Source organism: Castor canadensis, chromosome 1 (genome assembly GCF_047511655.1).
Source record: "Castor canadensis chromosome 1, mCasCan1.hap1v2, whole genome shotgun sequence".
Taxonomy (NCBI): Eukaryota; Metazoa; Chordata; class Mammalia; order Rodentia; family Castoridae; genus Castor; species Castor canadensis.
In genome coordinates this window covers 32,928,879-33,073,057 of record NC_133386.1, presented here as the reverse complement: position 1 = coordinate 33,073,057, position 144,179 = coordinate 32,928,879, and the positions used below count along the sequence as shown (strand labels likewise).

General features: G+C 37.7%; 1 protein-coding gene across 4 annotated transcripts; it reads left to right on the top strand.

Moving 5' to 3' along the window:
* Positions 1–61,734: 61,734 nt before the first annotated feature.
* On the top strand, positions 61,735–134,343 carry Tmem200a (transmembrane protein 200A). Of its 4 annotated transcripts, none has more exons than XM_074074855.1 (3): positions 61,828–61,871; positions 64,838–64,931; positions 131,387–134,342. In XM_074074855.1, exon 3 carries the CDS (start codon positions 131,403–131,405, stop codon positions 132,876–132,878), a length of 1,476 nt encoding a protein of 491 aa, XP_073930956.1. In that variant the 5' UTR covers positions 61,828–61,871; positions 64,838–64,931; positions 131,387–131,402; the 3' UTR covers positions 132,879–134,342. The 4 variants fall into 4 exon arrangements, with proteins under 4 accessions (XP_020039919.1, XP_073930956.1, XP_073930961.1 ...); XM_074074860.1 differs by having other exon boundaries at positions 61,845–61,871; positions 64,841–64,931; XM_020184330.2 differs by lacking the exon at positions 64,838–64,931 and having other exon boundaries at positions 61,735–61,871; positions 131,387–134,340.
* Positions 134,344–144,179: the final 9,836 nt, after the last annotated feature.

Here is a 144,179-nt window from a genome sequence, read left to right as displayed (position 1 = left end):
TTTAAGTGGTTTCCTGGGTCTATAAAGGTCATATAGTTTTTTTTTCCTTTCAAATATTATTGGGTACAAAGTATTGATTAATCTGCCAATATTCAGACAACCTTAAAAATCTTAAAATAACACAACTTGGCAATTACATATTAACCTTTAAAATATTTGCTAAATTAATTTGCTAATAGTTTGTTTAAGACTTGTCTTAGTCTGTTTGGGCTGCTATAACAAAATGCCATAAATTGGGTAGCTTAAAAACAACAGAAAATTATTTCTTATAACCTTAGAAGCTGAAGAGTCTAAGAAGAAAATGCCAGCAGACTCAGTGTCTGGTAAGGGTCAGATTTCTTGTTCATAAATTGTGGTTTTTTTAAACTACTTTTTCACATGGTAGAATGGTGAGGAAACTCCAAAATCTCTTTCATAAGAACAAGAATCTCATTCATTAGGGTTCTGCCCTCTTGACCTTCCAAAGATCCCTTCTAATAAACTGAGGATTATGTTTCAACGTAAGAATTTAGGAAGGAGGACAACACAAACATTCAGACCATAGCAGGATATTTGCACTCAGGCAAAAATGTTTAATTCTTCTTCTTAATCATTTTTGGATAATTTAAGCATTGAATCAGTCAGTGTCTAAGCAGGAAAATACAGGAGCATCCTAGATATTGCAAAAAGAGGAAATTTTATAGGGAATTACATTTATTACAGAGTTAGAGAAATATAAAAGGAAAAATTAGTTACCTAATAAAGAAAAACAAGGGCTAAGATACAAAGGGAAAAAATGTTGCTAACCAGTACCTGTTATGTTACTGTCATTCTGAGTCAGTGGAGGCTGTGAGGGAGTTGACTCAAAGTGGCTATGGCTGAAGTCACTACCGCTGGAATTGTGGCCAAGACTTTCAAAAAAATCACTTCTATATAACTACTTTTCCAGACTTTGGTCAATGTCTTACATTAGCAGAAACTAACAGGAAGCCAAATGACAAGGAGACTATGAAATATAGTATGTAAGCTTCCAGCCCCAAAGATACAGAAAGGTATGTAGGAGAGCAAGTATGGAGTAGAGAGAGAGAGAGAAAATTGTCCATTGGGATTCATGTTCAACTTGCAGAGTTAGCTAGAGTATTCTTTGTTTCTCAATTCTCTGGAAGAGTTCACAGTTAGGAGAGCCTGTTCTTGGTTTAATTCTCTGGTGTCTTGAAGTTCTTAATCATTGTTTTTTAACAAGGATCCTCATATTTTTATTTTGTACTGGTTACTACACATTAGGTAGCTAGTCCAATTGTGTGTATTGAGGACAGATGTGGAGTGAAGTTTCCTTTTTCTTCTCTCTCTTTATTTTATCTTTTCTTCTTTCTTTCCTCTTTTGGTAATTCTTAAAAAGTCTTCATTAACTGTGAAAATAAGTTTTATTTTAAGGCCTTATTTAAAATATCACTCAAAGATTCTTTAAGAGAGGTATTGGAGTATTCATTTAGAAAATCCAGGTTTATAATTTCATAAAGGTGAAGGGGATTTAATATTTCAGTGGATTGTTCTACACAAACTCTGGGAAAAATAGAGAAATTACTTTTGAAAATCAAATAAATGTGCTCCTCAGTTTATTTTTATAGGATTTTACTGTAGAATTCATTTAGGTCAATTGGCTGTTAATGATTATGCATGCAATCTAGAAAAGGTTTTAAGTAACTTTGGTCACAACATGTTCTAGGCCAATAGTTATTTAATTTAATCATTTAAATCAACATTTTTTATCTGAGTAGAGAAGATGCTGGCCTGAAAGGGCTTAGGAGCTATCAAACTTGATGGAGTCATTATAGAACAAAGATCAATAAATCATCAATTCTTGCATTTCCAGTTAAGACCTGTACTTTCATAATATGTTTTGACATAAATGTATTTTAAAATTAAGTTTTTAGAGAACATACATAATTTGATGAAATTATGATAAATTCCTGGGAGGCTTTTCTCATATTCTGTTCTACCCTTGCCCTTTCAGATCAAACAAGGTTTGTTTGGTTTTTATTTTATTTGAGTTTGTTTGATTTAGCTCTATGTTAGTCTTGATAAACCAGAAATTGGAGGGTGGCTATTTAATTCCTAAGAGGTTAGGAGCACATCAATCTCAGGAAGTTTTCCTCAGAGTTAAGGTTTTCCAATGTCTGTAAATCCTAGAAAAGGTCAAGAGGCCCTCCTCATTTCTTATCTATCTCCTTGATCTGGTAAGCTCTGAAGTTATTATATTATATTATATTATATATCATATATTATTTTTGCAGGAACGATCCTGAGGGAGAAACCTCATCTATAAACTAACCTGGGAAATTTGGCCACTCTGGAAAGTGGCCAAGTTTTGGTAGTCTCCCATCAAACCTCATAAAATATATAGGTGAAATGAATCTTGGGGTTGAAGGGTAGTTTTTAAATAACTAGATTAAGACTGAGGATCAGGGAATAATAAAGCCTTCCTCAAATCTCAGGGAAAATTCTTTTAATGAGAAGTGAAGCAAATATAGAAGCAAATCAAGATGCAGCAATGCTTCCAAAATGCTGACTCACAAGTGCCATTTTGACTTAGCTGCAAGTAAGTGTGTCCCAACATATCTGGGAGAGCAGGTTTTGAGGTTACTTTTCAGGTGAGAAATGCAAACATTAGCATGAGGGCAGATGAAGTTTATTTAGGAATAATATGAATATGTATGTTATAGTAACTGGAAGTTTTAGGCTAGATGGCCAGGTCTAGGGGCTCCATATGTCAGATCTGGTTGTGCAAGAGGTGTTAGAGAAGTTGTTATCACTGTCATTACTTGAGGGGAGCAATCTTTTCTCATGAGGTGATTATTTCTTCTCCACGGCACAGCCTCACCATTATAGATACTTGTCTTCACTTGAGAGGTGGTCTGCCCTTACTTTCCTTGTAGTAAATTTCTATCCCTTGTAAAATGTGATGGAACAGTCCTATCCTTCCTGGAACCCAAGGTGACTGCAGGAGAGAGAATCAGAATAGAGAAACTGATGTAAAATGGAGGCAGGGAGGCCAAGCTTTTCTCCTGCTTTAAGTAAATTTGTGGGCCTAAGTGAGGAGTCATGCTTTGTAGCAAAAACAGTTCCTAAGTACCTGTTATATTGTGCTTCTTTTTAAAAATTTTTCTGTTTAATTTTTTTATTTTATCATTTTTACATTTACTCACATGTATACATTGTTGAGCCACCTCCCCTCAAACCACTTACCGCCACCTCCCCTCAAACCACTTACCCCCACCTGCTTCCAGGCAGAAACTATTCTGCCCTCTTGTTCTCTGATTTTGTTGAAAGAGAAAACATAAGAGATAATAAGAAAGACATAGCATTTTTGCTAGCTTGAGATAAAGACAGCTATACAGAGAGATTCCTAGCATTGCTTCCATTTACAAGTGTATTGCAACCCACATTGGTTCATCTCTACCAGACCTCTTCACTACTTCCTAGTCTCCTTCCCACAATGGCCTCTGCTAGTTTAAGATTACTATATTTTCTCCTCTACAGAGAGCACATCAACCACATTCAAATTTTAGGTTTCCTTCCCTTTCCCTATTTCTTCTGTGCACGTTCTCTCCTTAGTGTGCAACCCTTGTCACATATTATATTTCCTAATTCTCTCACGATACATGCAATTTTTATCCTTATTTTAATGATCATAAATCAGAGCCTTAGAGAGTTTAAATGACTTTGCAAAGTTCAGTGGCAAAATCAACACTCACACTTGATCTCTGGTGATAAGGCTTGGCTTCTTTTTTTTCTGCTTTATTATATAATTTTGGTCCTAGTGGAATGAGAGCCTTCTCCAAGTTCATTGAGCAGAGTCAGAGTATTTCAAGCATTGAAGTAACAAATGGGAGGATACATATAGAGTATTTGATATCATGCCTGGCATGTTATAAACACTCAGAAAATATTTCTTATGATGTGGGAAACTCAGAATGTAACAGATAAGAGCTTGTCAGATTCTAAATTCTGAGTTTGTAACCCACCTCCAACTTGTGTGACTTTCATAAGGTTCACTCTCCGTACCTATAAAGTGGGGATAATGTTCCTTACTCCATAGAACTGTTATGTTAATCAGAGAACATGGTGCTGTACTTACTACTGTGCTTGGCACAAAAAAATGCTCAACAAATGGTAGCTATTCTTCTTGAATTTATTATTATTGTTGCTGCTTTTAATATTAGGGTCTCAAATTCAATGTTAGTTCTTTACAATCATTGACATCAGAGTGAACATATTATACCAAGAGACGCAGGTATGGTCCTCTGGAAGTACTGGAGCCACAGCTCTCATAGTCACCAAGCACAAGAACTGAAGAAAAGCAGCAAGCAGCCTAAAAGTCACCACCAAGTACGAGCATACTGGCACCTTGCCTAGGGACAGCAGGAGGCTTGAGGGGTTTGGGACACCAATTAGTGCACTGAGTGGGGGAGTTGGAAATCATTTTCACTGCCATTACATTTGTCCTTGACCATACTCTGCTAAGTTCCTGAGCCAGGGGGAAATAAAAACTCCATACTTAACGCCTTTTTAATTGAATACTTCAGCCTTCCCATTTTCTCCATCTGGCTCAGGAAGCAATCACATAATAATATTAGATGGAGGAAAGAAAACTTTGTCCAATTTGCAAAATTGCAGGTAATTCTGTTATTCAATTAAGATAATACCTGTTACTGAGCATAATCTCCCGTCCTAAATTCAACCTCCAAATGGGCTACAGAGGCATAGAAAAATGAGAGAATCATGCACTCGTGGTTTCTCTACACTTACATTAGAGATAATATTCTTTTAGAATTTTCTGGTATGTGTTTCCATTTGGGTCACAGACTCAGTTTCAATTGTTTCAAAGAATAGAAAACAGCATCACAATAATTGCCTCCATATCAGACAAGCATTGTAACACCCTTAATGCAAATGCAATCTTAGTAAAAACCTATTACCTTTTGAGAAGATTTCATTTCACTTATAGCAAATTTTAGACTTCTTCATGAGGAGAATTTTTACTGATAAAAGTACTTCATATATTTTATTTCATCATTAACCAAAGGAATGATTTGCTTACCAAGATTAATTTTGTCTGTCTTTAAAAGATATCTTTTCATTAATGAAAAGTTTTAAATTCTTTATTTTTAAAAAATCAAGGTAAAATAAACCACATTATAACAAAATTTAAATATATTGTGCATAGATATAGTTCTGCTTATGAGCTAGCGAAAACAATTTCCTTGAGCACTGTATTTTTATATTCTATTTCAGCACCATAATTTTTCCCTGGCAAAGTATAATGTACTTCTATTGAATGCAAAATTACAGTAAATGTGCCCTATGCAGATAATTTAACACCTGTGAATTCCCATGCCCTACAATTGTAGAATGCATATCTCAGTGGCTTAGGGATCTGAATTATATTGCAAAAATAATGAGCTGAAGACTGATTGCAAGTGCATATTTATTAGCATAGCACTAATTTTTTTCCACTGCATTGCATGGGTATTTCCTCCAGTGTGAGACATTTAATAACCAGAGAAATATGTTGAATTTGGCAGATTTAGATCTATAAAAAATAAACTAAAATCCTAACTAATATTCTTCCTCTGCAAATTAAGTAGGAAAAGTGTGTCAGCGTTAACCTCAGGATAGGGTACTGCCAGGTGGACAATAGCTATATGATCAGAGGCTGAACAGTACTGGGAAGGAATGACTAAGACAGTGCAGCTGAGCCAGGCAGCCCTGATGAAGAACCAAACCACACATGCCGTGCATCACTTTACCTTCTCCGCTCCTCCCCAATAGTGTTTGACTTATATACCCAGAATTGAAACATGTTAGGAATGGCTGGTTATTTAGAGGTCATTTAGATTTTATGAGAGATAAGGGAATAGGGTCCTGGAGAGGTCATGTGCCCTTCTAAAATCCAGCAGCAAGGGCAGGTCCTGACTGCCCAAGAGCTTTCCCTGAACGCCACTGCAGCCATTTTCTTGGTACTGGGTGCAGGGGCTGGTTATCCTACACTCTTCAACTGGCAGAGATTTAGATCAAGGATAACACCGAAGTATTGAAAATGAAGTTTGTGAGAACATCTGTGGGACTGCTGCTGTTTCCTCTCCCGGACTCTGGTCTAGAATTAAACTCCATGAATGATGAAATGCTTTGCTGAATACGCATTTCTTATCTTAAGATCTAGGTCCAGTCATAAATTGACTGGGCTGACTGACCCTGCTTATGGGTCTTTTTTTCTCCCTTGACAATGATGGAATCTTTATAAGAGCAAACTCTTTAGTATTTAGCCAAGGAAAATATTGAGTGGTAATGAGGCGGACTTGGGGGGAATGAATCTTCTTTCTTTTTTTTAGTTGGCTTGTCACACATTTCCTCATTTGAGCTTCCAACATTTTCTCCATCTGTATAATTGATTAAAGTTTTAAGAATAAGACGCATCTTATCTCATTTTAATTCAAACCTCAATGCAATAGATACCAGACACTAAAATGAGCATGAGATAAGTCATGCATAGAACTTGCCAAGAGAATGTTTGAGAACGGAGTCCGCTTCTTTGATCTTCTTCATCAACTTCAAATGTAAAAGGATTGAAAGCAGCAAGATGGAAGAGTGTTTATAAAAAGATTTTAGAGAGAATAATTATGCCACTTGACCCCCATCCCTCTCTAAAGCAAGAAAAGCAGGACCTGACTTCTAACTCCATTCTTAGTGAGCCAGAGGACCACTAAGAGACCTTTGTTTGGTGCTTGCGTCAAGACTGAGAAAGTTTAACTGTCTTATGCAGCAGAATGGAGGTGGCTGCATTGAGACAGACCCATGTGCTCCAAGTTTATCAAGAAAAGGATATGCAAGAATTTTCTGTGGTCAGATAACAGGTACGTTGGAGAGATGGGGAAGAAGAACCAAAATGAGTGTCACAGGTCCTGTCCTAGAAGAACTTCCATGAAGTAAGTTTTCTATTTGGTTGGACAACCAGAAAACTAGGAACCCCAGGCAGAGCGATAACTAGAGGAATAGATTTCATTCCCTATCAGGCATGGATCTGTGACAAACTCAAGGACGTCTCCAGTAAATGGAAAAGCCTGCTTGGAACATCCATAAACCTCTCAAAGACCATCCTTTTCCACTTTCCTTTCTTCCCCAAACCTCAGGGGCTGAACCACAGATAACCAAGTTCAGAAAATCAGAGTGAGGCAGAGACAAAAAGCCACAGCTAACAAATGTCTCTTTGTGATGAACAGGTTCTTGCCTTTGTTTGTTTTAACTGATAAGAGAAAACATCTTACCATAAATCAATATGGCATTGTTGATTCTTACATTGGGCTGGAAATGTTCAGTGTGTACGTTGAAACTTGTTTTGATGGCTTTAAGTAACAGTAGGATTGTCCACTACTTAAGAATCAGAAGTCTTGAAATCACCAAGACTTTTATTGAAAAGCAGAACATACTACCCATTAAAGAAACTTTAAAACAACAGAGGGAAACAGAAAAGAAAGTAGTGCACAGATTCCCAAGTCACATTTGCTCAATATCCTGCTACAAAGTGCTGTTCCCTTGCCAGAGCCTTCCTGGTCCTTAACTTTTATATCTTCCCTTGGCTGGAGCTGGAGCCTTGCCTTGTTTTTAACCACCTGTGTGTCCAGGACCAACACATTCTCTCAGTAGGAGACAGTGAAGTAACTTGTACCCCACTCATTGGGGGACTCAACATCAAGTTATTCTTATTGTCATTTGGACCCTGTTTTTGGGGCTTCCTGTTCTGGTCTGTGCCTTGTTTTTGAGACCCACCTCATTTTGCCAAACATTTAATTACAGACTATTGAAAGAAACAAACTGAGACCAAAGTTTACTTTGGCAAGTAAAAGGTTCTAGTACAGGGCAGCATTTGAGATGAAAGACAGCTCAAAATGCCCACCCCATCACACATACAGGTTATAGATATAATCAGAGAAAAGAAAGTGATACACAGAGATGGTGTAATTGGCTCTTGTCAGCATTTGTTTTAATATGGACATGGTCTGAACCATTGGCAGCTGTGACTAGCTGAAGCTTGATTGCTTTGATTGGCTGAGATAGTTGCTTGGTTACAAGATATACTCTTAAGTTAGGTTACAACTTTTTTATACATCATGCTAGGATACAGTTCACTTCTTGTGGAGGCTGCTTTTGGGCAAACTTTGTCACCCAAGAACAGACACAGGTTTAGGCCAAACTTATTGCAGTTTAATGTGTGGGTACACAGGTAGGGTATATCTTTTGTTGGTGTAAGTCCTTGACTTCTGCGTTAGCTACTTTTTCTCAATAATCTGATAAATCATAGAGGTACTTTTTCCTTTTTAAGAATAAGGCATTAGCAAGCTGATGGTCTTCTCCAGGGGTTTAGCATGCAAAGACACTGGGAGGCAGGGACAGCCTCACACTGCATTAGAGAATCACCAGCTCTCACAAGCTGTCGGACTTTCCTCCTGGGGGCCATCTCCTTAAAGCAGTGGTTCAGCAGCAATTCACAAACTGTAGCTGCATCTGAATCACATGGAGGACCTGTTAAAACAAAGAGGGCTGAGCCTCAGCCCCCAATTATGTGATTTGATAGGTCTGGGAGGAGCATGGGAGGCTGTGCATCATGTGAGTTCCTAGGTGATGCTGATGCTATCAGCCTGGGGCCCACACTGATGTCACTGACCTTGTGCAAGATTTTCTAACCTTAGCACTATTGACATTTTGTACCAGATAATTCTTTGTTGTGTGGGGCTGCCTTGGCATTTGTAAGCTGTTTAGCAGCATCACTGACCGCTATCCACTAGATGCCAGTAGCAACCCCACCCTCACCAGTTTCTAGAACCAGTCATGCACTGAGACCTTGTCAAATGTCCCCTATGGACAAAGTCACCATGGGTTAAGAACCACTGACTACCTTAGGAATTCTTCTGTCTCCTGCCTGGAAAGTAAAGGATGAGTTGTAACTGATCTGGGAGGAAAATGGTGTGAGAGTCTCATCTTTTACTGGTAGACTCTTTAATTCCGTTATTTTCTATGCTGTCTTTCACCAGTACCACCCACTCTCCATTTTCACTGATAATTTCTCCAAAGGTAAAGCTCTTCATCAGAGGTAGAAAAGAGTCATGTTCCTGAGGAAAGGGGCTGCAGGTCTAATGGACCATCATATTCACTTTCAACCAATCCTCCAGTTTTCAGTCCTGCCCAGCAGTGCTGCTTTCAGAGGTACTTACTATCCCTAAGATTGTAGTCCTTCTGAGGTTTTGGCAGGTCTAAGCAACTTCTTCTCCAGCAAACTCACAGTTCTATTTTCTTTGATCTGCTAAATCACTTATTATTCATCAATCTGCATTTCTGAGACCAAAGTCTTGTTTACATCTCTCATCTGCTGTTATCTGCTCACTCCTCTTTGTTCTGGGAGATTTATGCTTTTTCTGCATCTATTTTCATTTGGGAGTGGTACAAAGGAGCAACAATAAACATGTCTGTTTAGTCTGCTGTGGATAGCCAGAATCCCCAGATGCTCTTTGGAATTTAGGCTTGGTAACAAGAAGGATGAAATGGGAATAAAAATATGTGAATTTTCTTGGTTAAAAATGAAAAATAGGCAAATGAAGGGCCAAATTCTTTCTTTTCACATTTCACTCTTGTCCAAATCCCTGATTATTATACTATTATCCTCTGTTTACTAAAAACAACATTTGTTGTTGAAAATATAGCCCTTAAAAGATGTTGAAATAAAGGAACCTCCAACACAGCTATCCTTGAGCAAGACAGCATTTATTAAAACCCTTAGTAAATTTCAAATATACACCTATGTTGGGTTATGATTCTTCACTTACAAACATAAAGATTATGGGTCTTTACTCACAAAAACCAAAGACATATACTCTTACATTTGGACTTGTTCTCTACTTTGACAAGTAGCACTGGCATCAACCCAAGTAGTTTTAAAGTGAGATTAAAATCTCTAGAGGAATCTGGAGTTTTCTTTATTGTTGTTATTAACATCCTAGTCAGTGGAATCACTTGGCTGTTTCTCCCAAACATTGACAACTTACCTTTAGATACAATCTGAAAGCGTTATTTAGGTATTAGTCATACTTGCTCATGTATAACTTCTGTTATTGTCCAGAGATTCCCAACTCATGACTTTAGGGGATCAGGTGGGATTTAACCATAAGAAGGAACCAGAGAGGTTATTATATATTGGATTTAAATTCCATAATTAAAAAAATGACAGATGGAAATTCTTCACAGATAAATATCTGGATCTGGGAAAATTGCCATATCCCTGCAGGGAGGAGGGGTTTAGAACTCCTTCAAGAGGGAAATTTGTAAAAACATCACAGTTGAAATATGTTAAATGTCATATGAATAAAACTTGACCTGGCATTTGACTTCTTTTGAGCTATATGGGTATAGTGATATGTGATTTTTAAAAAAATGTCCTCCAGCTACTTCTAATAATAATCAGTGCCTTTTGAATACCAACACATAAAAAGGATTGATTAGCACATCTTCATTAAATTAATATTTCCATTATATTGTTAATCATTTGAATCCCAGTAGATGGACAGATCACGAGGTTCCTGCAAAAATTGTGTACCATATTGTGCTTTCAAGCTTATGAGCATTGAGAATAATGAGGTGTTCTTGTCCTTGATTTTTCACAGCAATAATTGTTGACTCCCACTGCCATATTGTATAACCTAAATACACTAAGATGGAAAGTCAATAGGAAATGTGAGGAGGAAAGACGTCTCACAGCCAGCATGAGCAAGTCCATTGACCTGACTGGGTGACTGGGGATTAAGAAAAAAGCCACAAAGAGAGACATAGAGAAAAGCTGGGATCGGGTGAGTCCAACACTCTTGATGAGAGATGCTGGACCCTTCCAATTCCAAGTGCATTTATTCATACAGCATGTATGAGGAAGCTGGGTGAAATGTAGGTTAACTTCTCATGAGTCTAGTCACATAGGCAGCAGAAACAGAGAAGTTGTGGTATGTTGTTATTTAGTACCGACTATCCTGATCAGGTGAGCGTGTCCTGTTTTTCTTGCAAGGCAGCCTTGCTAAACCTTGCCTCCCCTTGGCTGGGTCACGCCTGTCAGCCAAGAGGCCCTTGACATAGCCATGCTCATGCCAAGGCCTTCTTCCACTGCCTCAGTCTCCCACAGAAGAGATCAGAACCATCACCATAGAGTATCAGAATAATATGTTAATTTCCATATAAAATACATATACAAGAAGCTAAATATAGTTTAGAGTTCCTACGAAAACTTGGAATGCAAGAGGAATATGTGGAATAATTTTCTCTTCAGCCCCAGTGGAATATGGTGGTACAGTTTATTAGATTAGACATTTGGAGACCAAGTCATGTGACCTCAGGTGAAAGTCATGTGACCTCAGGTGAAAGTCATGTGACCTCAGATGAAAGTCATGTGACCTCAGATGAAAGTCATGTGATCTCAGATGAAAGTCATGTGACCTCAGATGAAAGTCATGGGACCTCAGATGAAAGTCATGGGACCTCAGATGAAAGTCATGTGACCTCAGATGAAAGTCATGTGACCTCAGGTAATAGTCATTTGACCTCTTTGAAATTGTAGTTTTAATCAGTAAAATGAAGATATTATCTGTCTTTTCTGTCAAGAGGATTTATTTATGAGGATTTATTGAGACATGTGAAAATATTTTATAAGCTTTACTTCATGCACTGAAGTTGTTGACAAGACTAGAACTGGTTATGTCCTTAGAAGTTTGTTGGGTTTACTGGCCTCCTGAAGCTATTCAGGAAGGTAACATCACAGATTTTTGTTTATTTTGATGTTACTTCCACTTTATAAATACACTTAAAATTATGCATAGTTTTTAAAAATATGAAATAATTTTGAAAATAACTCCATGAATTATTCATATCTGAGCCATATGACATTATTTAATTCCACAAAGATGAGCTCCCTAAGGTAGAATCCCCTGATAGACTGGGAGAATTCGTGATTTCCCTGAAGTGCATGTGAAAGTGTGTGTACATGGGCTAAGGGCATTTTATTGGGAGAAACTCCATATTTTTCATCATATTCTCAAGGACATTAAAAGAATGGGATAATGGGAGGAGAGGAAAGAATGATAAGACAATGTGAGAAAAAGGAAGAAGAAGAGAAAGAGAATGGGAAAATGTGAGAACATTGTTGGAAAGAGTGTGCTATAGTTTGTGCTCTTCCAGAAGAACTGAGAAGTGTCTTTATTTAGGGATAAAAAGAATTATAATAAAAAATATTAATAACATATTCCCTAAGGGCTTTATATATCCAAATACTGTGATAACATCTTTCATTTGTAGTATCATTTCATCTCACAAAATAAGGTAGGAAAAGATCCATAAGTTCTTTTAGGAAATGCTTGGCCTAAATGCATGCTACATCAAGTTGTGTACATTGGTGCAAGATTTGGGAATTCAGAATCTTTCCATTTTAGGAAGATAAGTTGGTACCTTTACTGTATTTTATATGATAGACTCAGGAGACTAAGCAATCATAATAGGATCAATAAAAATTTTATAGGGCTTCACATTTTAGTTCATTCCACACAAATCAGATTTTCATGTCAAATGACTTATGAAAAATCATTTGGTTTTCATAGCTTTTAGGATATTGGAATCACAGATAAGAGATTATAAACCTGTATTATTAACATTCTCATTTTGTAAGTGAAAGAATAGCTTCCAGAGGTTAGTTAACAACCCTGGTTTATATAGCCAGCAGGTGGCAGAGCAGACTGCACATCTGGGTGTTCTGACTCCTGGGCTGTGATATTTTCAGAATTCAGAACAGATAGACTAATGAGAAATCCTAAGAGATACCATTTGGTTCTGTTTCACAGCCACCACCAGCTATCTGCCTTACTGTTACTATGGATTATCACTTTCCCTAGCAACCATGAGCAAGGAGATGGCAACCAAGTGGGAAAGGAAGGCAGTAACAGAGCCCAACACTTTCCTAGAATCATGAAGTGCCAATGAGGTGAATGGCACTCTAGATTTAGGGGAGTCAGTGGCTAGTCCATGGGTATCTCCATAAGAAGAATCAGAAAGAGCTCACTAAACATTCATAAAGTATTTGTTGAGTAACTATGTGTTAGGTACATTCCTAGGCACTGATCCAATGGAGTCTATGAAAGTCTACCTTAGTAGAGGACATATACATAGAAACCACATAATTAGAATACACTATAATAAGTACCATACATAAAACACATAGTTAGAATTCACTGTGATAAATAGTATAAAATAAAATTTCAGGAAACAATGGGAATGTCAGGAAAGTCTGTTACAACAGAGCTGATTTTATATCTGCACATGAAAGATGAGTTGACTTTGTAGATGGAGAAAAGGCAGACTACAAAGAATGCTGTTCTGTAAATTAACTTTCAGTTTCTGCTTCTGACCAAGATGAAGTGACAGGGGCATCTTACTCTCCTACTTGAAGTAATTAAAAACTGGAAAAAACATATATGAAACAGGAGTTCTCAAGATATGGCACTTTGTACCCCAAATGACAGTGATCCTGGAGAGATGGGATATGAACAAGGTAAGACCTAAAAGTGTCCCAGATTACTTCCTAGAGAGGGTGTCCAGACTGCAGACAGATACCAGACTCCTTGAATTGAGGAGACAGTGCTGATTGTCCAGGAGGGCCTAGGTGCCTAGAGGTCAGAGGGCAGAGAGAACTATACAGAGAAAAAACTGAATATCTGCACAATCTTGGGGCATTTCCATAAAGTACTCAGAAGAATTTTGCCTCAGCAGTGGGAGCAAAATTAGGTCTAGACTAATCCCTGCTTCGTTCCTTCCTGACAAAGCCTTAAAGCAAGATGCAAGAAGATCATAGGTTTCAATTGGCTGTCTCCCAGAGCAGATCTCAAGAATACTCATAGAAATTAAAAAGGTATGTAGCACCCTAAAAGGTAAATTTTAAAATGACCATCATTTAATAAGACAAAGAAAAATACAACTCACAAGCATAAGAAAATAATCAATTAAAATTTGTCCAGAAATGATAAAATTAGTAATTAAGGTCATTGAAAATTATTAACACTGTTGTCAATACTGCTAGTAGAACAGAAGAGATAAAAGACACATTATATACAGAGGAGCAAAGAAAGGATGAGAGCAGAATTCTTTTTTTTGTGTGTGTGTGAATGGGGTTTGAACTTAGGGCTTTGCACTTGCAAAGCAGACATTCTACTGCTTGAGTCACCCCTCAAATCCATTTTCTTTTTCTGGTTATTTTAGAGATGGGATCTCATGAACTATTTGCATGGGCTATCCTCCAGCTGTGATGCTTCCAATCTCAGCCTCCCAAGTAGATAGGATTATAGACTTGAGCCACCAGTGCCCAACAAGGGCAGAATTTTGATAAAAACAATGCAAACTAGAACACAGTGGAGCAACATCTTGAAAGTACCAAAATACAAAAGCAAAACATCCAACCTATAATTGTTTACCCAGGGAAAATATCTCACAAAGAGGGCACAATTTAGATGAAAGAATGAAACACCAGCAGAACCTGCAATGCAAAAAAAAAAACAGGTTGAAGGAAGTATTTTAAGCAGAAAGTAAATGATACCAGATGGAAATCTGTCTCTACACAAAGAAGTGAGGAGAACTGGGATATGTATGTAAATAAATAGAGTTTTTATCATTTAAATATCTTTATAATCAACTGCTTAAAGCAAAGTTAACAATATAGGGGGTTTATAGCAAGTGCAGAAATAAAATATATGTGAACAGTAGCAAAACAAACAAAAACCTTAGAGGGGAGACAGAAATCGTTGTTGCCTTTAAATAGTTAAGAAATTAATCAGTAAACTTGAAATAGAATAATAGAAACTTCTCAATATGATATGCAAAGACAAACAAAACAAAACAAGAAAACAAACCCATGCATGCATCCACAAGCAGCACACATGCACACATGCATATATATTTAGAAACTGTGTGCAGTATTGAAATGGAAAAATAAAGGCTGGAGATGTGACTCAAGTGGAAGAGCACCTGCATCACAAGCACAAAGACTTGGGTTCAAATCCTCATGCCACAAAAAAAGGGATGATAAAAATTTTGTCACTCCAAAAGGAGGTAGTTAAAGGAAAAATGGTAATAAAGAACAAATGGGCAAAGTGGAAAATAAATATCAAGACACATATCTGATGAAGGACTTAAATCCGCACTATACAGAGAAATCTCAAAACTAAGAACTTCCTCCTCTTTAAAAAGATATGAGGAAAATGGATATATGAATGGAAACTATGCCCAAAATAAATACAGATGACAAAAAAGCACATGAAAAGATATTAAACAGCACTAGCCATTAAGGAAATGTAAATTAAAACCACAAAACAAAATCACTATGTATTAGTGATATAAGTATCACTAATATCACAGTGATATAAAAAGAATATCACTATTAGAATAGTTAAAATTGAAAAGATTCACCATGCCGAGGATGAGGGGAGAATGTGGAACAACTGAAACTTTCCCATGTTAAGTAGTGACAATGTAATGTGCTCCTGTCACTATGGACAACAGTTTGTCTGTTTTTAAAAAAGATAAGCATGCTAGCTGTATGATCTAGCTGTATGATCTGTGCAACTATTTAAAACAAATGAGAATGCGTCCACACAAATATTTGTACATGAGTGTTTGCAATAGCCCAAAGCATTTAAAATAGCCAAGAACTAGAAATAACCCAACTATCCATTAGCCTGAATGTCTGAATAGGCTGTGGTACAATGAAACAGAGATGAATAAATTCTTGATGTATTCAACATGGACAAAGCTTGAAATGATTATGTTGATCATCATTTACATAAATGCATGGTTCCATTTATATGAAATTCTAGAAAATGCAAACTGATCTAAAGTGATAGAAAGCAGATCAGCATCTGCCCTTCAGGTACCTGTAACTTCATCTTTTCTGCTTCTCCCCCTTCCTCCCTGGGCTCCAGACAAGCTGGCCTCCTTCCTGTTTTCTGAACATTCTGAGATCCTCCTGGGTGTACATATTTACCGATCTCCTCTCATGAGCAACCTTCTCACGGAACTTGTTCCTTACTTTATTCTGAACTATCATCCAATATCACCTTATCTAACATGACCCCCAGTGAGCAGTGCCTACTGGTACTTACATCCTCTATGATGACTGTCTGTGAGAGACTTGCATTCATAGGTGCCAGGTAGTTACATGTGGATTCTGGTCCACACCAACAATGAAATAGCAAATGATTGTTTTATGCTTCTGAATTTCCAGGTAACTAATCTAATTTCCAGACAACTAATCCAGAGGCTTTCACTGGAAAATGTATGTAAAATATACCCCCCCAACACACACACACGCACACACACACACACACACTTCCCAGTGTACATTGTCCCTTGACCTTGTTTCTTAACTCAAGATACTTTTCACCATCTACTTTTTATATTTGTTATACATTTACTTTTTGTCATCTTTCCCTTTTTCCCCAATAAAATATAAATTTCATAGGGAACAGGATCTAATGTTGATACACAGATGACATGCAGGAATTTTCATCTGTTGAGGATTCTTGGATCCACTCTGAGATTGACAGTAGAAGCGGACTTGAGCAGCAGAGGTCAGAAAGATTTTATTTGTAGAGAAGAGAAGAGAAAGGCTGCATGGGGGCATGCAGTGGGACCTGGAAATTGGTGGTTCCATGGGTCAGGTTGGAAATTGGGTTTTATAGCTTTTTTTTTGTATTGCCCAAAGATGGAGATATCTCTCAGGTGCAAACAGACATTTTCTGGGAAGGAGAAGTGTCTCCTTGGCAGTCTGCCCTTCAAGTCCCCCCTCTCAATGATTGCCCTAACTGCTATAAGGGATAGGGACAATGAAGTCTATTCAGTGATTACTTACTGCTGACAGGGGGTGATGAAGGGGCCACAGCATCAGGGCTGACCACAAGAGATGTTATCAAGGGGACTACAATAGTAAGTATAGTAAGTCCTTTTCATCTCCATCAGGGGCATCTGAAGTTTGATGGATTCTAGGAAACATCTAGAAAATGTAAGGCTCAAACACAAGTAAGAGAATAATGGCAACTATAGGCCCCAGAAAGGATAGGAACCATGTCCTGGAGGGGAGCCAGGGTTTTATTTGGTCCCATACTTGTGTAGATACCTGAGTTTTGAGGAACTGTTTCTGGAGCCACTTGGCCTGTTGGAGAATGTAGTCTGCATGTCCCTCTACAATGTCTGAAGTGTTTGTATATGTGCAACAGGAAATATTAGTGATGGCACATATCCTTCCTTATTTAGCCAAAAGAAAATCTAGGGCCAGGCAGTCATCCATGGCCATATAGGCAAGGGATGACAAAGACCTTTGTATGTCTTTAATGGCAAAGCCTTCCTGGTCTGAGGTGTCCTCTACTTTGGTTAGGATTTTTGTAGTTATATGATTGGCCATAGCTTATTTTAGCTAGGACTATAATCAATGCTGTTATCCCTAAAACTATTAGAGTAACCTCTCTTTTGAGTTTAAAATTTCCCCTAGGTCTTGTGGGGTGTAAACTGTTAAGGGCTGGTTTAGGACCAGTTTTTGAGCTTCAGGCACTAGAAGGCTAACTGTAGCAACTACTCAAAGACATCCTGGCCATCCCTTGGCTACCTGATCTAATTCTTTACTTAAATAGACCATTGGCTGGGGAGTGATGCTCTGGAGCTGAGCCACTCCCAGGGCCAATACTCCCTTTTTATAGACATGTAATTGAAACTTATCCTGTACCGGGAGACCCAGGGCTGGAACTATCATAAAGGCTTTTTTTTTTAACTGGTGGAATGAATTTTTTGATTTGTCATCCCATTTAATAAAAGGCTGGGAATTCTTTTGTGTTTCCTTAAGGATTTGATAAGGGCCTGGCTATGTAGAGGAAACATCAGTATTGGACAGATTCTGTCCTCTCCTAGATTCTTCATTTCTTTCTCCAGGACAAGACCTAAATATGTAACCTTACACTGACACAAATTGGGCTTTTTCTTTAGAGATTTTATAGCCTCTATCTGCTAGGAAGTTTAGTAAGGATTCAGTAGCTTGCAAAATGGCAGGCTCAGTTGGTCTACAAAGAAGGAGAAGGTCATATACATATTTCAGCAGAGTAGCTTGTGGATATTGCCACTCCGCCAAGTCTTGGGTTAGAGCCAACCCAAAGGGTTGGGGGCTGTCTCTGAATCGCTGGGGGAGGACAGTCCAGGTGACCTGTCCAGCCCCTGTGTGGGGTCATCAAAGGCAAAGATAGATTGACTTTAAGAGTGTAAGGGAATGCAAAAGAAGGCATTCTTTCAGAACAGGACAGAGTAGTAAGCAGTACCTGGGGATATTTGGGCTAAATGCTAATAGGGGTTTGGAACTACAGGGTGGAGAGGCACTACTGCTTCAGTGATCAGGCAGAGATCCTGGTCTAGCCTCTATTTGTAAGGTTCCTTCCTGACACCAAGAATAGGAGTATTATATGGGCTGGAGCATTCTGTTAGCAGTCCCTGTCTCTTTAACTCTTTGATTATGGGAATTAGCCCCTCCTTAACTTCCAGTCTTAAAGGATGTTGTTTTTGATGGGGAAACAAAGAGGGCTCCTTGAGATGAATTAGGACTGGGACTGCTGTTCATGCCTATCCCATGGTATGTCCATCTGTCCACACCATAGGGTCTACTCGTTCCTCTACCAGGGGCAAGCAAAAGTACTCTCCCGGGGGTAAAAGGAGCTATACCCCCAATTTAGATAAAAGGTCTCATCCTAGCAGAAGGAGTAGGGTTTTCTGGGACAATTAAAAATGAGTGACAGAAGTGGAAATCTCTCCAGGAGCAGGTTAGAAGCTGAATGAAATAACACTCTAGGGGCTGGCTTGATAAACCCTGAACAGTAATTTTCTCTCCAGAAGATAAAGGAATAGCTGAAATGCTGGCTCCAGTATCAATAAGGAGGCTGACCTTATGCTTTTCAATAGTAAGTATTGCCTGGGGTTGCTCTGTTTTTTATGGTGGTCACAGGAGCCTGGATGGGAGGCCCTGGGACCTGTCATTGGGTGGGAGGCTCTGTCCTTATTTACTCAGGGAATCAAGGACAATGTGCCTTCCAATAATTTCCCTGGCAAATGGGACAGGTCCCAGAGGTGGCTTCCTCCAGCACCACTCCCTCCTAAAATGGCCTGCCTGTCCACATTGAAAACAAGTAATTGGGTTTGGACTCTGTCCTGGGGGAACCTCTCTGAGTGCTGCAATCAGAGCTTACTGACATTTATCCTTTTTCTTTTCCTTCTCCAGGTCCTTTTTTTCTCTTTTTATGTCCCTATTATAGTATATGGATGTGGCTACATGGACCAATTGATCTAGATCTCTACTCCCTTTAGCCACCAGTTTCTGAAGCTTTCTACAAATATCTGGGGCTGACTGTGTTAGAAGTTTATCCTTTAGGATGATCTCCTCCTCCTGTGACTCTGGTACAATGTGGATATGCTTTTGTAAAGCATCCTTACATCTCTATAGGAAAACTACTGGGGTTTCTAGGTGTCCTTGATGTACAGCCATGACTTAGGAGTAATTAAGGGATTTTATCTTGACTCTCCTTAGACCCTCAAGAATGCAGTGGATGGAATGATTATGGATCGATTCATCCTTGTCATTTTCAGGGTCCCACTTAGGATCATACCTAGTTCACTACCTGATGTGGGAACTGGGAATCAGGATTCCCTTTTAGGTATTCAGTGTCTCTTTATTCCCTCTCCCCCTCCTCCTCATCTAAAGGCCTGGTCTGAGATAGGCCTGTACAGCCACATTTATCTAAGTAATAATCGCTCCCAGCTGCAGCTGCCTGATCTAGTACTCACTGTTTCTCCAGAGACATAGGATTTTATTTCTGTCATGGGGGATGCCCCCTTTGACATTGTTGGAGGCCCTTGGGCATCAGATGGTTTTTCAGGTTCTGGTTCCTCAAGGGAGTTTGGGGGCTTTTGTAAAGGGTCACCATAATCTGGGTATCTAGCCTACACTTGCTCAGCCATTCTGGGTGGTCTCTTAGGAAAAAGAAAAGTTGAATATATGGGACTTTAGTCCACTTTTCCTCCTTTTCACAGAACATATCTAATTGAAGAATGGTATTATAATTAATGCTCCCTCCTACTGGCAATTTTTCCCCATCTCCCAGAGGATATTGTGGCCAGGCCTGGGTGCACTAAAACTTGAGTTGCTTTCCTTGAAGACTTTTTTGATCAAGGTTTTTCCAATGTTTTAGTAAGCAGGCAAGGGGGGATCCTCTTAGGATCCTGGAAGCTTGATTCCCCATCTAAAAAGGGAAGCAAGGGAAAATCGATCATCTTAACAGAGGTTTTCTCCTTTTACCTAGGCGTCCCCAGGTGAAGAGATCATCTACATGCTCTCCTGCCACTGCCACCTGTGGCTAAGGTCATGGGGAAGACATTTAAGTGCATCTGGCTATAGCTACCTTGCTGGAGTGACCCTGATCAATTTTTTTGCCTGTTTGCCTTGTGACTCAGGTACCTGGTTCTACTCTACCAGCTGAAGGCTTATAATTTAAAAACAATTCTTATCAGTGAGGGGTTCTAAAGTAACCAAGAGGGCTTTCATGGCCAGAGGGAGGACCTCTGTGGAGGCATGGATGGGGACTCTTGATGATGTAAACTTTTGTCTCTCTATATATTCTGTGAGAGATATATACTTTCTTTGAAAAGAGAGGGAGCATCTGAAGGTATTGTTTTTTGCTGTGGTAAGGGACAAAAAATGAGAAGACTGTTGAGGTCTTTATCCCCTTAACATTTTTCTCTCCTGAGGGCAGACTTTGGAATCTGCTTAACAGATCAACTAGATGCCTAACAAAAGCAGTTAAGCCCAAATTAGAGAATAGCATTTTTTGGTGTACTCAACTGAAATGGGGGCTGCAGAAGAGACAAGGGAGCTCTTGAGGACATAGTCCAAAGATTAGGTTTTGAACAGGGAATGTAGGGAATGTAGGGAATGTAGGGATCTCTCCAGACTTGGCTGAAGAAGGAAGCCCACTGCTGTTTAGGACAAAGTGGACAGCCACTCATCCTGATCTACTTGGGAAAGAGGAAGGATGAGCTGAGAATTGGAGGAAAGAGTTTCCAGGCTCAGTGCATGAGGGATTATTAGTCATCACTGCTGTCCAGGTCGATTCTGCCAGAGGCAGTACTGGAGCTCTGGAAGCGAGAGATAATCTCCACTCTCAGGCCACGGGAACTATGAAGAAAATGTAAAGATCTCACTGTCTGTTTGCCATGGATATGGCAGAGGGGTTTTGATACTTAGCCACCTTTGGAGCCTCAGGGTGGGTCAGGAAGTTGCATCTCCAGCCTTCGGGTCTCACCAGGGAGTTGCCTTGGCCAGAGTACCCTTATACCTTAAAGAGAAACTTTCCTTTCCACTGGATGTTTTCAGATCTCCTCCTTAGCAGGCTAAATCTGAAAGGGAGAGAGTTTAAGGAGGCAGGGAGCTGAGAGTAGAGGGAACAAAAAAGCCTCAGTGCACTGAAGTTTTAGTTCTGTCCCTGTAGCATTGGCTGTCTGGTATATGCCCCCATCTGGCACCCAATTTCTTGGGTTGCCTGCCTTAACAGTTGTAGAGGGCTCAGAGCTTCTTCCCCAGGTTCCCAAGGGAGAAACTCTTCTTAGCAAGAGAGAGGAAGTTGGTCTGAGAGATCCACTGTAGCTAAGCCATGGTGGGGAGGACTCTGCTGGAGGACAGACTCCATTGGAGTGCCAGAGAATCAATCCTAGGCAGTCCCCTCCAGTTTGGCACAACCTGTACAGACCTCAGGTGAAGGAGTGTCCATTCACAGGTCACCAGATGAAAGTAAAAAATTTGTAAAATACAAATTTTATAGGAATAGGATCTAATATTGATACACAGATGACACACAGGAATTTTTAGCCAATGAGGGTTCTTGAGTCCACTCTGAGATTGAAAGCAGAGGTAGACTCAAGCAGCAGAGGTCAGAAAGATTTTATTTGTAGAGAAGAGAAATGATGCATGCCCCCATGGAAATTGGTGGTTCCATGGGTCAGGTTGAAAATTGGGTTTTATAGCCTTTTTTTTTGTGTTGCCTGAGGGCACAGATGTATCATTGGCCAATTATCAACTTTTGGGACTTCCTGCAGTCAGCCCTTCAATATATAGAACCTAAGATACTGCCTGGCTAATCTTTATGTAGAATTTGTAAAAGAAGAAGAAGTCCAGACCATAAGGCAAGTTCTCCTTAAACATGTACAAATCTCCATTCAAGGAGAGAGGCCCTCACAGGTAAGCAGAAGAATGAGAAATTCCTTAGGTTCCTGGGTTCCTTTTCCCAACTATGATCAGTCAACTAAGGTGTTCATGATGCATTTAAAAATATTTGGAGAAAAAGCCTAATGGGAAAAAAACTACTGCTCTGGTCAAGAGGAACCAGGAAAGCATGACCCAGCCATAGGTAGGACTCATTAACCAAGAACTCATTTGTGTTGGTTCACTGGGTCTTGCAAGGTGAAGCTGGAGGGAGGTTCCTGAGTGGCCCAGACAAGGGCAAGAGTGGAGGAGACACAAGGGGACGGATACAGAGCTATGGTTTGGAGCCTGGGCCCACCTGCTGGTAAAGTCACAGCATCAGGAAAGAGCAGAGACTGAGAGACAACTGATTCCAGTGACGTTCTCACTCTGCCAGAGCCTAAATACAGGTTGAGACAACATGGCTGGAGTGGAAAGCTGGGGTCAGGAATTTTGACAAGGATATAGGAAGAATAATAGCAGAAGACAGACAGACATGAGGGGATTTGAGAAGACTCTGAAACTGACTGAATGATCAACATCAATGGCAAGTGTGAATTTATAGTACATGGTGGGATAATTTTGTGAACAAGCTGGAAAACTTACAGCCACTCACGATAGCTCATTTCTTTATCAAAATGAGCTTTGTATTCTAAACAACCATGGCAAACACAGACATTTTAAAGAATCTTAAGCTTGAGACACGTGAATTACAATTTCTGTCCATTGTGGAGGCTGCTGCTGTGACCCACTAGGTGGCACTGTGGTAGTGATTTGCTGGTAAACAGAAACTAGAGTAACAAAAGTAGAATCTCAAGCTGCTAGGCTTTTTATTTATTTATTTTTCCCCCTGCTGACATTTAGAGGTTTTACAATAGAAAATGCGCATGGAATAATAGATGGAAGGTCAAAAAATGACAGTCATGTGAACAGTTATGACATAAAATAAACTTGTTTTTACAAGCACGTACAATGGAGTGTTTTATAAAATGTCAAGATGGCAAATAATGTTTATCTGCTGTTTGTGATTAAACATAATAATGTACTTAAGTGATGTAAACATAATAATGTACTTAAGTTACTGTCTTCTGACAGTAAATGACAATGAGCGTCTGACACTCACCTGAGTCTTACATATAGTACAATATGGGCAGGTGAGAGATTTAGGATTTTGTTTTTTTCCCAGACTTTATAAAAACCAGGCTCCATGAGGTCTCATTTTCTTGGAATTTTTAGCACAGAACCCCACTTCCACCTTACCAATTCACATTCCTTATTAGATGCTGACAATCACCACATCCACTTCCCTCTCTTCATTTGTATTTTCCCAAACTTAGGTACAAATGCACACTAATATTTTGCACTGTAAAATTTCCCTCTTCTTTCTTGTTTCTGGGATGACTGCTTAACACCTGGGAAGCCAGGTTACTCAAGCCTTTTGTAGTTTGTTTGGAAAATGAGATAACAAGAGTGTAAACTTAGAGGCTTATTGCAGGTTTTAAGTGAGTTAATACATGAAGAGTTCTTAGACTATTGCTATACATGGCAAGCAATGTGTTAACAGTTAGCTCTCCAATCAGACTGTAAGGGGAAAGGGAAGAAAATGTGCATTCTGGTTCTCTTTCACTGATGCCTTTTAAGTGCTGGATACACAGAATATGCTCAATAAGTATTCAAATCAATGCATGAATAACTGAATGGCTAAAATATGGTGATTTACATGAGATGCATGAGGGATGAATTAATAAATAGGCTCTGGCATTTAACATCTTGGAACATTTTTATGAACATATTAATTTTGCATGACTAAAAAAATAGAACATTACAAGTATAAATAAGCCTTCAAAACATGTCAACATTTGAAATACAGCAAATGTTATTAAACATTAAGATAATAGTTTAGAATGGTTCGTTGAATACCAGAATGCTGATTTAGAACAGTAGACATTTTTAGTTAGAAGTTACCTTTTCAGACTAGAAAACCAAACCTTTAAATTCAGTGCTTGTTTTTCTTTTAAACATATTGCTGTCTCAATTTGGCAAAAATCTATGACTTGATAATTACATCATTGTGGTTGATTCTCCTGTTAAGAAATGCATGCAAGCATTAATAGAAGCAAAGACAAAAACCACTTGATCACCTCAATCAATGCAGAAAAAGCCTTTCATAAGATTCAATACCACTTCATGATAAAAGCTCTAAGAAAACTAGGAATAGAAGGAAAGTACCTCAACATTATAAAGGTGATATATGAAAAATCTATAGGCAACATCATACTGAATGGGGAAAAACTGAAACCATTTCCCCTAAAGTCAGGAATGAGACAAGGATGCCCACTCTCCCCACTCTTACTCAACATAGTGCTGGAATTCCTATCCAGAGCAATAAGGCAAGAAGAAGAAATAAAAACAATACAAATAGGTAAAGAAACTGTCAAAATATCTCTATTTGCAGATGACATGATCCTAAACATCAAAGACCAAAAAACTGCACCCAAAAACTCCTAGATACCATAAACAGCTTGAGCAATATAGCAAGATATAAAATCAATTTACAAAAATCAGTAGTTGATTTCTTTGAACAATGAACAAATTGAGAAAGATTATAGGAAATCAATTCCATTTCCAATAGCCTCAAAAAAATCAAATGCTTAGGAATAAACTTTAAAAAGGATGTAAATGACCTCTACATGGGGAACTACAAACCACTGAAGAAAGAGATTAAGGAAGACTACAGAAGATGGAAAGATCTGCCATGCTCATGGATTGGCAGAATCAACATAGTAAAAATGACTACACTACCAAAAGCAATCTACATGTTCAATGCAATTCTCATCAAAATCCCAATGACATTCAACACAGAGATTGAAAAATCTACCCTAAAGTTCATTTGTAAACAAAAGAACATGAATAGGTAGCCAAGGCTATACTGAGCAAAAAGAGCAATGCTGGAAGTATCACAATACCTGACTTTAAACTATACTACAGAGCTATAGCAATAAAAACAGCATGGTACTGGCAGAAAAACAGACACGAAGACCAGTGGAACAGAATAGAAGACCCAGGTATGAATCCAACAGCTACACTCACCTTATTTTTGACAAAGGCTCCAAAAACAAATGATGCAAAAAAGACAACTTCTTCAACAAATGTTGCTGGGAAAAGTGGTTACGTACCTGCAGAACACCGAAACTATATCCATGCCTGTCACCCTGTACTAGTATCAACTCAAAGTGGATTAAGGACCCTAATATTAGACCCAAAACATTGTAGTTAGTGCACAAAAGAGCAGGGAATTCCCTGGAAACAATAGGTATAGGCAAGGACTTCCTCAACAGAACTCCAGCAGCCCAGCAACTAAGAGAAAGGATGGACAAATGGGACTACATGAAATTAAAAAGTTTCTGCACAACAAAAGAAATGGTTTCTAAACTGAAGAGACCACCCACAGAGTGGAAGAAAATATTTTCTAGCTATACATCAGACAAAGGACTGATAGCCAGAACATACAGGGTGCTCAAAAAATTAAACTCCCCCTAAATTAATAAACCAATAAAGAATTAGACAACTGAACTATACAGAACTTTTTCAAAAGAAGAAGTCCAAATGGCTAAAAACACATGAAAAATTGCTCACCATCCCTGGCCATAAAGGAAATGCAAATCAAAACCACACTAAGATCCCACCCCACTCCTGTTAGAATAGCTAGCATCAAGAACAACAACAAATATTGGTGAGAATGCAGGGAAAAAGGAACCCTCATACACTGCTGGTGGGAATGTATGCTAGTACAACCACTTTGGAAAACAATATAGAGGCTTCTTAAAAAAGTAAACATAGATCTGCCATACAATCCCTCCTAGGAATATACCTGAAGAAATGTGGCTCACGTTATTCCAAAGGCTCTTGCACACCCATGTTTATTGCAGCATTATTCACAATAGCCAAGTTATGGAAACAGCCAAGATGCTCCACTACTGATAAACGGATTAAGAAAATGTGGTATTTATACACAATGGAATTTTATTCAGCCACAAAAAAGAATGAAATTTTGTTATTCACAAGTAAATGGATGGAACTGGAGAACATCATTTTAAGTGAAGTTTGCCAGGCTCAGAAGGCCAAAAATCACATGTTCTCCCTCATATGTGGATTATAGACCCCAAACAAATGCAGTAATATTATTGGACATGGGTCACACACTAAGGGGAGAACGTGGACGGGAGGATTTGGGAAAGGGAAGGAAACCTAAAACTTGAATATGGTTGATGTGCTCACTGTAGAGGAGCAAATATAGTAATCTTACACTGGCAGAGGCCACTATGGGAAGATGTCTGGGAAGTAGTGAGGAGGTCTGGTAGAGATGAATCAATGTGGGTTGCAATACACATGTGGATGGAAGCAATGCTAGGAATCTCTCTGTATAGCTATCTTTATCTCCAACTAGCAAAAATGCTATGTCTTTCTTATTATCTCCTATGTTTTCTCTTTAACAAAATTAGAGAACGAGAGGGCAGAACAGGTTCTGCCTGGAAGTGGTGGAGGAAGGGGCCAGGGGCAGGAGGAGTTGGGAGGTAGCCCACACAATGTATACACATGAGAGTAAATGTAAAAAAGATAAAATAAAAAGAAAGGAAGAAATGTGAGGCCATATGTGGAAACTTAAAACATAGACTTTATAGAATAGTGGTTGCTAGAGGCCAGAAAGGACAGGGGGAGGAGGAATAAAGGGAGGTAGATAGTAAGCACTAAAATACAATTAACAAGAGGAATAAGTATTTGTGTTCTACAGCACAGTAGAACGACTATGGCTTACAATTTAGTGCGTATTTTGATAAGACCTAGAAGAGAGAAGTTCAAAGATTCTCAATATAAAGAAATGAAAAATGTTTAAGAAGACAGAAATGTTAATAGTCCTGATTTAACCATTACATTATTGTACACATGTATCAAATTGTTACATTGTATCCCAAAATATGCATAATTAAAAATAATTTTGAATTTAAAATGTATGTGAGGAAAACTCTTGACATTTTATGTTTTTGCATGGTTATATCAATTTCTGTAATATTAAAGCATAATTACATTTGGAACTAGCTTCTTTATCATAAATATAAAGTTTTATTAGATTTTTTCAAATTATGAAGCATGTTCTGGAGTTTGTATCAATGTAATGTGTTTTCTTCCCCCTTTGAAATTATTTCTCATTTCTTGAGGAAATTATCAGAAAAATTAAACTCAAGAAGACAAATGATCTATTGCATATGTCAAGTAAATTCCGCGGCTCAAAAGATCTGAATACCATCCTTGAAAAGAGCTTGAACTAAAATAAGAAAAATTATGTTTTGGAAAAATTTTTTCAGAGCAGAAAAAATGTTATTGCATGCATAGAACTTGCCAGCTGCTGTGACCTCATGGTCTGGGACCAGCCTACACACGTGGGAGAAGATGGAAGTCCCAGCTCCAGAAGAGGAAAGATTTGCCTCTCCTTGGCCTTTTGTTCTAGTTGGCCCTTCACTGACTGGATGCTGCCCACCCATGCTGGTCAGGGCAATGTTTACACAGTCTACTGATTCAAATGCTAATCTCTTCTGAAATAGCCTCACAGACACACTCAGAACTATGATCAAAGCACATTATATGCACATATGGAAATGTCTCCTTACTATGGTCTTCAAGTTTGCTTCCTATGTGTGTCACTTACTTGACTTCAAGTGCCAGAAAGGAAGGGACTTGCTTTATAAACACTGAGGTTAGTGTAAGGCCTATAGTTTGGTACACATCTGAGAAGTGAACAAATGATGAATATTTACATAATCATCTCTGTCTCTCCACTTTGGTTATCTCAGCCCTAGTTTGGCATCTCTCATGTGGACACTATAATAGCTTCCAAATTTGAATTTTGTGACTCTATTCATTGTCTCACCCCACCTATCTTAAGTCTAGCCTCATTTTTATTTACTCTTGCCCTTATGCTTTCTGCTTAAACAGTATTGAGCTGGCTATATCTCTGGGCATATATCTTAATATTTCTTGCCTTTTTTACTTAAATCAGGATATTTTCTTCTCTAGAAATGCCTATTCATTTTTCTTTATTTTCAAATTCCTGCCTTCTTATTGTTCAGCCAATGGGACAGATCTTCCAGTAATTATTTTCTGAAGCCCCAGGTTGTACTAAATGCCCCTTTTCTTTTGTCTCATTGTAATTTGTGCATTTTCCTACCTGAATTGTGTCATATTATATTTTACTGCATATTTATCTGTCATTTCTTCTGTATTCCTTTTGAGTAGGGATTCTTTTCTAGACATTATAGTATGTTTGATGGTATACAGAAGGCAGTCAATAATTATTTATATCTTTCTTTTTATGGAATGAACAAATATTTGGATGACATAGAAATTTAGTACTGCCACTATTTTTAAATGTGTCTACCATGTCTAGGGGTCATGGAGTACAGTGGTGAACATTGTTTTTGCACTATTGTGGGGATAATTGATTATAATGTGAATGTCTACTCACCTGTTGAGTTACCTGACCACAAGTAAGACCCTCATGGATCAAAAAGATCCATGCAGTTTTTTATCTGTAAGATAGTTATATTTAAAGTTGTAATTTGCTTTAGATTTAAAAACATCAGATCTATCCTTTTTGCACAGATATTTCTATTCTAATTCATCTAAGACTCTCTCTTCATAGGAAACTATTTGGTTTAGCATTGTTTCTTCCCAGTGTGTGCCTCATATGTTGTGAGATGCTTTACCTTCCTTTCCTGAGCTATATCTACATTCCCTCAAGTGAATCTGCAATGTCTGGGAAATGAAGTTTATTCAAACAGGAAAATGTAAGTCAACAGAATTCACCAGAAAATATAAGTATAAGCTTGTGTAATTGTTATCTCAATCAAACAAATCCATCCAAATAAGAAATTTTTTTAAATCAAAGGATAAAGAAGTTGATTCTAAAGAAAGCTGCTAGTAGACAGATAGTACCATTCTGCAGATTCTAGAATGAGATTAAATAAATTCAATCTGTTATTTTTAATTCAAATGTATAGTTCTTAAATGTCATATTTGTAATTCTTAAAAGACATTAGATTTCTCTAGGAAATCAGAATGCTTAAATCTTAGAGGATTTTTGAATTGAAAAACATGAACTTGTTTATAACTAGCATATTATAAATTAATGAACTATAACCCTGACAACTGTTTAAATAAAATGAATCTAGTAAAAATAGCATCAAAAATGTATCAGAATAAACACCAGTTAACTGGTCAAATTAGCATGAGTCCTAGTACAGAATTTTTAAACCAACAGCTGGTGTTTATGATCTATATGGAACAGATATAGATATGATATTTATAATAACCACCATATTGAGGATTATATATCAGACACTTCTAATATTTTCTCATTGGAATAATAAAAAAATACATTATAAGGTAGAAGTGATTACAATATCCATATTACAACAGAAGAAAAATATTTGTGAAAAGAAAGAAATTAATAAGTAAGTGAAAAATCAATTAGAAAGAAGATATTTTCTAAACAGTGGGAATCAGTGAGAACAGCATTGTCTATACCTAGCAATGAGGTTAAGTGTAGAACAGTGCAGAAAGTTCTAGCTCTCTAAATATGGTCTCTCTTATCCTTGCCTGTCCTTCCCTGTCTTCCACTCACTTTCTGAGTCTTCCACAGACACTGAAGTTTGGAATCCACCTGCTCTGCCGCAGATCTGGTGTGTCCCTGGACGTGAACATATAGGGTAACTGACTAGTACCTTTACACGACTGCCACTGGTGAGCTGATTATGTGTTAGGACTCATTGCCCAATTCTGTCTTGTATCACAGGGCCCGCTGAGCTGGTGCTCTGTGCCCTGGACTCTGGATACTGGTTTCAGCCATACCAACTGTCCAGCCCTTGCTCACCCTCACTTCTTGATAAGGTGAACTCTGTGTCCTACCAAAAGGCCTGGATCCTCCTTCAATCTCAAGTTCCCTTTTATCAACTGCTCTTAGGATTAAGATGCCACCACTTATGTGCCATTAATGCCCAGGGAACACTGACCCCATTACCCACCTAAAAAAATAGACCATTGGGATATTCATATTAGCCTAGAAGAGAATTGCATTTTCCAAGTCATTTTGAACTTTGAGATTTTACTACCAGACAAATATACAGGCAACAAACCTAAAAGCAAGTATGAGGGGGATGTGGAGATAAGGAGGATGTTGGTTCATGGCCAGCCTTGGCAAAAAAGTTAGTGAGACTCTATCTCATCAAACAAACTGGGTATGGAGGCTAACATCTATAATCCCAGCTACATGGGAGGTAGAGATAAGAGGGTCACAGTCTGTGGTCAGTCAGGGCCAAAGCATAAAACCTTATCTTAAAAAAAAAAAAACTAAAAAAAAAAGGGCAGGGCTCAAGTGGTAGAATCCTTACCCAGCAAGTGCAAGGCCTTGAGTTCAAACTCCAGTACTACCAAAACATAAAAATTTAAAAAGAAAGCAAAAATCAAAATCAAGTGAGGTTCTCTCAGCTTCTGTATATCCCTGTCTACTATGTTGACACTAGGCCCACAGATGCTTCAGACCAAGCTTGTTTAGCCAATTATAGTTCCCAAATCTTAAAAATGTTTTCCATTTGTTCCAGTCTTCCAAATATAGACTCAGTTTGCTAGAATTCTCTGTTCACAGAATGGACCAGTTGTCAACTTTAAGGATCTTTAGGGTAAAATATGAAAAATCATTTGGGATCCAAAGTAGGCAGATGTAACGTAGAGAAACGTAGGTGGAAAGGAAGTAAGTGTAAGGTTTAAGAGTATAAAGGAAAGGCGGTAGACTTATCAAAACAATGTTGAGAATGTTGGAGGGAATCACAACTCAAGAACTTGATTTCAGGTAGGTAGAAGTAGGAGATGGAGAGGATCTAGATTTAGGTTGATTTTCTATCATCTCTCTGTCATACCTGTCTATCCACTGATTTATCTATATTAATTTTATATGCCCTGGTTACCATTAATCCACTTGTGCTTTCTGTTTGAATTTGGCAGACCATATTTTCACTGATTACTATGATGGTTGTTATCATTACTACTGCCTTATTTTCAGTAGCTAAATGTAGAGATCAACAACTTTGAAAAAAAAAAAAACCTGGTTGAGTTTGCCACTGCTTATTAGATCTGCTTCTGTTATTGAAAACACTTTCATTCTGGGAAGTAGTGACATCTGCCTGACATCTTTACTACCTTCTTTTAGATAAAAGAGACACCCAAAATGAAGACCCAAAGAGCAGTTGAATAAAGTAAAAAAAAAAAAAAAAAGGTGTGAGGGGGAATCAGTCCAGTGCCTGTAAAAATGTGGAAAAGATGAATAATTTCAGGATAATTCATCTCATGAATGATAAAATAAGGATAGTTGCCTGGAAGTTAGATACTTTCACAAAGGGAAGATATTATCTAGGTGTGAAGTGGATACCAGAGGAAGTCTTATAATATATGGGGTATTAACATACAAAGACACATTGGGGTGCTGGAAAGGCAGATCTGGGATGAAGTTAATATGGGTACATTTTTGTGATAAAAACTTTCTACTGAGATAGTACATATATATATATGCATATACATGTATATATATACATATATATGTATATCATGTATATATGTGTGTGTGTGTTTACATTCTACCATGAATGATGGAAAATTGCCATTATCAGGACTTCCATGGGTACAAACAGTGAGATTCAGCCATGTAGCTGTTTTTGGAGTATGATCTACAGCTTGGGACATGGAGAGTGAAAATACTAAATTATATGACCATTGAGATGGTAGAACATGTAATCATTTCCTTGAGTAAGTACTGTTAAGGGAGGATTATTTTATTAATACCCCCAAAATAGAAGAGCTAAACGCCAAGAACTTGTAGTGACAAGTGAGAAGATGAAACAAGGGGACTTATGGGTACAAACTCCATTGGTGGAAAGGTATATCTGAGATGACCTGGACCTTCCTGATGACCTGGATGATGCTGGATACTCAGTTGCTGCCTGTTCCCTTGACTAGACATAGGAAAATTATGAAAAGAAACTGTTCTGAAATACTAATGTCACAATCATGGTCTACCATTTATAGAGCCTCCAGATCACTGGGTACCCAATTTCTCCTCTACACACTTTTGTCCTCTTAAGAATCTGAAAATAAGATTATTTGCCAATACTGATACTAAAAACATTAATATCAATGGATGAGTTAACCTATCTGCAGATACTAATTTCAGGGAAAGGATATTTCTTAGAATATAAGATAGAACAACAAGGAATAGAAGTTAACTTCAGTCAAGACTAAATATAAAAGAAATTTGTAGCCCACTCAAAGATCTTAATATACTAAGTTTATGAGCAGATAAAATAGGGTTTGCATGGACCCTCCATGTAAAGAAGTCACTGCAACTAATGCCATATTGGAGCTATTTCTATTAAAATCAAAACTATAGATATTTACTATCATCATTATCATTCAAAATAGCTTTGGATTTTCTGTCCAATATAATAATACAAGAGAGGCAAATAAGATGTACAATAATTATAGAGGAGAAGAAATACTGACATTATAACAGAAAATAAAATTTTTGAATAAAATATCAAGAGAACTTAACTTTAAATAATCTTAGACTTTATGAGAATTCATATTGATCTTATACAAAGTAAACATAAAATATATGAGGTTTTGCTATGTACCAACATAGTATACTAACTAGCTTTAAAAAATGATAAAAATAAAGATGTTTGTAGATGTGTATGACTTTGTGTGCATGTATGTATTTACTTACAATGTTATAAAATATGGTAAGGTATACCCTCTCTTAAGTTACATTTAAAGCAATATCTGGATATCAAGGTGATTATAGGCCCTGCAATGATTAGGGGCTAATTATACCAGGTGGAGAAAATAATAAGAGCAAAGATCTATAGATAAGAAACGCTTAGTAAAACCATGTATATGATGCATGCTATAACTCTAGCTACTTGAGAGGTGGAGGAGGAGGATCATGGTCCAAGACTGGCCTGAACAAAAGTGTGAGACCGTATCTGAAAACAAAAAACTAAAGCAAAAAAGCCTAGGGGTATGGCTCAAGTGGTACAGCACTTCTACAAGCCCCTGAGTTCCAGCCCCAATTAAGGATAAATTTGCTGAGATGGTCAGAAGCAAATTAGAGACCGTGGTGGTACTGGAAGTGACATCATCTAATTTATACTTAAGAGTATCTCTGTTGTTTGGAGGGTGATTTGTGGAGCTATAGGAGTGGAAACAAGAGATCTGTTAGGAGGCTACCATAGAAGCCAAAACAAAATCCAGTGAAAATTGAATTGAGATAGAGATGATAGAAACAGAGCAAGGTGGCAAGCTTGGATATTTCTTGGTAGAATTGACAGAACTTCAGAATTTGGACATGGAAAGGGAAGAAAAGAGAAACAAAGTATTCCTCCTAGGGGTGTTTTTTTTGGAGTGACTAAGAAGGTGATTACTTACCAAGAAGGAAAAGACTGGGCAAGATTAGGGGTAAAGCAAGAGCAATGTTTTATACACATGAAGTGTGAGAAATACGTATTCAAACAGGCATCTAATGAAGGCATCTGTGTACATGAGCAAAAGGGATCAGTAGACTCAGAGGACATAACCTGGGCTGTCCGACCTTTAGAATTAGCCAAGGAAGGTCCTGGAAAAGAAACTGAGGTAGACAGGCAGACACCAGTTGAGGTGCCTGGAAACTCATGGAAGTGAGGTGCTGCAGAGATGTCAAGGAGATGAGGATACTTGTTTGCTTATTTCCTCAATGAAGTTCAAGACATGGCTGTGTGTGCGTGTGTGTGTGTGTGTGTGTGTGTGTGTGTGTGTGTGTGTGTGAAAACTGTGAGAGGTTTGAAGAGTGCTAAGATGTGAATCAGCCTTCTGGTAGAATGGGAAAGCAAACCCACTGGAGATACGCACTAGTATGTATTAGGATTATGACCTGAATCTTGTTAGAGGTTTTTTTAGCATTAAAAAAATTTACTGGAGTATTTGATACATGCAAAAGTGTACTTCCTATATGTGTCAGTTGTGAAGTATATAAAATCAAGCAAACATTGATGAACTTCCTTCCCCTGAAGATGCAGGCTTTAGAACTTGACCATAACCGCTGAGGTTTTGCATGCTGGTCCCCAGAATCAGCAAGACTCTGAAGTGTGTTCTGTAACCTAGCCGTCCAGTATATCTCACACCTTTCTGCATGATTGTTGAGTGACTACTAACAATCGTATTGTTAAGTAGACTTGGAGCAATTAAAAATTCTACTGGAAGCTGAGTCTAATTTAATACTGAATTTGGAGTAGCTCATATTTAATTCCTTTAAAATTACACCTTGAAAAGGGGGCCTAGGAGAGATTATAAACAGAAGTCATATAGCTTTCAATAAAGCTTTCATACACTAGACTCATGTTTGAGTCACATCCAATATTATACAGCAGGTGTGATTCAGTCTGCAAGCTGTGGTGGCAGGAAATATCACAATTATTTATTATTTTAAATCAATATAAAACTCACTCTGAACTCCTACACTATGAAACAGGTGGGAAGCTCAGTGTTAGTCATTAAGACTGCATAAACATCATGGAAGCGTTCAAGTACTGACATACGCAGGACAGCATGCTTTGTCTCTAGTTCATTATGCTTCAAGCCCATGTACCCCCTGTGTCCTTGTCAATAGTGACCCAGGACTCTTTTCTAAGGCTGTGAAGTCTGTGTTTGAAGGCCAGCCTTCCTGGGCCCAGAGTTTGGATAGATTCTGCTGTATGCTGCCACTTCCCTGAGGCCCTGCTTTCCAGCTCTGCTCAGGTTCCTGTTCACAGAACTCCATCCTTGTCTTTCTCTTGGGAAACCTGTCCACCTCTTTCTGAGAACCCTCAAGGCACCTCTCTTGGGGTACTTATCATAAGAATGTCAAAAAATTTAGCCTTTCACAATAACTAGGAAATCTCTCTTATTTCAAGTAGCTTCTGCTTTCTGTCCTGCCCCAAATATCAGGGAAAGGAGTGCAGCCCTGCCTACTGCTGGGAATTGGTGATGGGAGTCAACAGGGGGCAATACATGTAAATAAATCGCTATCTCAGTGATTTCATAGCATATGGGCATGCTATTAAAGAAAATCTTTTAAGAAGAAAAGAAATAACTCCCATCCCAAAGTATTGTTGTCTATAAAGCACTGGATTTTGATTTTGTTTTTTTCAGTCCTTTACTGAAATCATGGATGCTTCATCTAGCTCCTCTCTTTTATTTTACAGAAAAGGCAACCAAATTTCAGAGGCAGCATGGTCCAGTAGAACAAGCGAAGGCACTGGTACCAGCAGAACTAAGTTAGCTTCCCAATTCTGTGACTTAACTTGCTCTGCGATTATGAACAAGTCACAGCCTCCCAACTGTGAGACTCAACTTCTTCGTCTGTAAAATGGGGATCATTTCACTTACTATTCAGGGTCATTGGAAAGGTTCATCAAGGTGTCATGCATATATGGACTCTTACCCAGTGACTGGCACATAGAAGACATTTAACAGTGCAAGTTCCTCTCCCCTCTTGCTCAAAACCACATATGCAATATGTGACAACTCCAAAATAAAAGCCTAGCTCCAACGCCCCTTGTGTGGCCCTTTTCACATTGCACCTAAGTGTGGTCATCTGAAAAAGGCAGTGAACTATGGAAGGCCAGCCCATATTTACAGTAATCAAACCTGTTACCAGGAGACAGGTGGCATGCATGCTTAGTGGGAAAAGGACAACATGTCATTTATCAATCACCCTTTCCATTGAAAAGATTTATATCATTTGCAAAACCCTTGGCAATGTCCATGGCCTTGTGTCTGAGCTACAGGGGTTGGGCCAAGGCTTGGCAGTAGCAAACGGTCAGCTCCCAGCTGCTATTTTTCTCAAGCTGGCTTTCCTAGTCCAAAGATGAGCCAAGTGGTCAGCAGGCGGTCAATTAGCAGGTTTGTCATGCTCCAGGGTGAATGAAAATGACGCCAAGTTTATAAGTTCTCTTCCCTTATGGGGATATACATTCCAAAAGTAACAAACAATGTGCCAAGATGGCCAAGGTGAGCTCTGTTGCCAACCAACCAGCTCTCCAACATGTATGACCTGCCACCAAGACAAACATTATGAAATGTAATGGTTCAATGTAACCTAATCACCACCAAAGAGATAATTCTATTGAGAATCTTCTTGATCAAAGGACACCTGTGCTTTGCTAAGTAAAAGATAGTGTACTCATTATGTCATAGGATTAAATAACTTGATACATGTTCATCCATTCATTTATTCACTCAACCAGCATTGTCAAACCTAGAGTTTTGTAAATAAACATTATCAAAACCCAGTGTCAGCAGGTTATTATGCTCCAGCTATTAAAATAAGAGCTGACATTATTAATTCAATGTATTAAGCACTTTATATGAATTATCTCTTTAATTATGAAAAAACACTTTTTTTTTTTGCGTCTCTGTTTTGAGGGTGATGAAAGGGAGGTTTAGATTATTAGAGTCACACAGTGGCAGAGCCAGCATTTGAATCCTATTTTGTCTGCTTTTTTTTTTTACATTGTAACACACATCTTTTAAGGCTCCAACCTAGTGTGTGGGACCATGTCTGGAAATTTTTCATTCTTAAAAAGAAAAGAATACTAATTATAGTTGTAGAGGACTTACAGATTGAGTGGAAGTGACATTTTTAATAGCCATTTTCATATTTGTGTATTTCCCATAAGTGAAATGGGCACCTCATAGTGATTTCTATTCAAAAATATTCAGAATAGTGAAATAATTTTTCCTGCACACTGCAGATTCCTAGCTTTACAGCACCTTCTCTTATAGTCATACCCTATCTGAAAATGTAGTTGTCAATCTTGCTACAATAGTTGGTAGTGTGAAAATTCTCTAAAATGCAAATGGATTGAATCCTAAGCTGGAAATCTCATTAAACTAAAAGGCTGGTTATTGTCAAGTAAGAGCAGGACTGAAAAATTTACCTGTTCACTGTTCTCCATGCCTATTTATGGTGCCTGGTTCCCAAATGCCAGACAGAAAGCTATTTGACCATACTTTAGGTCTCTGGGTCAGATGGGAAAGATAATTGCCATAGATGTGAGCCTCTGAGGGGGAAGGTAACACTTTTCTCTACATATGTCTTTCAAATCTCAAACCTTTCACAAAAGATGTGGAATTTGCATCTTGAGAGACAATTCCATGAAGATCTTACACAGGATTGGTTTCTAGCCACCTCACATATTCACAAAAAAATTATATAAACTGTTATGACTCTGCTAAAAAGTCCTCAATGTAAGTTACCACCAAACCTTAACTAGATCACTGGATGTCTAGCACCACCAGCAAAGGCTGTAAGACCAGCCTGACACAAACCATTCATTGGGGGATGTTCATTTCCAATGCCAACAGCATTCATTGTCTAACATTTGCAATGGGCACCTAAATCCATGATTATGCTCTCTTGCTTATTTCTTCTCTATTTCTCCTTTCCATGTCCCTCTTTTAGAAAATAAGACCCATAAGAATTAACTCACACGGTTCCTTCTATGGCAGGTAGTTGGATGCAGAAGAAATAACACCAGTGGTCTGGACATCACAGTATTAATCTTGATAGAAAGTAAGATGATGGTCTTCCCAAGTCAAATTTTCTACATAAATTTCTAAGTCTGTTTCTCTCAGTTTACATGTCCAAGTATGTTCTCCTAAGGTAGCTCCTCAAAAACAAAAAGTTTCTCCATAGGATTCACTCAATAATATGCTGAAGGGATTATTTTATCTCCAACTTACTATAAACTTACTGAGGTTAGGAACCGCAAATTACCATATGCTTAGTGATTTAAACATCACAAGTTTATTATATTACAGTTCTGGGGCCGTAAGTCCAACATGATTGGACTTAAAGCAAGTTGTTTACGAGAATCTGTCTCATTGCTTTTTCTAGCATTCTTTGGCTTGTGGCCCTTTCTACTATGTTTAAAGCCAGAAGCAGAGAATCTTCAAATTTCTGCCTGACTCTCCTGCCTCTCTCTTTTAAGAATCCTGATGATTGCATCCTGCTGGGCTCACTGAGATAATCCAGGATAATCATATCATCTCCAAGTGAGCCGATTAATTCCATCCATAACCTTAATTCCCCATGGCTATCTGAGATAACAAATCCAGTTTCCAGGGCATATGGACATCTTGAGGGGCATTATTTTGATTACTACAAGTACTAATGAATTAAGTAAAAATAAGCATGGTTAAGGAAAAATCAAAATGTATTCTCACAATTTAATCTTGTAATTCTACAAAAATTTCTTGGAAACTCTGAAAGGAAACAAATAGAAGGTCCTATCTCATTGGATATTCTGATTATATTTTTGTTTATATCACTTTTGAGGCTTTTCCCCCCAAACACTTTAGTGTGAGGTTCCCTGGTGTTGCAGCCTGTCAGGTGGTACCCTTTTTGACAAAGTTGAAGGTCATGTTACTTCAAGTTGTGCTCCATTCCCTTGAACCTTTTTGTCTGATTATGTGTTATTTCCCTGATGTAGTCAGGCCTCCAATCTTGGTGCATCATCCTTGAGTGAAATGTAACTGGAAGCAAAAATGATGCTAGAGACATTCTAGTACATTTAAAGAACATGAATTTTTAGGTATCTCTAATGATTGAGCCTTAGTGTTGCATTAATGTACCCTGTGTTAGTGTTTGTGTATTGTTTGACAGTTTGCTGTAAAGAAATGAAGGGAGGAGGGGAGGGAGAAAGGATGGAAAAGTTTAGTGATAAAAACTAATATGATCTATCACTCTGTCTTGCTTTTACACAGGACATCCTATGACATCAGAATGTTTTATCCAGTTGACATTTAGACTATCTGTGGATAATAAAAAGTGGTCAGACCTTAATGACTTAAGATAAAGATCCACAGGAATGCCTAGTTGTTATTTTTTGTTTTTAATTAAAGTTTTAGTTTAGTTTGATGATTTCTCTCACTTGAGAGTCTATTGTGCAGATTTATTGAATAAGAAATGGAATAAAATGAGGCTTTCCTTGCTTCAAAAGTAAATGAAGTCTGTTTTAGTGAGCCGAAGCTTGTTGTAGTCGATATTCCAATTATTCTAAAACTACATAAAAGTAAATAATCATATTCTTGGTTTATGAAGTCTGTGGCACATGCAATAGAGACATTGAGACCTTTGTCAGTGAGGGATGGCTTCCATCTGATGGTGCATGAGGACCTACACAACATCTTGGAATTGATGTGTTACAAAAGATGTTGATGGTAGCCTTTGTGAGTGGAAAGTTTGCTGTTATTGTAGCAAGTTGTTAAACACACAAAAACACACTCTTTGGGAGTCTTTCAGTAAATAAATTGCAAAAGGGCAATCTTTCACTATATCTTTACTACTTTCTCTGGTCTGCTGCTAATTGGCTAAAATATTAAAAAGTTAAATCAGGAACTTTCCACATTCTGACATCTTTATAAATTTAGCTCAGTAAATTTCAAATGTTTGTAAACTATTCTAACAATGGATTAAATCTGGTAAGAATACAATGAGCTCCTATAAAGTAAAACCATAAACACGTCTCTTGACCATAACATACATTATTGAACTAACCTTTGGATCAGGCATTTTTGACTACAGATTTATGGTTAAAAGAGTGGTCTATGGAAGAATACCAGGTCATCAGTGAACTCTCTAGAAGTATAGGAAAAAACTGTGGCTGTGGTTTTGCATCTTTTTCTAGGATGAGGTACCATAACTTTCACCAGATTGTCAAAGGACCTGTGTCTAATAAATAAATGAGCAGAAAGAATAGTTCAGGATGAAAAATTTAGAACGTCTTTATTTATTTTTTAACAAGATGTTGTTTATACACCTCAGAAAAAATTGTTTTGAATCATGATGAGCTGTTTTTGTTATCATGCATAAACTGAAAGCAGCTTTTTGGAAAATAATATAAAACACAAAAATATAATTGCTAAGCAACCTATGCATTAAGCATCATTTTCAATTAGTTTTAGCCAAGAATTTAGGTATTAAGTTTAATATTTCATAATCACATTTATGATTAAAATTAATTTCTTTAAAATCTATGTTTTAGACTCTATAAACTTTTTGTTTCTTTAAGGATTTCTCTCCTTTTAAAAATATGAAGCACTGTATTATCTAGACAATATGCCTTAATATTGGAAACAAACACCTATATTCTTTAATTTTAGCTAAAAATGTGAGTCTGTATCCAAAGAAAAGAAAGAAAATTCTCAACCCCAATATTAACTACACAGTAAACCTCATATGTAACTCAACATTTTAATTGATTTTAACTGTTCTTAACCTTCAATAATAAGCTAAATAGTTTTTTTGAAGAGTAACAATAAGAAATATTATTCAAGTCCTTAAAATTAAAGGTGTCAAATACTTTATAAACTATGAAAGAAAAGGAAATGCTGATCATGATTTGGTAAGGATATAGATGACGAACCTTGAAAATTTAGGCCAGGTTTGGAGAGGAGGGTGTCTTGATTCAACTGTACTAGGAAGAAAACTTAACTTTTCTAGAATGGGTCAAGTAAATCATTTTAGAAAACTTATGAAAGAAGGCAGCATTTTGGAAATAAAAGTGGAATAGCAATAAAAGGTTATTGCTATTGATTTTTGTATACTTTTGGGGTTTTGTGTAATTTTATATTAAATCCAGTATAAAAGGCAATTTTAAGGATACATTATCAACAGCACTCCAAATCTTTTTCAAATATGTAACCTTTTTAACTAGAAAGATTTCATTTTCCTTAAAGCTAGTTCTCTCATAGGTCTCCTGAGTCAAACCCAAAACTCCACACTGAGGATTTTAAATGAGTTACCTACATCACAAGTCTTGACCAAGACAATAAAAAGGATTATTTTTAGATTCACAGGACTGTGTCAGAAACTTTATTGCCAGTACAAAAATAACCTATGTAGGCATGGTTGAAAAAATATTTAAATAATAAAAGGCACGGTTCTGTCATATTGTAACAAAACTACCTGTGTCCTATTGGCCTAATCCTCTGGTATTGCTCTGCTTCAGTCATGGCCCACATGCTCCTTACCTAGGAGTTGGATGATGAATGCTGGTTCACCGCGGGCATAGCTTGTGTCCGAGGACACAGGATGTATACTGCAGGCCAGGTGAGAGCTTGGAGTTCTGAGAAGTAACCATGAAGTGGAGGTAAATGGGCAAGAAAAATGCCAGTCCTGAAAGAAATGATTGACAAAGAGACACAGCTACCTCTTTTATTCCAACAGCACCACTGAAAGAAGGGTTCACTGGACCCACCTTCCAGGGCAGCAGGAACCCTAAGAGATAAAAGTTTTTTCAGGTTTTGTTTTCTTTATCCTATCAACAATTTATGTATTTTTCTTATTATAAAGTAACAAATTCTAACTGTGGAAAATTTGGTAATACATGAAGAAAATTCTTCCCTAACTACCCTGTCTCAGTCCATTCTTGCTGCTATGACAAAATACTTCAGTATTTTGGAAGCCCAACAACAAGGTGTTGGTGAGGGCTGTTTTCTACTTCCAAGACGGCCTCTGTTGCTGCATCATCTAGAGGGGATGGCAGGCTGTAATCTCACATGGCAGAAGAGTGAAAGGGCAAAAGGGGAATAGCTAGTTTCTTCCATCCATTTCAAAGGCACTAATCCTATCCAGCAGTATCCAACCCTCCTCAAGTTCCCTTAATACTGTTGGATTGAAAACTAAGTTTCAACATGAATTTTGGAGAGGAACACACTTTCAAACCACATCATATCCTAACCAGTAAAAACAACCACTGATGTGTTATTTCCTTCCACTTGGTGCTTTTCCTATGGAATAGCAGGGCATTAGCATTGCATGGAGATGGGGGGAAAGGCAAGGGCTCTGCTCAAGGAAGAGAGACATTGGGAAAAGGAGCCTGGGGATGAAAAAGAGAAACTTCAAAACCTCACACACTCTTTTCTCCAATCAAGCAGAAGCAAGCTGACACCAACCATTGAGTTAGTTCCTGCCAGGCAGCTGTGTAAACAACTCCTGAGCTTTTCTACTTGGGAGAGTGTTCCTCATTCAAGATGAGTCATCTGGGAGAAACCAGAGAAGCTGTGCTGATATGGATAAAGCTATATTTGCATTGCGGAATAAGACTTCCCCAAGCTAAGAGAAGTCTGAGACAAAATTCTGAACAAGATTGGTTTGGGGAAGATGGGACAAAAGGAACATCCAAGGCTCCTGAAGTACCCCAGAGAGAGCAGAATTTGGAATAAATGCCTTTGAGTCAGTACGTGACACCTGGCAGACCCTCAGCACCTATTTGTTGAATAAGCAAATACAGAAGCTGAGTTTATAAGCCCATTCTCACAGCAGGGAGGTAAAAATCTGTCAGCGGTTCCCAAGTGGTACCAAAGAAATTGGACGTCCTGACTTCACATATGAACACAGGGAGTTCAAGAAGAAAGAGAACAGACTCTCATATTGAGGACTAGAAAATTCTGTGTTCATCATGAGTTTTAGGTTGTGGCCCATTCCCAAATTAAGTGTTAAGACATTCAGGAAAGGCAATTATATTAGTGCCATGAGAGAGGTTATAGATAAGGCCAGAAAAGTTAAAAAGGATAATAAAAGTTGTAATGAAAAGCTGGATATTTTGCACTTTATCTTATTGCAATAAGCAGTCATTGAAGTTTTTAGGCAAGAAAATGACTTGATTAAAAATTAATATGGTTGATTTATGTAAGAAAGGGGGATCAACTAAAGTCAAGGAGCTATATTAATGAATAAAGATATTAAGGCTTTATGAGTAAAGCCCATTAAGATGATTTCAGCAGTTTTCCTTATCATATTTTAAAACCCAAGTATGATTCATGCTATGGTTTGAAAAGTTTTTGTCTCCTCTAAATCTCATGGTGAAAATTCATCTCCAGTGTAGCAGTCTGGGAGGTGGAGTCTAATGGGAGGTATTTAGGTCACAAGGTTCTAGCTTTATAAATAGATTAACACCACTCGTCACAGAGAGAGTTTGCTTTTTCTTTTTTTTCCTCCAAGTGATAATGCAGAAAGAAGGGCCTCACCAGATGCCAGTGCCTTGATCTTGGACTTCCCAGCCTCTGAAACTGTGAGCCAATAAATTTCTGTTTAGTATGAATTACCTAGTTTCAGATTTTTTATTATAACAGCACAAAGTAGACTGAGATAAGTCACAACTTGAAGGGTTTTGAATCAAATATTCACCTTATGATAGTTTTTTTTACTATAAATAAAATCAAATTCCTGCCACTAGTGACCACCAAATTCTCATATTCATGACTACAACTTTACCACATCAACACAAGTGCTAATGGAAAGTCAAGGATTGGATAGCACAGTGAATTGCGTGGTTGTACTTACCAGGAAGATCACTGAAGTATGTGAAAATTTCTTTTTCCTGAACATAGACTTCTATTGTGCCTGAGGTCATCATGCTACTTAGTTAGAAGTTATGCATTTTAAAGAATAGACCTTTATTTTGACTAGAGTACTCAGCTTTTAAGAGCAGAAAACATATGCTGCTCTGGGTGGCTTTATCTGTAACAGATGTGTCTTCAGTTTGAATTCTCAGAGCTTTTATATTAATGAGCTTTAGCCAAAAGGATCATTTATGATGGTATACATACATATTTGGTTTTACCTAATTAATAATTGTTTAAAACTGCAATGTTAAAGGAAGTTGAAACATTCAACTTACATTTTATCATGTTTCTATGGCAAAAAGCAGAGTAAAAGTGCTGCAATAAATATTCCTTCTTTTTTTTAATCTTGTCCATACCCTTTCACCTTTGGAACATTCAACTATCAATTGAATCAGTTAGGAAAAGCCAGTGCTCTGCTCTGTGTCCAGCCTTTCTTTCTACTCCAGCTTAACTGCCTAAGATAGAGGTTCCAGTGATAAAGAAAGAGGGAGCTGCTGGCAGCATTCAAGCAGTAGAGCATTTGCCTAGCTAGAAGCATGAGGTTCTTTTTTTTTTTCATTTTCTTTTATTATTCATATGTGCATACAAGGCTTGGTTCATTTCTCCCCCCTGCCCCCACCCCCTTCCTTACCACCCACTCCGCTCCCTCCCTCTCCCCGCCCATCAATACCCAGCAGAAACTATTTTGTCCTTATCTCTAATTTTGTTGTAGAGAGAGTATAAGCAATAATAGGAAGGAACAAGGGTTTTTGCTGGTTGAGATAAGGATAGCTATACAGGGCATTGACTCACATTGATTTCCTGTGCGTGGGTGTTACCTTCTAGGTTAATTCTTTTTGATCTAACCTTTTCTCTAGTACCTGTTCCCCTTTTCCTATTGGCCTCAGTTGCTTTAAGGTATCTGCTTTAGTTTCTCTGCGTTAAGGGCAACAAATGCTAGCTAGTTTTTTAGGTGTCTTATAATCCTCACCCCTAACCTGTGTGCTTTCGCTTTTATCATGTGCTCATAGTCCAATCCCCTTGTTGTGTTTGCCCTTGATCTAATGTCCACATATGAGGGAGAACATACAATTTTTGGTCTTTTGGGCCAGGTTAACCTCACTCAGAATGATGTTCTCCAATTCCATCCATTTACCAGCGAATGATAACATTTCGTTCTTCTTCATGACTGCATAAAATTCCATTGTGTATAGATACCACATTTTCTTAATCCATTCGTCAGTGCTGGGGCATCTTGGCTGTTTCCATAACTTGGCTATTGTGAATAGTGCCGCAATAAACATGGATGTGCAGGTGCCTCTGGAGTAACAGTCTTTTGGGTATATCCCCAAGAGTGGTATTACTGGATCAAATGGTAGATCCATGTCTAGCTTTTTAAGTAGCCTACAAATTTTTTTCCAGAGTGGTTGTACTAGTCTACATTCCCACCAACAGTGTAAGAGGGTTCCTTTTTCCCCGCATCCTCGCCAACACCTGTTGTTGGTGGTGTTGCTGATGATGGCTATTCTAACAGGGGTGAGGTGGAATCTTAGCGTGGTTTTAATTTGCATTTCCTTTATTGTTTACAGACCATTTCTTTTGATGAGCAGAAGCTTTTTAGTTTTATGAGGTCCCATTTATCTATGCTACCTCTTAGTTGCTGTGCTGCTGGGGTTTCATTGAGAAAGTTCTTACCTATACTTACTAGCTCCAGAGTATTTCCTACTCTTTCCTGTATCAACTTTAGAGTTTGGAGTCTGATATTAAGATCCTTGATCCATTTTGAGTTAATCTTGGTATAGGGTGATATACATGGATCTAGTTTCAGTTTTTTGCAGACTGCTAACCAGTTTTCCCAGCAGTTTTTGTTGAAGAGGCTGCTATTTCTCCATCGTATATTTTTAGCTCCTTTGTCAAAGATAAGTTGCTTATAGTTGTGTGGCTTCATATCTGGATCCTCTATTCTGTTCCACTGGTCTTCATGTCTGTTTTTGTGCCAGTACCATGCTGTTTTTATTGTTATTGCTTTGTAATATAGTTTGAAGTCAGGTATTGTGATACCTCCTGCATTGTTCTTTTGACTGAGTATTGCCTTGGCTATTCGTGGCCTCTTGTGTTTCCATATAAATTTCACAGTAGATTTTTCAATCTCTTTAATGAATGTCATTGGAATTTTGATGGGAATTGCATTAAACATGTAGATTACTTTTGGGAGTACTGACATTTTTACTAGGTTGATTCTACCAATCCATGAGCATGGGAGATCTCTCCACTTTCTATAGTCTTCCTCAATCTCTTTCTTCAGAAGTGTATAGTTTTCCTTGTAGAGGTCTTTCACATCTTTTGTTAGGTTTACACCTAGGTATTTGATTTTTTTTGAGGCTATTGTAAATGGAATTGTTTTCATACATTCTTTTTCCGTTTGCTCATTATTAGTGTATAGAAATGCTAATGATTTTTCTATGTTGATTTTATATCCTGCTACCTTGCTATAGCTATTGATGATGTCTAGAAGCTTCTGAGTAGAGTTTTTTGGGTCTTTAAGGTATAGGATCATGTCATCTGCAAATAGGGATATTTTGACAGTTTCTTTACCTATTTGTATTCCTTTTATTCCTTCTTCTTGCCTAATTGCTCTGGCTAGGAATTCCAGTACTATGTTGAATAGGAGTGGAGATAGTGGGCATCCTTGTCTGGTTCCTGATTTTAGAGGGAATGGTTTCAGTTTTTCTCCATTAAGTATAATGCTGGCTGTAGGTTTGTCATATATAGCTTTTATAATGTTGAGGAACTTTCCTTCTATTCCTAGTTTTCTTAGAGCTTTTATCATGAAATGATGTTGGATCTTATCAAAGGCTTTTTCTGCATCTATTGAGATGATCAAGTGGTTTTTGTCTTTGCTTCTGTTAATGTGGTTTATTATGTTTATTGATTTTCGTATGTTGAACCACCCCTGCATCCCTGGGATGAAGCCTACTTGGTCGTGGTGAATGATCTTTTTGATGTGTTGCTGAATTCAGTTTGCCATTATTTTGTTGAGGATTTTTGCATCAATGTTCATTAAGGAGATTGGCCTATAGTTCTCCTTTTTGGAGGTGTCTTTGCCTGGTTTTGGGATAAGTGCAATACTGGCTTCATAAAATGTGTTTGGCAGTTTTCCTTCCCTTTCTATTTCATGGAACAGTTTAAGGAGGGTTGGTATCAGTTCTTCTTTAAAGGTCTGATAGAATTCAGCAGAGAATCCATCAGGTCCTGGACTTTTCTTTTTGGGGAGACTCTTGATTGCTGCTTCAATTTCATTTTGTGTTATAGGTCTATTCAGGTGATTAATTTCCTCTTGGTTCAGTTTTGGATGATCATATGTATCTAGAAATCTGTGCATTTCTTTTAGATTTTCAAATTTATTTGAATATAGTTTCTCAAAGTAGTCTCTGATGATTTCCTGGACTTCCATGGTGTTTGTTGTTATCTCCCCTTTTGCATTCCTAATTCTACTAATTTGGGTTTTTTCTCTCCTCATTTTAGTCAGGTTTGCCAGGGGTCTATCGATCTTGTTTATTTTTTCAAAGAACCAACTTTTTGTTTCATTAATTCTTTGTATGGTTTTTTTGGTTTCTATTTCATTGATTTCAGCTCTTATTTTTATTATTTCTCTCCTTCTATTTGTTTTGGGATTAAGCATGAGGTTCTGAGTTCGAACCCCAGTACTGCCAAGAAGAAGAACAAGGAGGAAGAGGATGGAGAACAAGAATGATTTGAGCCACAACAGTGTTTTCAATCCACCTTTTGTTTGATAGTTCTGCATTTTAGAGGTTGTTTAATGTATTCGTATAACCATTAATAAAGCCGATACTCTCGTTTATTTGACTTTCCGTTCTTCTTGTGTACGTGCAGTTGGTCAAACATGGAGGGAAGGACATAACATCTAATGTGTATGCTTTTGCTTTAATTATTTAAGCTCTAAATTTTTTATAGTTTGAAATGGATTTCAAAAATAAAATCCCAAGTTCTATCATTACAATTATTACAGGAAATAAAGGTATAACTCCTGATTTGTAATTCTCTTCCATCAACAAATTGAGTTTCCCAACATTTATTTATTTATTTATTGAGATGGAGGTATCACTGTGTCACCCGAGCTTGTCACAAGTGATCTTCCCACTTCAACCTCCTAAGTAGCAAAGACTGTATCCAGGCACATGCTACCGCAGCCAGCTTCCTGGTCTGTTTTTAGTCCAGATTTTATAACCCTCAAATTTACTACAGAAATGAAATCAGCTCTTCTAAGTGACCTTTGACTATCATATATCAGCCATCTCACATATTCTATTTTAGGGAGCAAAGAGATATAGGGAGAGTGGGAGAAGTCAAACAAGGCCAAAAGAGGTCAGAATAACTGTCCTAAAACCTGAGACTCACAGAGCTACATAAACCAACTAGCTCATCCATGCTTAGGCTGCATCTGTCTCTCAGACAACAATTTTCCCTAACAGTGCAATATTCCAGAGCCACTCTTCCCCTGGAAATCAAACGATGAAGACCTGGAAGTCTACCTATAAAGTCTTTGACCTCACAGCAACCAGTCAGGAATAGATTTCCTAATAAACTGCTTGTCACAACTTTGCACTCTACCTGCAGCTCCCCCAGGGTACATGTCACCAAAGGTGACTCAACTTACCTTAGTGTCACCTGTTTCTAAACTTGAATGACATACATAATTTTTTCTTTACCCAGTTCTCCTTGTTTGTCCACATGGTTTCAAAGACACTGAAAAGACATCAGATTTCCAGTGGAGGAAGCTGTGGTCACTTGATACTGTTACTATCGAGGAATTCCATTTTTGAAAAGTGCTAAACTTAGGAAGCAGTGAAAGGAAACTATTTCAGGGTGGCAACCCAGGGATCCATCCTAAGTGAGACAAGAGCATGTGACAGATACAGAGAGAATGGAGTAGAATGATCCAGAGGGGTCAGAAACGAGAGAACCTCTGCCTAGTGTCAGTTACAAAACCTCTCACATGAAGTATTGGGCAGCATAATGCGAACATTTAGAGAAATCACAAGAGACTTATGCCAAATTCTGCAGTGCCTCCTCTGTCCTGAGACACTTGTCTATTTCTTTTTTCCTTACTACAGGCTTCCAGGATGCATTTGTTTTTGTTCCTTTTTGTTGTTGTGTAGGTTGCCATCATTGTTCAAAAATTTTTCTAAAATTGGAATTGTGACAGTATAAATCAGATGGTATGACACATGAATAAGATTGTGTTACTCACTTGTTTTAGATTCTTCATTGGTTTCTCATCGTACCTGAAATGGAGGGCAGGGTTCTGAATGACCAGGGTCCTGATTCCTCCTTCTCTCTCCTCTCTCACCATGCACCGTCTCCCTCATCTGCCCACCCAGATTACCCTCTGGTTGGTCCCCAAACACACTTTGAATATTTGACCTCAGTGGTTCTGCATTTGCATTCCCTATTCTGAGCTGACCCTGCTGCAGATGTTTGCAAGACCCCATCTTAATCCATGCAGGATTTGCTCTCTTGTCACCTGCCACCCTACTTTATTTTTCTTCATATGACTTGTCACTTGCAGATGTTATATTATGTATACAACTGTTATCTGCCCCTCTGGCATCTAAGTCATGGAGGGTAGAGATGGTTGGCTTAGAGCATGACGTGTTGATAAAGGGAACAAATAGTTATCATACTATTTCTGACACTGCTATAGATAGCACCAGACCCTCATGGGGTTTCTTAGTTTTCCTCTTTTCTCTGGGGATGGAGTTAATCAAAAGCGTGCTATGTCTTTGGATCATATGCACATAGGTAAGATCATGTCACTTACTTGTGCCCTTTTCCCTTTTCTGAACCCAGTAGGTGCAATTTTCTGTGAAGAAGTTGCTCACTGTTGGAATTACAGGGAAAAATAAGAGGACAATCTTATTGTTTATTATTTATTCTTGTATCTTATTTATTACTGAAGCCACAGGCTTGCAGTAACTTGTTTATATTTCACATGCTCCCAAACCTGAGCAACTCATCTCAATGCGTCTCAAAACTTCCTGTTTTGCAAGTGACTCACAAATACTTATCAAATCACTTGTGCTATTGTGCCATGAAACGTGGGGCATAGTTCAAACCATTAGATAGGCATGCGAATGTCTCTGACATTTTCTATTTTACCTTTAAAAATTCATGTTATTTAAATTTTTTTTCTGGCAACTTATCTTTTTATTTCAGTTTTTTTCTTTTTTTTTGGTAAGACTGGGGTTTGAACTTAGGGCTTCATGCTTGCAAAGCAGGTACTCTATCACTTGAGCTGCACCTCAAGTCCATTTCTGCTCTGGTTATGTTGGCCCAGTTGGCCTGGAACCATGATCTTCTGAATCTCAGGCTCTCAAGTAGCTAGGGTTACAAGCATGATCCACTGGCACCAGCTTATTTCAGTTTTAAAAGTATCTTCTTCAATTCTTCAATTATCCAGTAAAATTGCTGATCTAGAAGGTTATCCACATTGACTGTTTTTTAACTTTTAATTTTGAATTATTAGACATTAAAAATAGGAGGGAATTTCATTGTGATAATTCCATACATGTATGCAGTGTTCTTTGAACAAGTTTACCATCTCCATCATATTTTCATCCCCCCCTTTTCAAACAATGTTTGTGTCGGTGCATACATACCAGTCTCTTCACCCCTTAGTATTCCTCCACATCCACACTTGACTTGTAATAGCACAGGCATGGCAAAACATTCTATTCCCATCAAAACCACTTATCCCATGAGAATATGTACTCAGATTTCCATTTCAGTGACGAAATACCTGAAACAATCAGCTTTAAATGATAAAAAGTCCATGGTTTTTCAGAGATTTCAGTCCATGTCCCACTGGTCTCAATGCTTTTAGGTCTGTGACAGCAGAGTACATCAGAGAGGAAGCTTATTGCAGAAAAGGCCAGTTTACCTCATGGAAGCCAGGAAGTGAGAGAGAGAGAGAGAGAGAGAGAGAGAGAGAGAGACAGAAAAAAGCCAGGGGTTCCAGTATCCCTTCCAAGTTAAACTCTCTGAGCGCCAATCTTATGAAATTCATCTTTTCTATCAAGTTTATAAACATAATTTTAAATCCACTAGCAGGCAATTGATCAATCAGTGAAGGATAACTCTGCTGGCCTGCACACTTTATTTACCACTGTAACAGAGCATTGTTCACGTGTACATTTGATAAACTTTACGAAAGCACATTTCTCAAACATTTTTGTTGATATGTGTCAAAGTTTTGTGTAAGTAATAAATGCTGACAGGAAGGCAAAAGAACTGACTTGAGAAGCACTTGAGGAATGGGATTATCCCGCCAGTAGGAAAAGGAATTCTAAGTTAGTTATAGCACTAGTTAGTAAAACTAATTTATCTAATAGCAATAACTTGTCCTTTTCTATATGTTCTTGTTTCAGTTGTAGGTTGCTAATCAAATACACTATGGCAAAAAAAAAATGGAATCTTTTGTCAGCTATAGAGGCATAAAGATTTAAGTAGATAACATTTTCCCCAGCAGGATATTAAAAAAAAATCAAGCAACTATCACCTTGCCTATTTCTGCTTTTTGGAGTAAATTATTCTTTCGCCCATCTGAAAGAAGGAAATACAATGAAGCTGCAGGTTGACTGCATTCATCAGAAGATTCTTTAAAACTATCTTTTACATGCAATGAAAGTTCAGGAAGTTTTCCATTTAGACTGTAGATCTCAGTAAGGATTCCAGAAGGCTTATATTTTAGCTGATGGATTATGAGATAAAACCTAGTTTTAAAATTCACTATTATGAGTTCATGTCAAACTTGGCAAAATGTTTTGAAAATATGGAGGTGAGCTTCTAAAATCTGTCATTGATCAGCAAGATCTGTCCCATTGCTAGGTCTACAGTTGACAGGAGTGAAAAGACTTAATGGTTGTTGCTATTTTTAAAATGTTAATTGTAAGAGTAATTCAATGTATAAAGAATTGCAAAGAACAAAATTATCTAAAATAAAAATTAGAAGAATACCCTAATGTTTCAATTTTATTCTTTGCTGATAACCTGTTAATAATTTGATATGTATCCTGCCATGTCTTATACACACACACACACACACACACACACACACACACACACACTCTTTAACAAAGATAGAATCACATTATACAAGATGTTCTGCAACTTCTTTTCTAACTTAAGAGTATCTCTTTTGACATCTGTCCATTTCAGTGGATATAGATGATTTCGATCTCATAGGATTCCACTGTATGAATACATCGTAATTTAACTAGTATCCTATGGATAGGCACAGAGGTAATTTCCAGTTTTCACTGAGAGGCAGATGCCATAGTTCCTGAGAGCACAGACTCTTGCATTAGACTAAATGGACTCCTAAGCCCAGTTTCTTGGGTAAATTAATCTTCCTTAATCCAAATGGTGAAAAAAAATACTTTTGAAGATTATATGAAGACTTGATAGATATAAAATGCTTAGAATAGTCCCAATTTATAGTACATACTATATGATGGCTTGCTATGATATTTTTGCTACTATAGTCAATAGGGCAATCTATTGTCGTATATGTATGTATCTGAATTTTAACTTTTAAATGAGTTAGAGGTGTTTTTGGAAAACGCATAACTGGATGAAAATTTCCAAATGAACTCTTGCCTCTCATTTCTTTTTTTTCCTCACTCCCCTCTCCTCCCCTCCCCTTTCCATTTCTTTCTTTTTTTCTTCAGTCCTGAGGATCAAGCTCAGGGTCTCTGACATGTTAGGAAAATGCTGTACCACTGAGCTGCATCCCCAGCCCAGTCTTCATTTCTTATTTAGCAGATGTGGAACTGACTGAAAAAGGCAGTATAGTCCTCTGTTCATTAGATACCAGTGCTGGAAATGGTAAATAAAAATACAGTCATGTTCTACCTGACAATGTGGAGGACTGTTCATGCAATAATGGTTCCGTAAGATTAAAATAGAGCTGAAAAATTCCTGTTGCCTAATAATTGCACAGCTGAAGAAAAAATGAGAGGAAACTTGGGAGAAGAAAACTTGGGAGAAGAAAAGAGAAACCCGAAGAAAATTCACAATGACAGGCTTAGCAGAAGCTTCGCAGATCTCAACAAGTTCTTTAAGAAGTTTGAAAACATGGACTCCCAACAATGAGAGGTTTTCATTGAGAGGAATCTTCATGGTGCATTATCTGCTTACAATAAACTTTATGATAAAAAAAGAAACAAACCAAACAAACCACTATGGACATATTTCTGAAAAGAGTGACACTTCCTCAAGAAAAGCCTCAGGCAGGTCCTCAGCAGGAGACAGAAGAAGGCCTTGCTATCATAGGAGATGACAGCTCCATGTGGCTACTGCTCCTGCTGACCCTCCAGTGGGACAAGGTGTGGGGAGGAAGACAGTGACAGTGATGATCCTGACCCTATGAAGACTCTGCTAATGTGTGTATTTGTCTGTTAGTTTTCAACCAATAAGTTTAAAAAGTAAATGTAAAAAATTTAAAACAGGATAAAGCTTATAAAATGGGGATCTAAAGAAAGAAGATATTTTTAGGATAGACTTCATGACACATGCCTGCAAATCCCAGATACTAAGGAGGTAGAGGTTGAGTGGATCACAGTTGGAGGCTATTCCTGGCAAAAAATTAGTGAAATCCCATCTCAACAAATAAGCCAATCCAAGCAACGTGAGAGGTACAGACAGGAGGATCACAGTGCAAGGCCAGCCCAGGGCCCTGTCTGAAAAATAAACTAAAGCAAGAAAGGGCTGGGTCACCAGCCTGCCTAGCAAGTACAAGGACCTGGTTCAGACTTAGCACTGCCAAAAAAATTACAATGCATTTGGGTTTTAAGCTAAGTGTTATTACAAGAGACAAAAGTTTAAAAAATTAAATTTGAAAGTAAAGAAGTTATAGTAAGCTGATTAATTTATTATTAAGGAAGGATTTTTAAAAAATAAATTTGGTGTAGCCCAGCTGTACAGTGTTCATAGTCTACTGTAGTGTCCAATCACATCCTTGACTTTCATATTCAGTTGCTCACTGACTCACTCAGAGCAACTTTTAGTTCTGCAAGCTCTATTTGTGTTAAGTATCCTAGACAGGTATACCATTTTTTAATCTTTTATACCATACGTTTACTATGTCTACATAGGTTTAAATGTACAAATACTTACCTCTGTGTTACAGTTCCCTACAGTGTTCAGTATAGCAACTTACTATGTAGAAGTTTGTAGCCTAGGAGTGATAGATTATGCCATGTAGCTTAGGTGTGTTATAAGCTATACCATCTAGGTTTGAGTAAGTACACTGTGTGATGCTCACACAACAGAATTGTTTAAGAATGCATTTCTCACAACATAATCAATGCATAGCTCTACTTAATTTCTAAATGTTTGTGTGTTGTCATGAACCACTGTAGTTTTTTCTTACTTGACTCATATTTTAAAAATTAGGTTTAAAAATGTATATGAATTATTTTTGAAAATTGAGTACAACAATTCTGTAAAAAAAGTTTTCTAAGGTTTTCTGTAGATAAAACAAATTAGTTAATTTGAATGGGCACATCATCATTTAGTTAATTTGAAAATATTGAGTTGAATGAACTGATTATTTGTTTGAAATGGGTCAATAAGGAAAAGTACACTTTAAACTAATTTAAAGTGAACTCAAAATTCTGATAATTACAGATTTTTGGGACGGTCCTTTGGATTCTAATGTCAGAGCTTCTGTAATAATTTCTTCTTTGAATATATGGTCACTGCACTTAAGAAACTAGTGTTTTCCCTGGTTCAGTCTCTTTGAGGACAGATTCTGGCCCACAGAAGCATCCTAGGTCTCATACTCACTACACTACACACACACACACACACACACACACACACACACACACTCTCTCTCTCTCTCTCTCTCTCCTTTTTATACAGTTCCGAGCCATCCTTGACTTCTCCCCCAAAAGCAACATCATGCAGGTTGAGGACATGTCTGGGCAAAAGCTGAATTCTAAGTGCTGTTTTTAGCTATGTCAGAATAAGAAGAAACAAAAATTGCTTCTGTCCAATAGAAGATAATAAAGGAAACTTTAAAATTCACAATTGAATCTGGCAGCAACACACATTGTGAGAACCAACCATGGAAAACTACAAGGTTCTTCAGAATCAGGGAGAGTATATCTTGAAAGCTGGCCAATGTTGAGACCATAATGAGTAGCAAGGAAGGAAATCAAACTGGGAAGCCTTCAACTAGAAGTTCTAAGCCATCAATTACGTATTTATATTTAAATATAAATCTCTAATATACTGTCCATGGAACTACTGCACATAAGAAGTATCTTTGGGACTGGTAGAGTGGCTCAAGCAGTGGAATGCCTGCCTAGCAAGTGTGAGCCCTTAGTACAAACCCCAGTACCACCAAGGAAAAAAAAAGATATGTCCTCACTTTATTCTACTTACTTTGTATAGAATTGCTGGAGTGGTTTGTTGATATGAGGAGAAAAAAAAATCTAGGAACCTAATCAGAATCTTGGATACCATCCCACACGTTCCCCAATCACCAAATGCTAAATACTTTTTGTGTGTACCTCTCCTCTTCACCCCTATTTCCAATCCATCATCTTTCTTCATCTGGGCTATTACAAAAATCTAACAGTTTTGCCTGTCTGACTCTGAGATCCCTCACTCCTTCCATCCAACCTCTACCACTGCTGCCAAGGGACAGTGTAGTGGTTCCCTGATATCTCCAGGATAAAACTTTGCTCCTCACCTTGGAATTCAAGGTCCTCTATCATCTAGTCCCTGCAGTTCTCTCCAGTCTCCTTTTTATAGCTCTGACTTGACTTTTCACATTCCAGACATGCCGCATTTGCCTATACTCCTCTGAATGTGCCTGTTTTCTCTTCTGGAAATTGCACACACATTTCTCCTCTTTGAATTGTTACTTTTTCAAGCCTCCTCTTCTTTCAAAGCCATTATGTCTACCCCCGCATCTTTGAAATCTGATGACCCTCACTTTATATCACCATCTTGTACACATATTAGGGTACCTTGCATACTGTAATTATTTGTTTATGGAAGTAACCATCATACTATGCCATAATACACATGAGGAAAGAGGATCTGACTCATTCATTTTCATATGTAATGCCTGAATGTAATATCAAATACATTGTGTGAACGTCCTCTGAATTGAGGAATGAACAAATCTAAAACTGAATCTCTGCTCATATTTTACCACAATGCTGCTTCCTTTGGCATGGAGATGTAAGGCTGGGGAAGTGCATATGCTTCCAGGGATATGCTAACATCATTCTATCACCTGGGAGCTTTAGAGCAACACAACGTGATTCATATTTTATGAGTGTTGGATCAGTACTGAGCACTGAATAGGATGATCTTTGTTCTAGTCATAGCCTACCACCCTATGGTTATGTGATAGCAAGCCAGGCACTTAACTTGTGTTCATAAACTAAACAACGAGGGGGCATAATGGTAAGTAAGGTATTGTAAAGTTGTTCTTCAGCAACGTTAAAAGCTGAATTCAGTGCCTAAAAGATCTGACCTGCTCAAGTTCATTACAGCTCATTCCCATATAGAAATAGGCATTTCTAGATCAGCAGTTGATCAACGAGCAATGACCTCTAGTGTCAAAAGTCAATAAATGGCTAATGCAATAAAACATATTGTATTATCTTTTTTTGAAAAATGAACATGTCAACATTTCTTCATGTGTAGAAGGGTGTTCTGGGACCACTAAACTGTGGTCTGTTTCACCATTGTTGCTTAATTGGGGTCTATACATAACTATAAATGATTACTATCTACAAAGTCAGCTCTACATGTGTACAGATTTTTTTTGGTTGTAGAATTAAGACATCCAGATATTTATAAACATTTTAAAATTCAAACTGCCAACTCATCTTGCTATAATTTGATAAAAATGTTATAATACAATTATCAAGAAATTCCTTACCTGTCTTTACTGTAGATTATCATTATAAGTAGAAATCCCCAAACTGAAGCATTTGGTGGGGTTTCAAATTGAAACTAATTGAAAGTGGCTGTACTGTTGATGTAATTGAGGAGAAATTGAAGACTAAATTGTTTAACAATAAATTTTCACCTTGCCTGAGGGTGTTGTGCTGTGAAGGCATCCCTCCTTGGTCAGGGATGTAGCATTCACACAGTAGTTGAGAGATTTGTGGAACACTTACTATATGCAAGGCTAAGGGCTTTCCCATGATTCTATTATTATTAAATGTTATAAGAACATATGATAATTGTTGCCAGCCTTGGATAAGGATAATAAAATCTACAATAGTCAGTATAAGTTGGAATTTTAATATGGCTGTTTGATTAAAGGGCCATGCTCTCAGAGTAACACACACTGCTATCACCAAAAGAAAGATAGCTAAAATGATAGCATTTGGGCTGTACTTCCTGAGGGGACTAAAATGAAGGGTAATATAAGTGGGAAGTAGGTCATAAGACAACATGAATTGTGTCCTAGTGTAGTGCTTCTCAAATTTTGATGTGCAAATGAGTCACTGAGAATGTTGAGCTGCAGAGTGTGATTCAGTAGAGGCAGGCTGTAGTCTGAGGTCCTGCTATTCTAACAGCTCCCCAGAGATGTCCATGTGGATGATCCTGGGATCACACTGAGTAGCCAGGCACTCATGAACAAGACTGGTTCAGTACCATGGACAGTGGAACAGGTGGGGCACTACTACCATCCCTGGCATTTCAGTGAGGTCTCTACTTTCTGTGTGTAGATTCTAATAACAAAACATGGTGTTGGAGTCTTTTCTTGGATTGCTGTCAGCCATGTGGTGATCCTTCTCCTCACACAAACACAAATCTGTCCAGCATTTTTAAATGGTATGTGCTAGTGCCCATCAGGAAAAAGGAATCTAGTCAGGCCTATTATCTAATAAGGAAGTTAATTCAGAATTTATAAAATATTTGAATAGCAGTATTGGCCTCAACATTATAAAACATCCATTTCAGAATGATTAGAATTTTCACTTGTACATTTGATAAACAGAGATTAGTAACATTTTTCTGCTTCAAAACTATTAGCCAATGTTATATGATGAAAAACAAAAACCAAAAAAATTGAGTGTTATTCAAAAGCACCTTAAAATAAAATGGTAATAGTTTATTTTAATGTGTATCGCCACTACTTTTTTTCTTTCTCCTATATTCTTTCTGCCCATTTCCTCCTTTTAAAGATAAAATCATTTTCTCTTTTGACTTTGTTCTTTTGCCCCCTACCTTGAAACAGCAACCGTGGCCTGCTAGCAGAAGTAGCTCAGGGGCTTTCAGACTATCAATCTATTTCACAGCTGGAATAAAGCAATTCAGATAAAAAGTCTAGCAAACAATTCCATTTGTTTTCTATTGGTGGTATTTTTATTTTCTGGTTGGAAACCCCTTTGCAGGTCTGAAGATGCTATGGTCTATATTTATGGCAAAAATGGGTATAATTTCACACAAAATTTTTAATAGTCTTTCTCTTAGTTTTTGTTACCAGATTTACTTAAAAATACTCATCATTTTTTGTTCCAATGTATCTTTCTATAATTCATTAGAACTTACTGCTATCCATTAGGTTTATATTTATGGTGTACCAAAGCTGGAAACAGTGATCTTCATAGTCTGACATTTTTCTTAGTTAATTCTTAATTCCACAGGAATTTCTTTTTTTTTTCCTTTGGATGATGTTGTAACATTAAAACAAATTGGGGTGTGTGTGTGTGTGTGTGTGTGTGTGTATGTGTGGTATTCAACTGAATGTGTTGAAGATCTAGGTGGTAGGTAAGAAGAATCATATATATATATATATAATTTCAATCAATTTCACAACAGCATTAGGTACTTTTTCCTATTTTAGGAATAGAACTGACATTCACAATCTCTCTGTTAGTAGGTAGTTTAACTTGGATTATGGGGAAAATTGCTCTCTTTCCACTATATACTCTTTTAGATGGATTTGTTCTAGTGGAAATTTATAGCATCTCAGAGGGAGACAGCAGAAAATATTTTGTGTGAAGTGCTATGCACCTTTTGTGGTGAAAGGTAGGAAATAATTTGTTCCCATCCATCATTTCAAAAGTGGATATGAAGCTAAATTCAAATCCATTACTGACATGGGTTACTTGCTGTGCTCTTTTCAGATGGAAAAATATTGGCCATTAGCAAAGATTAAATAATTTACCTGCATTTGCCTTGAGCACTCAATGCCAGAGAAGATTTTGTAACTAATATCTTGAGAGTTGCTTAGAGTACTGAAGTGCAGATAATATTCTATTTATAGGACATCTTATTCTTTTCTGAGACCGATAGTAATTTTAAAAGAAATTTAAATAATTTTTTGAAATTCTTACCTAGTCTATCTTTCTTCCTCATTTTTCTGGGTTGAATCATTGAAATCTAAGCTCAGAAATGAGTAATTATTATCAGAGGCCACAAGAATGTGCTTATTTGAAGCCAGACACAGAAACACAAATATTACATGTTTTCTCTCATAAGCAGAATCTAGATTTTAAAAAAAGAAATGAAAGAAGAGAGGGACTATTTGGGAAGAAGAACTGTTTGCAAAGAAGAGGGAGACCAGTAAGAGGTGGGAGAGGGGACAATAGATAGGGGGTGTGAATACGGTTAGCGTACATTGTATACCATATGAAAGTGTCATAATGGGATCCATTATTTTGTACAATAAAAAGCTTTGGGAGAAGACTGTGCTATTTCTTCTTTCATGGTCTTCATCTGTCCCTTTTTGAGGACTGCTCAGCCACTGGATACATAAAATGTCTAGATGACCATTTTTAATGCTTCACTGCAGGTTTTAGACTGGGTGCCCTTACACGATCTCTAGGTACCCCGGGAGCCTATGAGTCATCCCTTAGGAAGCTAGTGAGGGTCACAATGTCAGGAGCTTTATAAAGACATGTGACTTCCGGGTACTTATTTATAAAATGTCAAAGTAGAAACTCGGAGGAAAGCCCAATGGACTCATACTACGTTTCATGTACTTCTTCGTCAAATATGCAAGAAAACCTAAGAAAATTGAGCAGGTGGCTGTGGGCTAAAGAGTACTAGATGCAGGTGGGATAAAAATAAAACTGCAGAAGGTTTACGGAGGTGACTCATACATAGCTCCACCTCCAACCGAACTCCTTGGGTTTTCTTTCTTAAAAAAGTTTTTGGTTGTGAGTTTTTCACTAAAAGTGCTCAGTCTTCAAATTCTTTTAATCAAATTAAGATTTTACCACCGTAAATTCACTTTACAATCTCTCCTCATTGCCATATATGCTTTCTAAGATTTTCTTTTAATGCGGATATTTTTACATGGAATTCTTCATCTCCTCCATACATTCTCTACCCCCCCTCCAAACATACTTTTCTTGAAAATGAAATCAGCAGATCATACATTGAAATACCCAAATGCCTGTCCCAGAATGCTATTCGTGCCTTCCTCTCTTTCACTTTAAAACACAGTCCTGTGTTCTGCACACCAATCGTTGGGATATGCGGTAATCCAGTTATACACGGAACTTCTCTTACTGACCTGACTTCACATACAGTCATCACGCCCGTCTCTGCCGACCTGCAGCTGACTATTGTACTGTTTTACTCTACGACTAGGGCGCTGCCTTCACTAACTGGTATTTGGGGCAAGGATGAATAACCTGAACCCGTGGTTGGATCCGACTGGGTCTGAACCTCAGCATTGCTCATCTCAGGATTGGATCTTCGAATCCAATCCGCCATCATCCCCCGCGTCCCGGACCCTCGCCCCCTAGGCCGCTGCTTCCCAGGACCCGCAGAGAGCTAAATCCCCTGGGCGCTCAGGAGCCAGTGTAGACGGATCGGGTGTCTGCAATGACCACTGAGGGTCAGGTTTGGTTATTTCGCGCAGCACCCGCGCAAGCCGCCAGGGGGACCCCGACCCGCCCAAGCGGCGTCTGATAAGAAAGCGCCCGAGGGACTCGGAGCCGAGGGTCCTCCAACGCCTACTCCAAGAAAACCCCTCGACAGACCGGGGGATCCCCTCTGCTCCATGGGACGGGCGGGACCGGCTCTCTGCCTCTGGAACCAGGGTCCGTGGGCAGGCAGAGGACAGTGGGTGTGTCCGCTTCCGCCCGCTGGCCTTCAATCCTCCAAAGAGCGCCTGAAAGCGGTACTTTGTTCTCAGTGATGGGTTTTGTCTGCTGGCGATTCGGGGTCTCGAAGTGCAACTTTGTGATCCGGACGCACATTTACAGGATTGGGGGGTCCCGGAAGGGGAGGAGCAGATCCCGGCTGCATCCTCCAGGAGAAGGGGGGCTGCTGGGCCGGTGGAGTTCCCACGGGTCGTGGGCGGCGGCGCGACTGGCACCATAGCGGGTCCAGATCTTGCGGCGACGATCCTGGACGCCAGCCCCGCCCCCAATCCGCCTCTTTGGGGTTTAGGGCAGGAGGTTAGGGGCTGGGATCCGTCAGGAGAAAACTTTCCCTCCTAGCTCCCCTGGTCCCTTTTGTCTTTCTTGGCAGGGGCTGCGGACGCCTGAGCCGTGATCCCTTCGCCCCAGCCTCGCTCGCCGCGCCCGGTGCCCTCGGAGGGCAGGAGCGCTCCGTCCCCGCGCGCTCCATGGCGGCGGCCAGCGACCCCACAGCCACCGGCGGGCACACGCAGCCGCGCGCCCCTCGGTTCCGGACCGCCCGCGAACCCCCGGCGCGGGAGTAGGGGCGCCCGCTCTCTGCCGCCCGCCCCCTCGCCTGACTCATCCGCCCACGGTGACCGCGCTGTGTCCGCTGCCCGAGCCCCGCCAGGATGGGGCGGGAGACCGCGGCTGCCCGCGGCTGCCGACATTCCGGCTGACGCCCCTGACCCCACGGCGTCGTTCGCTGGTCTCCGGAGGCACCCGACGTCCCTACAGCTCTTGGAGCGAGAGCCCAGAAAGACCACTGGACCCCTGAGGCCTCGCGCTTGGGACAGGTGAGGGGGAAGGAAAGAGCGCTGGGGAAGTAGGTGGGCGAGCCCTGCAGTGGTAACAGGGGGCTTCTTCAACCCCCTTCCCCTTTCCTCGTCAGACTCCAGAGTTAGGGTAAACACTGACTTCTGAAGTTTGGGATGTAAACCAAGTCCGCCCTCAGTTCCGGACTTCTTAGTCCCCAGAGCGCCTCGGAGAAGCCAGGGTCCTGGAGTGCCTGGCCAGGTTTTCCGAGCTACACCCTCCTTTGTCTTGGTGCCAGAGTCAGCATTGTCTGTAAGGGTGTCCAAGGTGTTACTAGATGGCAGAGTAGAGTGTGGGCAGGGGTTCCCAAAGCAGTACCTGTGTGTGTGGGGTTACCTACATAGCAACACGGAGAGGCCAAGTCATCTGTAAAATTCAGCACTGCACTGCCGTTAAGAGAAAGGACTTGGAAGATTTGCTGAATTCCTTTGTGAGAATTAATTGTTCAGCACTTCACATTGTGTAGGCACAAGCATTCTGTATTTGCTGCTCTTTGATTTAGAGAAGTGTGTGTGTGTATGTGTGTGTCTGAAACAATTCATTGTTTAGTACTAGGCATTGATAACGTCAGAGAGAAAGGCAGAAGCTTCACCATATGTATAATTGAATAATTGGAATCAGTGTCTGTCCACCTTCCTCTGATGTATTTCAAAACTAGATATGCCGGGCTTACCTTGTCTTTTCTTCCGAAGATCTTCAGAAGTAGTTGTGGATCACAGCATAGGAACCATTTCAGGAATCAATAAATATTATTTGTCAGTAAGAGTATTGAACTCTGGATTTTGCAGTCAAAAGTATTAATGTATTATGTATTAATATTAGCAGAGCCTGTGAAGGCTCTTTCTCTGAATGTTTTGCCATTTCTTGCATGATGGAAACACATAAAACGACCTTCAGTTTTTTATTTGGCTACTGATGCTAGGACATATTAACGTTTTGTGAAAAGTAGGCTAAATCTTGAAACTTTTAAAATCTTTATTTTCCCCACTATTGTTTAACCAAACAGAAGCATCTGATTGTAGCATTTCATGCTTTCCAAACAGCTCAAGTGAGGACTAAGAATCCTAAACAAAAACAATGCTTCTATTTAATAGTGGAAACTACAGTGGAATGCTTCCATAGTTTATGTTAGCAGTATACTCTTAAAAAGGTATACTGAGGTGTTAAGGATGATTTTGCTCTAACAAAATTCTAGATAGAGACAGCTTATAATTAATAGATCATTTAGCTATATATGTCACTCTGGTCATAATTATCTTTGTATCTAGGCTGGGAAAGCTTCCAGTAAAGAGAGTTTATGCGTAGGAAGTGTCTGTATGAAATTTCCCAGCAGTTGGCACAGAGGCTTCACCTGTTGCATCTGAGGCAGGTCTAGGTAAATGCAGTGTCCAAAAAGCATCCATAATTAGGAAGATTTGAAAGGCCGTGACCCATAATTGTAAAGAGGAATGGCTGCACTTGTCTTTTAGTGATGGTTTTGAATGCTCCGAGTTAGGTTGCTATATTTGGGCTTGTACAGTTTCAGAATTTTGACAATAGCTCATTGGAAGGAGAAAGATCACTACTGACATGCAGGAGAGTGAGTCTGAGCAGACTGGGTAAGTCTCATTGTCACGATCACTCGGCACAAAGGAAAATTCATATTTAGCTCAGAGGAGTAAATGAGAGCAAAGATAACGCAAATGTCACCGTTTACATTACTTAAACAAAACTAGAGATAAAAAATAAGTCCTCAGAGTAAGTAATAAGTTCTTACGTTACTTACCAAACAGAATGCACGATTTAAAGAGGAGGTAGTTTAAACAATAAATTTCCTGTAGCATTGTCCTCCTAAATAGGAGACAGTATGGGAAGTCTTTGTCAAGCAAAATGCATTTGGAAAAAGAACTTTTGTATGGAACAAACAAAGCTGCGATGACATCACATGGAGACTTCATTTCATTAAGGAGTATTTGATGTGCAGTTTTATCAAGTGTATCCACTTGTTCCTGGACTTAAGATAGGTTTTGTCTGTTAAGGTCTGATACGTGGCCAAGGACTCAGAGAACATTGATGAGCACTTGCTGAGGTGCAGTGCTAGCTGATGGACACCTCTGTGGAAGTTTCTAGGTTGGTAGGAAGGGGTCTGGTAAATGTGGCACAAATCACCAAAGAGCCTGGGTGAGAGGGAATGGTGCAGGGAAGGGGGAAAGTGTGGTGGATTGCTGAGTGAGAAGCTTTCTTCTTAACTGAGACATTAAGTGACTCTGAACAAGTTCCTTGACCTCTCTAGTCCTTGGTGCCCTCATCTGTAGAACCAGGACTCTTGACTGGCTACCTTTGCATTCTCTTAAAATGCTGCATGATGAATTCTGGTGGAATTAAGGACTGGGAAAAATCAGAGTTAGGGAGTGTGATTTGCTGGGTTAGGGCTGGGTGTGCTAGATATAGGGAAAGGGTAACAGCTAGAATAGTAAGAATTAAAGATGATCCTGCTTGGGGTATCTGGCCCATCATTGATTATCTGAGTTGACAATGCAAAATAAAATAATAAATGCCAACTTTCACTTAGTACTTGATGGTTTACCATGTGTTTTTCAAAAATAATAGCAATTGATTTTCCTCACAACCCTCAGAGGTAATTAGAGCAGAAAGGTGATGAAACCAAGTGTAGTATTGCAAAGCACATTTGCATGGTCTGCTTCACTGCCTTTGTCCAGGATTTATAGAGAAAAGCAATAGCACGCTTTGGGAACCCTGAGTAAATGAGAGAGAGAGACATGAGGTTGGTGTCAGTTTTTAATGGAGGTAGAATTTCCGAGTGAAAATTTAGTTTGCATTCTGGAAGACAAGTCTCCAGTTATGAAATTGAGACCTCCAGAGATCTTTGTGTCCTGACTACTGGTGTTCAATATGATTGTTTCTGTATTGTGTTTCATCCTCACCTCATCTCCTTCCCCTTCTCCAGCAGGAATTCTGGGAATTTGGCTAGAGTTTTGATAAGACTCTTCCAAAAGCTTTGACTGCCACAGAGAAAGAAAATATCGACAGTTTGTATAAAGGTGAGGATCCTTGGGCCGTTGTATTTTTAGTAGGTTGTGTTCTAGTAACAAGTTATTCTTTGGAAACTGTGAAAGTTTGGAGTGGCAAAATTACACAGAAAACATAGAGGTACAGAAAGGTGTGTAGATTTGGATCTATACATTTCCTCTTGCAGTGCTCTTGTCACTTGCACCTGAACATTAGTTGCACCATGGTGGTCAAGTCCCCAGTACCACTACTCCACCCTATGTTCCTGTGGAAGAGAGTTGGTCAGGATTCATTTGATTACATGCACACTGAGCCTACATTTAACTAGGTCAAGCAAGAAAGGATTTTTTTAGCTGATGTGAATGGAAAGTCTAAAGGTAGATCTTGCTTCGGTGGCAACTGGAAGCACAGACTCACATCACTTTGTCAGAGTTATTTTCCTCCTCATTTCCCAGATCCTCTTCTCTCTGGATCATCTTTATTTTGAGGTCCTCTCTATATGCAGAAGACTACTGTTGGTAGTTCTAAACATACATTCTTGAGCTGGGATCCATAAGAAAGCCAGATCCTATCTCTTCCAGGTCTCATCTATATAAACCTCTTTGAACGGTTCTGAGTGTCCAGCAATCTCTAGGTCCAGCAGACCGTGTTACTGTCATAGTCCCAGATTGACCTTATGCCCAATTCTGTGTGTGGTCTTGGTGGCAGCCCAATGTGGAAGAGGAAGCTGGTCCATGATGGCCATTTCTTTTTTTTTTAACTTCCTTTATTCATATGTGCATACAATGATTGGGTCATTACTCTCCCCTTCCCCCCACCCTTTCTCTTTCCCACCCCCTCCCTCTCGCCCCCCATCCCCTCACTTCCAAGTAGATCATGATGGACAATTCTGTAAAGATCTCTTAGAGATGTGGTTCTCCCAAGTAAATAATGCTGCCGATTAAATCAACATGTCTGCTACAGGGGATAATTGCTCTCTCTTCACAGTGATACAAAATTTGTGCATAGAAGCCACTCAGGCATCCAAGACCTCACAAATTCCAGAAGTGGAAACTTTCTCCCAACCAAAGTGAAGCCCAGGGATGAAATAATGCTATTCTGTCTAGACTTTGTTAAAAGGAGTGGAATTTCCAGGATATTATTGAATGAGCTGCCCTCCATCCATCCATATCCATGTGCTTTTAGCCAGTATTCCTGTTCCTTATTTCCAGCCTGGGGATTTCATTTGCAAAAACCCTGCTCACCTGATGGTCATGAGTTTGAAGGCACTTCCTTTGAGCATTGTAAAGACGGTCAAGTTTGAACAGAGAAGTGAAATGAACACAGAACTATTGCTTATGCAAGTTCATAGGGTTTGTTGGAGATGGGTAGAGGGGAGTAGCAGCTACATGTCAGGAGCATCACTTAGGAGTGATGTTAAATCCAAAATTAGAGTATTGGCAGGAGGAATGTGTCAACAACATTGTGGAAGTCTGGTGAGGGTGTATGTCAGGAAGAAGGATAGCTATGTTTACAGAAACATTTCTGGAATGAAATAGATCAGAAGAGACCACACCAGAAAGGCAGGCTGAATTAGTAGGTGAAATAGCCCCAAGTTATGGTGGATAGGTTAACCGCAGCTACAGCATAGAGAGAAGACCTGTGCATCCTCGGGGCACGTGTAGAGCTGACTTTTGGTGAGAACCCATTTGGTTGCATGCTTTAAACTCATTATATTATTTAAACCTCACAAGGACCCTCGAAGGTGAGAAAACTGAAAATTGAGGAGGTAAGTAACTTCCATAAGGCACAGAATAGAGTGAAGGTGCAGAGGATTCGTGCTCTGAGTCAGATTAGAACAAAGTGCCAAGGTAAGACCCTAGCAAAGGACATTACGTGTACAGATTCTTAGCTTGGGGCTTGGAGTAGAGCAAGGAAGGGGGATAGGAACAGTACAAGAAAGCTGAACAGGTGGGCAGATCAATAGAATAATGAGTGTTTGATTGTTAGTCTGAGAACAGGAATTCTACCATCTGCTCTGGCTTTAGATACTCTTCCTAGAGAAGTCAACGGGCAGATCCTCAGAGGGACACAGGATCCTATTAGTTGTCAGGCACATTTGTAGGGTGTTTGCCATGTGCTTTTCGCTTCAGTTTTGGAAGAGTAAATATTTTGTCTTTTTTATTTTTAGTTTTGGGGCCAGGAAGAAATGGAGGCTCAGAGAGGTTAAATTGCCTTCCTGAACTCCTGAAGCCAGAATGGAATATGAAGGAGCTGGCATAGAATCCCAGATCTGTCTGAATCTAGAATTCATCCTGGATTTTAAGGGAGTCATCCTGATCCTAACAGGGCAAAGTCAACTTCAAGTCTGAGTGATAGAAATGGCGAAGTCAGCAGGGGCATCTTGTGGAGAAGGAGGACAATAAGTTAACTTTTAAGACCTCCGAGTGTGAGATAAGAGCAGACCAACTGAACAGAGTTGTCCAGCAGGATTATACTCAGCTTTGCCAGAATATTTACTAATCTCCTAGAGTTTTTCCCTCTCAGTATAAGATCTTTATCATTATGCAGGATAGATACATCAGCAAGTCAGATGTCTGGAAAGCTTAATTTTAGTCACTGATTTCAGTTGAAAAGAAGGGAACCTCTGCCAACTGCCATGGCCTGAAGTTACCTTTATACATATAGATACTTTGCTCTGACATATGCAAAATAAGAAATAGATACAGAAAGGGAAAGAGAGACCAAAAAAGAGAGAGTGACCTGGACATTCTGAATATAGTAGGTATATGGAACACACTCTAGATAATAAAGGTCTATACTTGAAGAGATTATAAATGAAAGGATTTACTAGTGAAATGTGAATGACACATGAAAGTTTGTATCTACTTAGCTGACTGGATGTATGTGCAATAGACTGACAGTGTGTGTATGTGTGTGTTGTGTATGAAAGAGAGAGAAGAGAGCGCAAGTGTGTGTATGTAAGAGAGAGTAATGGAAATATACATGAAAGTAGACGTATTTGTGAGAATTTCGCAGCCTATTAGAGAAGTAAAGTTAGAAGAATCTTTCAGACAGCAATGAAGAGTGCAGTGCTAGCTAGTGTTATGACATACAAACTTAGTAGCACCAGCTAAGTATTAAAATTATGACAACTAAAAGGAATGGAGCCATCTAAAATGCCGAAGGTCAACCACAATAGGCTTCTAAGCAGGAGGTGAGCTCTGATCAATATGCGTGGGCAGAGAGAAGAGAAGAGAACTTGCAGTGCCTCAACCAGAGACCACGAGGAACTCACCTGTGAATGACAAGCTGTGTTGGCTGCTCATGACAGCGAGGGAGAAGGTACACCAGAGGGGAATGTGAAGGTCTCAGTAACAGTTGGAAATTCCTGACAGGACTTGGATTTGTGCTTAGTGATTCATGGGAGTGCATTGTTCTGGATTGCAGTAGGGGTAATTCTATGATTCTGTATTTTAATAAAGCTTATCTAGAAGGAGAAAAATCTAGAGAGGCCAACGCTATAGTTAATAAAGTCACATGCGTTAGCCACATTCAGGCCATGTCCGGCCATTCTGGGATCAGACAATGTTAATGTTTTTGTTTCCATTGGATTATGAGATCCTTGAGGTAAAGGACCAACTTTCATAATCTAATAAGGGAGCCAGATAAAAACAAATGATTCCAATGTACTGAACTAAAGCTGGTAGAGATATGAAAGGAAATTTAGAGTCTTATGAAACAAAAGCAATGCAAGCTCTTTTACAAATAGTGAGCTAATTGCAGAGGTACTGAAAAAGAAAATATGCTTTTAATTAGCATCTTTGGGCTGAAATGTGGGGCGACTTCCCCCAAATCACAGTTTTCTCTCTAAACTTACATGGGTATAGGAGAGACAAATTTTGGCCCCCTTGGCAATGTCAGTCAGATCCACTCAGTGAACATACTATGTGCAAGTGTTCATAATACAATAGTTACTTCGTGTAGTGTACTTTCTGAAGAAATGCTATTATTTCTGATTTTAAAAGCAAAACTCCCAATAAAAACTTTGGAAAATTCATGAAGTATTAAAATTCAAGAAGAAAATTGCCTATAATCCTATGACCCAAAGGCACCCATAATATTTTGGCATTTTTTCCCCTTACTTTTAATGAATTTCTTTCGATAGTTAACATTACAACCTGCTCTGCTTGCTTAGCCATATGTCTTAAATATTTTCCAAATTCTGGGCAACTTTATTAACTGTGTAATACTGAATTCTATGGATATAACATAATTCATTAATTATTCCCCTAAAATTGGACCTTGAGGCTGTTTCCAAATATTTGGTATTATAAAAAAGCACTTTGATGAAATCTTTGTTTAAATTTGAATTACCTATTTTAGACAAAGGTTACACATTTATTTGTATTCTACTTTATACATTTTTATTAGATTATATCTTTAAGCAAGATCCACGAAAGATAATTCCTGGGTTAAAGGATCTGAATGTTTAAGACTCTTCATACTTAATACCAAACTGATTTTCGGGAAAAGAGAAATTGTGATTGAATTGATGGTGGTGCATGGAAATCACCTTCACCATGTTCTCAAGCCGGGTTTTGTTTGTTTGTTGTTTTTAAATGAGAAAAGCAACTATTTCAAAATGAATACTAGCTTGTGCTAATTGCTGATTTTATTCTATTGTTACCAAAAACTCTCCTTCCAGAACACAGACTGATAAAATATTGGAATGAACCATTCATTCCATTAAAACCATATATTTAGAAGGGCTCCTGAACAGGCATATAGGGATCCCTTACAAAGAGAAAATTAGTTTGTGAATGAGTTTATGAAAGCCAATAATATTCACCTTCTGAGAGGGGGCTCTGCAGACCACGGTGTGGAAGAAACTGCAGGTGAGGGCATGCAGGACCAGAGCTCCACTTTCTTTAACCTCCTCTGAGGCTCCTGAAGACTTGGTGGTCAGGTGCTGGGGTTGTGGAGTATTCTGACGACTATGGACTGTTTTGTGCTCGTGGTCCCATGCTATGCCATGGGACTGTACCAAGTGAGGGCAGGCCTGTATGTTTTGTCCCCAGCTAAATCCCCAACAAATGACCCTGCTGGGAGGTAGAATGCAAAAACACTTAAAGACTTTTTCCACTAAAGAACCTCTGCTCTGTTAGCCACTGATTACCCAAAAACAAAACAAGGAATTTTGAGCCTTCTGTTTTTATTGTTTTCCAAAGAAAAGCCACCCACATCATAGTATCAAGTTTTCATAAAGATGAACTTTGATTTATTCCACAAGAAGGAGGAATTTGGATCACATTTAAACTTCCATAGTGGTTTTTGTTATCTTAAACACTGCTTGAGTCTACGAGGTAACTATTAAACTTACTGTAGCAATTACTCAGCTGGTTTTGGAGCTCCAGTTTCAACTTTTCCACAAATACTATTTTTCTACAAAAGTATTTCACAACTGAAATGAAAATTATTTTGGTTTTCTTTTTAAAGTTGAAGAAAAATATAACCTCATTTACTTTTATAGAGCTCAGTCAATAATTTTGGATGGAATTTTTACAGTCATTTTTTTCAACAAATAATTAAGGAGAATCATTCAGTAGATGCTATTAAATTATCTCATGACCCATTTTGTCAAGTATGAGTCACATACATAGCAATAATGTAGAAAACTATGGAAGAAGGCATAACCTATGTACTTATTGCTAACTTACTGATAAGATGTGAAAGTTCTGATAACACATACAATAATAAACTTGAGTTTGGTGAGAAGTTCATTAATTAATAAGTGAGTCAATAAATATTCTATGCTGGCAACTGGAAGTCAGGTAGGAATCAAAACAAAGATAGTGGTGGAGCTAGCATGCTAGATGGAGGAAACAAATGGTGAACACATGAATAGGCAAAGAAGTTGCAGGTAGTAGAAAGTTCTATGAGGAAAGCCAAGAGCTCTGATGTCATAGAGCGATGGTCAGGCAAGACTCTTGGGCACGTGAGCTGAGACCTGCAAGACAATAAGGAGCCAACCTCCCACACTTGAGGAGGGAGGGAGTGGGGTAGAGTTTATAGAAGAGCACCAGGAGCCATTAGAAGGCTATGCTTTTGGAGCATGATGCTGGAGGTCATGCATTAAAAATAATTGTCAAGAATACAAGTGATATCTCATTGTGACCATGGATTTTGGGGATGGGAGCAAAAACAATTTTCATTTTAGAGATTCCTTGTAGTTTTGCTCAAGATAGACCACATATCACTTTATGGATAATGGCATTCCATATACAGCATACCCAGCTTCCAAGGAGTTTTAATATGTATAAAATGTAAATTAACATAAATAAATAGATAAGCATATGCAATACATAGATAAATAAATGTAAATATCAATAGAGTAAACGTAGCTTGGAAACCTACTGTAGAATTTTTTGTTTTGTAAAGCTTATATTTTTAAACTGTGTCTAGCATAGTGACTTGTATATTGTATATATTTGGTAAGTGTTTGCTGAATTGATTATATTAAATATTCTATATTGTGAGAAAAAAATTACCTTAGGATATAAAAACACACTTAAGACAGTATTTTTGTGAGGAGAAAAAAATCATTTCTTTGACAAAATTTATATATATATTAACTGTACCCTATTAATAGTAATTTCAAATTGTACTCAGAGTGTTAAAAATTAAATATGAAAATAAAAATATAATACACAGGTGTAATCATCTTCCCACCTACCTTTCTTCTCAGTGTTCGTGGAAATCTCTGCAAAGCCCACATTGGAGGTAAAAGTTTTGTTAGCCTCTTGAGGTTTTATCATAGCTTTCTTGACACATGGAAATTGCTTATTTATTTTGTGACTCTTCCCATCCTGGAAATGACCTCTATTCAGAAAATCTCCACCAATACTTACATAATTGAATAGAAGATGGTAATGGCATATCTTTAGTGATGTTTGTAAATGAATATTTATCTCAGCACCTTGGGCAATCTCTTTCAAAATATACCTATTGAGTCAACAGACATTTATTTATTTTTTTTTCATTTTTCTTTTATTATTCATATGTACATACAAGGCTTGGTTTATTTCTCCCCCCTGCCCCCACCCCCTCCCTTACCACCCACTCCACCCCCTCCCGCTCCCCCCCTCAATACCCAGCAGAAACTATTTTGCCCTTATCTCTAATTTTGTTGTAGAGAGAGTATAAGCAATAATAGGAAGGAACAAGGGGTTTTGCTGGCTGAGATAAGGATAGCTATACAGGGCATTGACTCACATTGATTTCCTGTGCGTGGGTGTTACCTTCTAGGTTAATTCTTTTTAATCTAACCTTTTCTCTAGTTCCTGGTCTCCTTTTCCTATTGGCCTCAGTTGCTTTAAGGTATCTGCTTTAGTTTCTCTGCATTAAGGGCAACAAATGCTAGCTAGTTTTTTAGGTGTCTTACCTATCCTCACCCCTCCCTTGTGTGCTCTCGCTTTTATCATGTGCTCAACAGACATTTATTGAGTGCATACTAAGTGCCTGCTACTGTGTTTAGTGCTAGAGCATAAGAGGCTTTTCTCAAGGAGCTCAAGGGCTAGAGAGCCATCAGTAGGACTAACTATTTAGGGCGAGAGCTATGAGTTTTGAGATAAGATGATACATGGGACTCCCTGAGTCTAAGTTTGGAGGAAAGGGGTGGTAGACAGTGAAGTTGTGAATTAATTCTCAGATACTTTAAAATTTGAATTTGGTTTAGTGATTTTAAAAGGCAGATTACAAAAGGAAGACTGACAAAAAAGAAAAAAAGATGGCACATGTCATCATCCATCTCCACATAACAAGGCCACCTGCGTCCTGGTTCTCATGTCTACAGATACTGCCCTAGGGATTCCCTAGTGCCAGCTGTCAGAGGCTCATCTGCTCATTTGGCAGGAGACCCAGCTGCTGGCTTGCTTAGCAGCCCTAGAGACTCATCTTTACCTGCAGCCCCAGGGACCCAGCCCTCCTTTCTTCAGCTTCCCACATTCAGGGCTGTATCTTGGCTCTTTTGCCTTGAGGTACAGTGGCCAAAGCTGTCCCCCGCAAGTCCTCATTGGCTCCCCTCTACCCTGGATCTAACATACTTCTGCAGCTTTGGGCTGGAAGTCTCAATTCTGCTGGCTTCTTGATCTCTACTAGAGGCTCACTCATTTATTCATTCTTTTATTTATTCATTCAATAAATACTTTCTGAGTCCTTACCATGTACTATTGTAGGCACTGGAAATGTAACAGAAAACAGAGTTCCTGGCTTTATGATCCTTCTGGAGGAGACAGATAGCAGACATGTAACTTGTTGTGACAATAGGAAGAAAAATAAAGCAGGGTCTGGGGACAAAAAAGTTAATTGGGACCCCTCCCAACTAGTGTAGCACAGTCAGGGAAGAAACACCCTTCTGGTAAGGTCTGAATGAGGAGAGGAAAGAAGTCATTAGAATGTTTTAGAGAGGAATGTGCCAGGCAGGGGGACATACAAAGACCCCCACAGAAATGACGTATGAGGTGGCGTGTGGCTTGGGATGTTTGAGTGGTTGGGGTCCAGTGGGATTAGAACAGTGTAGGGGCTCAGAGAACATTGGGGCCATCAGGGAGCTGCAGACTTTACTCCAAGGAACATGGAAAACACCCTCCAGAATCTTCCTTATGGTAGGGGCTTTGTTGGCCCCAGTCCTCACAGTAGTTACTAGTCTCACAATGAAATGTGCAGTGAGTAGAAGTCCATGTGTCTGCATCCATAACTGTAGGTCTTGCTCAGAGGGCTAGAACTCTTATCCAAGGTTTTTAAAAAATGTGCTCAAATGAAAGTGATGTTTATAAGGACCTCAAAGCAAAAATAACCCAGAGAATTCTAGAGCCAAATGGGAGATGCTTTAATTGGTGAATGAAATTCTGTCGTGGGTTGAAAATATTGCACATTTAGAGAATCACAGTATGAGAGCCATGAAGAGAATTTTCAGATAAGAATAGAAAATCTGAAGTCTGGGGAGGCAGTTCACATTTCTAAAGTCCACTTACCAAGTTAGGCACAGATACAAGACTATAATCTAGGCATTTGTCCTCCCAATCACGGCCTCTGAGTAATATGGGTGACACACGGGTATTAGGGAAAAGAAAAGCTATGACATCAGGACTGAAGTTAGCTACCCAATGGGAACCAAGGCTGCCAGGATTGAAGATCTGGAGAATGTTCAGAAAGCCTCCTTAGAGCCAACATTCATTTTTGGCCAACAGATAATCATGGAGACACAGTTTCAGGCACTGCTAGGAATGTGTTGTCTAGTCATTCCTAGTCATACTAGGAAATGACTGTGAACAAGATGGGCAGGGAGATATAATCTGGTGGTGGTCAGGAAAAAATGTACACCATCAACAATGATGTGCTTTGAAATGTGATTAGTGCTACAGAGATGGTTAGCAAATGTCCCCCTAGAAGATGTCTTCTAATATGGGACCAGAGACCGGAGTAGCTTGTCTGGAGAAGGTAAGAGTGTGTGGGAAGGAAGACCCAATGCAGCAAGGGTGAGGAAGGAAGAAGTTGGGTATTTCTGAGGAAGTGGAAGATAGCCCTGTCACTGGATCATGATAAGCAGAGGGGAGAGGGTAGAAGAAAGTCATATGCAACACCGTGAGGACAATGGCAACATTTGATAGCTGATCCAAAAACAAAATAAGGCTATTAAAAAGGAGGAGCGAAATGTGCTGATTTAGGTTTTGTGGTATAGGAATTGGGGGAGGTAAGGGATACATGAAGAAAAAGGTAACACAGACTTAGACTTTTCCTTCACTCAGTTCAGGAGTTTGGTTTGGGACACATTGGATTTGAGATGCCTGTGAGACATGTCTGAGGAAAGAGCAAGTAGGGTGTTTGAACAGATGGGTCTGGAGAGCAAATAAGAAGTTTGGAATGGAGTAAATTTGAGTCAGTTTGTAGGTGGCAAGAAAGCCATGGAGAGGATAGAGACCAAGTGAAGAAGGTGGTTTCAAGGCATGCTTTGTGCTTCTGGGATTTCCACATTTCAGGGTGCCTAGAAAAACATACTAGAAGTAGCTCCCTAGAGGTAGGAGAGAAGCCAACGTGACGCAGTTGGTGAAGGGTACATGACATGACCATAAAGCTTTGTTCACACATGGTCCTTCCTGGGCCCTTTCTCAACACTAGGTTCAGGTTCTTTCTCCAACTTAATCTACCAGTGAAACGTTTGGATGAACTGGAATTAGAAAAATCTATTTTGGAAGCTGATGTCCAAGTTGTTGACACTGTTAGAACAGAATAGGCACACACGAGTCATATCTTCACAATAAAATAATGATAGAATAGCACATTGAAGGTCAATTTCACTGTAATGCTGATTACTAATCTGTTCCTACTATCAACTGTGTTGCTGCCTTCCAATTTAGTAGGTCTTTGCACTTTCCAAAGTATTTGCAGGTTTATTACTAGTTCATGTATTATGTTGTGAGGTGTTTTAAAAACCACAAATAGAATCTGAAGCTTTCCTAAGGAGACTATTTATTTTCTAGGACACTGTAAGGAAAGTGTATAATTTCAAAGAGAAGAGTTTGAACAGCTAGCAGAAGGCTCTGAGGATTACCCTGGCTTTTATTGTGAATGCATTTGAGCTCATTAAAATTGAAAAGAAAAGTGTTATTGGAGTTTGAGTTAGTCTGTTCATCCGGGAGCTTTTCTTAGGCCATTCTGTATGTGATGGTGGACCCTGAAGACATATCACATCCTTGTTCTTATTTTTCTGCAGGAAAAGACACAGTGGAGAGCCACAGGTAGTACATGAAGCTAATGTGCAAAAATTGAAAATCAGCTTTGTGTGAGCACTGTCAAATTAGAGGTGATTACACTTTGCCTTTTCTCTAATCTTCTAATACAATCTTTTCATTTTCCAAAATATTTTTTCATCTTATTAAAAGATTGAGACTCAGAAATTGCCTAATTTATAAAATGAAGTTATCAAAGCACTTCATAGTGTTTATTATGTTCATAACAGTATTTCAAGTTATGATTTAAAAGTATAAAGCAAAAACTCTCTTGAACTTTATGTCCTGTGAGAGTTAGTACTGTGTTGCTGGAGGGTTTCTTGTTCACTAAGAAACTTTCAGTGCATCTTTTTATTTATTTATTTATTTTATCTTTCTCACTTGAATACTCAGAAGGGAAACTGACCAATGGTCTTGTCTGCCCTGGCATAAGTGTCCAACAGTTATAAAAGACCCTTATCAGAAATGCATTGCTGCATTGATGATCTAAGCTCTACTCCCCAAACCCGCATGGTTTTTCCCCTTGAATCTGTGCCTTTGAGTGAACCATCTCTGAAGCTGACCCTTGAGTTAGGGAGTGCAGAGAGGGACTTGTAGTCAATGTTCATGGAAGTTGACAACCCCTTGGACACTTACGTTGTTATTGAGGTTGGGCAAAGGATAACCATCAACCTGAAGTTACCATGCTGGAGACACCACTGACTTATCTCCAAGTACAGCACAATGTCAGTCATCCTTTTGTGACAACTGCAGGACATCAAGGGCTATTACTAAAGATGCTTTGTATTGTATCAGACAAACAATAGCATGATATTATACTTGGAAAATGGGATGCAAGCTTGTTTTTTCTTTTCTGTTGGTGCACAAATAAAATGTTGGCAGTCAGAAAGTGTCATTTAAAATGATACTAAGTATAGGAATCAGAGAGATTTCTTTGGTTTTTATCTTTTAGTTCTATTGTTTATTTAGTAAGAATTAAATTCTTAACTTCAGGTTAACCTTCAAAGGCTGGTTATCCAAGCTTCCTGGACCTTTTCAATGGGATCTCATCTCTGATTTGTCACTTCCTTTTCCAGAACCCACTGCCATCTGGCTGCCTCACTGAAGTGGTTCTCCATTAAAAATAGTTTAATATATATATATATATATGTACATATATATATATATATATATGTACATATATATATATATATATATATATATATGTACATATATATATATATATATATATATATATATATTTAACTTATGGGCTACATATGACTCCAGTGAGTTTTTTGTTTGTAAAAAAAAAAAAAAAGAGTTCATTGCCAGGGATAATTTGAAAGTCACCAGAGAATTTGAACCTTGTCACCTAAAAGCCATGAGTCCGTAGGCAAATTACTTCACTTTTCAGAGCCCCAGTTTACTGTGGGACATGACCTGCTTAGAAGGGTTGCTGGAGCAGGGGTGGGATGAGATAGAAGGTCACGTCAGCAGAAGATCTGGAGCAGTGTGTGGCACGACGTGGATGCTATCCAGTGTTGGTTCCTCCCTCCAGCTCCCGTTGGCTTTTCTCCATTCACCCCCACATGAATGATGTGCTCTGCACGCGTGCTGTATATGCACAGCTGCTGGCTCTGCCTGGACAGGAAATCCTTGCTGGGGGTGGCACCTTTCCCTCTTCTGGATCCACCTTTCCAGCATCTTTTCCGTGGAGTCTTCTACCTCTTTTGGGAGACTTGGTTACCCTTTCCAGGGGCTCTGCTCACACCAACAGTGAGCCTGTATGCAGTGACAGGGTCTTGTCTGCCTTGTGTCTCTGTCTCACATCTTGGGGTATAAGGAACAAAAGTGTACCTGACATGTCACTCCAGACAACAGAAAGAGTTGAATGGCAAGTACAAAGGAAATGACTTTTGTTTAGTGATGTTATCACTGGCAATATTACCAGGAAATAGAGCCCACTTCACCTCTATAAATATAGAATTGAGTGCTCGCTCTTTGGGGACCAGGGGTGGGTTCAAAAGAAAAACAGACACCTTATAAAAAGCACCTCCCATCCCTGCCACCAGGAACTTCTCCTCCATCTTCTGGATGAAAGGGCAAGGTTGCTGCACTAAGCAAGAGCATGGGTGGTATTGTTAAGTCATTGTCCTATGGTCAGGGTCCTCCAGGACCCTGTCCTGGCTCCCTAGTAACTCTGGACCAGGAAGAAAGTCATCTCACCTGAGGAATTGCAAGCTCCTCAAAGCTGTATTGTATTTATGACTCCTCCTACAGCCCTCATATATTTCCTCAGTGGTTATTATTGAATTTGTTGGATTAAATTGAATTAGAGTGGTAACACCAAGGGATTCATTAGGTGCCTGCAGCATCCCGCAGGACAGTGTCACCTCAATTGAGAAGCAAGTCATGTCAACCAAGAGCATAAACTGTTTCAGAGAAAGAGTCACCCTAAACTGAGACATTGCCTTTTTGTGATTGCTAAGGAATCATGAAGCAGTGCTATTCTGAGAAGAATGAAGCCCTGGGAGGAACCAAGCCTGGGCATGCCGCATTCCAGACCACAGCCAGATGGGGAGCTTTAAGATGCTGATAATCTAGTCCCTTTCTTGGCCTTATTCCTTTGGATGTTTTGAAGCATCCTTGAAACCATCTTGATAAAAATTAAGGGTTGAATACTTGAGTACCTGTTAGTGGCAAGTAATATGGTTCTATAACCATTATAGTTCAGCTGTGTATCTAGATATTGCTTTCTAGGTCTCTCTGAAAATACCAATCAATAAATTATGAGTTGTCATGCTTATAGTCTAACAAATATTTTCAATTTTCTTTTAGTTTTTAGTATTTTAGTAAATCACACATTTGGTTGGCATAGAGATGAAAATGAATACTAAGAAGTGGTGAATATTGTCTTCAGTATGAGTTCAAAGAATTATTTTTCCTTTTTTAATTTTCTGAATAGCTCTGACAACTATTAAAAAGAAGTCCATAAAAATAATTTATTCAGATAATATGAGCAAAGAAGAAATCACTTCTTAAGAACTTTATCAACATTACAAATTGGATTTAATCAGCATTTTATAGGAAATAAATTTATTCTTTATGAATGCTTTTTTTAGAAAATTATAAGCACTTATCATTTTATGGAAATTTTTACAGCATACCTCTACATACTGCATGATATTTTTAATTAATAAAAAAGGACTATTAATATTAATTCTTTGATAATTGTAATTTCTTACTTGACTCAGAAAGGAATACTGTGTTTCCCAGATGTATCAAATACATACATACATATATATGTATGTGTATAAAATCAAGCTTAATCTTTGAAGATCAGATCCCATTTCTGACCTTGGCAATGGGTAGATAATTGACGTTTCTTTCCTTTTCTTTTTTTCAAAAGCTCAAGAGTATTAGTTTGGGATTGTTTTTGCTTTTCTTCTGACATTACTTGTTTACATTTGGAGTACATTTGTTTTTTATCACAGTATCTCATCCACTGTTAGAAACACATGAAAACCATTCAGTCATTTTTAATACAATCTTTTGTCTGCAAATATGGAAGAAAGTAATAAAAAAAAGCAGGCTGTATGTAGAAAGAGGATTGCTGTGTTAATATGCTTTGTGCATGTGCGTGCAGTTACCCCTCAGGTGAGAAAGAAAATCCCAGTTTTCTGAAATCATATTAATATTCTGAAGACAAATATTTTCATATTTGTAAGAAGACTCAAACTTGAATTAGCTAGTTTTGTTTTTTCTAGGTGTATATGGGGTTTAGAAAACAACTAACATTCAGTTTGGAAGAAAAAAAATCTGTAGTATTGAAAGAGCTCTTTAAGTTTTATTTTCTGTGATAACTCCAGTCCCATACCTGAAAGAGACATGATTTCTGATACAGTAAAATGCACTTGAACAGGGGCCAATCTTGTTTGCTGACTGCAGAGGAAGGGAAGGACATTGAAGCTGTTTCTCTGCAGCAGCACCTGAGTGCTTTGAAATTCTCTCTGATGAGAGGGTTAGCTACAGAGTTGGCTTGGGGCAGGGCTGAAAAGTGCTGTGGACCAAGCTGCTGCCAGTCACAGCCAGTGATGATTGCCCTAATGTTAGGCACACCTTTTACCAGCTAGTGCTTAGAGTCAGTATTGCCAGCCATAAAGACTGGCACATGGGATTATGATCTTTTTAGATCAGTAGTGAGCATCTGGGGAAGTGATTTAGGAAGCCTCCTAACCACTTTATCTTAAATGTCTGTTGTTTCCCTGCGTGGGTAGAAGATTGCCTCAATCCTTACCCCTCCCAAACATCAGTGCCTAGTGCAGAAAGGAAGCCAAAGGAAGCTATTGTAGGTGATTAGCATTAAAGTTTTTTTTCCCACCAAAAATATAAGCAAAAAACATACAAACCAAACTACAAGCAAACAGAATGTCACATCGATAGATATGAATTTGAAACATTTTCAAATAAAACAAATTTGGCTTGCTCAAAGTCAGCATTACCTTTCCTTTCTTGTAGCATGTGAGATCCAGCTCCTTTTATGTGTTCCCCTCAGTACCCCAGGCCCTCCTTTCTGGAGACTGTATCTAAGCCTGAACCCTCAGTGAAAGCAGCCACACAGTTCAGTAACCAATAATCCTTCAGTGGTACTGAAGTGAGAGGGCATAAGAGGACCTTTTCTGTAATTATCATTTCCAACAGTTCTTGACCTTTCAGACTCCTTCCAAATCTATCATTTTGTGACAATGTATCTTTCTGCTATGAAGGTACTGGTGAAAGACACTGAGATATTTAAGGAGAAAAAAGAAAAGAATTGCGTGCTTGTACCTGTCTCCCAGCCTTCCTGTATTTATAGGAAAAAGTAACATTAAAGGTCTTTGTAAAATTTTATATAATTCCTTTGTAGAAGAATGAATATTTGTGTTTGGATGGAGTTCTTGAAAGGGTAAGCTACCCTGTATCTTTTCAGTTTTACATTTGATTATTTTACTTGGCTCAGAAGACTAACTTCCCACGAGTTGCAAGTGTTGGTTGAACCTATAGCCTCAAATCTGAAGAGGGAATTCTAGAGTGAAGTCGTGACATCATTTTCACAAGCTTAAATGTTTCTCTGAAACAGTCATGCATGAAGCTCCTTGGCAACTTAGATTTTAAACTTAAACTTTCTAACTAGAGGCCTGTCCAGTTTCAGAGAGGTAAGGGTTCCTCTTGAGAAGACCTTGAAATCTTGTTTGCCTTGGTGAAGGTAGGAAACAACACAAAAGTAGAAGGGAAGATAACCCTATGTCTTAGAGAATCAAAAAAATACAGTTAGCTTCTGATTCTCAAGATAATTTTCCCTTCATAAGTGGAAGTTTTTATAAGGGAAGTGAAAGGAGAATGGCAAGGACCACTCACAAAAGTGGGAGAATAATATTTTAAATCCAGTGACTTTTATATTATATATTCATGGAGATCTTTGGGTATTACCTTGTCTGTTTCAGTAATCTAGAAAAAGAAGTGAAGGAGTTGAGGTTTTAGGCATATAGGAAGGCTTGGCAAAGATAAAAGGAGCCAAGATTACTCTGCAGAAGAGAAGGTTTGTATTTTTATTCAAAGATAGGATCAGAAATCTCCCTCCTTAGGGGAAAATCAATTAAAAAGGCAATGCACTTAAACTACATCAGGAACATTAGCTACTTAAATGTTTCTTAAGTTCATAAGCCTGAGAATGAGCTATCAAGAGAGAAGTATGTGTCCTTCATTAAAGAATATGAGACCTGTCCTCAGGCTATGACATTTGCTTTTGTAATTTTTGTTTCTTTTCTTTCTCTTTTTTTGCCTCAAGTTTGCTAGGCAAGTGCTCTGCCACTTGAGCCATGCCCCCACCATGCCTCTAGTCATTTTACTTTAGTTTTTTCTTTTCAGTTAGGGTCTTGCTAACTTTTGCCTGGGCTAGCCTTGAACTGTGATCCTTCTGTCCAAGTAGCTGGGATTACAGACATGTACTGCCACTCCTGGCTTAAATTTTTATTTCTGTTGATTTAATATGCTCATTATTACTCATGTATGTTTTCATTTATGTATAGTATTTTATAATCTAAATTCATTTATCCTTAATTTTTCAGTTTCTGATAAGGTGATTAATTCTTTCATTGAGTAGCACAATTTGATATTCATGTTTTCTCCATCTTGTTACAATGAGTTGAAACAATGACTATTAACTTTTATATCTATAGATATACATTTAACTTTTAAAAATAATTCCATGACTTAAAAAATCCCTGCATTACTCACTAAAATTGAGTGAAAATTAAGATTGAAAAAAGAAAAACTTTAAAATATCCATGCAGAGATATAATTCCCCCAATTTATGGGAAATACTGCAACCACTACAAGGAGTGTATGCTTATAAAACCTTCTAACTTATAGCACTATATCACTATGTAGGAAGAATTTAAGTAGCAATTATGTTTAAGAAGAAGCCAAGAAAACTTATTTAGAAAGTGCTTCATTATTTTTGAAGAATTGATTTATGAAATGTAAGACAAAATGCACTTTATATAAAATACAAAATAAATATAGTATGAAGGTACATTCTATTCTAGTGCTAGCTCCATTGTCTTTAGATAAATTAATGATATTTTTATTGTCTCTCAACGACAGTGAAAATATCTGGATCTGCTGGATTTGAATAGATCTGAAGATTTTGTAATATAGTCGCCCGATTTTACAAATGAGGAAATTAAGATTTAGAATTGGTACCTGGTCACATAGTAGGAATAAGTAGAGGCAGAACAGATGTCAGCTTTCCTGAATTTCAGACCAGGGCATGTTCCATTGTCATGTATTGACCAGAATCCCAAGTGTGAGTTTTGAGAAGGCAGTGAAGATATGTCGGGAGTCATGATGACAACAGATGTTTCACTCTGCTTATACCATTAGGGAAGGAGAAGTCGCTGGTCACAATCCTGTGGGAAAGTGTGGAACAGAGCTGGGACCAAGAGCTATAGTTCTCAGATCAACTCTCCTCTGCATGTGTGACCACCATGGAAGGTGGCTTTCTCAGTCTAAAAGGATATGAGAGGCAAATGTTATTTTAGAACTGGAGTTGCATCTTTCAGTGGAGGAAAATAAATAACATTTGTCAGTGTGTAGCCTGCATACTTTGCTAAGTACTTTATGTCTTTTTATGTAATCTTCACTGCATGGTGTGAAGTAACTGTACTGTATGTAAGAATATTCTAGAATGGTGAGGGAACTTTTCCTTGGTTGCTTACCAGATAAGGTGTCTCTCACCAGAGCTCTTGCTCAATTGACATTGCTGTTCTTTCCCTCTACCCACTACTCTATCATATTATAAGAAACAATTTGAGAAAAAAAAGGATATTAAAAACCTGAAAGTGATTTATAAGGTCAAGATAGAGCCCAGGTCCCTCTGTAAAAAAAATTTGGATAGGAGGAAAGCAATGACAGAACTATTTAGAATTTTGAGAAACTTAAATTTAGATACAGAAGAACTCAGGCCAGATTTTAACATGAGTAATTGATTCTTAGTGATTCACTGAATTTCAGACTCTCCAGTTTCTTTTCTCATAAATTTCAGAATGTCTTGGTGAAATTTCCAAACCAGTGTGCTAAGTGAGAAATGTAGTTTAAGATTCCACAGGCTTATTTCATTACACGGGTGTCCATCATTACAGCAGAGTTCTAGAATCCCTATCTAGTTCTTTGCCGATATACTTAAGAATATGCACATCCAACATATCCAGATATTTTCTCTGTCTCTCATTGAGGGACAATAAAAATATCATTGACTCTTATAAAGACAACAGAGCTAGAAGTAAAATAGAAGGGGCCTTTATAATATATTTATTTTAAAATTAAAATGCATTTTAACTTATATTTGATAAAGCATTATTCCCAAAATAAGGATTATAAAACTTGCTCACAAGTTTTATAAACAAATAAAAGTTATTTTACTTGCATGTTTATTATTGTCAAGAATGGCCAGAAATTAGTGTCTTGGTTTTTTAGACATTCTGGTTAACTGAGAATACTATAAATACTTCATCAGTTTTCACAGAGGTGTAAGAATGAAATTTCTCAAGCTCCCAAATTATTTTTGACTGTAATATAACCTTTCTTTGATTTATAAAATCTCAGGGCCTGATAGATATGATTATAAATCATACAATTTTGTTTATCTCAGTGTTTTGGGTCCTGGAGAAATACAATCTCATTGTGAGCTCTCAGTCATCATGTTTTAACCAAGTGTTCTGAAGCTCTATAAACTATAACTACAGAAAATCTGAATATGGCACATTTTGGTAAGATGACCACTGCCATTTACCATGTTGTAGAACTGTGACATACATTATGTAGGATGCCGTTAGCCCAGAGCAGAAGCCTGACAGAATCGGGTTCAGAGCAGCTTGGTGTGGTCTGAAGTATGTCATTGAATCTCAGTGAGGTGATCCTGAATTTACAAAGTGAGACCAGTACACCCTCCTTCATAGGACTGCTGAGGTTCTAAATAATGAAGTAGGTGAGAAAGCTTGGCAAGCATTTTTATTCTTTATATACTTCAAGGTACACACCTCATCTTTCATGAATATTTCTCTTCCACAGCATAGAAGGGAATGTATGCCATAGAGTAGAATTTATTGCTTAATAAATACCCATAATGGGTCCAGGCTATAAAAAACATACTGCCCAGCAAGGAACAGATGCCCACTAAAGTCAGATATCGACTCATTAGCTTGGCAAATGGCTTCTTCTGGAGTCAGCTCTATTGTTATGAGGCTGGCTCTGATCCTCCCAGGCAGCCTTGAGTGTTTTGACCCTCACCATGGTCTTTGCCAGCTTATCTTCATTTCAGAAGGGTTTTTCAACCACCACACTATTGTCAACTTGCTCTGGATAATCCTTTCCTGCGCATTGCAAGATGTTGAGTTCTACTTGTGGCCTCTACCTACCAGAGGCCAGTAGTGTCCTATGCCAAGTTGTAGCAATAAAAAATGTCTCCTGACATTGTTTGGTGTCCTCTGTGGTACAAGCTTCCTCTGGTTGTGAAAAACTGACTGCAACAAATGTCATTTTGTGATAGAACTAACTGGGTTGCCTGGACCCCCTTCCCACCAGACTGCCGGCCCCCAGGGCAGTGGTCACAGCTTCCACACATGATAACAGTGCAGTAAATATGGAAAGAGGAAGGTGGGCATGGTGGAACACTGCTGTAATCGCAACACTGAAGCAGGAAGATCATAAGTTTGAGGCCAGCCTGGGGCGCACACACACACAAATACCTGGGAGTAAGAAAAGAGAGAAATACTGTAAAAAGTGATCGGTTATAGTAATTGTGTTCATCATTATATGTAATGGATTGTTTTGTTCTGGATCCAAAGGGCAAGGTCTAATCATGACCTCAGTGTCTTTCCTGAAGCCAGTAATGACATCTTCTTTGATCTCTCCCTTGACCCATCATTTTCAGCACTATGCACTGTGTTCACTCGAAGCAGGTGGGAATCTAGAATGGGAGACCTGTGACTTTAGGCTTCAAAGTCCAGGCAGATATTAGAGGCATCCTTCTCTCTCACCTGTGCAGTTAAAACATAACACCTCCACACTGAGACTGTAATAACCACCTGTACTCCAAGATCCCCAAATGTCTATCTGCAGCTTACAGTCTCCTGGTTAATTGCAGAATTGTGTTTTCTATTCTTACTAGAGATTTCCTCTTGTGTATTTCACAAGCTCCAGAAACAGAATCCCAGTATGTATTACCAAACTCACCATCTTACCGTCTACAAGATTTTTTATCCCAGGGAACAGTGCAGGGATTCTAGAGCCAAAATCTTGCTTTGCCAGCAATAACTCAGTGACCTTGTGTAAATTATTAATCTTTTTTGCCTCATTTTCCTCATGTGTCAAATGGATACTGTGCATGGGTATTGAGCTCAGTACCAAGTTTGGTACTGAGTTGTTTTGTTGACTGTTGGACTGAGTTGCTAGGATCAAGCTAGGTAATGCATGTAAATTACTTACACAAGACAATACACTTAAGTCACTTAGAAAACAATGCCTGGCCTTCATAATAAATGGCAGATAGTGTTATTATATAAAAATATGTTTTAATTGCATACCCGAGAGCAGATTCCTACTCCTTCCCTCACTGTTTCTCCCTTCTGCTTAACAAGCCCAGTACTTTTAAAATTCTGTCTTCCATTTCAACACAATGTGGCCTATCCTTATTCATTTCAGAAGCCATGGTTTCATGCAGGCCTTTATCTATTTATCCTGCCAAGATTATTACTGAAACTTTTTGACTAGCCTTTCTGCCTTCAGATTTCACCTTCTACCTATCAAGTTATTGTCTGCTTCTTGGACAAGCAAGGCAATGGTATTTCCCACTGTCTTTGTAATAAAGGTGAATATTTCAAGCTTGATAATTCATGACCCGTGTTCTGCTTGCCTTTCATTGTCACCATTGATCATATTTCAATATGTTTTTCCAACTCGAATCCCATGCCAGGCTCACTCATTCTCCTCTCTCTCTTTTATTGGTTTGACAGCTACTGATCTATAAGAAAGAGCTCCATCATCTCTTCATCTTAGAAGTAACACTTAGATGTTCTCTGAGATGTCTGTCCTCTTACCATGCTAACACTTGGTGCATATATATTTTCTAACATATACCATGCATAACTTGTTTCTTGATTGTGCCCCTCATTAAACTGAGTTTTTAACATCTCATTCATTTTGGTTTTTTGTTCACTTTGGTTTCTATAGTGAATAGCACATTTCTTGACATGTGGTTGGTATTCAATAACTATTCATAGTTGGATACAGTGAGGATTTTGTAAGACTGAGTCAGGCAATATAGATTGACAGAATTGTAGGAACAAAACAGAATGAAATAATTGGATGGAATCAACCAGTAGAATTTCAAATGAGGAAACCATGCAAACAACTCTATTGGATGAAACGAGGAGGTCATTAGGTCCCTGTGGGGTGCAGTAGAGTAATCCATAATATGTAGTAGCGGAAGAAAGGCCAAGGGGACTGAGCCTTAAGTCACGCTGTCCACTTTTATTGTCCCCAACTTAACTAATGATCTCTTAAGCGAAAAACATCCAAAAGGAAAAAAAGTAATTTTAGCAATAGAGTACTATTTTAAAAGGCATATACCTTGGGTTATTACAATGAGGTGAAGTAATTTTTCAACAAAAGTCATGCCATTGCCAGAAATGTCAGGGACAGACATCAGAGGTGGGTGTGCTGTGGGCAGGTGTTTTACACTGGTCCTAAGACCTCCAGTGTCAGTATACCTTCACGTATGGATCCTGCCCAAGGATCATGTGCAGAGAGCCAGACTTCGTTAGGGTTGCATTGCTTCAGCTACAGAAGGAATCAGTGTTTGGTCTTTTTCTACTTAAGCATAACATTTAGACTAGTCTGCTGCTAAAAACAATCATCTCACAAGTTCTGCTTTCAGGAAGATTATTTTCCAGACCTGTCATGGAAAGCAGGGAAACAGTATATGGTTTTCCCAGCACTAAGGAGATGAGTAAAACATCATTTACCAACTTCACAAGCCATCTTAAATCATGGTTTCTTCAAAGGAACCATATTGTTTTTTTGGTCCAGAAATGTGCTCCACATTGCCCAAACAGGTGTTTTAAAAATTACATTTGAAACATCTTAAACCATGATTGTGCTCTCATCCTCACCTTGTAAGGACTTTGCTTCCTGTCTTGGTCCTACACACCGAGTATCACAGGTGGCTCTTGGTTCAATTAGAGTAATGGATGAGTTCCATTCCCACCATTCTCACTATTTCCACAGTGCCTTGTTGTTGAAGTAAAATAGCAATAGAACACAGCACTACTTGAAGTTCCATTACTAGGGTTTGAAATCAATATCTGTCCTTTTCTCAAAAACTGTAAAACAATCCCAAAAGATTTGAATCTTGATTGTTCTGTATCCAAGAAGCTGACACCCTTCCCCCAAACCTGGCCTAGAGTCTGTAAGTCTGAGACTGCTTAAAGGGAAATGCTGAACTGATATGCAAGAACGAGCCCTGGTCAACAGTTGATAGGATTTTGCCGTTTCAAAACTGTCATATCGAAATTCTCTTCTGCTCCCATGGAAGAGAATATAAAATTGTGCCAGCAGGTTCCTTTCGGGAACTGGAATGCATCTCTGTAAATACTCCGATAGTGGGGATGGAAGTGCTTTCTTCTCTCCCCACGCTGCTTCTGCTGTGGCAGGGGCTTGGGGATTGGCGGGGGTGCCCGCCTCTGCACAGTCTGCTCCAGTGGTGAGGGATTCCTCTTACTTCCAACTACTAGTTTCTTGACATGAGGCAGGACAATTTTTGGGAGGGATTCTCCTCTGTTTCTCCATGTCTGGCTGGCAACAACCTTGCTAATTTTTTTTTTTTGCATCCCTTATGCATTTGTGAAGGTGTCAAAAGGTACATGCAAAACATTGAAGATTAAACTCACTTCTGGGTCATCCAGAAACAAGTGAAAATCTCTGCTTTTGGAATAGAGGGTGCGAGACCAGGTAAGGAGAGGAGAGTGGGTATGATATACTTGTCTTCTTGCAAAAGACTCAAGGTCCTTTAAAGAATCAGAGAAACTCATACTTGTATGAAGGTAATGTTTTGAAAGTTTGTGTTTCGTTTCTCAGCTGAGGAAATTGAGTCCAGGAACAGTTAAGTGACTTCCTAAGGCCACCCAAATGACCAATGTCAGAGCAAAACCAGGATCCTGATTCACTTCCCTTCTCCTGTATTATTTTTGCTATTTTGCAATATTTTAAAACTAGTTGACACTCAGGAAATATGTATTAGAAATGTTGAATATCTTCCTTTCTGCTTATAAGATGAAAAAAATACCTCTTCCCTCCTTTTGACTCCCCCTAAATCCTGACAGGCTACAAAGACATGTCAGTTGGCTTGGTTCTAATTCTTGCAGCTAGATTGAGTTCCCTGGAAAAGGGGTCAATTCAGTAGTTTTCCCCTTTCCCAAGTGGACAAGTTGAAATGCCAGCCAGCTGAAATGTGTCAAAATCAATCTGTAATTCGGAGGCTGTGGAAAAGCAGTTCTAATCGCCTGCGTGGACAGTCTGTTCTATTAGACTATCTGAAACGTTAATAGCAGATTTGTGGAGGCATATTCAGAAGAACAGACCTCACAAATTGCTTCTTCAAATGAAATGATTATATAATCATTTGGGTGAAATTAGTCCTAGAAATATTTCAGGTCCTAGTTAAGAATCCTAAGTGCTCAGTTAAGTTCTTAGTAAATTTGATATTAAGAAGTGTTTTTAATAGATAAAATATGAAAACTTTAAATTTCTGTTCATAGCAATTACTTTTAGGTTCACCAGTCAGAGGTAGAAGGTCTTGCCTTGACTAGATTGTGTTATGGAAGGCTGACTGGATTTAAGGCAGGAGTTCCACTTAATAGCAGTTTAAACTACCGAGACTGCAGCACTCTGGTCATTTAAGACAATCATCTTGTGACAGGAGTTGAAAGGAGGGCATAGATATTAAACTCGTCGTGGTGACTTTAATGGCTAAAGATCAACACCATCACATGTCAGCTTCCTCTCTGGAGTAATTATGAAGATAGTGAGAAAGGACATTGGATGTTGAAACCACTTTCAAAGATAAGTGTTACACATGCTTTAGTTATGAATCTGTGCAAAGTTAATAGTCTAATTTCTTTGCTTAAAACTATCAACTAAAGCTTTAAATTTTTTCTGCTGTCAGAATTTTTATTTATTAAATTAGGGTTTGCTACCTTTATGGATATGAGGTCAGCCATTTCTTGTATGCAGTAGATATTCTGCAGATGTTAGTGATGAAGCAAGAGATAAAATTTTAAGAAAGACCTTGTTCAACATTTCATTTATTTTGTTCATTGATATTTTTATTGGAGCTTTGAAAAACTCCTCAGACTTCTTTTGAACTCTGACTCATTTTTTTTAAACTAAGAATATTCTAAATTGGTGACATAAAGGTTGTAAAGAATAAACTTTCTCAAGAGGCAAGAAAGGTTTTTTTTGTTATTGTTTTAGTTTTATGAGAATAATACTTGTCTCTGAATAAACAAGTAAGATAATTTAGAAAAGGACAAAGAAGTAAATAAAAGTCAACAAAGTCTCTCTCTCCAGACATGTAGCCTATTGATATTTTGAGCATTTCTAATTTAAAAAGACACAAAAAACCCCATATTAAATATATACATATATTATATATATGTATGTATATATTACATATATAATATATATGTATATATTATACATATAAATTATGTATATATACATAATTTGCTTACAGATTCAGGATCATTACAGCATAATGGTAAATTGTTCCTTTTGTAATATGTTTAACAAAAATAGGATTACTATATACTTTTTAATCTACTAGTGTCTTGTGTTTGATGGTGATATGTTGCTACAAATATCCAAAAGTATGCAGAGAATAGGAAGCATCTATGTACCCATCATTCTGACTTAATTAAAAGTTTTGTCATATCAAAAATAATTTTAAAATAAATATTTTTTGGCACAGCTGGGATTTGAACCCAAAGCTTTATGTTTGTAATGCAGGTGTTCTACCTTTTGAGCCATTTCCCCAACTCTGAAAATACTTAAGGGAAAAAAATAGGTACTGAAAGTACTGGTTGAGACCCCTCCTCTCACTTTCTGTGCCCCACCTTTCCTCCTCAGTGCCTGTAACTGTTAGTTTATATGTTTTCATCTGTGATTATTTAGAGAATTTTCTTTAAATTTTACATATTTTTTTTCTACTGCATATGCTCTTTGCACATTTCCTCATTAAATATTATACTTTGGAATTTAACCAAATTGATCCCTGTAACTTTTGTTGATTATTGAAACTGCCATGTGGGATTAGATGACAAATCATATCATCCATTCCCTAACGATGGGCCATAAATTAGCTTCCAGTTTTTCCATACTAAAAATGATATTGCAATGGACTTCATGTCTCTTTGTATACACATATAAGATTTTCCTGGGATTTTATACTTACAAATAGACTTGTAGAATAAAGGGCTGCTTCAAATTTACTAATAATTACAAATATGGAATTTACACCTCCACTTGCAGGGATCAATTTCTTGTGATATAGCCCACTTTTTCTTTCTATAGTCTGAACCCATTTTGTTGGATGAATACAGATTAAAGATTATTATATTGCAATGATAAATTATTCCTTTTGCCATTAACACTTATCATCCTTAATAATGTCTTTTTTCTTTAGGATACTTTATATGATGCTAATATTGCTATGTTAGCTTTCTCTTTCCATCTTTTACTTTGTGTCATTTACATTTCACATTTGTGCTTTTTTCCAAATCCAATCTGAAAGTCTCTGGCTTTTAACTGGTAAATTTGCTCTGGCTTTGTTATGATTACTGATACACTTGGCTTGATTTTTCACCATCCTATTTTATGTTTACTTTTTTCTAGAATTTTATATGTTGATTTATTGCATTGGTTTCCTCTTCATAGTTTTTCTTTTTTTCCCTTTTGTTGCTTTGAAAGTTCTGCATTTTTATTATTATGAAAATGAAAATATTACACTATTTTTATCTCAGTGAGTATCTCTAAACAAGCAATCTTGACTGAAAAGTCTAAAATTAAAGTCACCTGATTGTATAACCTTCCTTCCATCCAACACAAGGGCTTTATAGCAGTTTATCTGATCTTTCCCTCTCAGCCTTCACATTATCGCTGCCTGGCATTTTCTCTCCTCTTAGCTTTAATTCTCCTTAATTCACCATCAAATCACATTGTTATATTTTATACAAAGTTCATATTGCTAATTAGCCATTTATCTAGTATTTTCTCTTTTCCCTATTGCTTCTTATATCTCATTTTTTTGTTTCATTTCGATTTCTTCCTTACCGAAGTACATCCTCTAACAGTTACTGCATTAGGATTCATGAATGTAAAGTCAACCTTGGCTTGTTTGGAAATGTCTTTTCTTCCCTCTCTCTTCAATGGCAGTTTAGCTGAGCCTGCAGTGGTTAATGGTTATCCTCCTCAACATCCTGAAGATCACTCTTCCTTTCACTTTTCGCTGTATCATTTCTTATAGGAAGTCTGTTCTCAATCTCATCACTCTTTTTTAATTTAATCTTTATGCTTTCCTGGTGGCTTTCAAGATTTTCTCTTTTTCTTTATGTAAATATTCTTTCTTCTCCCCCACCCGCTCTATTTTTACTCACAACTTGTGTCCTTCTTCAACCTGATAAATTTTTTTTCTTCAGCTGTGGAAGTTTACAGACACTATCTCTTCAAACCACCCCTCTCCCATTCTATTGTTTTTCCTTACAAGAACTCTTAGAAGACCAATTTGGACCTTTTGATTCCAGCCACTATGTGTCTTTCCTACTTTGCAGTTCTTTATTCCTGGTATTTTCCTCAGAAGCATCATTCAGCGCGCCACTTGAATCTCTAGCACTAATTTGCTTTTCAATCAAGCCACTGACCTTGTAACTTTGTATTTTTTTTTCATTCTACAAGTTCTGTTTAAATTCTTTCTTCATGTTTTCTTGTGCTTCTTCTTCTTCTTCTCTTTTGATTTGTGTTTCTTCTTTCATTTCTGTACACTTTCAAACTCTCTTTTTAGTTCCCTTCCTATGAGATTATCTCTAGGTATTGGGTACATGAATCCTGCTCTTCTAACTCTTTCATAGTAGTGGTTTAACTCCTGTGCTCTTCTATTTTCTTTTTTATCCCAACAGTGATCTCATCTTTAACTGGAACTATTTTCTTATGTGAACCCTAAGTTATAGCTAGTTCAGCAGCATTATTTATGTTTACTCCTGCAGTATTTATAAGGATTTCTTCAGTCCTGAATCAGTTTTTCTATTAAAGTTCCTTAAGAGTGTTATACTTCATGGAGAAATTAATTTGGATTCTCCCTAGTCATAAAATTGGAGTCCCACTGATATATAGGCTTTTTTGTCATTTTGCTGAGCCAGTGATTGAAGTTTTCTTGTCACCTCTCAGCCTAATTGATCTTCCAGAGCCCAGACTCCAAGTCCATTCCCTCCACCTGTGTGGCATTCCTATCACATCACCTGACCCCACAAAGATATTATAGAAACAAAAAATAAAAACACAAGTAAAACCTAGCCAGTAAATGATGGGACCTGTATCTAAGTCTAAAATTTCCCTAGTCTTTGTCACCATCTGAAATTTTTCTTTCTGGCTTCTGTTCATTTCTGTAAGTAAGCAGGGAATGGAGACTTCTTTCATTAGGGCTCAACTATGCACTAACCTTTTTGTTGTTATAGTCAGCATTTCTGTATATATCTACAAGGATGTCCCTCTTACCTCATGGTGTCATGACACCATATCTAGGTGTCATGCTGCTTAAAATCTTGCTTTTTCATTCACATGAGAGGCATCTTTTTGTGTCAACAAATTTTTATTGGCCTCGTAGTATGTCATTGTTCAACTGAACCATAAATTATTTGATCTATTTTATTATAGACCCTTTTGGTTGTGTCTGTTTTTCATTATATTGAGTAATACTGCAGCCAGTTATCCCGTCACATACATTTTTGTGTACCTGACAAATAAGTTTGTAACTAAATGGTTAAAAAGGGGATCTTGGGGCCTAAGAGTCCACACATTTTTAAGGACTGGATAAGTATCACAAGACTTTTCTCAAAGTTCTTTCCCCTATCTTCCCATCTCCACATTTATTTTACACTTCCCTTCACAGCTTTTCCAGATTTTTTTTAAGTATGTAAGTTTTATTGTTAAAAAGTGATTTTTCACTAGTTTTCTTAGAATTCCTGTATTAATTAGGTATTTTGTGTGTGTTTGTGTGTGCATATAGACTTTTTCATTTTTTCCCTCTTTTGTAAATTTCCTGTTTATGTCTTATTTTCTGTGTTTTAACCATTGAGTTTAGAGAACTCTTTAAATAGTAGGGACAGTATGGCTTTGCTTGTTGTGTAGACTGTGCTTTCCGCCATTCATATTCTAAAGATGACTGTAGTGGTTTTATCTCAGAGGAGCTTTAAGTTTTATATGTAGATATCTACAGTGTTTTTATTAAAAAATGACTTCTGATTTTATTACTGTGAGTAAAGAAGCTCAAAAGAAGGGATTTATGAGCTGCTTTGATGGGAAAAATTCTAATTAGACACCAGAGTAATTTGTATTATAGCAAATGAAGCATAATGTAAAAATAATATTTCCCAGGATAAATAAGGGAAAACGCACACTTAAAATAATAAAAATGATGAAAGCATTAGAATGAAAGAAACAGGTTTTCACGGAATAAAAATTTTTTAATTTTTATTTATAATTATGCCTCCAATGGATAGACTACAATACTGTGCATGGAAATTGGAATTAGTTGAGTAGAAAATGGAAAGAAAGATTGAGATTCAGTAAATCTACATGAAAAAAGAATAAAAACCATAATCAATGTATCTATTTACATATTACTAGGATTTTTTTCTTAACTAGGCAACATCTACAAAGGAAGTTTTGATTTTATTTATGAGAATTACTCAGATGGTCTTTGCAATCTCCAACAAGTTTAAGTTTTCAGCTTACTATTCAGTAAACATATACCGATTACCTGCTGTGTTTCAAATAATAATTTTGGTTTATTAAATTGAAATAGCCAGTGTTTGACCAGTTTTAACCTACAATATCAGCAATTTCATCTGGTTCAGCCTGATATCTGCTTAGCTAGATCCTTCTCTCTGTCTGCCTTCTGCCTACCTCACCCAAGCTACTAACAATAGACAAGGCTCAAGGTTCTGTAATTCTCGTTATCTTCCAGACCCTGATTCCACCCATTATCCCTGTCTTTCTATATCAACAATATTTCTCTCTCCCTTTGACTCCAATCCTTTAGCATGTAATACAGGTAAGACTTTTCTTCTTCCTGTTTGACTATCTGTCTGTCTATCTATCTGTCTATCTATCTATCATCATCATCTCTCATCTATCTATGTAAAACAAAAGAGAAATGTAACATGGGTGGAATTTAAACAACTCATAAAAACTCAAGAAATCTACATAAATCTTAGGTTTTCAGTTTATCTAATTTTACAGAAAGTTGACATTCAAAGTTTATTGAAAGTACATGTGTGAGAGCCAAGAATGGTGCCTATGCCTATAATTCCAGCACTCAGGAAACTGAGGCATAAAGATTGTGAGTTCAAGGCTAGCCTGGACTACATAGCAAGACCCTTTCTTGAAAAACAAAAACCAACAAAAACTGTGTAATGTTAGATGAAGTAAAATGTTCCTATCTTCTATTAGAAAATTTATTTACATAATATCTTCTTAAGTTATTGTAAAAATATTTAAATCATCTATATGTAAAAAAGAGCCTTCTTCATCTCTTTTCTCTCTTAGGGAAGAGAGAAATTTTTTACTGTATTTTTGCCTGTTGGTCCTACTTACCACCCTCCTTCCTCTGAATTCGCAGTGGCTTACTTTTGTGTTATTTCCATCACTGGCAGTTTTTCTTCTCTCTACCTAGCTGTAAGTGCAGCAGTACCATAAAAAACACTTTGGAAAAGCATGTAGATGGATGATCATGGCCCCTCCGTTCTGAGAAGTATCTGAAATAGAACCACATATATGATCACTAGTTACTAGATTAAACTCTTGATAAATGTAGCAAGGCATCCATGAGAGGCCATTTTATAGTTAATTTTGATGGCAGTAGATCATAGGTTTCTTTCCCACATGTTTAAGCAGAATATATGACCAGAGACAATAACACTTTTCATACCAAGGAAGTCTAGATACTACATTGATGGATTCTTCTTTAATTTTGACAAATGGGAAAAAAGTAGATAAATTATTTATATTGCAAGTCAGATTTCAAAGAACAGCTAAGAAATAGAAATTGCATGTAAAGGATCGCAGTTCTTTTTTTTTAAAACTGTGAAGTGATTACTTATATAATGAGGATATTACTGGAAGAAGCAAATTTTATGATTAAAATTACAGAATTTAAGTTTTAAAATATCATCTTTGATAATGTATATTTTTACAGTAGATAAGTGTGGACCATTCTGTGGTTTTTGTGTCAATCCTTATTTCAGAAACATTTAGGAATTACTCTTTATCACCTAAATGCTATTATTGTAGCAGTTTTGTATTTTGATCTTTTCTTATGGCTCATTTTTTATTAGTTGACTTTGTGACACAGAAGGAGAGTCATTTTGAGGTTAAAGAATTCCGTGCATTCACACTCATATGAATAGTCACTTTCCTCAGACAACTGGGTGGTTCAGTGCTGCTGGAGAAAATGGTGCAACTTGGTGGACTGGTGCCATTGCCAATGGTCTCCAAATCCAGGTGTTTAGTCCTACATGTTTTTAAAAAATATATGTAGAATACAAACATATAATCTTTAAACTAGTTTTTCATTCACCATTATGCGTGTGACATTATTTTCTAATTGTAGACTTTGTATTTAATGGATAATGTCTTAGATTCCAAATAAAAGAATTTTACTTCTCAGCTTTTTTTTTTGCTTTAATGTTGTTGTCCTTATTGCCAGAAACAAATTCTTGTGTCTTAAACAAACAAACAAAAAAATCCCCTCTTTTTTTTCTTTTCTTTTTTGCAGTACAGGGGATTGAACTCAATGCCTCTTGCTTGCTAGGAAAGTGTTTGACCACTTGAGCCATACCCCTCCCCCACCAGTCCTTTTGCTATTAATTTGACGTTCAGATAGGTTCTCACGCTTTTGTTCAGGCCTGTGCCAGTCTTGGAACCACGATTCTCCTACTTCACCTCCCAAGTAACTGGGGCCACCATGCCTGGCCACCAAAACCCTATCCTTAATTGTGTAGTCATCTCAATTAATGGTCTTTCTCCTTTCTTTTAAGACTAAAATCTTAGAAAGAATATTCATACTGACTGTCTCCATATCTTAGCCCCCCATACAGGCCTTATTTAAAGTCTTGATGGCTGATCTATACATTTTAAACTTTCTCTTGTAATTTCCTTAACAAGGTCCATGACAAGCTCTTTTTTGTAGAGTTTGTAATCTAGTATTCTTGGTTTTGAGCACATCTTGCCTGATTTTAATGCAGCATTCCTTTATTTTCATATAGAGTGAAGACTCCATTACATAATGTAAAAGGCTCTTAGAATTATAATTGTGCTCTAGAGGTCTCATGATGCTGTAATAAGCCCGTGTGGATGAGGGGGTAGGAAAAAAGCAGAGAGACTTGACCTTGCATCTGAAAATGCTCAAATGTATTTTAAGCACCTTCTGAAACAGAGTGATAGAAGCAAAATTAATTGGAAGAAATCTAACCTAATGTTTTCTTTTATCCGGAAATTAAGTTCACTTTGGAATGTGGTTCAGCACAAAACTTGCAAAATATCTCACATGCTCAGGCTGCAAGATTTTTAGCTTCTTCTTGTTTTGGGGAGGATCTGGCTATAATAGGATTGCTAAAAATCAGGAGATATATTTTACCTGCATTTACAAAGTTTAGAAAGGAGAATTAAAATAATGATCTAAGTAATTAAAAATCCAAATCTTTGTTGCCTTCGTTAGATCTCTTTTAGATGATTATGTCAGTAGTTTAACATCATTTACCAGTGTCTCATTGTATCTGTGTTCCTAAAGATACTTTATTTGGTTGATATCATAAATGCCTACTATATTTAAAACACTGATAGGTTAAGGTAAAAATTCAGAGATAATAGTAAGATGTAGCCTTCAACTTGCCCTCAATGTAGAGGGAAAAGACCAAAGTAGACAAATGATTTATTTTACAAAATCGGACTACAAATAACATTTAAGGAACAGAAAGGCCATATAAAGGGTCGCGTGAAAGGAGCTTGACTTTCTCAAACTTTGAAATTTATTCTCTTTGGAGCAGTTTTAAAAGACTGCATCTTCTGACCTTATCTTTCAGTTTTCTGTCCTTAATCCTTTTTATTTTTATAGGACAACTGTACTGATGTAATATTTGCATGCCATCTATATCCTAACACCTGTGATAAATGCAGTTCACTCACTAATCTTGGGTTGAGTACCTACTGTGCTCAAACTGCAAAGTGTGAGAGCTGCAAAGGTTGCTAAGACATGGTCAAGGAGTTCAGAACATTAAGGAGGCAGATACACAAACAGTATTCCCAGAGTAGGTCTCCAAGTGACACTTGTACTTGATACCAATACTACAATGGTACTTAATATTATAGTGCTTAATACTACAGTGGTCCAAAGGAGGGAATTATGAACCCTGACTGATTGGGCTGAGCAGATTAGGTAAAGCACAGTCTTCAGAACCCAGTGGGGTCTTAAGGGATGAATAAGAATTTACCAGGGGGATCCAGACAGGAGCATTCCAAGTTTTCCTCTCAGATACACACTGTCTAAAGTGTTTTCTCCAGCTACACCTGGCTTTGTACCAGGTCTATGATAAATCAGTTCCCAGACATGTATTTACATCATTGCTCCTGTCTCTGCCTTCCATCCTCTGATCCTGATCTACCTTGCCTACTTTCCATGATCTCTATCTGACCTTTGTGTGGTCCCAGAGGCCAGCATGGATTTGACAGAAGCTACAGCTTAGACTGGGTTGGGGACTCAGATTCAGACAGGCAAAAAAAGGAACATGTGAAAAGTTGAGGAAGCAGGAAAAGCATGAGGCATGTGGGGAAACATGCATGGCTTGAATATTGTAGGTGCACATGGAGAAGAGATAGGAGATGGGATTGTCCAGAAGAAAGTGTCCAGATCATGAAAGACTGTGTGTACTATGCTGAGGGGTGTGTACATTATTATATGGGTAATGGAGAACTTTAAAAGGCTCTCAAGCAGTAGAGTGAAGTGAAAGTCTTTTACAGTGTTATGATTTGGATATTAAGTATCTCCCTAAAAAGGTTCATGTGTTGGAGGCTTGGTTTCCAGATGATGGTGCTATTGAGAGCTATTGGCTGGATCTTTAGGCCACTAACCTCTTCGATGGATTAATCCATTGATGAGTTCATAGCTGAAAGGCCTATTAAGAGGTGGGGCTTAGTTGAAGGAAGTAGGTCACTGGGTGCATGTATTTGAAGGGTATTTCTTGTCCCCAAACCCTCCCACCTCCTCTTGCTCACTGCTTCCTGTAACCATGAGGTGAACAAGTTTCTTGCTGCCACGCCCTTTGGCCACGATGTTTCTGCTTTGCCACAGCCTAAAAGCAACAGCGCTAGCCAACCACAGACTGAAACTCTGAAACCACGAGTCAAAATAAGTCTTCCCTCCTTTAAGTTGTTTTTCTCAGGTATTTTGTCATACCAACAAAAAGTAACTAAGACATATAGTACATGCATCCTGTTTTGCTGCTTTCTTTCTGCACTGAAGCCACTGAGGGGTCGCTGCTCAGAACTCCTGTGAGAGAACTTGCTGCAAGAGGAATTGGCCAGTGCTGGCAGGAGCCACATCAGCTGATCATCCATAGCACTCCCACAAGCCACACTGTCCCTGGACAGCTCCCAGCCAGTAACAGCATGGCAAGGTACCAAGGTCTGACCATACTGATTGCTCTCTGGGCCATGATTGTTTGAGACTTTCTCAGAGACACAGCCGAGGCTTCTGCTGGTCCTTCTTCCTCTTTTTGCTTAGAATTGTCAGGCCTTCATGGAGGTCAGAGGCTTCTTCTGCCTATTCTTTCACCCTCTTGTCTTTATTCATTGTCGGTATTTCCTCCAGTAATCTCATATTTTAATTCTGTCTTGACATCTGCTTCCCATGAGATGAATTGATACAAGGTGCCTCAAAGTCTATTTTTAAATTTTACTATTTAATTTTCAGTGGTTATTTATGTTTTACCCTCTGAACCAACATAGCTTCCTTTACATGAAATAAACTTTTTTGTGAAGTCAGAAATATTTTAAATTAATGAACTCAGGACATATTAGATTCCTGGGCCATGCCAAGCTTTTCTGCACAGGTTTATCACTACAACTAAGTGGAAGCTGACAAGCTTCTGGGGGACAGTGTGGAGGTGCCCAGTTCTACTTGGTAATGTATTTCCCATGTCCTATCCATGGCAAAATTGGCTCAAGTTCAAAGAGTTGATGGACAGAAAATGCTTTAGACAGATAGGATCCCTGACTGTCATTCTTACAATACAAATTATTTTGATCTCATGATTAGCAGTTGGTTAAATAAAAGAGGATAACTCAGCATCTTAAAAACTGGTGACCTTGCATTGAGGAAGCTAGCATTAAGTATAGTGAATCACTAGATTTTTGAGGCAGTTTTTCTCTGTTGAATATTATTCCTTATATATTACTAATATTATTCCTTATAGTAATATTATATATGTTCTCTCTCTCTCTTTCTCTCCCTCACTCCCTCCCACTTTTCCCTCCCTCTGTTTAGTGATAAAATTCACTATTTAAGTAAAAACAGTGAGTCTTGTTTGGAAGTAGTTTGGAATCTTCAACTAGCAGAGATTCATGGAAGGTAATTTTTAGTTTTTAGAAGCTCTATCATATTTATTGCAGTTTATATAATGTGGCTATAACAGAAAAACTGTATACTACATTTACTTAAAATGTTGTGCTGAATATCATGTACTTTGAAACTAAAATAAGTGTATGTGACTGAAGTTGTGGAATTGAGCTTTATCTTATCTCCTAGGCAGACTTTTGGATGTTCCTGTGATCAGAGTACCTTTGTGACTTCTCTGTGAGCAGGAGTTCCCTGTGTGGTCCAGATGGTGTAGAGAGGAATTGAAGACCAACCTCATAGTTTTGGCTTTGCTGCTTTGCTCTCATATTACACATTAGAAACTATTCAGTAACAGAAAACTAAAGGGCTGACAAAAATTCCGTTGGGTTAAAAGAATCTGTAGAGTGACATAAAATTAACTTTTCCATTAAAAAGTCCAAATGATCTCATAGTAATTGTGGGTATTTTCTAGAAGTTTTTCATTTAAAAGAAATACATAGCAGTTTCTTAAATATGGAAAGAACCATGTAAAGAAAAGCCTTGTATTTCTGATACTGTCTTAATAACTATAATAAGTTTGTTGGGTAAAAGGATTTCATGTGATATCGTAATTTTCTTGTATTTAGAACCCAAACACAAATGAGACATTACTCCTGTTTAGTTGGCAGGGCTCTTGTTTAAACAAAACTAAATGATGATCAGCCAACATGACAAGAATGATTACTTCAAAAGCCCAAGTGAAATGTTAATGAACTTATGTCTTAATTGTGATAAGATTGAATTTGAGGACCATGACCTTCTTATTTAATTAAGAATAAGTTATTAGTGTTCTCATAGCTCTAGGGAAAGCACAGAGAATTATAGATATAGTTATTAGAGGGAGGTTGTCTGTCTTAAGTGGAAGTTTTGGAAAATCAACACAGTGTCTCACATTGACAATTGAGGTTTGTCCCAAACCGGTAGTTGATAGTATTGGGTTGAGTGGGATGGGGTGCTAAGGTAATCAGTGCCCTTTTTAAAAAATTGAAGTGTTGTTGTTTGGTTTGTGTTAATGTCGTGCTTATGAAGTTTTGCACATGTCATACAAAGAACTTTTTTCCTAAATCTCTTGAAAGTAACTTGCCCTTATTATCCCCAAGGACTTTAGTATGCATTTCTTCAAAGAAATTTTCTACATAACTGTAATATAAAGTTCAAAACACTAAAATTGGTATATTATTATCATGTAATCCTCTGATCCTTCTCAAGTTTTGCCAGTTGTCCCAATAATGCTATTTATAGCAACAGAATTCAGTTCAGTCCTTTCTTTTGTTCCTCTTTTTTATTATTGTATATTAATTATACAAAAGGGTTTCATTGTGATATTTTCATACATGCATATAATGTACCTTGATCAAATTTACCCCCTTTATTACCCTTTCTCGTCCTTCTCCTTCTTTTTTAAACAAATTTTAATGGGTTTCAATATTATATATTCATACTTGCATATGAAGTACTTCAATCATATTCACTCTTGCTTCACCTACTCCTTTCACCTCCCGTTTCTTCCCATTCACAAACAGTTCTCCTGATTTACAGTTGAGCTATTATTTTTTTTTCTTTAGGTCTAGATCCCACAAATGAGAGTAAACATGATATTTGTCTAGCTTAGTCTGGCTTATTCACTTTATATATTTCTGCTTCCATCCATTTTCCTGAAAACAACATAATTTCATGGTCATTTCTTTCTAAAAACTCTCTTTAAATCTGGAGTGCTTCCTCAGTCTTTTCTTGACCTCATGAACTTGGAAGGCAGTTGCTTTATAGACTGTCTGTTCATGTGGGTTGGTCTGATGCCTCTTTGTGGTTAGATTTCTGTTTGGCAGGATAATCACGAAGTGGTGACATGTTCTCATTTTGTTGGTTAGTGCTTGAGTTCAATCCATCCCAGGATTAATGGTATTCACTTTGATCATTAGATTAAGGAGAGTCTGCCACTGAAAAGATTCATATTGGTTTCCATTTTTAAATGAATTAGTGTATTGTGAGGGGGTACTTTGAATTTATGCAAATATCTCCTTCTTTATTAGGCTTATAATTTATACATTTGTTAGTTTATATTATTATGGTCTCATGGCTTACTGTGGTATAATCTAATATTACCATTATTATTTTGATGTTAGTTTCACTGTATTTGGCCAGAGGAACCCATTCAAGCTGGCTTCACTGTCCTTTGGATGTGTTCAATTATTATTTGAGCATTTATTTTCCTTTTATTTTTTTCCCACAAGTTGTGAGCTCATTTTGTAGTCCCCCCCACACACTCAGGCTCTGAAATGAGCTATTTTTTTTCCCCAGAAAGCTAATTCCTTTTAGTGGAGAATGGTGTTTTGGAACTAAAATCCAGATGATGGGTGTGCTCATTGCTGTCAAGACATCGCTACTGCTCATAGGCCCTCTTAATGTGTGAACAATCTTTCATCTCTGTGGCTCTCAGTTCATTCCACCCTACAGGGACTCCATGCTCACTGTTAGTGCTCTGAGTCCATATGCCAGGCCACTGCAGTACCACCGCTTCTTTATACTGTCCAGGTCTTAACACCCACTTTAGGTTACCTTATTCTTCCCCTCAGGGACTCCCACCTCAAGGTTCTAACATCCTGTGCTGACCCACAGTCCCAGGTAGAATTGTTCCTTATTTAGTTAGGGCTCAAAATACTAGTTCCTGGGCATCCTGATCCCCTCCCTATGGGAATGCCTTCTTTATCCTGCTCAAACTTTAACCAAATCCAGTTGGGGCCACTTCACCTTTGAGTGAACCTGCACTTCATCAGCCAGGCTCTGATACTCCACTCTCAGTCCCCTGGGCTCTCTTACTCTGGAGTGGATTCCTAGCTTGCTCAGCCCCACCAAATGGCTTTAGGGATGAATTGTTCAGGAAGGGGGCTAGGGCTCAGTGTTAAATATTGATTTAGAAGTTACCTAATCATTTGCTGTAATCAAAACATCTGGGGTCATACTTTTAAACAAAGATTCTGGAACATATAATTAAAGAAAAATGATTTCTTAAGTGTCCTCATGTCTATTTTGTTTCTTTTGGTGGGCCTGGCATTTGAACTGAGGACTTCATTCTTGCAAAGCAGGTGTTCACAAAGCAGGCACTGTACTCCTTAAGCCATGCCTGCAGTCCGTTTTACTGTGGTTATTGTGGAGATGGGATTTCATGAGCTATCTGCCACAGTGGCCTTGAACTGTGATCCTCCTGATCTCAGTCTACCAAGTATCTAGGATTAAAGGCATGAACTACTGGCACCCAGTTCTAATGTCTATTTTTTTAAAGTGAAGATACATATCTTAATAATGCGGAATTTTGATGTTTTATTGATTCAGCTTGAAAATGAGCACATATTTATAACTTACACTCTCTAGAGTATATATGCATGTAAATTACTTAGGAGCAGTTGTCAACAGAAGATTTTGTTTGCAAAGTAATCCATGATGGAAACTTCAACATCAAATACCTCACTTATGCTTGTCATACCTATGCTGCTTTAAATCTGACCAAAAGTTTAGGTCAATTCCCATTTTACACATGGAATGTAGGCGGATGTCTTCAAATTTATATTCCAGCTGTGATCAAAACTGCCTTCAAAGTTATGTGCTTTTGATTGCCCTTGTGTCTCTGTTGTGTTAAAATTTTGCCATTGAGATGCCTGTGAAGCATCAAAACAAAGATACCTATTCAAGCTTCTAGAGCTCACAAGCATCTCAAATTTGGAAAGACTACACCTGAACTCTTAATTTCTAATGTTGTATTTCCTTACTTTTTTTCCCTAGTACAACTCTTCCTATCTGTCTTCTTTATGCTAATAAATGGCACAGCCATTTCCTGGCAATTATATGGAAGCATCCTTGATTCTCCTCCTTTATCTCTTCAGTAGAATATTTCACTACCTCCTTTGGTCTCTTCTGTTCTTCTCAGCACCTCTGTCACAACCCTGGTGGAAGACACCATCTTTCATGTTGTCTATGTCTTGCTTTCATTCTCTCATTTGTGGTTCCTTTTCCTTAAAGCTGCCAGAGTAATAACTGCACATTAGATCAATTATGACCTGATTAAGCAGTTAATAAATCTCACAGTTCTTATGTGAGCTGCATGAGCAGCCCTTTGATAGTCTATTTGGTCTCATCGTTTACTGTTCTCTTCATACTCTTGTGCCCCACCACTTCAGCCTTATTTCTTTTTTTTTATTGTTTTATTATTCATATGTGCATTCAAGGCTTGGGTCATTTCTCCCCCTTCCCCCACCCCCTCCCTTACCACCCACTCCGCCCCCTCCCTTTCCTCCCTACCCCCTTAATACCCAGCATAAACTATTTTCCCTTATCTCTAATTTTGTTGAAGAGACAGTATAGGCAATAATAGGAAGGAACAAGTGTTCCTGGTTGGGATAAGGGTAGCTATACAGGACATTGACTCATATTGATTTCCTGTGCGTGTGTGTTACCTTCTAGGTTAATTCTTTTTTATCTAACCTTTTCTCTAGTTCCTGGTCCCCTTTTCCTATTGGCCTCAGTTGCTTTTAAGGTATCTGCTTTAGTTTCTCTGTGTTAAGGGCAACAAATGCTAGCTAATTTTTTAGGTGTCTTACCTATCCTTACCCCTCCCTTGTGTGCCTTCGCTTTTATCATGTGCTCAAAGTCCAATCCCCTTGTTGTGTTTGCCCTTGATCTAATGTCCGCATATGAGGGAGAACATACAATTTTTGGTCTTTTGGGCCAGGCTAACCTCACTCAGAATGACGTTCTCCAATTCCATCCATTTACCAGCGAATGATAACATTTCGTTCTTCTTCATGGCTGCATAAAATTCCATTGTGTATAGATACCACATTTTCTTAATCCATTCGTCAGTGGTGAGGCATCTTGGCTGTTTCCATAACTTGGCTATTGTGAATAATTCAGCCTTATTTCTGTATCTAAAACAGATCAGACTTTTTCCTACCTGGAACTCTGAATGTCATCTTCTTAGATTATCATTATCTTTTCTCTTCCAAATAGAAGCTGGGAATCTTCACACTAAAATCCAGTGCTAACTGATGAGTATGATTTGAGGACTAATTTCTATTCTCTTATGGTATTATTTTATAGTTACTGGAGAATCTCAGTGGCGATTGGTATGGAAAATCATTAAACTGAATTTACTATTAAGAAGACAACAAGAAAAAGCCTGCTTCCCAAGTGAAACTTTCAATAAAATCAATGTAAATATGACATTTAAAATATAAAAAGAAAAAGCCACATTATATAGAAAATATTTGCTGTATGAAATACTTCAAAACCCTGGAAGCAAAGGAAATTCAAAATAATATTTTCAAATTATTGCTAGTTTAATTTTAAAATGACTTACTTGAAGAAAGATGACAAATTTGCATTAATGGCGTTTATAAATAAAACTAGACTAATTCCTTGCAGGTGCATAATACAGTATAGTATACAATAATGTATGCATGCATTGTCTTTCTTGAAATTCACAATCATGAGCACAGAGAATTTGAATGATTTGTGACCCATCACTTGGCCAAGCTCAATTCTCTGGATTCTACCTTCTTTCACTAAATGTTATTTGAGAGTGAACTGTGTCAGGCACCATGCTAGGAACTTGTGAATAAAAATGTTTTATTGCAGCTTGTAATGTAATCAAGGAGACACTAAATAAACAAGTAAACCAGCAAACACACTCTTTCTGAAGCCTGGAACAGACTAAATTTCTAAACCAACCTTTGAATAAGAAATATAAAGGAAAGAAAGAGTCAGAGACTTTAGCATACTCACTCATAGGACATAAGTTAGTTGGGGCTATACAAGGTTTTTACTGTTTTGTAGATAATCTAACAGAACTGAAAGCTCATCCCCACCACCCCATCCAGAATACAAGTCAGTGAAACAAAAGTGCTTGCAAACCTAGCTCTAGGGAAGCAGAGGGCAGGTTACTCTGAGGAAAAGAGCCAGGGCATTAGGGACCATGAGGGGCATGGAAAGAAGAAAAATTTGACCCAAAGGGAAGAGCTGGTTCTCCCTCCAAGCACATGATAAGGTACCAAGATAAGAGGAGTTGGGAGGAAGAGCAGAGGAGATGCTTCTAAGTACTATACAGATCTCTATAGCATCTTCTGGGTACTTTATAAAAACAAAATATAAAATAAAATTCAAACCTGAAGGGATAAACCATTTAACATGTTCTCAGTTCTTGGTGCTAAGCCTGTCAATAACTTGTTCCATTGTTAATGAATTGTCTCATTCCTTGTTGAAGAAATAAGCTTATAATGAAACAGGAGCTATATGTCAATAGTAAGTGGGAAAAAGAACTAAAGTCTCCATAACATGAGAAGTTCTTAATTGTGAAGAGACATTGGGATTCCTTTGAGCCCTGCATCTATAGTTCATTACATTATGAGAAATTTGCCCACTCCTTCCTTGCTCATGAGATATCCTTCTACCCAAGTGTCATGAAACCTTCTCTTCCTGCTTTCCACCAGACTGGTCTTGTAGGGTATCTGAGGTCGTGCCCATGTTTAATACAAACACTTTGATCTAAGTTCTAAATGGGTTACTGTGATATAGACAAGTAAGGAAGTATCATAATTTTCATTAGCATTGTTAGTGAACATTCACCATCTTTACTGAAATAGTCATTTGAAAATTAAACTGGAAATAATTTGATAACAGTAACACTTTGAACACCTTTTTCTTCCAGGATGTGTGCTTCCTTGTTTCCTTTCTCCCTCCCTCCCTCCCTCTCTTCTTTCTTTTCTTTCTTCCTTCCTTTTCTTTGTCTTTGACATGGTCTTACTTTTATAGCTGTTGCTGTGTTTTCTCATTTTAAATGTCATAATTACATTGATTTTTATTAACAGTTTTGTTTTGAAAGCAGTCTTTTTGTAACTGAAAATTTCTTAATACCAAAGTTTAACAATTATTCTGTACTAATTGCTACTGTAATGCTCTTTAAAGTTATAAAGAATACTGCAAGGGAACAGAAATTAGTTCCCAAATTACCTTCATCAAGTCAGCATTTGACTCTAGTGTGAAGATTCAAAGATTGCTTCGTACTCATTAAGGCTCATGCTTATTTTCTTGTGGAGTAAATGTTTAGTTTCTAATTATAGTATTGTGCATGTGTCTGGACATAGAGTCACTAATAGAAAATCTCTACAAATCAGAGGACCAATAACATTTAAAACTAAACTCCTTCCTCAGACAGCTTCTTGTAATTTGTTCTTATTTCAGTAAGAGATGCTATCATTCATCCAGTTGCTCAAGCCAGTACCTGGGCATCATCGTGACAACTTTCCTCCCTTACCACTCACATTCAATGCGAAGGTCTTTTTTGCTTTGTCTTCTACATAGCTCTCTGCTCTGTCTGCTCTCCATCTCTAGTGCAAGCTACTTTGGACTCTTATCTGGATCGCTATGGGGACTTCTTGAACAGTCTTCCTTTTAAGAAGACCTCATTTGTGACTTTCTATCCAATGGCGAGATTCTTACAAAACTGTAAATCTGATCCTACTCCATCTCTGCTTAAAGCCCACTCATGACATCTGCTAAGATAAAGTTCAAAACCTTTAATATGATCTGTGAAGTCTTTGATGACCTTGTCCCTACTACATTTTCACCCACTTCCTTACAAGCCACATGAGAATTTGTTCTTTTGTTCAAGACTATTTGAGTCTTGGCGTACGCTGTTCTTCTCCCTTCCCTACACTATCTCAGTTTAGAGTCACTTCTTCAAACTCCCTTCTCCACCCCCTCAGAGTAAGATGGGCCCCCTTGATGTTCACTTCTGTGCCCTCTATGTTATCTCTTCTTACTACATATTACTTTTGTTGTTATTTTCTCAGTGTCTCTCCCCATTTGGATCCAAGGAGGTGGGGATGAAGTCTGAGCTTAGTTGATCATTTTATTCCTGGTCCACTGGCAAAGTCCTTGTCCCATAGTTGATGTTCAGTAAATATTTGTTAGATGAGTGAAAAGTAATTAAATGAAACAAACAAGGGAGAAACTGATTGTAATACTTTTGGTGTAGAATTATTCTGACAACCTGAATTTGAAAAAAATAAAATTATGAAAATCTAAGCACTGATGGGTCATGCTTTTTAAGTTGGTTTGAAAGCATCAACAGTTTTGTCTACCTAGTTGAAATTGATTTGTCAAGGTATGAGTGCAGGTAGAAAGAACCTTTTGGGCAAAGAATTTAAATATATCTGTAAGCTGTGAGGAGGTGGAAAGGATTCTTTATGGAAATGTGTATGGAATTTGTAAAATTTAGAAGAGGTACTTTTACTGTACTCCTACTACAACACAGGTATACATGTCTAAACTCTCCTATCACTTGAAGGCTCATCTAACATCATATCTTTACATTCAACAGAAATGTGTAGACTTCATTTGCCAGATAAAAAAGACAAACCAAGACCAGGGAGCAGATACACACAAACATCAAAACTCAGGTCAAATAGATATATTCCAAAAGTCTTCATTCCAGTTTCACTTGGTTATCTCATTTCTAGGGTCATAGCACATTAGAACCCTCAGACAAGAACTAGACAGGAAATATCAGTTACAGTACCCATGGTGGTACTGGCCTACTGGACTCCTCTGCTTCTTCTGGATTCCTGTGTTCCTCTACTTGTATGAACACATTGACTATTCTAAAAAGCCATTTCCTGGTGTGTGTGTGTGTGTGTGTGTGTGTGTGTGTATGTGTGAGTATTATTGAACCTAGGGTTAAGCATATGCTTTACCACTGAGCTTCACCCCCACCCCAATTGCTTATTCTTGATCATAGCGTCTTCAGGATTCTTAGCTTTTCACAGATCTATCAGAGTACTGCACAAAATCATGTCATAGTTGACATTCATAATCAGAATAAAGTAAAATAACTCTGAGTCATGAAGAGAAAATCAAATTAATGCTTAATACTATTTGTGGAGCCTGGAATGAACTATTCCGTTACAAGTCTTAAATTTTAGAACTATTTCCATCCCAATAATGAAAGTAAAAAGCTTTTCTTCTAAGAGAGGTAAATATAAATTTATTTTACTCTTTATTTTCCAGAGCCACTCATAAACCAAGAAGTGTCCCAGAGCTAAAGTTTCATTATTACTAATTTTAATTCCATTGGTATATTGTTTGTAAACCCTTTAAATTCAATGTAACTCATAGCAACCTATGAGGAAGGGAAGGCAAATATACCTATTTCATAGATAGAAACATGAAATCATAAATTATTACCTCAAGGTTACAGCTATTAACTTTTAGTCAGTTCAGGGTTCATTTAACCATAAAAGCAATATAGCACTACAGGCTTTAGAGCCAGAGAGATTTGGGATTGCACCTTTCTTTTGGTCATATACTAAGTCATAGTGGGTGATATACTTAATCTCTTTAGACTAGAGTAACCCCCAATCAACTATTAGTCATGTGTGTGGTGAAGAATGAGCTAGAAACACAAGAGGATATCTCTGTGGGATCAATTAATCTAATTTCTTTTTTTTTTTGATCAGACATTAAAGAAAGACATTTACACAGTGGCACCATTGTTTTAGTCCATTTTGCTGCTACAGTGAAGTACCATGGCCTGGGTAATTTATAAACAACGGATTTATTTTTCACAGTTCTGGAAGCTGATAAGTCCAAGATAAAGGTACTGACAGATTTGGTGTCTGGTTAAGGAGTGCTCTTTACTTTCAAGGTGACACCATGTTGCTGTATCCTCACATGGCAGAAGACAGAAGGGCAAAAGGACCAAATGCTGTAAGAAAACTCTTTTATAAGTGCACTCATCCTACTCATGAGTGTGGAGTCTTCATTACTCAATCAGCTCATAAAAGGCCCCATAACTTACTACTGTCACACTGGTGATTAAGTTTCAACTTTTTTTAGTAGTATAGGGCTTTGAATTTAGGACCTCGTGCTTGCTAGACAGGCATTCTACCACTTGAGCAACCATATGCTCCAGATACAGCATATGTTTTGAGGAGACATTTAGACAAAAACCTCATCTCTCTATATTTTAGTAAGTTATTCTGACCTCTCTTTCATTTCTTTATAAATTAGTTTGAACTAATACTAATACCTACCTGTCTCAGTTCAAATAGGATGTGCTCAATAACAACCTCACATTTTACTGATTTAAAATAACAAAGGTGACTCTCTCACTCATTCATGTCCATTGGGTTTGGCAATAGTTCCTCTTCCTCATCTTTACACAGAACTTGGGATGGTTGACCTTTTTTGCATGGTTGCCATGCAAGGGGAAAGGAATTATGGCTGATCACATACTTGCTCTCAGAAATTTTTGCCAGGCAAGGACACATGTCTCTTCACTGACCAAAGTTAGTCAACCCTTCATGCCAAACTTTGCAGGGCTGGAAAACTATAGTCAAATAATGGATCTGTGGGCTAGAAAAGATACATGGCAAACAGGACAGAACTGGATATTGTCATGGAGTAATTAATGATTGGTTGATTGATCACATATTTTTTTACCATAAAGGACTTTGAATATGTTAACTTCATGGCCTTTTTAACTTAAAAATATTATTCTGCCCTGTGAGATTTCCTGGAGTGAAGATTTTATCATTCGCTAACCTTTGAATCCCCAGTGCCCAGCAATGTTTGAAACATAGTCTTCAAATAACAGTGAAAGATAACTGAATAAATATATAACAATGACAACAAAAACATTGTCCCCATTTAAAGGAATTCTCATCACAGGGAGATGACAGGTACATTTTCTCAGTGTTGGACATCCTGAAATTCTGTACTAATTGTCTTTTCCTTCCTACTTTTCTTCTTTTTAATCTATCCTTCATGAACAGGCTATGACCCCTGGGGAAAGCCACAAAGAGCCTTCTTTATCCTACAACAGCTACTAGAGATGGTTGCCATAAGCCATATTTCTCCAATAATACCATTCCTTTCCCCAAAGAAAATCCTTCCTATTGCAAAGAAAATAACCTGCTTCAACTAGGCTAGATCTGTGCTTAGTGGCTCTCATTCTTCAGCTGACATCAAAATCATCTGGAGGACCTATTAAATCAGGTTGCTGGACCTACTGGATCAGGCTTTCTGAATCGGTAGTTGGAAATAGATTGAATTTCTGACAATCTCACAGGCTATGCCAATGTTGCTGACCTGAGGACCATACTTTGAACTCAGCTCTTCTTGTTCTCCTCTCTCCTTCCATCCAAAGACTTCCTGATGTTAGTTTCTCTTCAGGTACTGGTTTTTCTTAGCTTTGTTTTTTGTGTTTTAATTGGTCACGTGCCAAATAACACCACTCCAGTCAGTGATGAACCACATATGCTCTCATAAGAACCACAGTGGTTCCATAAAATTACAATGAAGCTGAAAAATTCCTACTGTCTACTGACATTGTAGCCCTGTATAATATCATAGTGCAACACCACACTCATGTGTTTGTGGTTACATTGTTATGAACAAACCTACTGCACTGACAGTCATATGAAAACTAGCATATACAATTATGTATGGCACATAATCCCTGATAATAACTGTTGCTGCTGTATTTTACCATGATATACTCTTATCATTTTATAGTTTGCTCCTTCTACTTACATTAAAAGCAAGTTTACAGTATGCCATGTTAATCCTACAGCAGCCTCGTACATACTATATTTACCAGGTCTCTTAATTGCATCATTTTCTCTTGTGCTTAATTTAATTGCACATTGTTTTGTTCATCTGGGCTCCAGGAGCAATAGGCTCCCATATATTATATGTCTATCATGTATCTACCATGTATGTGTGTGCACATATACCACATATACCATATATTTGTATCCCATGTATGCCACTTATATAGCACCTATATATACTTCTTATATATACCAGGTATATAGACTATACAGCTTATCTGTTATATAATCTATGTTTACAAAACAAGGAAGTCACCTAATGATACATTTCTCAGAACATATCCCAGTCACTAATTGAGTCATTACTATACTTAAGGTGTACCCCATAATATAAATATGTATATAAATACACACATACATACACATGGTAAAGTGATTACTGATGGCAAGCTAGTTAACACATCTATTTCCTCATCTATCTTATTGTGTGTGTGGTAAGAACATTCAAGAGCCACTTTCTTAGCAAATTTCAAGTATACAATACAGTACATATAGTCTCAATGTCGTATATTAGATCTCTGGAACTCATTCATTTTGCACAACTGAAACTTTTTACTCTGACTAGAGTCTTTTACTCCGTGCCCCTTCCACCACTCTACTCTTTGAGTAACTGTTTTTTTTTTTTTTTTGGCGGTACTGGGATTTGAACTCAAGGCCTCACACTTGCTAAGCAGGTACTCAGCCACTCCACCAGCCCCATTCTACTCTTTGAAATCAACTTTTTCAGATTCTACATATAAGTAAGACCATAACCGTGTGTATACCACATTTTCTGTATCCATTCATGAGTTAATGGGTGTTAAAGATGATTCCATACTTTGGCTGTTGCAAATTCTGCAGTGACCATGGGAGTGTGAGTATGTCTCTGACAATTATACTTTCTTTGGATATATACCTAGAGAGGGAATGCTGGATATCACGGTAGTTCTGTTTTTTGAGAATTTTCTATACAGTTTCCGTAATGTTTATACTAATTTACACCTTCACCAACAATGTACAAGACTTTTTCTCTACTCCCCATCCTTGCCGACACTTGACTTCTTTTCTTTTTGATAATAGTCATACCAATAGTTGTAAGGTGATATCTCATTACAGGTGATACTGCTTTTGAACTGTTGGAATGATTCTAATTATTTCTCCTTCTACTATCATAAAAATAGTGTTGTCTTTTGCTTATCTTCCTGAATGTTTCTTTGATTGTTATAGATTATAAATTCCTAATCTTGGAACTTCCATGTACCAGAACGTATAGAGGAAGCGAAGGGGGTTGACTACCCAGTATTTATGAAAGCTGTTTGGAAAAATAACAAAGTGATGATTTCCTTTGTAGAAAAGACATTTGGGCTCTTTTAAACAACTAATTTAAAAATTTATATGAGTGTTTTCTTATACTCCTGGTATCTAGTTTGTAAACCAGGTTTTGTTTTTGTTGCTTCTGTTTTTGCAGTGCCAGCCATCAAACCCCAGGTCCTTACACATGGCAGGCAAATGCTCTGCCAACGAACTTCATTCTCTGCCCTTACCCATTGTCATCTTTGTAATCAGAGTTTCTTCAGCTGTATTGGTGGGAGATTAACATATGTGTAAATTTGAATAAGAGGTTATGTCATTGATTTATTCAAGCTGTAAATTGATATGTTGTAGTTCCTACATTGATCTTTTTTGCTTTCTTTTTTTTTTCCAGTTCTGGGATTGAGCCCAGTGCTCCAAGAAGCATTCTGCCACTTCAGCTAACCCTTAACCCCTTTGTTTTTTGTTTTTGAGATAGGGTCTTGCTAACTTTCAATCCTGCTGCTTTGGCTTCCCAAGTAGTTGGTAACAAGTGTGTACCACCATGCCCTGCTTCTTAAACTGATCTTGACATAATAACAAAGTAATTTGACGTTGAGAATAAAGACATGTATGAACTTGAAGGGCAATATTTAAGTCATCTTCTGTTTGGGGCATTTCGTAATAATGAGCAAGATTAAAATTATATATAGTCAGACCTTAAAAGAAGCTCTTCCAAGTGACTTCTCTGGTTATTTTCTCTCTATATATTTATATATCTTTTCTCTGTAGTTACAAAAAGACATTTGTGTTGCTGTACCACAGAAGAAGATAGATAGCTGTGAACATTCGGGTATCCTCCAGCTATGTGTGTGTGCACATGTGTAAATCTCAAATAAATGAAATATCTTACCACCTTGTGTTTTTATATTCAGTTAACATATTGTTGAACATTTCTTCCTGCCATTAAGTGATTTCCTACATTTTAAAAATGATTACTTAGTATTCATTTATTTGAATGTAACCTAATTAGTTGGCAAATCATTGTATTAAAATAATTTCAGGAAAAAAGAAATTATGTTGCCAAATTACTCTAGAAAGAGAAAAAAGACTTTCATAACAAACATTACTAACAATTGAAAAATCTCTTAATACCGCATTTCTCTATGGTTATACTTCTCATCTGATACATTAATAGAAAAACATCTTTAAACTGGGTTTGAAAATATTATCCGTGAGTTTTGGGTGAAAGCAGTCATTTTTCATATCCTGTTAGCTTTGGAGACAGAGATTCACTGGCAGAAATTATGCCTCAAAGTAATAATATGCATAAGAAACTAAACAGATTAAGAGTTGCCACCATTACTCAGCTTTTGGTAATATCTGGTCTTTATCTATGCTTTGGTTGGTTTGTATGTTTGTTTTTGTTTGGGGATATTTGAGAAATTTTCACACACAATTTTGTAATGTTATAGAAGTGAGTCCCATTTTGTCCTTGACAACTGTTGCAAATTATTGAGGGCATGGCACTGCCTTGCAACTTAGAGATGCTTAAAATTTCTTTCTTTAAATAACACTTTTGATTTCTTCCTCTAAATAGCACATTTTCCTCACTGAATTCTCAATTTGTCGTCATAAACTCTCTTTTCTTCTCATCTCTTCATGTATTCTTAACATTTTCAACTATGCTTCCTTCTTCTAATTCTCCTTCTGCTCTTGTGCAGAACAGTGAAGGAGAAATAGCACACTCTAAGCTAAATGGATCTGGAATTGAAACCTTGCTCATCCTCTTCCTTATAGTGACAATGAGCAAATTATTGGCCTTTAAATCCTCAATGAAATGGGGCAGTTTTTCCTCCCTCCCTTCTCTGAACACTAAATATAATAATACATTATAAGTTTCTGAAAAATAATGGTTCAATAAATGCTAGTTCCTCTTTCTAGTTTCTAGTTTCTTCTTTTGGCAGTACTTGAGTTTGAACTCAGTGCCTTGGGCTTGCTAGGCAGGAGTTCTGCCACTTGAGTCATGCCCCCACCCTCTTTTCTGTTTTTAATTATTATATTTATGGATTTCATTGTTCTGTTTTCATGCAGCATATAAAGTACCTGTTCTTATTTCTAATTTTTCACTTTCCCTTCTAGATTTTCATACTTTACCCCCAAGTCTCCAGGTGACTAATTTGAACTTATTGGCAGTTCTCTTTGGAAAGATTCAGGATAAATGATTGTTATTTCTTTCTTTTAGGAGCTCATCATTATTATTTTTTTCTTTTTTGGCAACATTGGTGTTTGAACTCAGGGCCTCATGCTTGTTAAGCAGGTGCTCTACTACTTGAGCCACTCCACCAGCCCTAGCTCATCATTATTAAAAAGTCACCATTTAACTGATATTTACTATGTTAGAAGGCCATAGACCTTAGTTCAGTCAACTTTATTCTACTTAAATCTGAACAGATCCTAAAATGGCATTTGAAGCAGAAGATAGTCCTCAACTCATTTGATGGGAAGGAAGTCCTATCCCAAGATCACACAGTGAGCAGGCAGGACTGGGTGGGAAACCATAATGAGTGGTACTGGTGTCCCCATAAAGCAAAACCTACAGTTTTTTTTTATTTCCTTTATTCATATGTGTATACAATGATTGGGTCATTACTTGCCCCCCCCTCCCCTCCACCCCCTCGTACCCGGCAGAAACTGTTTTGCCTTTATCTCTAATTTTGTTGAAGAGAGAGTATAAGCAATAATAAGGAGAACCAGGGAAAACCTACAGTTTTTACCACTGATTTCCATCTTCTGCTTGGGGATTGCTGAGAGAGGGTTGTAATTCTGAGGTTTAACCCCAACCAGTCTGAATCCTGCAAAGTCAATTCAGGCTCTTCTTCTGTGTTTTCCCTGCTGGAGTAGTACATGTGTAGGCTGTCCTCTTCTTTTCTTCCTCTCTATTTTGAAAACACCTATGGGCCATCTTCTTTATGAAACCCTTCCTGCACATTCCCTCCTCCTTTCCCAGGTCACTGCCTCCATTTGGCTTTCCCTGTGCATCATATGCTTTCATATCACACATAGAATGCTTCTTGGTCCTTACTTGCCTCCAGATGCTCAGTCTAATGAGAGATTCAGTTACAAAGCACTGGCACATGGTTGGGGTTCAACTAATATCCAGAATGATATGTGAAACATCACAGGCATTTAAAATAAAAACCACAGGTCCCCCAGGTAAAGAGCATAGAAGGTTGGAATTATCATAATTGTGATTTGGATGAGAAGCAGTCAAAGCAGAGTTAGATAGAGACGAGTTGGATTCTCTGCTTTCCAATCAGAAATCTGAATCTATTATGAACATTGTACTGAAAGAATTAGAATATAATTTGATTTACTTCATTAGGTGATTTCATTACCTGGTGAAGATTTAAAAAACAATCCAGACACCTTATAAATATAGTTTAATTGCAAATGATACTGAAGCCTGAGCAGACTGGTTAATTACCTTATTTCTCTACATCATTTTCATTTGAAGACATAGCCAATTTGGAAGTAATGTAGTGGCTACAGATGTGCATTCAGAAGTTTGCTGCAACAGCTACTTACATAGAAATTACTTGTGCCCTCGGCCTCTTAGCTCTTATGTAGACAGGGATGTCAAAGACTACTTTTCAGGGTTGTTGTGAGGATTTAATGAGTCAATATATGAATAAGCCAACAAATGTTTGTTAACACTCCAAATAACTATGAATTAAACCTGTGGTTTAGCATGTAAGCATCAGATCTAATACTTAGAGAAAGATGGTAAGTTATGGCTATCTATGGGTCCTTATCATTGATGGTCAAAAAGTGAAACAAAAAAGAGCCATAATTCTTCCACAGGTTGTAGGTTATCAACTTCTAAAGGGAAGAAACTAATTCTTAATTCATTCTTTCTATTACCTTACAACCAATAAATGCAGGTACTGCCTAAGTGGGTAGAATTGTTTTCTGATCTTCAGGATTATTTTAAGTAATTATCATAAGTAAGTTTTTCTTTTCTGTAAGTTATTTGGTCTGGGTAATGATTTTAAGCCATTTTGTATTATCTCTAGTCTTGAATTTATACCTCCAAGACTATAGTACACTTTTTCTTGAGTTGGTAAGCACACCTGACTCCCCAAGTATGTAGCAGATTGATCTGCTTTTTACTTTTATTTTCCAGGTTTCAATATCCATTTTTTTGCCCTGTATTTGAATTATGGCCTCCAAGTAAAAAGAAATGTTTATTTGTAGTTATTTGAACATTAGTCAAACATTTGTTGGCTTATTCACATATTGGTTTGTTAAATTCTCACAATAGGGCTGGTGGACTGGCTCAAGTGGTAGAGCACCAGCCTACAAAGTGTGAAGCCCTAAGTTCAAACCCCAGTACCAGCAAATAAAGTCCTCACAATAAACCTAAAAGTAGTGATTGGCATTGCTTTACACAGATAAGCTAGGGGCCAGTGCATGTTCCTTACAAATTGATCAATACTTTGAAGTGTATGTATTAATCCTTTTATAAGTCCATATACTTTCCTGTGTGAAAACAAGTGCAGTATGATTGATTTAGCTAGTTTTTGTTACTGGGCCTTTGCATTATTTCAAGTTGATGTCATTACTATAACACCACAGTGAATAGCCTCACACAGGTTTTTATATCTAGTCATGCAAATGTTTCTTTTTAAATTACAATTCTTAATATATATTAATTGTACAAATTAGCTACAACACTTCCATACTGTAACATTTCCATGATACATATATGGTGTTATGACTGTGTCCACCTTACCTAATACCTTTCCCATCCTTTCTTTCACCTTTTCCCTCTATCCCTTCCCCTTCCCTAATTGTCTTCATGTCATTTTTTTCTTTTTTTTACTGTCTGAATATGAGAGAAAATATGTGACACTTGTCATTCTGTGTCTGGCTAATTTTGCTTAATGAAGACCTTCACTTCCGTCAATTTTTTTTTTGAATGACAGGATTCATTCTTCTTTATGACTGAATAATACCCCATTTAAGCAAAATATGTACCATGTTTTTAGCCATTAATCTATTGACATTTATCCAAGTCTTTCTGAAGGAAAGGTATTGCTAAAAATGAGGTCACAGGAAGAACAAAGAGAATGGACTTTCAACTTGTGCAGGTCATTCTCAAATTAACCTCAAAAAAACTACCAACATGTCTTCTCATTGACAGCTTCTTAAAGCTTGTTTCCATCTCTCACCCATAGTGGGCATACTCAGTCTCTCTCTTGTGTTTTTGTCAATCAGTAAGTGAAGCTGTGTTTTTACCTTTTTCCTTTTCTTTTTTTGATGAAGCATCATATCTTTAATTAAAACCACCTTCCTCAGTCAAGTCCATCCTTGTGGTACCAGCAGTGTTTAAATGAACTTTCCTAATATAGGAAAGGACTCTTCTGGAGCATATCTAGTTCTTTGTAACATACTAATTTTGGAAGTTGATCATTATTTTATTGAAGGCTTATTATTTGCAGAACACTTTATTGATTTGGCTATTCCCATTAATCTACCTATACCATATGAGATTTATTTATTAATTTTATAACATTTTTATTAGTATATGATAGTTATACAGGGGCTTTCATTGTCATGTTTCCATATATATATAATATGTATTATATATTATATATATATATATATATATATATATGTATTATATCCTAATTTGGTTCATTCCCTCCATTATTCTCCCTCCTATTCCATTCCCCTTCTTAAAGTGATTGCAACAGATTTCAATGTTCCATATTCATACTTGTATAGTAAGTACATCAACCATATTCACCCTCTTTTACCTTCTTCATTTGCCCTCCCCCTCCTACTAGTGCCCCCCCATATGATTACCTGTTCTACATTCCTGTCCTTCATTGTTTTAGTGTCTATTCATTGTTCAGTTGGGATTTTGCCTTGATAGTTTACCTGTAATCACATTGTGCTTAAATCATTCAAACTCAAAGGTCACGTTTTCCCTCATATTCAGGTGATAGATCCAGTACAAATATAAGCATTATCATGTATACATATAAATATATACAGAACATGTTTCCAAAAGTGGAACTGTTAGAGGAGACTGAGGAGGAAAAGAAGAAAAGGATGATACAGAGTGAAAAATAATGAAATACATCACATCTGTGTAGGAACAAGACACATGAAAACTGAACAATATAGGGTAGGGAGGAAAGGGTGAGGCAGAGTTGTGTTTTTACTTTTAAAGTTTTTTTTTCTACATTGCATTACTCTTTATTCTTTTCATTTGTTAACTGGACATTGCTATTTTTTTCTCCTATGAATCAACTATTAGTGACATCTGTCCATTATTCTTTTAGATTGCTAGCTTTCATAGGAAATCATCAGTGAAGCACATTTGGAGTGAAAAATATCTTGGACATGATCCAAAAAATATCCAACAGTTGTAAAATGGGAATGTGCATGAATGATGTTCTTAGAAGCATGGTTCTATTCGTCTGTTATTGCTATGTGGGGCTTCCCTTGAAATCATTTTTACTGCTAAGCATTCTTTCCAATCTTTTCCATATTCCTGACATCTTATGCAATCCATCACTCTTCTCATTTCCCCTTCAGCTAATGTACTCAGGAGGTAATTCTCAACAATACCAGGAGGAAATTTTCTGTCCTTAACTAACTGTCTTTTAAAAGAAGAGCTGGAAAGAAAAAAGGATGTTTGAAAAACCTATAGGAATTATTATTCATGCGTCCAGATTTTTAGTGTTATCATTAATGATCCGTAATCTTCTCCCCCAAATACAACTTTCTCTTTCTCTTCTTATATTTATTTTCCACATTTTCTTTTCTTCTTTTTCTCTTTCCCTCCTCCTTCTTTGTATTTCCTCTGGCTTCCTCTCCAGGTGGAGTTCCTCCTTCCCAGAAATTTTGTCCCCTGCAATTCTAAGTAGAAACTCTGAATAAAACAGGTGTTGACTGATTCCTCTTCAGCAGTAAAGTGATAGATGCTACCATAAATGTAGGAGTGAGACAAGGATGTCCAATACTTTCACAGTTGATTACCTTTATTCTGAAGGTACTAAGTGATACAACTGGAAAAATAGCAATTTTAGGTTTAAAATTGGGAAAGGGGAGTCAAAACTTTCATGATACAATTGTGTTTCTAGAACACCTAAGAGAATGAACTAAAAAAATTTTTTTAAACAGTAGTCAAGTTTAGTGGAGTAGCTCAGCACAAAGTCAGTGGTCTCCTATACCCCAAAAAGCACTTGAAGATAGAAATGATAGTAAAAGAAAACACACCAGTGTATGATAGGAAGTATTTAGGAAATAAAAAGAGGCAAAGAGAAAGGTCTATATTTTTTAAAAATCTGTGACCTAAATAAAACCTTTTAGATAAAATTCTGCAGCACTATAACTTCCCTGTATAAATACATGGATTTATCATGATCTGAGTAAAAATTAGTAACTAGATTTAAAAACTCAAATTTTAAAGTTAATTTGCAACATAAATAGCATAAGAATGGATAAGAACTTTTGAGGAATTCAAATATGTGTTGTAATACTAAGTTTTATGTATATAGTAATATATATCAATTCGTTCTGGCAAAGAGATGAATGGAGCAGAATGGCAAGTCTTAATATTAATGCAAGTGGATGTGAGGCTTGCTATATAGTAAAGATATGTGAAATTAGTAGATAGTGAAGGTAGCATTTCTAACCAAGAGAGAAAAGATTAATTACCTGTAAACAAAAGATCCCTATCTTGAATCTTACACAAAAATGAATTACAGATGCATCAAAAATTTAAATGTAAAACATTATAAAAACACAGAAAGGAAACATAGGAGAATTTTTTGTATATAATCTTAGATTCCAGAAGTGCTTTCTAATGATTATATGAAGCCACCAATGGACACAATAAGTTTAGCCATGTGTGATTGAAATTTTCTGAATGATGAAGAACACAATTTTTAAAAATAAAACCATGAATTAGAAATGTTTTCCAGGCATATCACTACCAGAAATCTGATTTTCTTAATACAAATAGAGCTTATAGGAATCTATTCTAAGAAAACAAATGAGAAAATATTCTTCCTTCTCTGGAAATAGTTACAAGAAATCTGACACTGTTCTTACCTCAGAAAAGACACCAGAAAAACCGGAAGTCAGAGAATCAGTTTGTGTGGTTGGGTTTTTAACCATGAACTTGAGGAATGCCCTAGTTCATTTGGGCTGCTCTCACAAAAATATTATATGCTGGACAGCTTATGAACAACAGAAATTTATTTCTCACAGTTCTGGAAGCTGAGATCAGGATCAGTGGGTTCAGTATCCAGTGAGGGTCTGCCACCTGGTTCATAGATGGCCATCCTTCACTGTGACCTCACCTGGTGAAAGAGATGAGGGAGATGTCTGGGTCACTTTTATAAAGTGCTATGGTTTGAATGTGTCCCCCCTCTAAGATTCATGTGTTGGGAACTTCATCACAGAATGCAAACGGTGATGGTATTTTGAGGCGGGGACTTTGGGAGGTAAGTAAGGTTAGGTGAAGTTACGAGTGTAGGTTCCCCACCCCTGGGAGGGGATTCATGGCTTTGTAAGAAGAGAGGCCTGAGTTGATATGCTGCTGCTCTCTCAGTATTTGTTGCCTTCCACCATGTTATGATGTATCAAAACGGCCCACACCAGATATGGTGCCTTAATCCTGGACTTCTCAGCCTCCAGAAATGTACTGCACTTATTTTCTTTATATGCTACCCAGTCTCAGGTATTCTGTTGTGTCAACACAAAATGTCCTAAGACTTAAAAGCACTAATTCCATTTCCTATATCATCACTTTAGGAACAAGGATGAATTTGGGACACATAAATATTCAGTCTATAAGTAGTTTCCAAAACAGATGAGAAAAACAGACTGGCAAATACTTTTTTAAAATTGGAAATGTAAAAATCTGTGGTTTCCTCAATTCTTCTTGCTGCTGCTAACCTCAACAAGTAGGAAAAGAGAGGGAGGAAGACAAAAGCAGAAATAGTCACATGTATCCCACAACCTCCCTGATAACGTTTCAGTAAGTTTACCTTTGGAGTTTTGCCAGTGCGGTTTCCCCGAAAGATCCATAAAATATATCCTTAAATGCTAAAGGAGTTGGGTATTTCTGAGACAAATAGATTTATTCTTTTTGTGAGTGATGGAGACTTTAGTCTTGCCATCCTTCACAAGGTGGTTGCTCACACTTATTTGCAACTTGCTTTGAGGACAATCCTAATTAGATTTTTACTTATGGAAAAAGAAATGTAAAATTCTTCAGAAGTAATGATGTAGTTTGAACCATTTCCTAATGTTTTTATAGAATTTTTTTAATGCTTTATTACTAATTGAGCTACAATAGTTTGGGAAACTTCATAAGAAATTTGGGTTTTTTCTATTTTTTTAATTTTAATTTTTTATTATCATTATTGTACTGGGAGTACATTGTGACATTTTCAAAAGTTCTTATGATATATCATAGTTGAATTCACCACCTCCACCATTTTCCTTTATCCTCCCCTCCCCCCATTCCTGGAATAGTTTCAACAGGTCTCATTTTTCCATTTTCATAAATGAGTATATAATATTTCCACTACATTTATTGTAGATTAAAAGACAGCACAACTAATTTAGATGGTGCATTTGCTCTGGCAGGATGTGGCTCCTTATTTTCAGTAAAGAAGAACGTAAGAACTTCAATAGGCTTAACAGTATTGACACAGCTGTGTTACTTCCAAAACTAGCAGACTTATGCAAGATATTTCATAGTAAGTGGAGCAGCAAGAGTTGAAATTACTGTTGCACTCCAACATTTCCACTGGTCCTTTAGAAATTTCAACAGTGTGGTCAGGATTTCCTAGGCATTAAAACCATTGGGAATGATATTAATACTTATTATTAGAGTCTCACTTCAAAAAACATACCTCTAAGTAAAGTTACAATACCTGTCCTCATGCCATGAAGGAGTCTCTGTAAAATACCAATTTTATGATTTTAAGTGCTGCAGCTCTTCACCCAAGACTAGCTCAGCTAATTTCCTACAGGTTAGTAAATTGGTGACTTCTTTACCAGTAGCTTCCTTACATAAGTTGCAAGTGGCCTTTCTGTCAGCAAATGCAGTGGATGAGAATGTGACAGATGTTGTTAAGAGTGTGTCCAGATTTGAAGAGTTGGAATACAGGGCAGGAAGCATATTTCTACTTTGCTGGAAATAGGCTTCTAACTTCTCTTCCTGCAGAAAACATCTCACACAGGGTCCCAGCAGGGTGTTTTCTAAGCTCATTATGGAACTGTTACTTGGTCTCCTGGAGACTTCTTTGCTCCAGGGCTTCATGGTTTTTAGTCTTTGGAGAGCAGTTGTTCCACGTTATTGTCACACAGCTCATAATTGGTTTGTCCCATATTTTTATAGTTTGTCAGTTGGCAGGTTTTGAAGGCATTCCCAACAAAGAACATGTATAGATTTCCAAGTGCTTTCTGTATTCTTCACCTTGTCTATATGGTCAGGATGCACTTGGCCATAAAGTTATATTTTATATTTAAATGACCTGGGTGTCATTTTGCTAATTATCTAAACATTTTATATTTCCTTTTAGTTCCGGCATTCATATGAATGTAGAGCTATGCTGAGTGATACGAAACCATTCTCTTCTCAGACAAGACCTTTTTTTTTTTGGGCAATGCTTAGGTTTGAACTCAGGGCCTCACCCTTGCTAAGCAGGCATTCTACCACCTGAGCCACTCCACTAGCCCTCGAAACCATTCTCTTCAAAGAAGACCAACAAAGATCTTCAGACTGTGCATAAACCTCTTTCCAGAGAATTAACTTCACATCATATCACCTGTCTCTAGGAGATACATCCTAAGGCCCCCTATTTCTTTTCCTTTTTGGTCTGTTTTGTATCCAAGTATTCCAATGTCAACAGAATGGTGCTTGCAGAATTGATCAAACTACCCATGTAATTGATACAACTGTATTGTTAAGAGAAGTAAAAACATCAGATGAATAGATTGGACTTTCCCTACCTTGCATTTGTTTCTGTTTTTTAAGACAAGTCTCCAAATCTAAAGAAACAAAATGAATTAAAAAGAAAGGCAAGCTTCATTCTTTCCATATCTTCCAACTGTCTCTCTTATATAGAATCTTCTTTGCAGTGACCAAATATTAATGCATATGTCCCTAAAATGCATTCTTCATTCAGTTTTTGACTCTAAGTTTCTGTATAATTTTGGAATATATGCAAATCATCATTAATTATTTAATAAGGTATATTTATTTAATTTATTTGCAATGCTGAGGCTCAAACCCAGGGCCACATACATGCTAAACAAGTGCCCTACCACTGAGCTATAGCTCCAATTAAAATATATTTTTGATTTGCATAGCTGAGCAATGAAAAAAAATAGTAGTATAAGCAATAAAGATAGTTGTTGTTTGTTGAGAACTTAATATAACCAAGACCATAGTAAATATTATGTGTGTGTATAATTTTATCCTTTAAAAGACCTTATAATCAGACACAGTTGACATCAGTAATGTAGAACTTAAGTGCCAGGCACTGATCTGCTTTGCCTCATTATCTCCTTTGCTTCATAACAACCCTATCTGTACTGTTGCTATCCTCATTTAATAAGAGTTTAGCTAATTCCTCAAGTGTGATTATTGGTGGTGTAGTGACTCAAGACTCCCAAGGTCTTCTGCCTCTAGTGCACTGCATATTGTGTATTGAAGAAAGCCTTTTCCATTTTTCTGGTGGAGAAATTCAGATAAGACAACTTAAACCACTTGTTCAAGGTGGCATGGCTATCAAAAGATGAAGCAAGGAAGTAGACTTCTGTCCCTCTTATTCTAGTGTCCATATATAAAACCATTATGCTACATATTAAAAGACAATTTCTGTTTTTATTTCTTAAATTTTACATGATTGAACTGTTCGTCACTCATATGGATTTTCTCTTTCAACTCTGGTAAAAATATAGACTAAAAACCATATTCTAAAAGTTTGAGATTTCTCTACTGGAAAGAAAGTCCTAAAACTATTGTAGCTTGAGCAGAGAATATTTCCATCTGTCACTTTTGTGGATACCACATGGAGTTTTATGTAATGTTTTTGTTTGGTCCTGAGGGCATAGATTAATTTTTATGTCCTTTGTGCAGATAGTCTTGTATTCTGTTGAATTTTTAAACCTCTGAATAAGGATGAAAATTCAGATTAGAAATAAGACTGTCAATTGTATTTAAAATAATAGGCACACTGCAAGTCAGATGATGAAAAATCATAAGGTAAGGACCCTTGTGAAACAATCAGAACAAGGATGAAATAGAATCTGCCTGGGTAGAAAACTCACAGTGACATGCCAAGCCTTTGAACTGCCACCCATTTTTGGAAACCTCCCCTGATAGTGTGGAAGTGCATTCTGTACCCCATCATAGCATTTCATTTCATTTTAAATATTTACTTTTACTCCTTTCCAACCAGATTCATATTCCTTAAAAATGGGAAGTGGGTTTTAATTTTGTATCCTTAAGGTCTCACACATTTGAATCCTATTTAATTATTTATCAAGTTAGTTCCTGGTCAACAGGTACTTACTGAGCTTTTATTACATTTCAGGCATTCTGTTAGATACTAGGCTAGCATGAAATAACATAGAAAGAGAGAGATGTAGACAAAATAACCCTGGACTGGGAGTCCAAAAACTTGAGTTGCAATCCTATTCTTTCTGCTAATTTAGTATTTGATCTTAGACAATATTCCTGAATCTTACTTGGCTAAAAGGGATATCTAGATGAATCTCTTCTAAAGTCTGAAGTCTCCTAATTTTGCAAGTTTGTTTAATTATCATTATCCCAGATATAAGTGTGTAAATATATCTAGCACCATGTCTGATTTATAGTAGGTCAGAATAGTAGGCCAGTGTGGTCAGAAGAGGACCTAAAAGTGCAGAAATGAACTTCCAGGAGTGTGAGAATACTAAAAATGCTATGAATTAGTGCTATGAAAAACACATTCCAGAATGTACTTTGGCTTATAAAAAGAGTGAAGGACAACAAGAAGTTATTAGCAGAGCAAGAATAACAGAAGCCAAGCCTGGAGATTAGAACAGATTCTGTGTGGTGTAGGGTTACATGTGATTCACAAAGCAGAAATCTTCTCAGGGAAGGGCAAAGCGCTTTCAGCTGAAAAAGGCAGAATAAACAGTTCAGAGGGAAGTGAGCCCAAGGTAGACAGTATCAGCACACTGGAGTAAAAGCAAGAGTCTACATCTCTTGACAGTGAGAAAAGCAACAAACGAGACTGCACTTCTATGAATGAGTTTTAAAATCTGTGATGAATCCCAGATTCTTGTAAGATGGCAAAGGCCTGGAGATAGCCCACCAGTATCCTGGTTTGCACAGCAAGGAAGAAGGTATGATTTTCAAATTTTAAACTGGTACCCCTGATGCTCATTATTAGCAAAATTGTGTCTGGTTTATTAGCATTTGGAATGGGAAAAAGGATAATCAATAGGTAGTCAGAAGTAAACCCAAACTCATTTTTCAGTTTTGGTTGTTAACAGAATACATACATACAATCTTTCTCTTTTAACATGGCTTTTGAGAAAAACCATGATATTTGGGGGGAATATGGAAGCATACAGAGTAGTTGAGCCTCTAGTTAGGCTTAATTTATAATTGATGGCCTCATCAAAAAGATGATTGTTCATCATTGTATTCATTAGGCAAGGAAACCAGTTTTGAGCTTGCTAACAATTGCAATGTCACTTACCTGTTTTTATGAGTTGCATCAATGAATATCTACACCAGCCAACAATGCCCACCCAGGAGACCTTAAGGAGAATAGTGCAAGGATTTGTTCTGTGCTTTGTTCAATTTCCAAACCTTTGGTGAAGCTTTGGAAGTCAGGTTTATAATATTTGCAGATGAACACAAAGGGGAGAGACAGCACAATCTTGGAAGACAGACTTAGGATCCAAAGAGGTTGATAAGTGAAAACTGCCCAAGTGAGCCAAGTGAAATTTAGTGTCATAAAATTCTCCATTTGGATCTTCGAGGCAGTGAGTCCTGGTCTTGCGTTGTCAGGGATGGTAGACACAGAGGAGCTTGAGGAGGTGTGAATGGTTGATGCTGTCTCTTCAGATGCTCAAGGGGGAGCTAGATGGGTGCAAGAGGCGGAATGCTCACCCAGAGTTATGCCTTCAACCTTATGCAGCCCTCACCCCATTCTCTCTACCCCTGGCTTTACTCAGGTGGTTCTTGTAATTTGAGAAGTGAAATTTGCTGTGGTTCATAGCTACAGTATTAACAGAAGAGCAGCGTTCTAGGGTCTAGTGTTATGGAAACAGGAATAAGACAAAGAAAGACAGGAAAAGAAAACCTCAGGTAAAAGCAAATTCAGAGGCCTATCCACCTGTGAGCTTTTATAAGAACACAGGCTCAGAAATTATCCCCATTGCTGTGTGACCCTTGGTAAGTTACCTAAATTCTCTAAACCTCAGTTTCCTCATCTGCAAAATGGAGATCAAAATTATTACACCCACTTCCAGAATTGTGAGAATAAATGTTTTTGTAGATAAAGCACTTAGAATAATTCCTGACCATAGCAGTATGATTTAGTTAATAGTACTATTGTTATTATTAAACTTAGAAGAATGATATGATTTGTTGCAGTAAGACTGGTTAACCTGGGGTTTACACCCTCCCTACCAAACTCCCCAAACAAGCATAACCACCCCTAAAATCAGGATAAAAATATAGGATGGAGGAGATGTTACTTCACAGTATAAATTTCAAAAGTAGATTTAAACTGCTTTTTCATGTGTTGAACACTTTGGACCAATTGGCATTGCAGTTTTTAAAATGCAGAAGCCTGTGGATTCCCTCACTTTGGATCTTAAGATTTCTCTAGGCTTCTTACTGTGTAACTGTCTAGTATCCTTGTGTGGTTTCCTACTGTTGGACCTTCACAGATGTTTTCATCTACTGGTTGAGATTGATTTTCCTAAAATAATGGCATCAGTTTTGGTCCAACTTCACTGTAGATGATTATGAAAACAAAGCATTTAGGAATGGCAGTTGCCATCTTCAAAGGCCCTGCCCTCTTCCCTCCTCTAGCCTTATCTACCCACTTGCCTCCCACAGCATAGGAGCTGTGAACCAAAGGCAAGCCACATTCCTGTTCTCTAGCCCACCAACTTTCCCTTGACTTTATCTGAAATGATAGTAACCTGGATTCACTGTGAGAAACATGAAAATGTTGTCTCCTACATACAGCCTGTGGGGAAAGGTCCTTCCTAATGGAAAGTTTCGTTGTGGCCATTATCTGAGTCTGGTTTATGTAGCTAGATTAGCTCTTCCACTTGGTTTCAAACTGCTTGAAACAATGACTGGAATTACTCACTTTTGCTTTTCCTTCTAGGTCTAGTTTGGGTCCCTGAGTCATAACAGAGGCTCCTGCAGTGTTGAATTGCCTTGAGTCAAGTTAGAGGAGGATATTGGCACCAAAACTGTCTGCTAATTCTTTGGAGTCTTGGCACTCCTACTGAGTCTGACTCGCGTAGACTGGCAGAAGGAACTGTGGACCCCGCCTCTCTAGTTTCTTCTCTGAGCTACTCTAGAAGTTCTTTTTTTTTTTTTGTTTCCAATAAATTTTCACACTCTTAAGCCACCCTTGCTTCTCCAGCCTGTGTAGTCCATCTGTCTTACTGTGTGCTTCTCACACAGAGGCCCAGTCTACCTCTCCACCTTTCTGTAATCATATATCCTTCTTAAAATATTTTCTTCCCTTCCAGCCCCCTTTCCTCTTTCAACCTCAGGAATGGAAAATGGCAGTGCTAGTAGAAAATATTTTAACAAGTAGTGGAGGCCTGGAAATCTGTGGGGAATGAAATTCATTGTGGTCACTTTTAAACCAAACGAAAGGCTTTTGCCCTCATTTCCCTTTCTCTCTGAAATCCATCTATTCAAAAAAATTTTGGACTAAATCCTTAGCCTGCCACAAGGAAATAACTGTGTTAGATGACTACCATCCAATCTAAGCATTTTCTTCAAACATTTGGAACTGTTTGAGGTTCAAGAAAACATAGGTTGACATTAAGCTTTGTTTTAGCTAAGGTTTGGGAGACCGTTAAGCCACGGTATAAATACTTTGATAAATCTCATACACTAGAGCTATGGGTTGCAACTTAGTTTGTTCTTCTAACATTAAACTATTTTAATCCTAGTCATAATTCCACTGAGAGCTGAATTTACTCACAGTTTGCCAAAACTGTACATATCATTCACAACCCTGTTATTTAAACACAATTCAGAAATCATAAATAAGAATTCAGAAAGAGAATTCAATTCTGCAAGATGGCATTTGATGCCCTCTCAGAAATTTCCCAAAGACCTGGTGGGTCTCAAAGTATCCTTTGTTTCCCTACTAACCAAATTTGGCAGTTTGAGGATTATTTATTATACAACAAGATAGATATTTTACCAACTGACAAAATGTTGGTTTTTGTCTGGATTTTAATCTTGTTTGCTCATATTTTTAACCAGGAGAGTTAGTATAGTACTATCATGGTCATACAGCAGATCCTAGGGGACAAATTACTTTCTTATTCAACATTTTAGCAAATATTTCTGAACACTGGCTGTGTGCAAGGGACTATAGTGAATGTTTCTGATAAAAGTATGAATTAAATTTGATGTATCACTACAAGAAGTAGAAGAATTAAGACATTGTGTATGTCAAGTGCTGTAGACAACTTGTTGAAATGCTCTGAGAAGTGAAGAATGAAAGCTTGCATGGGATATGAGATCTGGGGCAGTCAGAGAAGGTTTTATAGAGGACATGGAATATGAGCTTTAATTGCTAACCAGGACAGCAGAAACTCTTAACAACACCTCAGAAACAGTATGGATTAGAAGCAGGGAATACTGGTTGAGTTGCAGTTGTATGCAAATTAAAGACACAGAGATAAAGTTAAACACAATGGGTCTGAAATGCAAGATTAAACTTTGGTAGGTAGTGGATAATTTTCTCCATTATCCCACTCTTCAAACAACTTCAGAGGTGTGTCTTAGGATAAATAATCTGCTATCTGAATGTAAACTTGTTTGAAAAAGAAGAGAAAATGGAATGTGGAAGGCCAGTTGGGAGGTTATTCCAATGGTCTAGTGGGAGTTAATGGAGCGCATAAGGCAAAGATGAAGAGGACTGGAACAGCGGGGTGGCATTGAGAGACACTGTGTAGTGAGAATTTCTAGAATTTAGAACCTGAGTGGAAGAGTAGAGGAAGAAGAAATGGAGGAGTTAAAAAACTGTAAAGAGCCAAACCTGAGAAGTGACCACATTAAAAAGTGAGATAAATCAGATGGGCTGGCTGGCCCATAGTGGTAGGTGAGTTCAGCTCTGCTAGCAGTGCATGGATATATATGTGTTCTCCAGTGGGCAGTTGAAAATAAGAAACTGAAACTCAGAGTCTGACCTGAAATGCAAGTGAGGGATCTATAAGCATAAAGAGAAGAGTGGAAGATATAGGAGTGGACATAGGTCAGGAGAGAGTAGAGTAAAAGTGGCCAAAGACAGGACTCTAGGAGACAGTGAAGGAAGAAGAGCCAAAACTGAGATGGCCACCAAGGTAGGGTAAAACCAGGAAGGCTCAGTATCATAAAAGACTGAGGAAGAAGGTTCATGAAAGGAACCGTTAATATCCATGGAAACAGAGAGGTTAAGGAAGTTGAAAATTGGGGGGTTGGGAGATTGGCAAGTGGTCATTAAAAGCTCATTGATGATTTTTACAAGAACTGTCTCATAACCATGAATTGCTTTCTTTTGGTAAATCTGTGGTTTACAGTTGGCCTATTGAGTATTCTGCATTTTTCTGTTTCTTTAAAATAACACAATGATGGACTCAGATGTGTCTGTGTGTGTATACATTCACAAGTGTGTGAGAAAGACAAAAAGGGACAGAGACTTGTGACCAGGGGACTGTTTTATACAGTAAGTGATAAAATTATTTAAACAAATTATACCTTGAACTCACTTTTAATCAATACTAGAAAGCTTGGATCCAATACATCCTACCAAAAAAGGAAACCTCCAGAAATTTACATCAGTCACACAAACTTTGACAAATACGAAGATCTTCTGCCTCATTTAACCACAGAAAACAACAATAGCACACAAATCCTATGTGAGCAGTGCTTGAACTGAATTGCTGAGCCACTCCAGGAACATAAAATTTAGATTGTTGTCTGTTTCCTTTCTTTTCAGAACAAAAGGCTGAACTATGATAGCCACTGGTGGAGTAATCACTGGCCTGGCCGCCCTGAAAAGACAAGACTCTGCCAGATCACAGCACCATGTCAATCTCAGCCCATCCCCCACTGCCCAGGAAAAGAAACCAGTCAGGCGGCGGCCACGTGCAGATGTCGTGGTTGTTCGTGGCAAAATTAGACTTTATTCCCCATCTGGGTTTTTCCTTATTTTAGGGGTGTTTATCTCCATTATAGGAATTGCAATGGCTGTCCTTGGATATTGGCCCCAAAAAGAACATTTCATTGATGCTGAAACAACATTGTCAACAAATGAAACTCAGGTGGTTCGGAACCAAGGCGGTGTGGTGGTTCGCTTCTTTGAGCAGCATTTGCATTCTGATAAAATGAAAATGCTTGGCCCGTTCACGATGGGAATTGGTATTTTCATCTTCATTTGCGCTAATGCCATTCTTCATGAAAACCGTGACAAGGAGACCAAAATCATACATATGAGGGACATCTACTCCACAGTCATTGACATCCACACGCTGAGAATCAAAGAGCAAAAGCAGATGAATGGCATTTACTCTGGCTTGGTGGCAGAGCCAGAAGTGAAGCAGAACCGGAGCTCCTGCACTCCAAGGCTGGCAACAAATACGGTGGCCTCTTTCTCTGGATTGCGGAGCAGTTTTCGAATGGACAGCTCTGTGGAGGAGGATGAACTGATGGTCAATGAGAGTAAGAGCTTTGGGCATCTCATGCCCCCTCTGCTATCTGACAGCTCAGTCTCTGTCTTTGGCCTCTGTCCACCTACTGCCAAGACAACTGATGATAAGACCAGTGGCTCTAAGAAATGCGAAACCAAGTCAATTGTGTCATCATCCATCAGTGCTTTCACACTGCCAGTGATCAAACTTAATAACTGTGTTATTGATGAACCCAGTATAGATAACATCACAGAGGATGCTGACAACCTCAAAAGTAGGTCAAAGAATTTGTCAGTGGATTCCCTTGTGGTCCCTTTGCCCAGCACTGGTGAATCTTTCCAGCCAGTCAGCATGGTACTCCCAAGGAATAATTCCATTGGGGAGTCATTGTCAAATCAGTACAAGTCCTCTGTTGCCCTTGGACCTGGGGCTGGACAGCTCTTGTCTCCTGGAGCTGCTAGAAGACAGTTTGGGTCTAATACATCCTTGCATTTCCTATCCTCACATTCAAAATCCTTAGACTTAGACAGGGATCCCTCTACTCTAACTGTTCAGGCAGAACAACGGAAACACCCAAGTTGGCCCCGGTTGGATCGAAGCAACAGCAAAGGATATGTGAAACTAGAGAACAAAGAGGACCCAATGGATAGGTTGCTTGTGCCCCAAGCCACCATCAAAAAAGACTTTACCAATAAGGAGAAGCTTCTTATGATTTCAAGATCTCATAATAACTTGAGTTTTGAACATGATGAGTTTTTGAGTAATAACCTAAAGCGAGGAACTTCTGAAACGAGGTTTTAATGCTTAAAAATGTCACATTTGCCAAGGATATATATTTTAAAACTGTTTTCACCAGTATTTCCTTCCTAAAGGATTGGTTGTAAGCTTTTTTTAACCAAATGGTTTGTAGTATTTTAACACTAGCTGCTTAATTCTGTACAGAAGATGGTTGTATGTCTGGGTTAGTTATGACTGCACAACTCTAGATTAAATCACATACAATTTAGTTTTCCTCCCTTTGAAAGCATGATCTCCTTTATTGATATGAATACAGAATACTTGCATCAAAATTAAAATTTTGCTTTACTTTTTAGTTCTTTCATTGACTGCCATATTCACAGAATGAAATGTCTAGTGTGGAAAATATAGCGCACAAAAGTGTGGGTTGGAAATACAAAATTCATCCCCAGTACTCAATATATATTTATAAATGACTGTGAGTCCAGATCTCACTATATGATTTTCTCAATAATTGTTTTTGTATAGGATTGGCTAAATTATTTAAAAGAAGAAAGACCTAGTTCTATGTGAGCTAAAAACAAATTAGTTAATTCTTAGGCTGAACTCTGGGTAAGCAGTATTTTTTCAACATCAGTTGTTTTAGTGATATTTTATCAAGAAACCATATATTCAAGAGCCATGACTGAGAATGTCAGATACACATAAAGGATAAATACCATAAAAGCTATAAGCTGTAACTTTAGCCATTCAGAATTAAAATATCTTTATACGTTGACTTGAAAAATGAATGAACCAATGTAGTTTGTAGAAAAGCTATCTTGAAATAATTATACGCATGGAGAAAGTGTTGACCAATGAACAAAGATATGTTATTTGCTACTTAATGTAGCTAGTCTCAATACATTTTTTCTGGCCATCTGTTACCATCCAATATCTATTCATTCCCATATCCTTACTTTCCTCCAATATTTTTTAGGTTCTGTTAGTTGGAAAATATTCAGCTAATTTGGACATTTCTTTTTATCTGCACATACCATTGGCTTGGTGATTCAAGGAAATTTAGCCCTTGATAAATTGTCTTGAAATTTACTTTGTGCTGGAAAGCCTTATGCTAACTCCAAAGACTTTCTTATATTAAATATTTAGGATTGTGGTTCTCAATTACTGAAGATACTAAATACTAAAATGGATGTTTCCTTCAGAAAATGTTCATGTTTTCCATTATGGTGACAAAATTATAAGAATTGTTTAATGGAATACTCAGGAAACTTTACAGGTTTTTCCCAAAGCCTAAACATTTCTGAACATCAGTATTGCAGTTGCTGGGAAAAGCAGAAAGAAGATACAGTTGTTTGTGTAGAACCCCAGAATTCCATCCTGTGTGCACCATCAGCTTCCCTTAGGTGAGGCACCATGCTTCTTATTAGAACATCAAGCCAGCGTATTGTAATAGAGTAGGTTCAATATTTTACTATAAAACATTTAATAAACTTCTGTTCTTAATAGAAATTTGTGTTCTTCATACGTCTGCTTTTTTTTAAAGATAAAATGTACATTCCTACTTAAAATACTGGTTTCAAGCTTTCATATACATTCTGTTGAAGGTATTTGATACCCTGGTACATGAGTGCCTTGGCTTTTTGACTTTAATTCTATTAGGTTAAAGAGCAAGGTCCAGCCAACTGTCTTCACAGTTCTTTATCTTGAGATCATTTTCATGTAAAACTTTGTTGACTAGCAGGAAGACAATCACATACAGCATTCAGCAAATGTCAGCACACTCCCAGATTTGAAAACAGTGGCCCTGAACACCCTGCTGTGACAGATGACTAAGGCCTTCTAATTTGCTCAGCTTACCCTCTGAAAGAGCTCTAGACATTTGGAAAGGATTAAGTAGCAGGGGCCTTGGAGGATCCAAATAGAAGAATTGGAGGCTGGAAACAATGGTTCTTATATAAACTTCTCTTCATCAAAAAGCATGAGGTTTTTAATTTGCCAAACAAGTCTACTTTATTAAGTGATAAATAATTGTCTCATTTTAAGTTAATCAAAATCCTATGTTGCTAGAGTTTCAGATTAGTATAAAATAGTGCATCTACCTTATTGACTTGGTAGAATTCCACCTAAAAGCAACAAAATCAGGAATTTCAGACAATATTTTATTCAGGCTTTTATGAATATTGAAAATTATTTAGAAATTTTGTTTTGCCTCTAGGAAACTTCAGGAATCTGGACCATGAGCTGTCTGCCTCCAGCCTCAGCAGTTTCTAAGCCTGCAGTTTATCTGGGGAATATTAATTTTCTAGGGCTGCAATAATAAAATACCACAGACTGGATGGTTTAAAACAATAAAAATGTAATTTTTCACAGCTCTAAAATCTAGGCATCCAAAATCAAGATGTCATTAGGATTGGTTTCTTCTGTTGTCCCTCTCCTTGACTGCCTTGTCACTGTGTCCTAACTGTGTATGTGCATTGCTATTGTCTCCTTTTCATAGGCCACGAGACACCTTGAATTAGAGCCCCACCTTATAGGTCTCATTTCACCATAATTACCTCTTTAAAGGTTGTGTCTCCAAGTATGATCACCTTCTGAGGTACAAGGGGTTGGGACTCTAACATGAATTTTAGACAGACACAATTCAGCCCATAACATGGGATGAGGACCCTAAAATAAGTGAGAAAAGCACAGTAAGCCCCCAATGGCTCTGCCACCCCAACTGTGTGGCCTTGAGCAAAACACACTCTCCATTTCAGTTTATTTCTTAATTTCTAGGCAGAACTTTGATTCCTCAGCTGTGAAGTAAGATGAGTAAGAACGTAAACTATCAAGAGCTTTCAAACTCTAAGGATTCAGTGTTCTTGGTGCCTTCAGATGAAGAGCCACTACCTGTCAATGTCTTTTTGTGGCATTTGGCTTCTCAAACCATGAGGGACAGAAACTACAGTACAGCATAGTGCTGTTCAAACCCCAGGACCACCAAAAAAAAAGTATATCAGTTTACTAATACTTTTCCTATAACCTTCGAAATATTAGAGTTTTGGCCTACCCCATGATACATATCTACTCAGATGGTATTGAGGTTGCTCAAAGTCCTTAATCATTTATTCTCTAGGGACTATGAGAACAGTGCCTGAGTTCCCCCGTCACCCTTCTCCTCCTTATATGCAATCCTATTTAATACCTTATATCAAGGTTTTCGAGTATATAACCTTGATGTTGCATTATTAAAAAACTTTGTCTTTAATCTCCCATTTGATAAAGTTCCATGTGAGCTGATCTGAATTCAAACTGAAGTAACTTAATGATTTCATGGAAGAGGCTTTTATTTAAAGTTCATGTCTTAAGATCATGTGTTAGCACAACTGCTATAACAAAATACCACAGCTGGGTGGCTTTGCAACAGGCTTTATTTCTCAACTATGGAGAATGGAAGTCTACAACCAGCCACTCTGGTTTCCCCTGAAGCCTCTCTTACTAACTTACAGATGGCCACCTTCTCACCGTGTCCTAACTTGGGCTTGCAAATGGCTTGGTGTCTCTGTGTATCCAAATTTCCTAGGACACCACCACATTGCCTTAGGGCTCACCATAACAGCCTCATTCTGACTTCATCATTCCATGAATGTCTCTGTCTCTAAATTCAGTCACAGTCTGGGGTTGAAGGACTTGGGTTTTCCACATAGGAGTTGTGGGTTGGGCACAATTTAGTCCATTGGAATGATAGTAATTTGCAAGTCAGCTCTACCCAAGAGCAGGGCTCATCATAGTGACAGAATTAGGTCAATCAACCTTTAAATGGCAGAAGGTAGATTCCTCTTCACAAAACATATTTTCAGTAAGTTCATTTGCATTTATTCTACATTTTTTACTGTCAGTGTGTAAGGAGAGAAAATGTGTAATAAAGAGAATAGGAGAAACTTCTACAATAGATCTTATTCTTACAACCTCAAGGTGGTTTTCAGCGAACTAGGCAAAATATAATCTTCAGCTTTATGTATTTTTTTTTTAATTACTGGGATTTGAATGCAGGCCCTTACACTTGCTAGGCAAGTGCTTTACCACTTGAAGCATACCCACATTCCAGCTTGGTGTTTTCACTTCTTATTGCCTCCCTTTGCTATTGGTTGGTTCATTAGTTGTTTTATAACAAAAATGATTGAGAACTTACTTTTACTTTTTGTGTCCTCCCTCATTAATTTATGATTTAATACTTCTGAGATTTATGATAATTTTCTAGTTCTTTCTCATCACCAAATAGTGTATGTCATGTCCCCAGGAACATATGTATTTTACAAATTAAATTTGGAAATTTTATTTGCAGTACAATTGTTGATAATATAGAGAAGTCCACAGTATTCGTAGTACAAAATATTAAAAAAATTTCTAATGGAAACGTAAGCTATTGCCAAGTAATAAGATGCTTATGATGACATCTAATAGAACTTATGGGACCTGCATCCAGGACTGTTTTTAGTTGATGTTTTGTTTTTTTTTTTTTGAAACAGGCTCTTGCTATGTAACTTGGCCTGGAACTCAAGATCCTCCTGCCTCCATTAGAATTACAGTTGTACACCATCATACATGGTGATTCTTCATACTTGAGGAGTTTTTTGTTGTTGCTGTTTGCTTTTTGCAAAACTGGGAATTGAACCCAGGACCTCACACACACTAGGCAAGAGCTCTACCACTTAGCTACATCCCTAGTCTTTGATTCTTAATATTTGCATCAATTACAGTCAAATTCTTAGTTGTTTCTGAAATATATCTTCAAATATGGTAATGATTAGGTTTGGGGTTTCTTAGTCATGGTAGAGAAATATAAATAATTTAGGACAGAAAGCATAATAAATATTTAATGCACTTTAGATATAGTGGGGGTTTAAAGTAGTATGGTAAGGGAACCTTTGAGAAGGAACATAGCTTGGAATGGAAATTTTTAGTATTTGTTTCATACCTTGATATACTGTGTTTAATATATTATCTGATACTGCCATGGAAATTATATTATTAAGCCCTCCCACACCATCATACTGTCTTTCAACAAGAACTAAGAGACTAAAATGACACATTTCCATCCATAGTCAATAAGCCACATATTTGAGAAGGAAGAAAGATAAGGAGGAGTGTGGGATTTGGGAGATGAGAGGAGGAGAAAACACCATATGCTTTCCCTATTTATTGAAAACCTATGCACAGCAAAGGTTATACATTATTTTGGAATTAAACCAAGCTCATAATTTCTAATCACTGAGGTGTGAGAAAATACTCTCAGTTGATTTAAGTAGGCATTAACAGTGCTTATTATTCAGTTCATTTAAATCAGTCACTCTAAGGGCTAGTGAATTAGTCATTAATTTAGAGTTGTCAACTAATGAGTCATTGATAGCTCAAAACTGTTCAGAGATTATTAAAACAGTGATTTTTAAAATCACTTTTCTTCTGTACAGAGATATGTTTGTGTTCATTAGGTGTTAAAGCATTCACAAATTCCAAATATGTTACCTTTATATCATTTGAGAGTCCTAAGGTTAAAGTCATTTACAATGTAATTAACCTGAGAAAAGCCAAATTAAGTTTTCAGTCAGTTAGTTGAAGAATTATAGGAATATCTTTCAAAGGCTTTTGGATTCTGTGACTTTATTATTATAGAATATTTCTGTTTGAGGGCTTTAAGAGGGCCAAATAAAATACACATGAGCAAAGCTATGGAGAACATTGAGAACCAAGATCATATTCAATATAAGATATAATTAATTATCCTTTATTGTATGGCACATCCATTGCCATCTAAAAGTATAGCAAAGCTCTCTTAGGAAGTAGAGTAAGTAAAATACATTTTCTTGACATGTGAATGCAACATTGTGTTTTCTATTTCCAGCAAAATATTTAGCAAGTTATAAATCATTCTTTTCTTACTCTAGACTTCTTCTGGCAATGATATACACTAAGGAGTTGGGATGCAAAATTGTTGTATGTTTACAAAATTCTACCAAACTCATCTAGTTCTGAAAGTACAGTCTGCTTTCAAATATTTAAATACATATTATTTAATATGTGGGTCATTCTGGCTGTTAATGGCTGTGTTCTCTGATTGGTGGGCTAAAGAGAAAATTGAGTACTAATCAGTCCTCAATGAAATGGTAACACAGTGGACTTACAACGGAAGGAAAGGGAGAAGGAAGGAAAGGGAGGGAGTATGTCTAAGTACCCTTAACATGTGCTACTTTTTTTCCTCTTACTCCTATTGCCATAGTCAACCCAGAGTTGACTTATCCATTAGAATAGAGGTTACTGTCAATCCAGGCACATCACTGAATTATTTATATACTGACAAATCCAGGAGATTCTGGAATTGATTTTAACAGTACTTGCAGTTAATTGATCTTACAGTGCTGGTACATATTGGATTTCCAATGAATGTTAGTGGAATTAATTTACTTTTTAGTTCATTATAGAAAATACAGGCTAAATTTCATTATCATACATTTTCAGGTCAGTTTGCCAAGACTCTCTGATTAAAAACATTTTAAAGTAGCTGGTTATAAGCTATTGACGACTACAAAGCAATGAGTTAGAAAAGAAGTTAACACAGTAGAACTCTTGTTCATTCTGTCTTAGAAAGAAAGAGGAAAGTAATTTCAGAGACTATGAATATTTTTTTGAAAATAGAAACTAGAGAAGCTAGTTCTGGGCCAGTTCATGTCTATAATCCCAGCTACTGGTGAGGTAGAGTTCAGGAGGATTATAGTACAAGGCCAGCCTGAACAAAATATTAGTGAGATTCCATTTCAAAAAACAAGCCAGGCATGGTGGTGTGCACTTGTCATCCCAGCTAGTCAGGAGGCATAGGTAGGAGGATCATAGTCTAAGGCTAGCCCTGAGCAAAAAATATCTGAAAAATAACCTGAACCAAAATGGGTGCAGGTATGGCCCAAATTGGTAGAGCTCTCTTCTTGACAAATAGACCAAGGACCTTTTCAGACATTAATTTTGTATTATTTTTTGTTCCCTGTATTTGGCTTTAACATTAGGGCCCCATGCCCTCTCTGAAATTAAAGGAGATAATCTCCATCTCATCACAAAATCATTACTGAGGTGTGCATAGTATGTCTGCTCCATGACTTTAAAAGTCACAACCATCTTCAGTTAGTTTCATAAGAGTTGCAGAGGACATACCGTTTACCAAGGTCCTATGATGACCCAACACATTTTCCTGATTCTGTAGTCTCCCAGGAATTCCAATATTACCTGTGCATACAAATTACCTTCATTTCCTAGATGTAAACCTGAAATAGAAACCTGCTCTTAAGGAAATTTTACATGTTCAAACTAACAGCCAATACTAGAATAGTGGGAAAATAGAAATTTTAAATGTAAATATTCATTCTTCTATATAGAATAAGAAAGATATCATGACATTATTAATTTTAGTAGAGAAATCAATTTTTAAAAAGACTCTAATACCTTCTGTTTATGGTATTGGGAACCAGCCATGAGACCTTCATTACCCTTGACACCCTGCAGGAATATGAACAAGGTGAGTGATCTGGAGGTAGACTTTGAAGGATTTGAGTGAATCAGGGAAATAGTTCAAAACTTTCTTCCTTTTTCTGGCAGTACTGCAGCTTGATTTCAGGGCTTCATGCTGGCTAAGCAGGTGCTCTACCACTTCTAGCCCTTTTTGCTCTGGTTATTTTGGAGCTAGTGTCTTGCTTTTTGCCTAGGCTGTGCGGAAGGCAATCCTCCAATTTTAGGCTATACACAGTTGCTGAGATGACAGGTGCACACACCATGCCAGCTTTTTTTGCCATTGACATAGGGTCTTGAGAACTTTTTTTTCCCCATGCTGGCCTGGAAATATGATCCTCCCAGTCTCAGCTTCCCAAGTAGCTAGGATTATGGGCTTGAGCTATATTCCAAGTCTGTCTTATAAGGGAAATTATTTAATTAAGTTTGGGGAGCCTTTTTCAGGACAGACACATGGCCTACCTGCAGTATTGAGTTTGAATTGGAGAGGAACAGAGCTAAGGCTGGAAAGGTACTTAGAGAACAGATTTGTAGTAACTTTAAAAGTCAGGTCAACAGAACTCAGTCCTATGATAGTAGTAAGATTTCTTAAGCATAGCAGAAATAGAATTAGATAGGTATGCTAGGAATATAAACTTGGTGGTGATCTACAGAGTGATCTGAGAAAAATTGGAAAGAGAACAATAAAGTATAATTGAGATGTAGATCAATGTAGTAGTAAGGAAAACAGGAATGTGTTTGGTTCTCATCATCCTAATTTACCCACTGTCTTTGTCTTTCTCTCCTTCCGGCTCAGTTTCCAGGATACCATGCCCTTCTGGATGCTTTTCCTGCTTCACTAGTCTCTTCTTCTAATCCACATGCCGGGTTTTTCCCTTTTTTCACTACCACTTAATATTGGAGTATTCTAGGGCTCAGTCCTTGGTTCTCTTCTTTTCTGAATTTACCCTTACTTGCTGTGATCTAATGGCTTTAAAAAACTTCCACTTCATGTCTATGACTCCCAGACTCTTTATCCAAGATTCCTGTCTTTTCTATTCTGATGTCTAAAAATTGCCAAATGAAATTTAATGCATCAAAACTGAACTCCAGGCCTTCTAAACTTGGTCCGTTTTATAGCCTTCTGCTTCTCAGTGATAGCAACTTCATCATTCCAGTTGCTGAGCCACAAATCCTTTACGTTGTCATTAACTCCAGATTTTACTTCACAACCCACATCCAGTGTTTCCATTAACTCCTCCCTGTCTGCTTTTAAGGTTTTCTTTAATTATTATAAATATATTTAAAATTATAGCCAGATATGGTGGCACATTCTTATCATCCCAGCATTTGGGAGGCTAAGGCAGGAGGATTGTGAGTCTGAGGCTAACCTGGGCTACAGGTGAGATCCTGTCTCAATAAAAACCAACAAGAACTTATTTGCATGATTTTACTTGTTGTAGAAATATATAAAAATACATTGAAACAAAACAGAAGTGTATTCTTAAAAAGCGAAATGCCCCCTGCAGTCCTACCTTCAGGTGACCACTGCCACAGCTCCTTTTGAGAGCTCAGTATGTAGCAGGCATTATGCTGAAAAAACAAAACTAGAGATTGCCCTATCCTTCAAGGATCTTGCAAGAATAAAATAACCAAACCCTCTTCTTCCTCATGACACAGCCACTGAGCTATGACCTTTGGCTTACTCCCCACTCATCCACATTGTCTTGAGCTGTCCTCCTGTTTTGTAGCCTGCTCCAGCTTCATGGGTGTAGAGAATCCCTGCTGAAAGCACGAGGGATGAGGAGGTGAAAACAATGGACTTAGGATGGAGAGGCTGGATCAGGCCAGGAAGACCAAAGGCAAACAGTTTTGGAAAGGCTATTTTTGAGATGATCCAGAAACTCAAAAATTATTAAGTCATGTCACCTGTAAATGAATGGATTTGAGTATATTCTAAGGTTTTTTTTTTTTTTTTTGCCTTTTCAGTGGAAGATCTAAGAACTAAAATTATTGCTTTAAAAAAGAAGAAAAGAAAGAGTATCCCAAAACTTAGGAAATACAGCAGCATATACTCTTAGTTACACTTGGGAAAGCACTCAGGCTAGGCGGTGAACTTGACCTAGCCCAGAGGAAGCTCTAGGGAAACTTTAAGTGTATGTATTTTTACTGTGTAGCCTTCACTACTCTCCCTTTCACATCTCTATAGTGAATCTTTGAGAGCGACATCCTCCATCCACTTAGCTCCAAGAGAAAAAGGCCCAAGATGATCATTCATGCATGGTAATTGATTAATTGATCATACACTGACTTCAGGCCTTTTATTTCTAACTGTGGAGTGAATGTCTTTGTCCCCCCACAAATCTCCACAAGCTTTGTAAGTAGGGATAAGAGGAATTACACTCTTGTAGGCTCTATATCCCCTCTGGCTGCCCCTTTCTCCAGAAGGGAAAGACTGGGCTGGCTGGCCTGGACTGCAGCCAGAGAACTATTTTCAGGAACTGCTGGGAATGAAGGAGCCTAAGTTCCACATCTCCAGATCTTCTCCATTCTCCCCATTCCAGACCTTCCCTGTGCCTTCCTCCTCCCTCTTCTGCCTGAACTTGGATTCCATTCTCTCTCCTGGTTCTTTAGCCTTAATCCTCTAGCCTTCTTACCCTCTATTTTCCAAGTCTCTGAGCATATGTTTTATGGTTTCCATTACTGGTACAAACTGATTCTAAGCCAATTTGATCAAAACAATTAAGTTCTTTTTGGTTGATTATGGTACTCATTAATACTTACAAAATGATGTTATTGGTCTTTTACCTTGCTACTAGGTTATAACAAATAAAACAGATAAGAAGTCACTCATTTGGACTGAGCTCCAGCACTGGCTCTCAACAAACCAAACCAAAATGGTCCTATGTCACTAAACTGAAACTACATTGTTTATCTGACCTTCTAAGAAATCAAAAGACAGAGATAACCAAATCCCCATATAAGACAGTTTTAGCCCACACAATGAGGAAGTCTCCTCTGTTTAAACTGTGTAAGGAAAGTAACTTTGAAATGACCAATTTTTTTTCTTTGTTCCCTGTTCCTACTTTCTTTACCACTTTCCTGCCTGTGAAACCAACCTTTTCTGCTCAGCTTATAGGAAAAGCTTTTCTAGATGTTTAGAGTCTATACTCCCTTGATTCATGTGTCTTCCATAAAAGCCAGTTAGATCATTTAGCTAAATTTGATCCTTTGACATTTATAATGAAAGCAAGTTTACTACCAAGTTTTTGACAATATAGACATCTGATTAGCAGCACAGATAATCTATCAACAAGTAGGAGGAAAAAGTGGTTGTGTATGCTTGCTAAAATACTAATTCTCCAAAAGGTTATATGCTCTGTCATACCTTGCACAACAGTGTCACCCAGGCAGACACGACAATAAATCTAAAATAGTAATCCTAAAGCCATCTGGCCTCAGGAACTCCTTACACTCTTAAAATTTATTGAAGATTCCAAAGAGATTGTGTTTATATGTTTTTATCCGTGGATATTTAACCTATTGGAAAACAGACCTGAGAACCTTTAAAAACATAAGCATTCATTCCACTAGCAGCCAGAGGAATGACATTTTCACATGTCATACAGCCTAAGGAAAACTCCACCATGTGCTCATAAGAGAATGAGAGGAAAACAGCAAACATAAGCTTAGCATTATTAGAAAAATAACTTTGAGCACATAGACTCCTTATAGCTCTTGGGGCTCCAGAGCTCCGTAAGCCATATTTAAAGAATCACTGAAGTCAGGATTCACTTATTGGAAAATGAGCTGAGGGAACCAAAATCCCCTGAACCATAGGGATATAGGAAG

Excerpts from the sequence above, each read along its gene's own strand:
- Tmem200a (XM_074074863.1), top strand. The coding sequence starts at position 131,403 with ATGATAGCCACTGGTGGAGTAATCACTGGCCTGGCCGCCCTGAAAAGA.